The following is a 106,665-nucleotide window of genomic DNA, read 5'->3' as shown; positions in this document are numbered from 1 at the left end:
CTCCAATGAAGCCGCTAAGTAGCCGAGGGAGGAAAAGCATCAACATGCAGCACTGTACACATTTGCATAGTACATTTCTCTTTTTCTCTAGATTAGTTTGTCCAATTGTTTTCTCTTTACCAGCATGTCTTTATAGAATACAGCACTAACAGAAATCAAGCTATCTTGGCAACAGAGGAAGGTATTCGAAGAAAACAAATAAAATATGTTGTGATTTGTTTGGTTGGGGGTTTCTGATACATACCCTCTATTGGTGATCTATGCATAACTGGTAGCATACAGAGAGACATTCTCTGACATGAACCTCTATACAGAACTCCCTAGTCTGTACCCTTCACACTCTCTTCATATGACAAAACCTCTATAATTGTTCCTAACCATTTAGACCATAAAAACTATGAAATAAAATGCTACATTTTGAGGATATGTATATGGATAGGAGAGAAGCCCCTCCATTGCTACAGTACCCCCCCTAAAAGTTTAAAACAAGGCCTGGGTTAAGCAATAAGGCTTTGAACAATTCATTTGTCATGGTGTTTTGATATGCAATGCTTAGGAAAGTAAAATCGTTCATTAAAAAACAACATAATGTATTTTTAATGGCCAGGACATGGAAGACTTTTAAATGGGGCATTGAAAAGAAGAGCTGATGGTTGGCAAATAATTACAATTAATTGATTTGACTTATATATCGCCTTTCTAGACACACAAAGTGCTTTACATAGTAATTATGACCAAATGTTTGATGTTAGACTCACAATTTCTTTGTTTCATGAAATCAACAATATAACTTCATAGCAGACTGAATGAAGCGCTCTCATCCGCTTATGTGTTACTGTTGACTAAATTAATTGTTCAAATGAGACTGTCCTAAACAACAGTCACTCACTCAACTACAGTCTCCTAGGGATTTTTCTGGCCTAACACATACATAACAGCACTGAATCATTATTCCATGACATACTGTATATTGACAAAAAGACATGCTGCCATTGATCATTCTAAACCAATGAAACGTCGGTCCACGGACAGCCGTTATTTCTTTACTTGCCAAGCAGGACTTTCTTTGAATATATTACACTTGAATTCACAAGACCATTTAAAAGACAATAAAATATGATGCAAATGGCATCACTATAACAGGCTGCTTGTACAGTAAATGGAATGTGGTATACCTCAATTCAAATGATCAATATTTCCCTGATTGGAAGTATATCCATCTATACTAAAGCCTATCCTTTCATCCCTCTCTACTGTATACTTTATTCCTAGTCAATAGTACTAATGGAAAAACTTCAATTAGACTATTTCCTCTTGGTTGCAGCATACTAAAAACTGATAGGAATAGTCCTCACACTAGAGTGTTAAGGTACTGTATATAACGAAGGGATGCACCCTTTCCTGAAAGAGCACAAGATATGAAACTTGCAACTGCCTTAATTTACTTAGCAAATTTTTATTAGAAAAGTGTGATTTGTTTTTAACCTTTATTTAACTAGGTAAGTCAGTTAAGAACAAATTCTTATTTTCAATGACGGCCTACAAACAGTGGGTTAACTGCCTGTTCAGGGGCAGAACGACAAATTTGTACCTTGTCAGATCAGGGATTTGAACTTGCAACTTTTCGGTTACTAGTCCAATGCTCTAATCACTAGGCTACCCTGCCGCCCCAAAGGCATTAGCTAAGTATAATTGAGGAGAAGAAGGGGATAAAAGCCCTGGAAACTAGAAGATTCCGATTCAGGACCCCCCTAAAAAAATCCCTCAACATTTTGACAAACAGGAACTTTGCCGACTCTGAGAAACTGGTTGTAGGCTACAGGACTGAAAACACTCAAATCCAAGACAATTTCAAACAACTTAGTGACATTGATTAAATATACAGTGCACTGACTCTGCTGCTATTGGCTCCTGGAAATGTGCAAAGAAGTTCTGTGCTGATCGAGGGACGCTAGGCGCTGTCTGGCACTAGTTCGAGGCAGGTGTTGATGGGTCACCAAGACCACCACGACAACTAGCCCTGCTAACACTGAGACAACAGGGAGTCGATGGCCAGACCACATGGTGACCCCTTTCACACCAACATGTCAAGGCTCTGCCATGTTAAAAAGAAGACAAGCCCAGAGTTGGGCCTTCCCTTAGAAAAAAAACATGGTGAAAATCTGGCCCTCATCCTATTTTTTCGTCTCCCTCATAAGAAAAAGGCATAGAGATTAGATTTTTAGTTGGTCAATGTTCACGTTTTCACCGTGAACCAGTGCCAGAGGAAAAGCGAGGTGCTAACACTTTATAAAAAAAGTTGGTTACAGTACAATTAAACTAGAGAGTGGTCGTGTGGCTGTGTCGTACCCACTGTGAAGGGAAGAGAGGCCTAAGTGACATAAGGGGGTCTTCAGCTCAAAGCCTGTGCCTGGAGTCATGGCTGTAGCTTCCGGGGGAGCCGTTACGGTTGCGGTGGGGCTTGTACGTGTCCTGATAGGGGTCATGATAGTCCTCCTCCACCAGGGGGTAGTGGACCTGGTCCCGGCTGTGCTGCGAGCCGGAGGACAGGCGGTTACGGCTCTTCCTCTGCCGCTCATTGTGGTAGTTCTCGTCTGATGGCGAGTGTTCTCCTGCTGTGTGATTGCTGTTCCTGTTTGTGTTTCTTTGACCCTGTTCAGAGAGAAAGAGAGGACATATTGTATACATTCAGCAGTTGACTATAGCATCAGCTTTTTCAAAACGGTATAATTGTTTGTTTTTTATCCTGTAGTAGTGAGCAAAATGTCCTTGATAAATAGGCAGCAATCCGGTATCATAATCCTGTATCACTTCACTACTAATTCATACCATTTTCAATGAATTATTTACAACCAATTTGCCCAACAACTAGTCATAATTATGGCTGTTAAGGTGACCGTATCACCAGCAAACCAGCGGTCACAAGTCATGAAGGCAGTCAAATTCCACATGACCGTTTAGTCACCGTAATTAGGCTTCTCCAAGCTCTGATGCTGCTGATCGTCATTAGTAGCCTACCAAACTTGCTAACTGCCTGGTACTCAGCACTCTATAGTCCCTCTAATCACTCAATGCAAATATTTTAGAAAATCAAATCAACACTTCATGAGAGCTCATGTTGCGTATTATTTCTATAGGCTATACAATTTTACAAGAAAACAGAGTGATGGCCTCCACTAAAACAAGTAGGATCCCATCAGCCTTCTATAGGCTAGGCATACTATATTTCTTTCTCAACTTTCCTAATATTAAGCCAATTGTTTATCTTTACAACAGGAGTATAGCCTACCTGGCTGGCATGAAAATGAACCATGGGAAATGTGTCCTCCATTCGCTATTTAAGTACATAGATTTGTATTTTTTCCTGCTGCCCCTGTTTCGAGACAGGTGCATGATAATGGTCCATTCTATATCAAAACAAATTTCACACATATATTATTTAGCATATGTAAAGACAATATTAAATGATGGTTGACAATATTAGCCTACCACTTCTGAATTCTATATTATCACTTGTGAATGATGCCCAGTATAAAAAACTGTTTTTTTGCAACTTTTTCTAATCATAAAGGGGATGCCGCTGTGAAATTCGAGGCATTATCAAGTGCTTGTCAAATTGTGAATGAGAGACTGATGAAGTGTGAACAGCCTCCGCAAAAAAACAAAGCAGAAATCATGCCTTTCAAGCGACTTTTTTCAAATCATCATTAATCTCAACATGCAGCCTTACAATGTTTTAAAAATCAAAACATATAGCCCAACGTTTATAGAACAACTAAAGTTACATTAACAACAGAAAATTAAGCATACAGAAGTGCCTATTTCTTTGTTAACCACTCAACACAGAATAGCCACATGTGTGCACTCCCTCAAATCATTTGGAGAAAATATGTATATTTTGTTCAATTGTTTTCTTCATACAATCATTTAAAAAATATAATGTCACAGAATTCTAAGCAAATCTTGTCTGCTAAATGAACTAGTAGTAGCCCACAGCCATATGGCATAGCCAGACATAGCCAGACATAGCCTAACATAAGGACAACTCAGAGTATGCTATTCTGTTCTTCTGTAATAGACTACATTTTGTTCATATCATGTTTCTTTAGACCTGTCTAAAATAAATCATGGATGTATTGTGAAGGTGTAGGCTATATTACATGGATTTATTTGACTTTTTAAAATGTAGATGTTCCAAAGGTCTGGATCAGTGGCTTGTAAATCTATGTGCAGAAGACAGGAGATGCTAAATGTGTTTATGTTAATTAACGGTCAAATACCGTGAGATTGGCAGTTATTTACTTGACAATCACCAGCTGACAAAATGTTGTGACCGCCACAGCCCGAGATAATAGCTATTGCCACCGCATCTACTTTAACACGATAAAACCAGTTTCCCAGTCAAATAAGAGGGCAAATATCAGTCAAAGTAAGGTCAGGTTGATTCACCGGTTGGTTGACCAGCCCAGTTATAGCTGTGGGGTACGGAGAGAGGGCAGTGGATCCCAGGTTGCGGCCCAGCAGAGGGTTGAGAGGGGTGCTCAGGGAGGTGTGTGTTGCCCTCCAGTAGGCTTCCAGGTACTCTGCCAGGTGATCACATGCATCCTCCAGCTGATTCTCATCCAGAATGATGTCAAACATTTCCTAAGAGACAGGGGGAGAGGAGAGAGAGCGAGAGAGACAGGAGAGAGGGGAGAGCAGAGATACATTCTGACTTAGTGACTGAGTGATTGAGTTGCTGGTAGTAGCAGTTAACTGTCGGTTATTGTCCCTCGTGGAAGGCCAGAGACCAGCAGTTGACAGGGTGTACTGAGGGTATATTGTTCCTTATGGGAGGCCAGAGACCAGCAGTTGACAGGGTGTACTGAGGGTATATTGTTCCTTATGGGAGGCCAGAGACCAGCAGTTGACAGGGTGTACTGAAGGTTATTGTATACCTACCGGAGGGCACTGTGCTAGTTTGTCTGCTGCCACCAGCTGCACATTCAAGTGTTTGCTCTGGGATTTCCCTCTCGACTTGATCAACCGCTGAAGAACCTGTGGATAGTTTATATATTCACAGTGCTGGACTTGGACTGAAATAGGCTACGGTACACATGCCGGTACTGTTAATTTTTAGGTGCAGGAGCTCCACAATACTTTTGACATAATATTCTATAAGAGGAACAGGAGCCCAAGCTGTAGAACATTTTATGACGATCTCCTGCCCAAGTCAAGCACTGTATATATCAAGTCAGAAGAAAGCAGCAACACTAATCAGCATGGGTCAGGGATGGAAAACTTTGAATTTGAAAACTTTGAAACTTTGAAAAAAAACTCTTACATGTCACTCAGTGGCAGAGGAACTTGGGTACAACTGTGTGTATAAAAGCAGCAGAATTCATACATGTCAAAATTATTTTACTCTCGGAGCCTGTTTCCCTCCCATTTCCACCTTGGGGATGTAGCAAAAATAGAACCATTTGAGGAAAAGGGGAAGCCTAAAACTTACTTTAGGAGAGGACACTTTAACATGCACGATGATAGGTGCTAAGGATGTCTTTATGAGCTGGGTTGGATGGTTGATTGTGTCAGCATCCAGGACCACCAGCTGTAAGGATCTGGCCAGCTCAAATATCCTCTCAATCTCACTCTGAACCTCCGCTGTGGGGAAACAGAACAGTGATCACAGATGGTGGATCAACAACCCTTTATATTGCCAAAATCGGAAGACATCAATTCCACAAATTCTGTGCAATACACACTTTATAGGATCTGATAAGTACAGTATGTACAGTACCAGTCAAATGTTTGGACACAACTACTAATTCAAGGGTTTTTCTTTATTTTTACTATTTTATACATTGTAGAATAGTGAAATACATCAAAACTATGAAATAACACATATGGAATCATGTTGTAACCAAAAAAGTGTTAAACAAATCAAAATATATTTTATATTTGAGATTCTTCAAAGTAGCCACCCTTTGCCTTGAGGACAGCCTTGCACACTCTTGGCATTCTCTCAACCAGCTTCAGGAGGAATGCTTTTCCAACAGTCTTGAAGGAGTTCCCACATATGCTGAGCACTTGATGGCTGCTTTTCCTTTACTTTCCGATCCAACTCATACCAAAATATCAAAAAACAAAAACAAATGATAGTCCCACTAAGCGCAAACCAGGTGGGATGGCGAATCGCTGCAGAATGCTGTGGTAGCCATGCAAGTTAAGTGTACCTTGCAATCTAAATAAATCACTGACAGTGTCACCAGAAAAGCCCCCCAAACCATCACACCTCCTCCTCCTCCATGCTGCATTATGAGAACCACACATGCGGAGATCATCCGCTCACCTACTCTGCGTCTCACAAAGACACGGTGGTTGAAACCAAATATCTCACATTTGGACTAATCAAACCAAAGAACAGGTTTCCACCAATCTTCTTAGCCCAAGCAAGTCTTTTCTTCTTATCGGTGTCCTTTAGTATTGTTTTCTTTGCAGCAATTCGACCATGAAGACCTGATTCACGTGGTCTCCTCTGAACAGTTGATGTCTGTTACTTGAACTCCGTGAAGCATTTATTCGGGCTGCAATCTGAGGTGCAGTTAACTCGAATGAACTTATCCTCTGCAGCAGAGCTAACTCTGGGTCTTCCTTTCTCATGAGAGCCAGTTTCATCATAGCGCTTGATGGTTTTTGCAACTGCACTTGAAGAAACTTTAAAAGTTCTAGAAATGTTCCAGATTGACTGACCTTCATGTCTTAAAGTAATGATGGACTGTCGTTTCTCTTTGCTTATTTGAGCTGTTCTTGACATAATATGGAATTGGTCTTTTACCAAATAGGGCTATCTTCTGTATACCACCCACCTCTACCTTGTTACAACACAACTGATTGGCTCAAACGCATTAAGAAGGAAATAAATTCCACCAATTAACTTTTAACAAGGCACACCTGTTAATTGAAATACATTCCAGGTGACTACTTCATGAAGCTGGTTTGAGAGAATGCCAAGAGTGTGCAAAGCTGTCATCAAGGCATTGGGTGGCTACTTTGAAGAATCTCAAATATATTTTGATTTGTGTAACACTTTTTTGGTTACTAAATGATTCCATATGTGTTATTTCATAGTTTTGATGTCTTCACTATTATCATACAATGTAGAAAATAGCAAAAATAAAGAAAATGAGTAGGTGTGTCCAAACCTTTGACTGGTACTGTATAATTAAGCAATAAGGCACGAGGGGGTGTGGTATATGGCCAATATACCACAACTAAGGGCTATTCTTAAGCACAACGCCACGAGAAGTGCCTGGATACAGCCCTTAACAAACCCCCAAGGTGCCTTACTGCGATTATAAACTGGTTACCAACATAATTAGAACAGTGAAAATAAATGTTTTGTCATACCCCTGGTATACAGTCAGATATACCACAGCTTTCAGCCAATCAGCATTCAGGGTTCGAACCACCCAGTTTATAATTTCCTTTTTAACATATACAAAACATCTGAGTGAAGAATAGCAGTATTCAGTGTCATCCAGATGATACCTAGGTTGGACCTGGTGTTGGATCTTTCGATGATGGCCCGCTTGCTGGGGTTGTTGAGCACTGACCTCTTGGCCAGAGCTATATCTGCTGTTACTCTCGTAATAGATATCCTAAATGCAACAGATTCAATGGATACAGAATATCACAAACCCACATGTAAAGTATGGCTACTACCATGTTTATAATCCTAGAGAAAGTGTTTAGTCAAAACAGGTGGTCAGATTATTTACTTTGGCAAAGTATTCAATGATCATGTATAACTGCTTTACATATCCTGAGTGTACAAAACATTAAGAACACCTGCTGTTTCCATGACTAAGACTGACCAGGTGAATATTAGCCTATCACTTGTGAATGATGCCCAGCATAATAAACTGCATTTTTTTGCAACTTTTTCTAAACGTAGTCGCACACCCCATGTTGTAACGGATCTCTTCGTCGTCTGACGACGAGTATGAAATATCGGACAAATGCGCAGCGTGGTAAGTGTCCATGTTAATTTATTAACTGAACACACAAAACAAAATAACGAAGTGAATAGAAGAAACGAAACAGTTCTGCAAGGTGACATACACTAAACAGAAAACACAGACACAGAAAATAATCACCCACAACCAAAATGGGGAAAACAGGCAACCGAAGTATGATTCTCAATCAGAGACAACAATCGACAGCTGCCTCGGATTGAGAACCATACTAGGCCAAACACAGACATACAACATAGAAAAAAGAACACCCCAACTCACGCCCTGACCAAACTAACACAAAGACATAATAAAGGAACTAAGGTCAGAACGTGACAGTACACCCCCCACCAAAAGGTGTGGACTCAGGCCGAAAAACCTGAACCTATAGGGGAGGGTCTGGGTGGGCGTCTGTCGCGGGGCCGGCTCTGGCGCGGGACGTGGACCCCACTCCACCATAGTCTTGGCCCACTTAAGTGGCGCCTTTGGAGCGGCGACCCTCGCCGCCGACCTCGGTCTGGGGACCCTTGCAGCGGGCCCCGAATAGATGGGAGACTCCGGCAGCGCCGTAGTGAAGCGCGACTATGGTAGCGCCGTAGTGAAGGGCGACTCCGGCAGCGCCGTAGTGAAGCGCAACTCCGGAAGCGCTGGACAGGAGGGAGACTCTGGAAGCGCTGGACAGGAGGGAGCACCTGGAGGGAGGAGACGGAGAGACAGCCTGGTGGGTGGGGCTGCCAACGGAGGCCTGGTGCATGGAGGAGGCACTGGATGGACCGGACCGTGGAGGCGCACTGGAGACCAGATGCGCTGAGCCGGCTTCATAGCTCCTGGCTCGATGCCCACTCTAGCCCGGCCGATACGAGGAGCTGCGATGTAGCGCACCGAGCTATGCCTGCACACTGGGGACATCGTGCGCCTCACGGCATAACACAGTGCCTGCCCGGTCCTGTCCAGAAGTCCAGAACCCTCTGCTCCTGGTTACTACGCTGCTTGGTCCGGTTGTGGTGGGTGATTCTGTTACGGATCTCTTCGTCGTCTGACGACGAGTATGAAATAACGGACCAATGCGCAGCGTGGTAAGTGTCCATGTTAATTTATTAACTGAACACACAAAACAAAATAACGAAGTGAATAGAAGAAACGAAACAGTTCTGCAAGGTGACATACACTAAACAGAAAACACAGACACAGAAAATAATCACCCACAACCAAAATGGGGAAAACAGGCAACCGAAGTATGATTCTCAATCAGAGACAACAATCGACAGCTGCCTCGGATTGAGAACCATACTAGGCCAAACACAGACATACAACATAGAAAAAAGAACATAGATTACCCACCCCAACTCACGCCCTGACCAAACTAACACAAAGACATAATAAAGGAACTAAGGTCAGAAAGTGACACATGTAGCCTAGCCCATAGGCCTATATGTTTTGATATGGTTTGTATCACAACTAAAGTGGCCAAATAACTTCTCAAAATTAAGCACATGAATCCGCTTTACAAGGGGGTTAGAGGCTAACTGGCATACATAAACAGCACATGAATCCGCTTTACAAGGGGGTTAGAGGCTAACTGATATACATAAACAGCGCATGAGCTTCAAATTTGGGGAAGAACATTTTCATCATAAAAATGCACCTTTATAATTAAAGCATTACATGCATAATCATATTTGAGGTCACTTTTGATAATGGTGTTTTCCTGCTAATGGAACATTTGTATTTATAGCCTACTGTCATGTGTGCATTTCTGTGCTTATTATGTGAAGAAATAGCCTAACAGTTTAATACAAAACATTAAGAACACCTGCTCTTTCCGTGACAAAGAGTGACCAGGTGAATCCAGGTGAAAGCTATGATCCCTTATTGATGTCACTTGTTAAATCCACTTCAATTGGGAGTGCTATGCAATATTAGGAAGGTGTTTACACTGAGTATACCAAACATTAGGAACACCTTCCTAATATTGAGTTGCACCCCCAATTCGTTGGGGCATGGACTTTAAAAAGGCGTCGAAAGCATTCGACAGGGATGATGGCCCATGTTGACTCCAATGCTTCCCACAGTTGTGTCAAGTTGTCTGGATGTCCTTTGGGTGGTGGATCAGTCTTGATACACACAGAGAAACTGTTGAGGGTGAAAACCCCAGCAGCATTGCAGTTCTTGACACACTCAAACCTGTGCACCTGGCACCTACTACCATACCCCTTCAAAGGCACTCAAATATTTTGTCTTGCCCATTCACCCTCTGAAAGGCACACATACACAATCCATGTCTCAATTGGCTCAAGGCTTAAAAATCCTTCTTTAACCTGTCTCCTCCCCTTCATCTAAACTGATTGAAGTGGATTTAACAGGTGACATCAATAAGGGATCATAACTTTCTCCTGGATTCACCTGGTCAGTTTATGTCATGTTTTATACATTCAGTGTATTTTCCGCACTAGCTTATAGTAGTTTGCATAGGTGCCATGAGCAGCTGAGAGCCTGATGCTACAGTAAGCAGGCAGAGTGTTAGTGCAATATGAAGGGATAGAGTTGACAGTACGCAGGGACAGGGATAGTGCCGACAACACAACTCCTCACCTGCCATCAAACCTGTGCTTCAGGAAGTCAAAGAGCGCTTTCTGCATCATGTCTGTCACCTGCACATGCAGCACACAGAGCCAGGAAGAGCAGCAAAGGATGGCAGAGGAGAAAGTTAGGAAAGGATGGAGAAAAAGAAGGGAAAGAGAGAAAGTGAGGTTGAGAAAGAGAGGGAAAGTGAAAAGGGTTGACAGCCAGAAAGGAAATAAACCAGTAGAAATGCATTGACAATTCCTCACAGCTGCAGCAAGCCTTTCAAAGAGCCTTCCTCATGGCAAGAAAGCCCTTGTGACAAGACCCATTTCATATGGTGAAGCTACATACCTTGATGTTCAATGTTAAAAAATAGCACATGTTATGGACAAAGGTGCCCAAGGATGTCAAAAGAACAGTTGTCAACCTTGTCTTCCTTTTTGATTTCAGTATGAGTGCTAAATGTCAGTATGAACGCAGCATGAGTGCTAAGACCCTGTCCCATATTTCCCCATCCACCACCATTACCTATCCAATAAAGATTTCTCCATATTCCTCATTATGACATCCAACCGTTAGGTCCCACCAGGCTCCTCTTGCCTGTGAATTATCCCACTGGTCCAAAAAATCCAGCAAAGGAGAAGCATGATCTCTGGTTTCTTTCCACCTAATGTTCTACAGAATTAATCCTGGTTACATTAAATAAGGTGATTAAGGCCTAAAATGAAGTGTCATAAAAACTCGGTGTGATGAATTGGGCAGCAGGTCAGACCAGTCTACATTAATGCTATTTATGCAAGGTATTTCAATCTTTTCAATGAAAAGAACTGTAGTTGCAAGGACAAGGCTTGAAAGGAGCAGGGAGCAATTGTTATATGGTATATCCACATATATAACGACAAGGAGTTGAAGACAATTTGTGTGCTTTGCATACAACAATAACCGTATTCTATATACACTGAACAAAATTCAAAAGGCACTCGCACATCTGAGCTATCTTATTTTGCAGGTGCATGGTAACAGTTGAATAAGATAAGACAAAAAGAGGAAACCTGCACACGGCTCTTTCTAGTATCACTGCTTTAAGTTTCAGCCTCAAGGCCTTCGTCAGAGCTTTGTGAGCTTTCTTTTAAATAGCACCCTTATAGCTCCACTCACATTCGTTCAATGCAACGAATGGGCTTGGAGTCGAGGGAAAATAAGTGTTACACAAATATAACAATGTACATTTCATAAATATTTGAATAAAGTGTGTACATTAAACATATTAAACACTTCTGTAAAACCACAATGAGGACATCAACCAATCAAGCAAGTTTTCATAAATCATTGGGTACAGCGCAATAAAAACGTCAAAGTAATCTGAAATGGTAGAATTAATTCATGTTCACATTTACAGCATAACATACATAGGCATTTCATCATTAAAACCTTTAACAAATAATGTCTAGAGGGTGAAAATCCCAAAACATTCTCTTTTGCTCAGAGTATTATTTATATCACCTGCCCTGTCTGATATCTTAACTTTCTCTATGACACAAAATCTAAAGGATTTTGGTCATTAAAATGTACTGAGACTGGATAATCCCTGTCATGTCTCCTGATTTAACCTTTATGTTAACTAATTCTCTCTTTGAAAGAACAAGAGGTTTTACCTACATAACACAGCCCACATGGACATTTAATCATGTAGATAACATGGGTGGTGGAGCATTTACTAATGTCATTTTTGTGAACAGTTTTCCTGTATTTGGGTCACAGCAATATTCACACATCATATTGTTACACTGTGTGCAACCTCTGCATTTATAGCTACCATTCGGAAGAGGGCGTAAAAGAGCCTGGCTCATTTTCTTTTGTGGCTGGACCAAAATAATTGCGTTAATTGCGACCTCTCCTATATACAATAAGTAGTGGATTGTTAAATTCAGCTGGCAAAACTGGGTCTGATGATAAAACATGCCAGTGTTTCTTGACAGCATCTCCCACTTTGCGCGAGTTCATGTGGTGGTGAACATTATAGTGTTCTTTAGCTGTAGTGGGTCTTTTTGTAGCAGTTAATCTAATGTTTTCCCTAATGCCAAATTAAGAGCTTAATCCACACATTGTGGAGAGTAGCCTCTTAAAAAACTATTGTGCAAATCCGCTGCTTTTTCTAGATAGTCCTCTGTGGAGTGGCATGTATTGCGAAATCTGAAAAACTGGCTTCTTGGAAGTCCCCTTTTTAATGGCTCGGGTAGAAGCTTTCCCCCTGTAATAGAGTATTTCTGTCCGTTTCTTTTCTAAACAGAGTTGTAAACAGGGTTCCATTTGATTTCTCAATAAACATATTGAGGCAATGAACACGTTTAGTGTCACATTCAATAGTGAATTTGAGATTGAGGTCAATGTAATTGAGTAATGGTATCAAGTCTGACAGCTCTTCTCTCGTCAATATATTGATACCACTTCAGGACTTTACTCACAAATGGATTTTAATTTTCATTGTTAACAAAATGTTCAAAATGACCCACATAAAGGTTGGCATAGCTCAGAGTGAATGTGGAGCCCATCGATGATCCATTCGTTTGGAGGTAGAATTCATTATCAAACCTGAAATAGTTCTACGGGGTAGTTATAGTTATATGGGTAGTTAGTTAGTTAGTATCACGGTCTCTCAAATCGTGAGCACGGGCTGCCAGCCCCCGGTATGGGGAATGTTGGTATATAGACTCGACATCTAACGTGACCAAAATACAGTCTTCTGTTAATCCGTGAATGGTGAGATCTTGTTTATGAAGTCTATTGAGTCTTTAACATATGATGGCTATGCTTGCAGATGAGATTTAATAAACTAGTCTACATATTTCGACAATTTTATTTTACCTTTATTTATCTAGGCAAGTCAGTTAAGAACAAATTCTTATTTTAACTGCCTTGTTCAGGGGCAGAATGACAGATTTTTACCTTGTCAGCTCGGGGATTCGATCTTGCTCTAGTCCAATGCTCTAACCACTAGGCTACCTGCCGCCCTGACAATCGTTCAAGCATTGAGCATATTCCTGCAACCACTGGTTGGCCTGGATAATATACACACAACATGTAATATAAACGCAACATGTAAAGTGCTGGTCCTATGTTATGTGACCGATGTGAAATGGCTAGAAGGTTATTGGTGGTGTGCGCTAATAGCGTTTCAATCGGTGACGTCACTTGCTCTGAGACCTTGAAGTAGCGGTTCCCCTTGCTCTGCAAGAGCCGCAGTTTAGAGGAAAAAGGATGTTCGGTAACCTCTCTTGACATTGAGCAGTAATAACAACAGCATCATGCTGTTCACACAAGTCAGTGTAATTGGATCGTTTGGACCAATAGACACATCTCTGTAAATTGGGGGAAAAAAATCACATTAAGAAGAAGAAATTGTGCCTCCATTCCATCCACCTTTGCATAACCTTCGTATAAATTTTTACACTGTATTATCACACACACACACACACACACACACACACACACACACACACACACACACACACACACACACACACACACACACACACACACACACACACACACACACACACACACACACACACACACAGAGCTTCTTCTGGTGCTGTTTATCCCTGTGTTTCTAATTAATTTCAAGCCATGCTCTACTTTTTCAGACTGATGTGTTTTACCCAGAAGGTTGTTACCACAGCAACACAGTGGCGCGGCAATGTGGACCGACGATGATCCTGGTTCCCCACTTCCCCCATACATATCAAGGAAAAGATGCTGCCCTCCTTTTTCTGCAAACCCTCATTGGTGGTTAGTTACCAATGAATGGATAAGCCAGACATAGCTGTTATTTTTGGATATCTACTCTGACAATGAACGGGGGAGTTATTCACTGTCAGTGAACCTCTTCAATGAAGCTGCATCTCAACCACTAGTCTGCACGTTGACGGTCCTCAATATTAATTCCAAAAGGTAGAGCTGGGAATTGGAGTCACTGTATAGCACACAACCAAATATTGCAGTTGTTCTGAATAGCTGTATTGGAAGCCGAATAAAACACTTTACAAGAGACTGAAAATATTATTGTCATGATGCCTACCTCATATCCCTTCAGGGACGGTCCTACCAGGACCACTGGTCTCATGGAGGGGACCACGTCATAGGGAGGGATGTTTTCAGTCTGTAGCAGAGGTCAAGGGTTAGAGGGCGCACAGACACAGCAACAGTAGCATGTCACATGCCATTCACCATTATGTCCTTTTATTAAGTATTATTTAATACCAAGAGAGTGTATCTGTGGAATTACAGTGTTACAACAGTGTTACAACACAGGTACAAAATAATGAGTATAACAGTAGCTGGATATATTACTGTCAAGCAATTAAGTTATGCTATTAGGACATTGGGACGTTTCTGTTTTACTTCCTGATAATGTGCTGAAAAAGTGTTATAATTAAATACTGCCAGCAGATCATTGTTAAAGATGAGCCATCCAATTCATTTATGCAACTCCTATTTTTCTTTGGTCAATCAATTTAATAGCATCATTAAGCCCTGGTACTTGCCAGGGCTGGAATTAAATAAAAGAAGACAGGTCTATATGGTATTAAAGTGAGCTCAATCAGGTCTGCAAAGACACTTCATAGTATTTATTCCTAAGATATGAATTGGGGTGAATAAAGTCCAACCTATTAGTTAGTCTGTATGCCTAAAATAAAGATTGAAACGCTGATAAGGAGGATGCCATTGCACCTAGATGAATAACACAGAAATATATATAATACAGTGTATGATTGGTCTAGGTGCAACCAGATTCTGTGTGGTGACAGACCTTGGCGTTTACCTGTTCATATATTCAAGTGAATAACATGTGATTACTACTCACCCCTTTCTGCTTCTGTTTTCCTGTCAAAATGAGAAAACAACTGATAATTGCCTATGAACGCCAGGCAAGAAACGTAATACAATATACAGTACAACACGTTAGAGAGATACCTTTTCAGTATTCCTCTAATACTGATGGAAATATTTCAAGAGTACAATAATGGATGCAAATACCTTATCACGCAAATAAATTAAGTACTACATATACAGTATGTAGACAGTATATTCGTGATCAAAACACTTGATGTATTTGCAGCTTCTATTCCAAACCTTCCTTTGCAGGTGGCAGCCTTGGTTACACTTGTTAAGTGAGTCTGCTAAAGCCTTTGGTAAGCTGCATTATCCTTTAAAAGTGTTTTTTTTTTTTTTTTTTTTATAAATTCAAATTAAGATAGTAATATTTCAATTTATGTTAAGATGGAAATAAGATGGAGCAAATCCTTATATTTGGATAAAGCATCTCTCATCTTAACTTGTCATCAAACCATAGAATTTCGCCCAACAGGGTTTGGACTATAGGGTTATGTTTGCCTTAAAGCAAACTCAATGCATGGACATAATGCTTGTCCATAATCCTCTTGGAGGAAGAGGAAGAGGAGGAGGAGTGGACTGAGAGTGCATGGCTCACCTCATTCCAGTCCAATAGAACGTGCATGACACATTCTGGAAGACACAAAGATCGCACAACTCCACATTCCATCCACCCAACCTCCAGACACTGTTCCCTATTTTCACATATTAACTTACTCTAAAAGTTTGTATTGAGCAGCTGCAGCATTTTGAAGTAACTTGATTTTTCTCATTAGAGTAGAACAATGTCATTGAGTACATATACTCTGATAACCATTCAGTTCATAGTTCACTAATGTGAAGTGACCGACAGTTCGTCTAACACTGGATTTGATATGTTAATAAACATATAATAAACAATAATAATAATACATAAACAATAATAGTTAAAAACAACACACTGAGCAACAATGATATGGTATGTTAGAGACAAGGACAATTAGATCATAGATGATAAATGAATAATTCTGACAAATGGGTAGGGAGGCGCTCGACCTGGAGAGACGCTCTTCCCCTAATAGGCTTCTGTCTGGAGGCTCACCTGCAGAGGGAGGGTTGGATTTGAACCCGCCTGAAACCATGTCTCCTTGACTGGAGGAGGAATTCCCACTGGACTTACTGCAAGGCACAAAGGATAATAGACAGAGATAGAGAGAAGAAACATTAATGTGGAACACAGACAGATCATCCATCACGGGAGTCCCACACAACTCCCATCCTCAGGAGAAACAGGGTGAATAACAGAGTTCTCTGTCTTTAATCAGTCATTTTATTGTTACTTTAGACATCCTTGGTGTTTTAATGTTATTTAATTATTCTGTTATTGCCTTTTGCTTGTTTTTATCTCTTTCATTTTATTATTTGTTACTGTAAAGTTTGTAACAGTTTTAAATGCACTTCTAAACTAAAGTTTGATTTGTGTCCATGTTGAATATTTAGCATTAGAACAGAATGGTCTACCAGTAGAATGGATGAATACTATAAATACATTCTAGAATAGATGAGTATTGACAACACATTGTTCCAGGAATTGTGATAACAAAGGGGCTGTGATTAAAGAGGCTAATATATAATTTATGAGCAGTGATTGTCTTGGAGATAATATCTATCGAGGCACTATGTGAGATGACATACCCACTGTTTTACCACAATTGTTACATAACGTAACCCTCAGCAACATGAGGCCAACGCTGAAGTGTCCTTTAAAGTAGACAACAAAGAGTTAAAACAGAGCTGAATGACTCAATAGTGGGAGAATGACTATTCTCTCTGTCATAGTCGGCAATGAGGAAACTTATATAAGATGATGCATATCATCTCTTTCATATTAGTGTCACCAATATGTTATTATGAGTAAACCACCCTAGTTACAGCAGAGCCACACCTGGAGTAGGTGGCCTCTCATCAGACCCACCCATGTCGCTTTCCCTTTTCAGTAACCTTTTATAATACTTTTACAAATGCTTAATAAAGTCGTTTATAAATAGTTGATTAATGCTTATTCAGGACATTTCTTAGAAACAGTTATCCCCTCTCCAACCCACAACCCACCCTCAACACCCCAACCAACCCCCCCAGACCCTAAACTCACCCTCCAACACAGCCCCTCTACCCAACCAACACCGCCAACCCCTAAACCCACCCTCCAAAACACAGCCCCTCCACCCAACCAACCCCCCCACACCCTGAACCCACCCTCAACACCCCAACCAACCCCCCCAGACCCTAAACTCACCCTCCAACACAGCCCCTCTACCCAACCAACACCGCCAACCCCTAAACCCACCCTCCAAAACACAGCCCCTCCACCCAACCAACCCCCCCACACCCTGAACCCACCCTCCAACACAGCCCCTTCACCCGACCAAACCCCTCCAGACCCTAAACCGACCCTCCAACACAGCCCCTCAACCCATCCAACCAACCCCCAGCCCCTAAACCCACCTTCCAACACAGCCCCTCCACCTATCCAACCAACCCCCAGCCCCTAAACCCACCTTCCAACACAGCCCCTCCACCTATCCAACCAACCCCCAGCCCCTAAACCCACCTTCCAACACAGCCCCTCCACCTATCCAACCAACCCCCCAGCCCCTAAACCCACCTTCCAACACAGCCCCTCCACACAACCAAACCCCCCAGACCCTAAACCCACCCTCCAACACAGCCCCTCCACCCAACAAAACCCTCCCAGCACCAGCCCATTTGCCCAAACAAGCCCACCCACTCAGTAAACTTCTCACCCCTCAGCCCCTGCCCAGCCCCCCAACCAGGGCCTTACCCGTAAGAGCGTGTACCTCTCTTCTGCTCCTGCTGTAGACGGATGTTCTCTAGTTTCAGAGGGCTGGGGATGAATCCGATCTCACAGCCCTCCTTCACCAGCCGGCCAATCCACCAGTCATTACTGTACTTCTGTAGTGGACAAGACAACATTAAACAACACAATGAGTGAAGTGAGTGTGTGTGTGTGTGTTTGTTATACACTGACATGTACACTCATTGCTGTACGTCTGTGGTGGACAAGACAACACAAAACAACAGAACAGAAGACAGTGTGCAAACTCCACATAAAAATACACACTAAATCAAATCAAATTTATTTATATAGCCCTTCGTACATCAGCTGATATCTCAAAGTGCTGTACAGAAACCCAGCCTAAAACCCCAAACAGCAAGCAATGCAGGTGTAGAAGCACGGTGGTTAGGAAAAACTCCCTAGAAAGGCCAAAACCTAGGAAGAAACCTAGAGAGGAACAAGGCTATGTGGGGTGGCCAGTCCTCTTCTGGCCACCCCTCTTCACACTATATGTGGCTGTGGGCAAAGCAACACAAAGTGAATGTCTTAGAACAGAAGTGTGTAACAATTCATAGACATAAAGTCAGGACCGGCTCTAGCCTTTTGGGGGCCTGTCATGCCAAATAGTGTCCCCCTCTGCGTCACAATGGGATTCAATGAGTTCTAGCTTCTGTTACTAGGTCTGTTGCTCGAACTTGCAACATGAATTTGAACACTTTGAACATCTGTCAACGATGGCTTTACAGTGGTGGGGTGTTGGACTGATCTTGTTGATCATGTACATACCTGCTACAAACAGACTAAATGATGAAAATGCTACTGGCAGCAAAACCCAATACAGCAGAGAGTTCCTACTACAATGCAACTCAAACACAAACGCGATGGATATCCCAATGACCCATCTAATCCCTGACTGTCTGCGAGTGGATTACAAACCCAAATGCAAACGTAGAAAACATGGGGCAATCAGACAAAGAGTTAAAAAATTAAAGAACAAATTTCCCTTCCCACCACCTTGCTGATCAATGCCCTGTCACTGAGGGTTAAACTGGATGAGCTGTCAGCGAATTTTCGCTTCCAACACGAATACTGGGAGGCCTGTTTGCTGGCGTTTACTGAGACTTGGCTGGATAACATAGTCCCGGACAGGGAAATGGAGCCGGCTTCACTCTGGTCAGAGCGGACCGTGATCTGAGCATCACAGGGAACATCATGATGGGGGTGTCTGCCTGTTTGTCAGGGACCAGTGGTGTAAATGGATCCTGGTAAGAGAGAGACTCTGAAACCCTCGACATTGAACTGCTTTCTGTGTCACTGTGACCCTACTATCTGCCTGTGAGTTCCCTCAATTGTTTGTTACCGTGGTGTACATTCAACCTAAAGCTGATATAGCAAAAGCATCAGGGATTATTTATAATCTGTCACAGAAACTGGAATCTATCTCGCCAGACGCACTCACATTTATTTTAGGGGATTTTAACAACTGTACTTTGCACAAAGTCCTGTGCACATACTAACAGTATGTGAAATGTCACACTAGGAAAAATAAGACTCTTGGCTTGGGCTCTGGGACAATACCGAATGCGTTTTCTGCCACCACCAGACCTCCCCTGGGGACATCAGACCACAATGTGGTCTACCTCAGGCCAACCTACTGTCGCCTCCTGGAGAGGTAGAAACCCACAGTTAAAACTACCTCCGGCCAACCTACTGTCGGCTCCTGGAGAGGGAGAAACCCACAGTTAAAACTACCTCAGACCAACCTACTGTCGCCTCCTGGAGAGGGAGAAACCCACAGTTAAAACTACCTCAGGCCAACCTACTGTCGCCTCCTGGAGAGGGAGAAACCCACAGTTAAAACTACCTCAGGCCAACCTACTGTCGCCTCCTGGAGAGGGAGAAACCCACAGTTAAAACTACCTCAGGCCAACCTACTGTCGCCTCCTGGAGAGGGAGAAACCCACAGTTAAAACTACCTCAGGCCAACCTACTGTCAGCTCCTGGAGAGGGAGGAACCCACAGTTAAAACTACCTCAGGCCAACCTACTGTCGCCTCCTGGAGAGGGAGAAACCCACAGTTAAAACTACCTCAGGCCAACCTACTGTCGCCTCCTGGAGAGGGAGAAACCCACAGTTAAAACTACCTCAGGCCAACCTACTGTCGCCTCCTGGAGAGGGAGAAACCCACAGTTAAAACTACCTCAGGCCAACCTACTGTCGCCTCCTGGAGAGGGAGAAACCCACAGTTAAAACTACCTCAGGCCAACCTACTGTCGCCTCCTGGAGAGGGAGAAACCCACAGTTAAAACTACCTCAGGCCAACCCACTGTCGTTTCCTGGAGAGGGAGAAACCCACAGTTAAAACTACCTCAAGCCAACCTACTGTCGCCTCCTGGAGAGGGAGAAACCCACAGTTAAAACTACCTCAGGCCAACCTACTGTCGCCTCCTGGAGAGGGAGAAACCCACAGTTAAAACTACCTCAGGCCAACCTACTGTCGCCTCCTGGAGAGGGAGAAACCCACAGTTAAAACTACCTCAGGCCAACCTACTGTCAGCTCCTGGAGAGGGAGGAACCCACAGTTAAAACTACCTCAGGCCAACCTACTGTCGCCTCCTGGAGAGGGAGAAACCCACAGTTAAAACTACCTCCGGCCAACCTACTGTCGCCTCCTGGAGAGGGAGAAACCCACAGTTAAAACTACCTCAGGCCAACCTACTGTCGCCTCCTGGAGAGGGAGAAACCCACAGTTAAAACTACCTCCGGCCAACCTACTGGCTCCTGGAGAGGGAGGAACCCACAGTTAAAACTGTCCAGATCTGGAATGACAACAGTATCACTTGTCTCCAGGGGTGTTTTGACTGTACAATGTGGGAGGCATCTGGTCTCCAGGGGTGTTTTGACTGTACAATGTGGGAGGTATCTGGTCTCCAGGGGTGTTTTGACTGTACATTGTGGGAGGTATCTGGTCTCCAGGGGTGTTTTGACTACATTGTGGGAGGTATCTGGTCTCCAGGGGTGTTTTGACTGTACAATGTGGGAGGTATCTGGTCTCCAGGGGTGTTTTGACTGTACAATGTGGGAGGTATCTGGTCTCCAGGGGTGTTTTGACTACAATGTGGGAGGTATCTGGTCTCCAGGGGTGTTTTGACTGTACAATGTGGGAGGTATCTGGTCTCCAGGGGTGTTTTGACTGTACAATGTGGGAGGTATCTGGTCTCCAGGGGTGTTTTGACTGTACATTGTGGGAGGTATCTGGTCTCCAGGGGTGTTTTGACTACATTGTGGGAGGTATCTGGTCTCCAAGGGTGTTTTGGCTGTACATTGTGGGGGTCTCCAGGGGTGTTTTGACTGTACAATGTGGGAGGTATTTGAGGACAGCAGCACTGATCTCGATGAACTCACAGATGTTGTTTCAGACTTCTGTAAACTTCTGTGTTGTCAATTGTGCCTACTAAAACCTGAAAAATCTTCTCTAACTATAAGCCTTGGGTATCAAAAAATCTAAAATCACTACTTAATAGGAAGAAGGCAGTTTATGCTAGGGGTGATAGACAGGCTTTAAGAGATGTACAATGTGAGATCAGTTTATGCTAGGGGTGATAGACAGGCTTTAAGAGATGTACAATGTGAGATCAGTTTATGCTGAGGGTGATAGACAGGCTTTAAGAGATGTACAATGTGAGATCAGTTTATGCTAGGGGTGATAGACAGGCTTTAAGAGATGTACAATGTGAGATCAAAAGACAGATACTGGTGGACAAGGAGGCATACAAGCAAAGGGTGGTGAGGACCCTCTCCTCAGGAAACTCAAGGGTGGCCTGGCAAGGTATTAAATCCATGTCTAGTGCCCCCCACATAGGCAGGGGAAAACCCAGTGCTGACCTTGGGAGACATGAGGGCCAGAACATGGTTAATGAACTGAATGTTTTCTTCTCAAGATTTGATTCAGACAACTTTATGTCAGAGGTAAACCCAATGGAAGCATCATTACAAATGTTTGAGAGGTTTGTTGTTAAACAGGATGATGTTTTGAAGTTGTTCAGGGAATGTAACGCACACAAAAGCCCAGGCAAAATAAATGGACATGTGTTAAAGCACCGTGCTAAACAATTGGCTAGTGTTTTTACAGACATTTTCCAATCCTCGCTTGACCAGCAACACGTGCCAGTATTGTGGAAAAAGTCAATAATTATACCCATTCCTAAAGCATCTAATCCCTCTGTGCTGAATGACTACCGCCCCTGTCGCCTTGACATCCTTAGTAATGAAACGCCTTGAGAAAATTATGAAAAGTCATGTTCTCAGCACCACCTAGAAGCTCCTCGACCCATTTCAGTTTGCCTATCAGCCCAGCAGAGAAGTTGATGATGCCATTCTTACTCTCCTCAACATGGTCTATAGACATCGAGAGGGTACCAAATCCCATGTCAGGGTTTTGTTTGTAGGACTTTTCTTCTTCCTTCAACACAATCCAGCCTTACATTCTGGCACAGAGACTAATTCAGGAATTCTCCATTGATGGGGGGCTGGTTTTGTGGCTGTTGGACTTCCTGAGCCTGATGACACTGCCTTGATCAGCCTGTTGCATGATGAAAAACAAGGAACACCATGGCCCGGTCCTAAATAGAGTGGTGTGATGAATCACACATCTATCAGAGGTCAGAACATAGAGATTGTAGAGGAATACAGATATCTGGGTGTCCTCTTGGATGATAAGCTTCAGTGGAGTAAATGTACAGACGTGATCTACAAAAAGGGTCAACAGAGCCTGTACTTTCTCAAAAAAAAGCTGGGATCTTTTAAATGTTGACTGTCCTATACTGACTCTGTTTTACAAATTTTTATTATCACCACAGCAAGCAGAGTCAAACAGACAGGCCTGGATGAGATCTTTAAGGTCAGTGCCCTCCGCAATGCTCACAAAATCATTTTAGACACATGCCACCCCCTGTACCCGGACCGCATAAATGCTTGCTCAGGGCCTCCTGAGTGGCGCAGTGTTCTAAGGCACTACATCGCAGTGCTAGCTGCGTTACTACAGATCCTGGTTAGATACCGGGCTTTGCCGCAGTCGGCCGTGAACAGGAGAACCATGAGGCGACGCACAAATGGCCCAACGTCGTCCAGGTTAGGGAAGGTTTGGCTGGATCTTGTTTGGCCGGTCCTTGTCCCATCACGCTCTGGCTACTACTGTGGCGGGCTGGGTGCATGCATGCTGACACGGTCGCTAGGTGTACGGTGTTTCCCCTGACACATTTGTGCGGCTGGCTTCCAGGGTTAAGCGTGCAGTGTGTCAAGAAGCAGTGCGGCTTGGCGGGGAAGTGTTTCAGAGGACGCATGGTTCTCGACTTTTGCGTCTCCCGAGTCCATACGGGAGTTGAAGCAATGGGACAAGACTGTAACTACAAACTGGAATTGTGGAGAAAAATGGGGTAAAATAAATACAAAAAAATAAATGCTTGCTCAGTCCGCGCAAAATTATTACCTCAGAATTGCTCTCCAAGGACAGTGTTTTTGACAGTGACAATCTGCTGACGACCTGCTTCAGAGGACTGAAAAGACTGGAAAGAGCACACTCTTTCTTGACTATGTATTTGTCTTTTTGGGGTGGCAGGTAGCCTAGTGGTTAGAGGATTGGGCCACTAACCAAAAGGTTGCTGGATCGAATCCCCGAGCTGATAAGGTCATTCTGCCCCTGAACAAGGCAATTCTTATTTACAATGAAGGCCTGCCAGGGAAAAGTGGGTTACACTGTTACACTGTTCCCTGGCAGGCCGTCATTGTAAATAAGAATTTGTTCTTAACTGACTTGACTACATTTAAATACAGTGGGGCAAAAAAGTATTTAGTCAGCCACCAATTGTGCAAGTTCTCCCACTTAAAAAGATGAGAGAGGCCTGTAATTTTCATCATAGGTACACTTCAACTATTACAGACAAAATGAGAAAAAACTATCCAGAAAATCACATTGTAGGATTTTTAATGATTTTATTTGCAAATTATGGTGGAAAATAAGTATTTGGTCAATAACAAAAGTTTATCTCAATACTTTGTTATATACCCTTTGTTGGCAATGACAGAGGTCAAACGTTTTCTGTAAGTCTTCACAAGGTTTTCACACACTGTTGCTGGTATTTTGGCCCATTCCTCCATGCAGATCTCCTCTAGAGCAGTGATGTTTTGGGGCTGTTGCTGGGCAACACGGACTTTCAACTCCCTCCAAAGATTTTCTATGGGGTTGAGATCTGGAGACTGGCTAGGCCACTCCAGGACCTTGAAATGCTTCTTACGAAGCCACTCCTTCGTTGCCCGGGCGGTGTGTTTGGGATCATTGTCATGCTGAAAGACCCAGCCACGTTTCATCTTCAATGCTCTTGCTGATGGAAGGAGGTTTTCACTCAAAATCTCACGATACATGGCCCCATTCCTTCTTTCCTTTACACGGATCAGTCGTCCTGGTCCCTTTGCAGAAAAACAGCCCCAAGTGGAGGAAATCTCATCACTGAATCTCTCGCTCCGTACTCAAGACCTCTATCTGCAAACCATGACAGATAAGTTTGAGACCGAAAAGAGCAAGTGTGACACTCATGTGTCCAAAATCAGTACTCTAAGCGCTCAAGTGGACTCTGCAATGCAGCAGAATACCACCCTTAGGTACCATCTGGAGGAAATCCAGAATGGTCACGCTCTACAGCGTGACTACCAATCCAAGCAACCGGAGCCCTGTAATCACAGGAGTAAAGACGATAGGTTTCAGACCTTGCCTCCCTCATGTGTCCCTCAGTCTTCTCCTCTTGGCCATTCGGCACAGAGTAATATTGCGCCTCTTGGCCAACAACAACAAGGCTTGGCTTCTCCTCTTGGCCTTTCGGCCCCAATCTCTCCACAGGATGAAGCCAACCCTCTCCGCTCGCTTGGCACGGAATACCTTGACAAACTCATCAAGAATTTCCCCACCTTTGACCCCGTTCCAGGTCAGCCAAACGATACTGAGACGTTCCTAGCTGACATAGAGGACGCGTTGGATGGCTACACAAACGCTACGGGTTGTGACAGGGTTTACCTGTTGAAGCGAACATTGAATAGACACGTGACAAGGTTCATTAGTCTACAACAGCAACACGTGCTAAATGACTAGGCAAAACTTGCCACTGCTTTGAAATTAGAATTCAGTTGTTCTACGACTCGCAAAATCAGGCCTATTACTGTTGTGTCATCGGCAAACTTAATGATGGTGTTGGAGTCGTGCCTGGCCGCGCAGTCATGAGTGAATAGGGAGTATAGGAGGGGACAGAGCACGCATCCCTGAGGGCCCCCTGTGTTGCGGATCAGCGTGGCGGATGTCTTGTTACCTACCCTTACCACCTGGGAGCAGCCCGTCAGGAAGTCCAGGATCCAGTTGCAGAGGGAGGAGTTTAGTCCCAAAGTCCTTAGCTTATTGATGAGCTTTGAGGGCCCTATGGTGTTGAACGCTGAGATGTAGTCAATGAATAGCGTTCTCGCATAGGTGTTTCTTTGGTCCAGGTGGGAAAGGGCAGTGTGGAGTGCAATAGAGATTGCATAATCTGTGGATCTGTTGGGGCGATATGCAAATTGGAGTGGGTCTAGGGTTTCTGGGAGAATGGTGTTGATGTGAGCCATGACCAGCATTTTAAAGCACTTCATGGCTACAGACGTGAGTGCTCACGTGAGACGTGAGACGTGAGTGCTTACCTTAGTGTTCTTGGGCACAGGCACTATGGTGGTCTGCTTAAAACATGTTGGTATTACAGACTCAGTCAGGGACAGATTGAACATGTCAGTGAAGACACTTGCCAATTGGTCAGAGCATGCTCGCAGTACATGTCCTGGTAATCCGTCTGGCCTTGCGGCCTTGTGAATAGGTCTTACTCACATTGGCTGCGGAGAGCGTGAGCACAGTCTTCCGGAACAGCTGGTGCTCTCATGCATGTTTCAGTGTTATTTGCCTCAAAGAGAGCATAGAAGTAGTTTAGCTCGTCTGGTAGGGTCGTGTCACTGGGTAGCTCTCGGCTGTGCTTCCCTTGGTTTGCAAGCCCTGCCACATCCGACGAGCATCAGAGCCGGTGTAGTATGATTCAATCTTAGTCCCCACCAAGCGGGTGGAGAGAAATGACGGTGGACAGAAAAATGTACGCTTTAAAGTTAATTTCCTACAATTCTACACATTTTGTCATGTGGCCTAGCGAAAATGTTGCCGTTTCAAAGCAAGTTTTCTGCAGTTCTACACATTTTGCCATGGGGCGAAGAGACAATTGAGCAATTTATAACAAATGTGATGTCATTCTACTAATTTTGCCATTGGGAAGAGAGACATTATTGCAGTTTTAAAGCAAGTTTGCTTCCAGTATACACATTTTACCATGGGGTGGAGAGAAAATGTTGTAATTTTAAAGCTAATTTCCTGCAATTATACACATTTATACTTTTGGGTGTCAGGGAAAATGTATGGAGTAAATGTACATTATTTTCTTTAGAAATGTAGTGAAGTAAAAAAAAGGTTGTCAAAAATATAAATAGTAAAGTAAAGTACAGATACCCCCAAAACTACTGAAGTAGTACTTTAAAGTATTTTTACTCAAGTACTTTACACCACTGGTATTCAGACATGATTACTATACGTTTAGATAACTGGCTAGACTAACGTAACAATCTAAACAATGTTAGCTGACATGGGCTAACTGAGTGACAAAACAGGAGAAAAACTGAAAATTGCTGATGCACAACCACATTTAGATCTTGCACCTTTTGTATTCTACTATTCTAACTCTCAACAGCAAGTTGAAACCCTGACTGAGTTCCCCCCCCCAAAAATAAAGAAAAACATATTTTGGGTCGGGGCCCTCTTACAGCCGGTAGCCCTAGGCGAATGCTTATGTCACTTATGCCTAGAGCCGGCCCTGCATACAGTACACACTCTATGCAACTTTGAAAGTCAACACAAAACAACACAATGACTCAGAATAGAAAAGAAGAGTGTGTAAACTCCACAGACATACTAGGCTGTATACACACTCACTAGTCCATTGTTCTCGGATCTAAAACGGGACATGCATGATTGATATTGATTCATCCATAATGGCCCTTGAACAGATATGGCTTGCAGCAAACATAGGTTGTCTGAAATGGCACCCTATTCCCTATATAGTGCACTACTCTTGGGCTCCGGCCAAAAGTAGTTCACTACATAGGTAATAGAATGCCATTTCAGACACAGGCATAGCTGTAGCAGTAGGGTTGTTATGTACTGTACAGTATATTGTACCTCTTTAATGTGCAGGAAGTCCTTGGCATCGAAGGAGATGGCGGTTCCTGCCACAGGGACATCCTCATCCAGGGCTCCACAGTAACTGATGTTAGTCTTCACAGCAAAGGCCACGGCTTTGGCCTGAGACGATACAGGAAACACCATGTATAAGAAGAGTGCCTAGCCCAGCTAGATAAGCTCAACCATAACCCAGTGGGCAAAATGTTCTGCAAATATACCAGTTCTGGTTGTAATGTGGTTTTAATAATTAACTTAATTTCAACCAGCCTTGCCTACTGGGAACTTTCCAATGATAGGTTCAGAACAAGGCCCCTATGTGCCTAGTATAGCATAAGGCTCCACAGTGGAACACCCTGCAGGTGTCTCACCTTGGCCCTCTCCAGCTGTACAGCAGCCTGCTGCTCCTTCTCCAGCTTTCCGCCTGCCGGTTCCTCCTCCAAGGAGACATCTGAGTCCGATGGTCGGCTAGTGTAGGAGTCAGCTGAACCCTGCAGAGGGACCATATAACAGTCAGATAACAGTCAGGTACCAGGCAGACAACAGGCAGGAGAGAAGACAACAGTAAAATGATTGGCTAGTGTAGGAGTCAGCTGAACCCTGCAGAGGGACCATATAACAGTCAGATAACAGTCAGGTACCAGGCAGGCAACAGGCAGGAGAGAAGACAACAGTAAAATGATTGGCTAGTGTAGGAGTCAGCTGAACCCTGCAGAGGGACCATATACAGTGCCTTGCGAAAGTATTCGGCCCCCTTGAACTTTGCGACCTTTTGCCACATTTCAGGCTTCAAATATAAAGATATAAAACTGTATTTTTGTGTGAAGAATCAACAACAAGTGGGACACAATCATGAAGTGGAACGACATTTATTGGATATTTCAAACTTTTTTAACAAATCAAAAACTGAAAAATTGGGCGTGCAAAATTATTCCGCCCCTTTACTTTCAGTGCAGCAAACTCTCTCCAGAAGTTTAGTGAGGATCTCTGAATGATCCAATGTTGACCTAAATGACTAATGATGATAAATACAATCCATCTGTGTGTAATCAAGTCTCCGTATAAATGCACCTGCACTGTGATAGTCTCAGAGGTCCGTTAAAAGCACAGAGAGCATCATGAAGAACAAGGAACACACCAGGCAGGTCCGAGATACTGTTGTGAAGAAGTTTAAAGCCGGATTTGGATACAAAAAGATTTCCCAGGCTTTAAACATCCCAAGGAGCACTGTGCAAGCGATAATATTGAAATGGAAGGAGTATCAGACCACTGCAAATCTACCAAGACCTGGCCGTACCTCTAAACTTTCAGCTCATACAAGGAGAAGACTGATCAGAGATGCAGCCAAGAGGCCCATTATCACTCTGGATGAACTGCAGAGATCTACAGCTGAGGTGGGAGACTCTGTCCATAGGACAACAATCAGTCGTATATTGCACAAATCTGGCCTTTATGGAAGAGTGGCAAGAAGAAAGCCATTTCTTAAAGATATCCATAAAAAGTGCCGTTTAAAGTTTGCCACAAGCCACCTGGGAGACACACCAAACATGTGGAAGAAGGTGCTGTGGTCAGATGAAACCAAAATTGAAAACAGAGTTTTTAATGCAACAATGCAAAAATTATGTTTGGAACAAAAGCAACACAGCTCATAACCCAGGATGAACACACCATCCCCACTGTCAAACATGGACACTGGTGGCAGGAACATGGTTTGGGCCTGCTTTTCTTCAGAAGGGACAGGCTGAAGAATGGAGAAGATGGTTAAAATTGATGGGAAGATGGATGGAGCCAAATACAGGACCATTCTGGAAGAAAACCTGATGGAGTCTGCAAAAGACCTGAGACTGGGACGGAGATTTGTCTTCCAACAAGACAATGATCCAAAACATAAAGCAAAATCTACATTGGGATGGTTCAAAAATAAACATATCCAGGTGTTAGAATGGCCAAGTCAAAGTCCAGACCTGAATCCAATCGAGAATCTGTGGAAAGAACTGAAAACTGCTGTTCTTAAATGCTCTCCATTAAACCTCACTGAGCTCGAGCTGTTTTACGCAAGGAGGAATGGGAAAAAACCTTTCAGTCTCTCAATGTGGACAAAACTGATAGAGACATACCGGCGAGCTGAGATGAGACTTACAGCTGTAATCGCAGCAAAAGGTGATAGCGCTAGCAAAGTATTAACTAAAGGGGCTGTTCTGAATAATTTTGCACGCCCAATTTTTCAGTTTTTGATTTGTTAAAAAAGTTTGAAATATCCAATAAATGTCGACGGAAGGCCATTCCACTTCATGATTGTGTCCCACTTGTTGATTCTTCACAAAAAATACAGTTTTATATCTTTATATTTGAAGCCTGAAATGTGGCAAAAATGGGAAGGTCGCAAAGTTCAAGGGGAGTTCCCAATACTCTCGCAAGACACTGTAACAGTCAGACAACAGTCAGACAACAGTTAGATAATAGCCAGGCAACAAGACAACAGTAAAATGATTGGCTAGTGGCCGGAGGAGTCAGCTGAACCCTGCAGAGGGACAATATAACAGTCAGACAACAGTCAGACAACAGTTAGATAAATAGCCAGGCAACAAGACAACAGTAAAATGATTGGCTAGTGTAGGAAACTCAAACGCTGAAAAACAGAGCCCAACGATAACGGGCCAAGACATTTGTGACATTTGGCCCAGTCCAAACGAAAAAGATGACATATTTTTGCTGTCTGAACCAACATCTGTAGTTGTCATTGTTATTACCTTGCCGTCAGAGAGAGCGCTGAGGTATGTTTACCATGCTTGTCAGGTGTAACAGGTCATGAGGAATGTTTACCATGCTTACACAGATCAGTGGGGAATGTTTACCATGCTTACACAGGTCAGTGAGGAATGTTTACCATGCTTACACAGGACAGTGGGGAATGTTTATGCCATGCTTAACACAGGTCAGTGGGGAAAAATGCACTTTAGCCTTCACATAAAGCTTACAAAGGTCAGTGAGGAATGTTTACCATGCTTACACAGGTCAAAAATGTGGGGAATGTTTACCATGCTTACACAGGTCAGTGAGGAATGTTTAAAGTGCCATGCTTACACAGATCAGTGGGGAATGTTTACCATGCTTACACAGATCAGTGGGGAAAAAACCTTTACCATGCTTACACAGGTCAGTGGGGAATGTTTAACCATGCTTACACAGATCAGTGGGGAATGTTTACCATGCATACACAGGTTAGTGGGGAATGACAAATTTACCATGCTTACAGCACAGGTCAGTGGGGAATGTTCCCGGAAGGAGATTACTACAGTCATACGACCGGTGTGGAGGGAGATGTGGCCTTGGAACGACTGAACACAGGTCAGTGGGGAATGTTTGAAGTAGAGACAGAGGAAACAGGAGGGATAGCAGACATTAAACAGGTCACATGACAGAAACATCAGTGGGGAATGTTTACCAATTAATAGCTTACAACAGGTCAGTGAGGAATGTTTGGGGAGAGAACTACCATGCTTACACAGGTAGTGGGGAATGTTTACCAAAACAACAGCTACACAGATCAGTGGGGGAATGTTTACCATGCTTACACAGGTCAGTGGGGAATGTCATGTTCCATGCTTACACAGGTCTCGTGGGGAATGTTCCGCCATGTCTATCAAGGCACTGCAGGTCAGTGGGGAATGGACCGGAAAGGTTTACCATGCTTACACAGGTCAGTGATGAATGTTTACTGGACATGCTTACACAGGTCAGTGAGGAATGTTTACCATGCTTACACAGGTCAGTGAGCCGGCGGAATGTTTATGCCATGCTTACACAGGTCAGTGGGGAATGTTTCAAACCATGCTTACACAGGTCAGTGAGGAATGTTTAGAGGATCCATGCTTACACAGGTCAGTGAGGAATGTTTACCATGCTTACACAGGTCAGTGAGAATGTTTGGATCCATGCTTACACAGGTCAGTGAGGAATCAAAAACCCGTTTCCTTAAAGTCCTGATGCTTACACAGGTCAGTGGTAAGGAATGTTGCGCTCCTGGATGCTTGGGCACAGGAACACCACATCACACTGGGGAATGTTTACCATGGGCTTACACAGGTCAGTGAGGAATGTTTATCCATGCTTACACAGGTCAGTGAGGAATGTTTACCATGCTTACACAGGTCAGTGGGGAATGTTTGCCATGCTCCCTGGATCTCAGGTCAGTGGGGTCCGGATGCCGCTGGGTCCATGCTTACATTCTTCTGTCATGTACTTGAGGAATGTTTACCATGCTTTTAACACAGGTCAATGAAAAACAGGAATGGCATAAATCCTCTTCCAACGTAGTCAATGGAACAAAAAGAACGTTAGAATAATGCAGGATGCACCTGCCAGGCAGACTCCACAGGATCAAGGTGAAGAATGTTTACCATGCTTATCAAAAACACAAACAAGGTCAAAGTGGGAATGTTTACCATGCTAATAGAGGGGGAAGAGGTCAGTGGGAAGGGAATGAGCTAGTTAGGGGATGCTTAACAGGTCTGAAGAATGAGGAATGTTTACCATGCTTACACAGGTCAGTGAAGGAATGGACAGGAACAGACATAACAAGACAGGTCAGTGCTCTGGGAGATGAAACCAACATTGAACTTTTTGGCAACAATGCAAAACGTTATGTTTGGCGTAAAAGCAACACAGCTCATAATGTTTAACACACCATCCCCACTGTCAAACATGATGGTGGCAGCATCATGGTGTGGGCCTGCTTTTCTTCAGCAGGGACAGGTCAGTGGGGGGAATGTTTACCATGCTTACAGGTCAGTGAGGAATGAAAACCATGCTTACACAGGTCAGACTGGGAGGAATTTGTCTTCCAACAAGACAATGATCCAAAACAGGTCTACATGGGGAATGGTTTAAACATATCCAGGTGTTAGAATGCTTACAGCTCGAGCTGTTTTGCAAGGAGGAATGGAAAAAATTTCACAGGTGAATCTGTGAAAGGAAAACTGCTGTTCACAGCTGAGGGAATGTTTACCATGCTTACACAGGTCAGTGAGGAATGTTTACCATGCTTACACAGGTATTAACAAAGTGGGGAATAATTTTGCACACCCATTTTTCAGTTTTTGATTTGTTACAAAAGTGAAATATCCAATGTTTACCATTGTTCCACAGGTCAGTGAATGTTTACCATGCTTTACACAGGTCAGTGAAGGAATGTGTACCAAAAGCTTACAAAGGTCAAGTGGGAATGTTTACACTGTAACATGACAACAGTTACACAGGTCAGTGGGGAACAAGACAACAGTAAAATGATTGGCTAGTGTAGGAGTCAGCTGAACCCTGCAGAGGGACAATATAACAGTCAGTGGGGAATGTTTACCATGCTTACACAGGTCAGTGGGGAATGTTTACCATGCTTACACAGGTCAGTGGGGAATGTGACATATTTTTGCTGTCTGAACACAGGTCAGTGAGGAATGTTTACCATGCTTACACAGGTCAGTGAGGAATGTTTACCATGCTTACACAGGTCAGTGGGGAATGTTTACCATGCTTACACAGGTCAGTGGGGAATGTTTACCATGCTTACACAGGTCAGTGGGGAATGTTTACCATGCTTACACAGGTCAGTGAGGAATGTTTACCATGCTTACACAGGTCAGTGAGGAATGTTTACCATGCTTACACAGGTCAGTGGGGAATGTTTACCATGCTTACACAGGTCAGTGAGGAATGTTTACCATGCTTACACAGGTCAGTGGGGAATGTTTACCATGCTTACACAGGTCAGTGGGGAATGTTTACCATGCTTACACAGGTCAGTGAGGAATGTTTACCATGCTTACACAGGTCAGTGAGGAATGTTTACCATGCTTACACAGGTCAGTGAGGAATGTTTACCATGCTTACACAGGTCAGTGGGGAATGTTTACCATGCTTACACAGGTCAGTGAGGAATGTTTACCATGCTTACACAGGTCAGTGGGGAATGTTTACCATGCTTACACAGGTCAGTGAGGAATGTTTACCATGCTTACACAGGTCAGTGGGGAATGTTTACCATGCTTACACAGGTCAGTGAGGAATGTTTACCATGCTTACACAGGTCAGTGGGGAATGTTTACCATGCTTACACAGGTCAGTGGGGAATGTTTACCATGCTTACACAGGTCAGTGGGGAATGTTTACCATGCTTACACAGGTCAGTGAGGAATGTTTACCATGCTTACACAGGTCAGTGAGGAATGTTTACCATGCTTACACAGGTCAGTGGGGAATGTTTACCATGCTTACACAGGTCAGTGAGGAATGTTTACCATGCTTACACAGGTCAGTGAGGAATGTTTACCATGCTTACACAGGTCAGTGGGGAATGTTTACCATGCTTACACAGGTCAGTGGGGAATGTTTACCATGCTTACACAGGTCAGTGGGGAATGTTTACCATGCTTACACAGGTCAGTGAGGAATGTTTACCATGCTTACACAGGTCAGTGAGGAATGTTTACCATGCTTACACAGGTCAGTGAGGAATGTTTACCATGCTTACACAGGTCAGTGGGGAATGTTTACCATGCTTACACAGGTCAGTGGGGAATGTTTACCATGCTTACACAGGTCAGTGAGGAATGTTTACCATGCTTACACAGGTCAGTGGGGAATGTTTACCATGCTTACACAGGTCAGTGGGGAATGTTTACCATGCTTACACAGGTCAGTGAGGAATGTTTACCATGCTTACACAGGTCAGTGAGGAATGTTTACCATGCTTACACAGGTCAGTGAGGAATGTTTACCATGCTTACACAGGTCAGTGAGGAATGTTTACCATGCTTACACAGGTCAGTGAGGAATGTTTACCATGCTTACACAGGTCAGTGAGGAATGTTTACCATGCTTACACAGGTCAGTGAGGAATGTTTACCATGGTCAGTGAGGAATGTTTACACAGGTCAGTGAGGAATGTTTACCATGCTTACACAGGTCAGTGAGGAATGTTTACCATGCTTACACAGGTCAGTGAGGAATGTTTACCATGCTTACACAGGTCAGTGGGGAATGTTTAGGTCAGTGAGGAATGTTTACCATGCTTACACAGGTCAGTGAGGAATGTTTACCATGCTTACACAGGTCAGTGGGGAATGTTTACCATGCTTACACAGGTCAGTGAGGAATGTTTACCATGCTTACACAGGTCAGTGAGGAATGTTTACCATGCTTACACAGGTCAGTGGGGAATGTTGACCATGCTTACACAGGTCAGTGAGGAATGTTTACCATGCTTACACAGGTCAGTGAGGAATGTTTACCATGCTTACACAGGTCAGTGAGGAATGTTTACCATGCTTACACAGGTCAGTGAGGAATGTTTACCATGCTTACACAGCTGTGTCATCACTATGAAAGCTGTAATCCTGAACAGATAAAAGGCTATATGGTTACCCTACACTATTTTGATTTGTTTATTTAACTAAGTCAGTTAAGAACTCTTATTTACAATGACGGCCTACCCCGGCCAAACCCTAACCCGGCCGATAGTGCGCCACCCTATGGGACTCCCAATGACGGCCTACCCCAGCCAAACCCTAACCCGGCCGATAGTGCGCCACCCTATGGGACTCCCAATCACGGCCGGATGTGATACAGCCTGGAATCGAACCAGAGTCTGTAGTGACGCCTCTTGCACTGAGATGCAGTGCCTTAGACCACTGCACCACTCAGGAGCCCATGTTCTAATATTGTCAGAATGTACTGAGCACTGAGTGAAGGTGGCTATGATAGGACTGCAGTCAGGTGCTACAGAGGTGGAGTCCGTACGTTGCGTGGGCGGGAATATGCCTCTCCAGGCGGGATCACAGGGACCCTGATTAAAGCTGGTGAGCCGGGAGACACAACTCACAAATATAGGAATGTTTTTGAAGCCCACAGCTGGCGAGCGGTGAGCAACCCAGCCGATCTTAGTTGAAGTGATCACATTGGAAACCACATTAAGTGGAGAGAGAGTGGGAATAAAGAGAGACTGGCTGGATCAATACTGCATGAGAAGGAACTGAACAGTGAGATAGACACAAACAGAGAAAGAGAGGAGACAGAGAGAGAGAGAAAGAGACATAAAGAGAGTGAAAGACAGAGAGACAGAAAGACAGTGAGAACGAGAGACAGAGAGAGAGTGAAGGAGAGAGAGACAAAGAGAGAGAGAGAGACAGAAAGAGAGTGAAAGACAGAGAGACAGAAAGACAGTGAGAACAAGAGACAGAGAGAGAGCGAAGGAGAGAGAGACAAAGAGAGAGAGAGAGAAAGAAAGAGAGACAGACAGAAAGAGAGAGAGAGAGAGAGAGAGAGAGACATATATTTCCCTCAGATTACACAGACCCACAAAGAATTCAAAAACAAATCTCAGACTGAAGGGAGCAGAGTGGACTAGCATTAGAACTGTGAGTGAGTTACAGGGTAGATGACCAGTTAAACCACCATGACGTACAGTATAGTGTGGTTGGTCATTACAACTTCTACTAGATTCACTGGAAGCAGCAGTGGGATTCATTCATCTAAAAGGTTCAAAGAAAGCTTGGTCAACGTTTGTTGCCTTTTTAGGCCCGGTGCAACCAGGTTAATCAACCTTCAAGGGGATTGTTCCTTTTGTGTGGGATCTTTTGATTCCTGGATCAAAGTAGTCTATTGCTAATGTATTCAATAGTCCTTTCTCAGAAGAGCACAGGTCTGATTAGAATGAGACAATAAGAGAGACAGAGAGAGAGTGGGGCAGAGAGAGGGGAGGGAGAGCGTGAAAGAGAGAGCGAAAGAGAGAGCGAAAGAGAGAGCGAGAGAGGGAGGGAGGGAGAGCAAGCAAAAGAGAGAGGGGGGAAAAAGAGAGACAGAGACAGAGAGATAGTGTGTCGCGGTCTCTGTCTCCCTGGGTGGAGGTGGATACGGTGGCTGGGTCCCCCACCCAGCCTCAGGCAGAGCCAGTCTAATGTCATTACGATCAGAAGAGCTGCCCCCAGATGCCACACACAACACACACACACCACCCTTTCTCTTATTACTGAGTCAATGGCGGGTGGGAGAGTTCCCCGGTACAACACCCACTCACTCAGTCAGAGTGGAAAAGACGGAACGAGAAAGTGTGAAGTGGAGATAGAGGAAGCTATAGGGACAGACTGAACATAAATAGAAAGTAGGGGCTGAAAAGTGGGATAGGGACAGAAAGAGAAGGGAAAAGAGGTAGAAAGGCAAAGAGGGGGATATTGAGAGAGTGGAAAGAGAGGAGAGAGAGGTGGGGTGAGACAGGGATGCAGCCCCACCCTCTTCAACATATTGAAGTCGGAAGTTAACATACACCTTAGCCAAATACATTTAAACTCAGTTCTTCACAATTCCTGACATTTAATCCTAGTATAAATTCCCTGTTTTAGGTCAGTTAGGATAACCACTTTATTTTAAGAATGTGAAATGTCAGAATAAAAGAGACAATGATTTTTTTCAGCTTTTATTTCTGTGGGTCAGAAGTTTACATACACTCAATTAGTACTTGGTAGCATTGCCTTTAAATTGTTTAACTTGGGTAAAATGTTTCGGGTAGCCTTCCACAAGCTTCCAACAATAAGTTAGGTGAATTTTGGCCCATTCCTCCTGACAGAGCTGGTGTAACTGAGTCAGGTTTGTAGGCCTCCTTGCTCGCACACGCTTTTTCAGTTCTGTCCACATATTTTCTATAGGATTGAGGTCAGGGCTTTGTGATGGCCACTCCAAAACCTTCCCCAACCAGAAACCATGGATTGATGGCAGCATTCGCGCAAAACTGAAAGTGCGAACCACTGCTTTTAATCAGGGCAAGGCGACTGGAAACATAACCGAATACAAACAGTGTAGCTATTCTCTCCGCAAGGCAATCATACAAGCTAAGCGTCAGTATAAAGACAAAGTAGAGTCGCAATTCAACGGCTCGGACACTAGAGGTATTTGGCAGGGTCTACAGTCAATCACGGACTACAAAAAGAAAACCAGCCCCGTCGCGGACCAGGATGTCTTGCTCCTAGACAAACTAAAAACGTCTTTGCTCGCTTTGACACGGCCCACTACCAACACCTGTGGGCTCTCCTTCACTGCAGCCAACGTGAGTAAAACACAGCCTACAGTGGTAGGCTTGATTATCAAACAACGACGAGACGGCCTATAGGGAGGAGGTCAGGGCCCTCGGAGTGTGGTGTCCAGCATCTTCACAAGGTCCTTTGCTCCAAAGTACGTTCATCTCTAGGAGACAGAACGCGTCTCCTTCCTGAGCGGTATGACAGCTATGTGGTCCATGGTGTTTATACTTGCGTACTATTGTTTGTACAGATGAATGTGGTACCTTCAGGCGTATGGAAATTGCTCCCAAGAATGAACCTGACTTGTGGAGGTCTACAAATGTTTTTCTGAGGTCTTGGCTGATTTCTTTTGATTTTCCCATGATGTCAAGCAAAGAGGCACTGAGTTTGAAGGAAGGCCTTGAAATACATCCACAGGTACACCTCCAATTGATTCAAATGATGTCAATTAGCCTATCAGAAGCTTCTAAAGCCATGACATAATTTTCTGTAATTTTCCAAGCTGTTTAAAGGCACAGTCAACTTAGTGTATGTAAACTTCTGACCCACTGGAATTGTGATATAAGTGAAATAATCTGTCTGTAAACAATTGTTGGAAAAATGACTTGTGTCGTACACAAAGTAGATGTCCTAACCGACTTGCCAAAACTATAATTTGTTAACAAGACATTTGTGTAGTGGTTGAAAAACTAGTGTTAATGACTCCAACATAACTGTATCAACTAATTGGCGAGGGAACTAGAACAGTCCGCAGCACCCAGCCTCCCCCTACTAGAATCTGAAGTCAAATGTCCACTGTTTGCTGATGATCTGGTGCTTCTTTCACCAACCAAGGAGGGCCTACAGCAGCACCTAGATCTTCTGCACAGATTCTGTCAGACCTGGGGCCTGACAGTAAATCTCAGTAAGACCAAAATAATGGTGTTCAAAAAAAAGGTCTAGTTACAAGGACCACAAATACAAATTCCATCTAGACACCATTGCCAGAAAGGCCTTCTACACCATCAAAAGGAACATAAAATTCAACATACCAATTAGGAAGGATCTGGCAAAAAATACTGGAATCAGTTATAGAACCCATTTCTCTTCATGGTTGTGAGGTCTGGGGTCCGTTCACCAACCAAGAATTCACAAAATGAGACAAACAGAAAAATTGAGACTCTGCATGCAGAATTCTGCAAAAATATCCTCTGTGTACAACGTAAAACACCAAATAATGCACGCAGAGCAGATTTAGGACGATACCCACTAATTATCAAAATCCAGAAAGAGCTGTTCAATTCTACAACCACCTAAAAGGAAGCGATTCCCAAACCTTCCATAACAAAGCCATTGCCTACAGAGAGATGAACCTGGAGAAGAGTCCCCTAAGCAAGCTGGTCCTGGGGATCTGTTCACAAACGCAAACAGGCCCCACAGAGCCCCAGGAAAGCAACACAATTAGACCCAACCAAATCATGAGAAAAAAAAGATAATTACTTGACACATTGGAAAGAATTAACAAAAAAACAGAGCAAACTAGAATGCTATTTGGCCCTAAACAGAGAGTACACAGTGGCAGAATACCTGACCGCCGTGACTGTCCCAAACTTAAGGAAAGCTTTGACTATGTACCGACTCAGTGAGCATAGCCTTGCAATTGAGAAAGGCCATCGTAGGCAGACCTGGCTCTCAAGAGAAGGCAGGCTATGTGCACACTGCCCACAAAATGAGGTGGAAACTGAGCTGCACTTCCTAACCTCCTGCCAAATGTATGACCATATTAGAGACACATATTTCCCTCAGATTACATAGATCCACAAAGACTTCGAAAACAAGCTCAATTTTGATAAACTCTCATATCTACTGGGTGAAATACCACAGTGTGCCATTACAGCAGCAAGATGTGTGACCTGTTGCCACAAGAAAAGGTCAACCAGTGAAGAACAAGCACCATTGTAAATACAACCAATATTTATGTTTATTTATTTTCCCTTTTGTACTTTAACTAGTTGCACATTGTTACAACACTGTATATAGACATAATATGACATTTAAAACGTCTTTATTCTTCAGGAACTTCTGTGAGTTTAATGTTCACTGTTAATTGTTATTGTTTATTTCACTTTAGTTTATTATCTACTTCATTTGCTTTGCTTTGGCAATGTTAACATAGGTTTCCCATGCCAGTAAAAACCCTTGAATTGAGAGATAGAGACAGACACATAAAGAGGGACACAGAGAGAGAGACAGACAGATAAAGAGGGACAGAGAGAATTAGAGAGACAGTCAGATAAAGAGGGACAGAGAGAGAGAGACAGACAGATAAAGAGGGAGAGAGAGAGACAGACAGATAAGGAGGGACAGAGAGAGAGAGACAGACAGATAAAGAGGGACAGAGAGAGAGACAGACAGATAAAGAGGGACAGAGAGACAGACAGACAGATAAAAAGGGACAGAGAGAGACAGACAGATAAAGAGGGACAGATAAAGAGAGAGAGACAGACAGATAAAGAGGGACAGGACAGACAGATAAAGAGGGACAGAGAGAGAGACAGACAGATAAAGAGGGACAGAGAGAGAGAGACAGACAGATAAAAAGGGACAGAGAGAGACAGACAGATAAAGAGGGACAGAGAGAGAGAGACAGACAGATAAAGAGGGAGTGAGAGAGACAGACAGATAGAGGGACAGAGAGAGAGACAGACAGATAAAGAGGGACAGAGAGAGAGAGACAGACAGATAAAGAGGGACAGAGAGAGAGAGACAGACAGATAAAGAGGGACAGAGAGAGAGAGACAGAGAGAGACAGACAGATAAAGAGGGACAGAGAGAGAGAGACAGACAGATAAAGAGTGGGACAGAGAGAGAGACAGACAGATAAAGAGGGACAGAGAGAGAGAGACAGACAGATAAAGAGGGACAGAGAGAGAGACAGACAGATAAAGAGGGACAGAGAGAGAGAGACAGACAGATAAAGAGGGACAGAGAGAGAGAGACAGAAAAAGACTAAAAGCAGCACAGCGAAGCCCCAAATGCCAGAACACAGCACATGCCTGCTGTGAGGGGGTGGATGATTCTGAGGGGAGCCGAGGGGACTCGTATTTCAGGCCTCCTGACGAAGTTGCTGCAAGGCATCAGCGGTGGCGGTGACGATGATCAGCTCAGTTTGCAGTCACAAAGACAACTGATATAACTCAGTTCTGGGTCACGATGTGTCTACTGTGACGTGTAATGTTGCTAAGGAGAAGACAAGGCACACATCCTACCTCTAGACAACACGATCATAATGACACGTAATAAGTTACTCATTATGCCCTAGGCAGGGTTTAATCTGTGCAGATACTGAGCAGACAACTACTGATTAACACTGGCTGTCTGTCCAGTTGGCCTATCACATTGTAGGCTACTGTACTGGACTGTAAGACTCACAGGCCCCATAGCATCAGCATCACCATCAGTCACTCGTCAACCCCTGCCCCTTGACCCCAGTCAGTCATGTGACCACATTACATGTTACATAAGGACAGCAGGCTGAGTGACGAGAGAGAAGAGGGCCACTATCATCTCCACTACTGCTCCTGCTGCTACTACTGCTGAAATTCATATTCTCTCTCTCTCTCTCTGACAAACGATCTTAGGCACTGCCTATATCAACCACGACCACCACCTTCTCTTCCATTCCCATGCTATAACCTGTGAAGAACTGCAACCTCCCCCTCTCCTGTGTGGACAGTGTGGACTATGGAGCTCCATTGGCTTTCGGAGAAACAATAAATACCTAACAACACAGGGACATTTGGAGACATGGAGGGTTCTGTAGATATACTGTGACATGTTGTAACACACATGATGTCACAACCATGTGAGGCATGACATTCCTTTGGCCTATTTACATATATGGGCTGTAGGGTTTTCCACTGTACAATACTGAATAAAGCAAGCAGAGTAGCATGTTTCTCTGTGTACCAGCAATGAGCCTATACCACCACCTCTCCTAAAAAGCTCTTAACCCAACCTCTACCTCTACTCCCAGCTCTCAACCTAACCTCCACCTTTCCTCCCTGCTCTCAACCTAACCTCTACCTCTCTTCCCTGCTCTCAACCTAACCTCTACCTCTCCTCTCTGCTCTCAACCTAACCTCTACCTCTCCTCTCTGCTCTCAACCTAACCTCCACCTCTCCTCTCTGCTCTCATCCTAACCTCTACCTCTCCTCTCTGCTCTCAACCTAACCTCTACCTCTCCTCTCTGCTCTAAACCTAATCTCTATATCTCCTCTCTGCTCTCAACCTAACCTCCACCTCTCCTCTCTGCTCTCAACCTAACCTCCACCTCTCCTCTCCACCTAACCTCTACCTCTCCTCCCTGCTCTCAACCTAACCTCCACCTCTCCTCTCTGCTCTCAACCTAACCTCTACCTCTCCTCTCTGCTCTCAACCTAACCTCCACCTCTCCTCCCTGCTCTTAACCTAACCTCCACCTCTCCTCTCCACCTAACCTCTACCTCTCCTCTCTGCTCTCAACCTAACCTCCACCTCTCCTCCCTGCTCTTAACCTAACCTCCACCTCTCCTCTCCACCTAACCTATACCTCTCCTCCCTGCTCTTAACCTAACCTCTACCTCTCCTCTCTGCTCTCAACCTAACCTCTACCTCTCCTCTCTGCTCTCAACCTAACCTCCACCTCTCCTCTCTGCTCTCAACCTAATCTCTATATCTCCTCTCTGCTCTCAACCTAACCTCTACCTCTCCTCCCTGCTCTTAACCTAACCTCCACCTCTCCTCTCTGCTCTCAACCTAACCTCTACCTCTCCTCCCTGCTCTTAACCTAACCTCCACCTCTCCTCTCTGCTCTCAACCTAATCTCCACCTCTCCTCTCCTCTCCACTCTCAACCTAACCTCCACCTCTCCTCTCTGCTCTCAACCTAACCTCCACCTCCACCTCTCCTCTCCACCTAACCTCTACCTCTCCTCCCTGCTCTTAACCTAAACTCTACCTCTCCTCCCTGCTCTCAACCTAACCTCTACCTCTCCTCTCTGCTCTCAACCTAACCTCCACCTCTCCTCTCCACCTAACCTCTACCTCTCCTCCCTGCTCTTAACCTAAACTCTACCTCTGCTCCCTGCTCTCAACCTAACCTCTACCTCTCCTCTCTGCTCTCAACCTAACCTCCACCTCTCCTCTCCACCTAACCTCTACCTCTCCTCCCTGCTCTTAACCTAACCTCCACCTCTCCTCTCTGCTCTCAACCTAACCTCCACCTCTCCTCTCCCCTCTCAACCTAACCTCCACCTCTCCTCTCCACCTAACCTCTACCTCTCCTCCCTGCTCTTAACCTAACCTCCACCTCTCCTCTCTGCTCTCAACCTAATCTCCACCTCTCCTCTCCTCTCTGCTCTCAACCTAACCTCCACCTCTCCTCTCCAATCTCAACCTAATCTCCACCTCTCCTCTCCTCTCCACTCTCAACCTAACCTCCACCTCTCCTCTCCTATCCACTCTTAACCTAACCTCCCCCATTCTCTGGTGCAAACCTAGTGGACCACACTGCAATCTACATGCATCTTCTCAACTGCTGAAGCATGAAGATCTAGCAGGACAATTCTCCACTGACTACATGGGTCCATGACACAGTAATAGAATATGAGAAAGATATGATGCATTTGGATAAGACAAAATAAATAAATCTAACATGGTCACTAAACCCCATCTTAAATATAATAATAGTAAACCATTCACAAAGGACTTCCTCCAACACTACCATCTAAGATGCATCATCTTCCTCAGACATACATTTAGGCAGCAATGTGTTTCTATACTGGCAGACAAGCTGTTCTGTGGTTCAGCAGAAAGTGGAGGGTTTTCTTCAACAGCACTCCATGGAATTCACAGTCAGACGATCACTCCACTATGGAACACATTAGAACAGGCAGCCAGCTGGACTGTCTTACCATTACTGCTGACTCAGCAATACTGGAGATGATGGGGGAGAATAGGGGAGACAGCTATATTGGGAGAGATTGGGGGGTGATGGGGGAGACTGAGGGAGAATGGGAGAGTGGGGAAGGATGGGAGAGACTGGGGAGGATGGGAGAGAGGATGGGACAACTGCGGGAGGATGGGAGAGACTGAGGGAGGATGTGGAGAGAGACTCCACCATACTGGGGAAGGATGGGGAAGACAGTGGGAGGATCAGGGAGAGACTTAGCTATACTGGGGGAGGATGAGAGAGAGAGAGAGGGAGAGAGAGAGAGACACATATAGCTGTGCATAAGCTCACGGGAGCAGAGAAACATGCTTACAAAAAGTAGCTTGATATGAGCAGTTACACATGATGTATTGCTTTACAATACACCCTATCCACCAATGTTTTCTCCTGGAATAGCGCTTCCCTTTGCAAAACAATCCTAACTAATTACAATCCAGACCAACTTTCACAGTGGAACGAATGCTTTTCCTTATTCCATTTTGTGTGATAGAGCATATGCTTCATGGCCTAAGTGTTATCATAGTGGTCAAGGATGCCCCCTCCAAATGAACAAATACTACAGTTTACTATAGAATACTACAGTACTTACTATAGAATTATATAGTAAACTGTAGTACACTGTAGAATACTATTGAAAATACTACAGTATTATACGCAAAAAATACTAGTAAATACTACAGCAAGGTTCGTAAAAAACACTACAGTCCGCAAAAACACAACCCCTTTTAAACTACAGTACTGTATACAAAAACACAACCCCTTTTAAACTACAGTACTGTATGCAAAAACACAACCCCTTTTAAACTACAGTACTGTATACAAAAACACAACCCTTTTTAAACTACAGTACTGTATGCAAAAACACAACCCCTTTTAAAATACAGTACTGTATACAAAAACACAACACTTTTTAAACTACAGTACTGTATACAAAAACACAACCCTTTTTGGATCACTGGATCACTTTATATTCTGGATCACCTTATATCCTGGATCACTTTATATCCTGGATCACTTTATATTCTGGATCACTTTATGTCCTGGATCACTTTATATCCTGGATCACTTTATACCCCGGATCACTTTATATTCTGGATCACTTTATGTCCTGGATCACTTTATATCCTGGATCACTTTATACCCCGGATCACTTTATATTCTGGATCACTTTATATCCTGGATCACTTTATATCCTGGATCACTTTATATTCTGGATCACTTTATATCCTGGATCACTTTATATCCTGGATCACTTTATATCTTGGATCACTTTATATCCTGGATCACTTTATATCCTGGATCCCTTTATATCCTGGATCACTTTATATCCTGGATCCCTTTATATTCTGGATAACTTTATATCCTGGATCACTTTATATCTTGGATCACTTTATATTCTGGATCACTTTATGTCCTGGATCACTTTATATCCTGGATCACTTTATATCCTGGATCACTTTATATTCTGAATCACTTTATATCCTGGATCACTTTATATCCTGGATCACTTTATATCCTGGATCACTTTATATTCTGAATCACTTTATTACTAAAGATGTCATTGCCATAGTTAGTTTCTTAGCTGTACAGTAAATTGACTAACATTGGTCCAATATCATACAGCAGTTACTTTGTGTTAGAGTATTTACTAATCTCGTATTTATTAAAATTGTGCGTAATTGGGTCAGATGCTCGATTAAGTTCCTAAGGAGATGTATGTGATAAGATACTAGAACCAGGAGCAGAAGTGGGGCAGTAGCTCAACCCCCTTTGATCTACAAGTCTATGGGCCAAATGTCCCTTCCCCTTTGTAAATTCTAATGATGCTCACACCTGCTAGATTGTGATTTGTCCAACTATTCAGTGACTAAAAACTAGCGCACCAGAACAACTGTTGCGAAAAGTCTTTGACAGACGTTACAATACCCTTTATGTTACATAGTAAGCACTTCATATCTCGTGGACAGACTAACATTTGTCAAAGACAAAGCATTTGACAGGTGACACAGTGTAGACAGTGTCTAAGGACTGAGTACAGTAGTGAACTGTGGTACCTTAACTGTCATAGTGCCAGATGATATGAACGATCCATCACCCCTAAAACAGGAATGGACCTCCATCTATTTAAGGCTAGAATCCTTCATGGTGAAACTGCCACGTCCGTTTGCAATATTACAACAACAAAGTAATTACTGCAAACAACAAACACAGTTTTTTTCCCATCGGATATCATTGCAGACGTGACAGAACAGCAGCATGCCAGTATATGTACTGCAAAAAAATTATTGATGCGCAACACTCACTCAGCACTCCGCACCTCCGATAGCATTCCCACCTCCGCCAGCACTCCCACCTCCCCCAGCACTCCCAACCTCCGCCAGCACTCCCACCTCCCCCAGCACTCCCAACCTCCGCCAGCACTCCCACCTCCCCCAGCACTCCCAACCTTCGCCAGCACTCCCAACATCCCCCAGCACTCCCCACCTCCCCCAGCACTTCCAACATCCCCCAGCACTCCCAACATCCCCCAGCACTTCCCAACCTCCCCCAGCACTCCCAACATCCCCCAGCACTTCCAACCTCCCCCCAGCACTCCCAACCTCCCCCAGCACTTCCACCTACCTCAGCACTCCCAATCTTCGCCAGCAATCCCAGCACCTCCCCCAGCACTCCCACCTCCCTCAGCACTCCCCACACTCCCCCAGCACTCCCCACCTCCGCAGCACTCCCACCTCCCTCAGCACTCCCCCTCCCCAGCACTCCCACCTCCCTCAGCACTCCCACCTCCCCCAGCACTCCCACCTCCCCAGCACTCCCACCTCCCTCAGCACTCCCACCTCCCCACCACTCCCACCTCCCTTAGCACTTCCACCTCCCCAGCACTCCCCACTCCCCCAGCACTCCCTTGCAAGCACTTCCACCTCCCCCAGCACTCCCACCTCCCTTAGCACTCCCACCTCCCCACCACTCCCACCTCCCTCAGCACTCCCACCTCCCCACCACTCCCACCTCCCTTAGCACTCCCACCTCCCCACCACTCCCACCTCCCTTAGCACTCCCACCTCCCCCAGCACTCCCACCTCCCTCAGCACTCCCACCCCCCAGCACTCCCACCTCCCCCAGCACTCCCACCTCCCCCAGCACTCCCAACCTCACCTCCCACTCCCCCAGCACTCCCACCTCCCCCCAGCACTCCCCCAGCACTCCCACCTCCCTCAGCACTCCCCACCTCCCCCAGCACTCCGCACCTCCGCAAGCACTCCCACCTCCCTCAGCACCCCCCACCTCCCTCAGCACTCCCACCTCCCCACCACTCCCACCTCCCTCAGCACTCCCACCTCCCCACCACTCCCACCTCCCTTAGCACTTCCACCTCCCCCAGCACTCCCCACCTCCCTCAGCACTCCCCACCTCCCCCAGCACTCCCACCTCCCCACCACTCCCACCTCCCTTAGCACTTCCACCTCCCCCAGCACTCCCCCACCTCCCCCAGCACTCCGCACCTCTGCAAGCACTCCCACCTCCCCACCACTCCCACCTCCCCCAGCACTCCCACCTCCCCACCACTCCCACCTCCCTTAGCACTTCCACCTCCCCCAGCACTCCCCACCTCCCTCAGCACTCCCACCTCCCCCAGCACTCCCCACCTCCCCAGCACTCCACCTCCCTCAGCACTCCCAACCTCCCTCCAGCACTCCCCACCTCCCCCAGCACTCCCACCTCCCCCACCACTCCCACCTCCCTCAGCACTCCCACCTCCCCACCACTCCCACCTCCCTTAGCACTTCCACCTCCCCCAGCACTCCCCACCTCCCTCAGCACTCCCCACTCCCCCAGCACTCCCACCTCCCCCAGCACTCCCACCTCCCTTAGCACTCCCACCTCCCCCAGCACTCCCCCACCTCCCCCAGCACTCCCACCTCTGCAAGCACTCCCACCTCCCCACACTCCCACCTCCCCCAGCACTCCCACCTCCCCACACTCCCCACCTCCCCCAGCACTTCCACCTCCCCAGCACTCCCACCTCCCTCAGCACTCCCACCTCCCTCAGCACTCCCACCTCCCCCAGCACTCCCCACCTCCCCAGCACTTCCACCCCCCCACAGCACTCCCAACCTCTGCCAGCACTCCCCACCTCCCCCAGCACTCCCACCTCCCCAGCACTCCCCCTCCCTCAGTACTCCCCAGCACTCCGCACCTCCCCAGCACTCCCACCTCCCCCAGCACTCCCACCTCCCTCAGAACTCCCACCTCCCCCAGCACTCCCCACCTCCCCCAGCACTCCCCCTCCCCCAGCACTCCCCACCTCCCTCAGCACTCCCCACCTCCCCAGCACTCCCACCTCCCCCAGCACTCCCAACCTCCCCAGCACTCCCCACCTCCCCCAGCACTCCCACCTCCCCCAGCACTCCCCACCTCCCTCAGCACTCCCCACCTCCCCAGCACTCCCACCTCCGCAGCACTCCCACCTCCCTCAGCACTCCCACCTCCCCAGAACTCCCACCTCCCCCAGCACTCCCCACCTCCCCCAGCACTCCCCACCTCCCACTCAGCACTCCCCACCTCCCCAGCACTCCCCACCTCCGCAGCACTCCCACCTCCCTCAGCACTCCCACCTCCCCAGCACTCCCACCTCCCTTAGCACTCCCACCTCCCCCAGCACTCCACCTCCCTCAGCACTCCCACCTCCCCCAGCACTCCCCACCTCCTCCAGCACTTCCACCTCCCTCAGCACTCCCACCTCCCTCAGCACTCCCACCTCCCTCAGCACTCCCACCTCCCCCAGCACTCCCCACCTCCCTCAGCACTCCCCACCTCCCACAGCACTCCGCACCTCCCCCAGCACTCCCCACCTCCCTCAGCACTCCCCACCTCCCACAGCACTCCGCACCTCCCCCAGCACTCCCACCTCCCCCAGCACTCCCCACCTCCCTCAGAACTCCCACCTCCCCCAGCACTCCCCACCTCCCCCAGCACTCCCCACCTCCCTCAGCACTCCCCACCTCCCCAGCACTCCGCACCTCCCCCAGCACTCCCACCTCCCTCAGCACTCCCACCTCCCCAGCACTCCCACCTCCCCCAGCACTCCCCACCTCCCCCAGCACTCCCATCTCCCACAGCACTCCCACCTCCCCCAGCACTCCCCACCTCCCCCAGCACTCCCACCTCCCTCAGCACTCCCACCTCCCTCAGCACTCCCAGCACTCCCCACAGCACTCCCACCTCCCCCAGCACTCCCCACCTCCTCCAGCACTCCCCACCTCCCTCAGCACTCCCACCTCCCCAGCACTCCCACCTCCCCACAGCACTCCCACCTCCCCCAGCACTCCCCACCTCCCCAGCACTCCCACCTCCCACAGCACTCCGCACCTCCCCCAGCACTCCCACCTCCCCACCTCCCCCCAGCACTTCCCACCTCCCACAGCACTCCCACCTACCCCAGTACTCCCACTTCCCTCAGCACTCCGCACCTCCCCCAGCACTCCCACCTCTGCTTTGTCTACAAAACAATAACAATGATTGAGGGGCGGTCAGTGGCGCTGTTTCCCCTACTGCACTTCCATCTCCCTGGAAATGTACTTTTGGGAAATCCCCCATGATGATTGCCCCACAGCTCCCAGCTTGCTGAGTGAGCAGTCTGATTCATCCCAGCCAGTGTGTCACCATAGTTGAGCACTCCGAACAGCTCCCCACCTCCAGCAAACAAAATCCTGGAACTCCCCCAAACTCCCAAAATGACCAGCATCTCCCCCTTCCCCCAGCACTCCCACCATTGCACACCTCCCCAGCACTCTCCACCTCCTCAGCACTCCAGATGCACTGATAAAGTCCAGAATGTGGTTGTATCACTTTGCATCTTCAAAACAATTCCTCTGTATCGTCATCGTCTCACTTCCCCAGCACTCCCACCTACAGACCTGTGATAAGCACTAATAACAACAGTCTACCCCTATTCTGGAGCAGAGATGCCTTGGAGAAGAAACAACGAGACGTCCCTCACAGAACAGATGATACAAACAAATAGACTTGGACAAATCTTGAGGATACAGCAATAGAACATACGGCAATAGAACATACGGCAATAGAACATACGGCAATAGAACATACTCCCACATACCCAATAGAACATACGGCAATAGAACATACCTCAGAACATACAGCAACATGCCCCAATAGTAGTGTAATAAGTGCATTTCAGTGTACAAAGACAGATGGAGGAATAGTTGTAAAAAGGCCTGTTAGATCCCTGCTCAGTGTGAATCTATACTCCCCTTTCCCCCTACACTCCCCACCAAGCCCCAACTCAGTGTGAATCTATACTCCCTTTCCCTCCCTACACTCCCCACCAAGCCCCAACTCAGTGTGAATCTATACTCCCCTTTCCCCTCCCTACACTCCCCACCAAGCCCCAACTCAGTGTGAATCTATACTCCCCCCTCCTACACAAGCCCCAACTCAGTGTGAATCTATACTCCCCTTTCCCTCCCTACACTCCCCACCAAGCCCCAACTCAGTGTGAATCTATACAGCTTGCTCCTCCCCACCAAGCCCCAACTACACTCCCATCCCCAGCCAGTGTATCTATACCCCCCCTAGCCCCAACTCAGTGTGAATCTATACTCCCTTTCCCTCCCTACACTCCCCACCAAGCCCCAACTCAGTGTGAATCTATACTCCCCCTCCCTTTCCCACACTCCCCCACCAAGCCCCAACTCAGTGTGAATCTATACTCCCCTTTCCAACACTCCCCACCAAGCCCCAACTCAGTGTGAATCTATACTCCCCTTTCCTCCCTACACTCCCCACCAAGCCCCAACTCAGTGTGAATCTATACAACATTGCACTCCCTACACTCCCCACCAAGCCCCAACTCAGTGTGAATCTATACTTTTCCCTCCCTACACTCCCCACCAAGCCCCAACTCAGTGTGAATCTATACTCCCCTTTCCTCCCTACACTCCCCACCAAGCCCCAACTCAGTGTGCATACTTTTCCTCCCTAAAACTCAGTGTGAATCTATACTCCCCTTTCCCTCCCTACACTCCCCACCAAGCCCCAACTCAGTGTGAATCTATACTCCCCTTTCCCTCCCTACACTCCCCACCAAGCCCCAACTCAGTGTGAATCTATACTCCCACACTCCCCACCAAGCCCCAACTCAGTGTGAATCTATACTCCCTTTCCTCCCTACACTCCCCCAAACTCAGTGTGAATCCTCCAACTCCCCAGGAATCTATACTCCCTTTCCCTCCCTCTGGAGCCCCCCCCTCCCTAGAGATGCCCCAACTCAGTGAAGAATCTATACTCCCCTTTCCCTCCCTACACTCCCCACCAAGCCCCAACTCAGTGTGAATCTATAACAACCAAGCCCCAACTTGGAATCTAACTCCCCTTTCCCTCCCTACACTCCCCACCAGCCCCAACTCAGTGTGAATCATACTCCCAATAGAACATCCCCACCAAGCCCCAACTCAGTGTGAATCTATACTCCCCTTTCCAACATCCCAATAGAACATACGGCCCCAACTCAGAATCTATACTCCCCCCCTCCCTACATACCCATACAATAGCCCCAACTCAGTATGGCAATGAATCTATACTCCCCTTTCCCTCCCTACATACCAAGCCCCAACTCAGTGTGAATAATACTCCCCTTTCATTACACTCCCCACCAAGCCCCAACTGTACAGGAAGACAGATGGAGGAATAGTGTGAATCTATACTCCCTGTTAGATCCCCTTTCCTCCCTACACTCCCCACCAAGCCCAACTCAGTGAATCTATACTCCCCTTTCCCTCCCTACACTCCCCACCAAGCCCCAACTCAGTGTGAATCTATACTCCCCTTTCCCCCTACACCCCCACCAAGCCCCAACTCAGTGTGAATCACTCCCCTTTCCCTCCCTACACTCCCCACCAAGCCCCAACTCAGTGTGAATCTATACTCCCCTTTCCCTATACACTCCCCACCAAGCCCCAACTCAGTGTGAATCTATACTCCCCCTTTCCCCTCCCTACACTCCCCACCAAGCCCCAACTCAGTGTGAATCTATACCCCAACTCAGTGTGAATCTATACTCCCTCCCTCCCTACACTCCCCACCAAGCCCCAACTCAGTGTGAATCTATACTCCCCTTTCCTCCCTACACTCCCCACCAAGCCCCAACTCAGTGTGAATCTATACTCCCCTTTCCCCCTACACTCCCCACACTCCCCACCAAAGCCCCAACTCAGTGTGAATCTATACTCCCCTTTCCCTCCCTACACTCCCCACCAAGCCCCAACTCAGTGTGTATCTATACTCCCCTTTCCCTCCCTACACTCCCCACCAAGCCCCAACTCAGTGTGAATCTATACTCCCCTTTCCCTCCCTACACTCCCCACCAAGCCCCAACTCAGTGTGAATCTATACTCCCCTTTCCCTCCCTACACTCCCCACCAAGCCCCAACTCAGTGTGAATCTATACTCCCCTTTCCCTCCCTACACTCCCCACCAAGCCCCAACTCAGTGTGAATCTATACTCCCCTTTCCCTCCCTACACTCCCCACCAAGCCCCAACTCAGTGTGAATCTATACTCCACTTTCCCTCCCTACACTCCCCACCAAGCCCCAACTCAGTGTGAATCTATACTCCCCTTTCCCTCCCTACACTCCCCACCAAGCCACAACACAGGGTTCTCTTACTGATGCCCATCACACGTCAACGTAAAGCTGGGTTGCTCCATAGCAATGGAGGATAATGGTTGTGTTTATGAAGACCTATTGTAGCGCTGCGTAGGTCGACAGACACTATCTCCATGCACTGATAGGACTGCGGCATTGCTCTGTGTTTTAGACCTCAGGGTTCTTTGATCGTCGGCATTCCTATGTGTGTTGTCGTTACTACACTTTTCCCTCGGATAGAAAGAGAGTGAGAGGAGAAAACAACAGAGCGAGAGAAGGAAAATGGTGAGAAGCTTTCCTTTTAAATGAGACAAAATGTTTGCAGCTCTCTGTTCCAAGGGGCTACAGAAGGATACATGAAGCAATCACAACCTTATTTTATTATTTCACCTTTATTTAACCAGGTGGGCTAGTTGAGAACAAGTTCTCATTTGCAACTGCGACCTGGCCAAGATAAAGCATAGCAGTGTGAACAGACAACACAGAGTTACACATGGAGTAAACAATTAACAAGTCAATAACACAGTAGAAAAAAAGGTGAGTCTATATACATTGTGTAGCAAAAGGCATGAGGAGGTAGGCGAATAATTACAATTTTGCAGATTAACACTGGGGTGATAAATGATCAGATGGTCATGTACAGGTAGAGATATTGGTGTGCAAAAGAGCAGAAAAATAAATAAATAAAAACAGTATGGGGATGAGGTAGGTGAAAATGGGTGGGCTATTTACCCATAGACTATGTACAGCTGCAGCGATCGGTTAGCTGCACAGATAGCAGATGTTTGAAGTTGGTGAGGGAGATTAAAGGGAAGGCTAGGGCTCGGCTGGCTAAACACACACACACAGCGAGAGTTACAACATTTACTGGCTAATCAGTCATCCACAGGCATGGTAGATGGTCGAGAGAGAGAGCCCTGTATGTCCAGATCAGTGGTAGATGGTCATGGTAGATGGTCGAGAGAGAGAGCCCTGTATGTCCAGATCAGTGGTAGATCGTCATGGTAGATGGTCGAGAGAGAGAGCCCTGTATGTCCAGATCAGTGGTAGATGGTCATGGTAGATGGTCGAGAGAGAGAGCCCTGTATGTCCAGATCAGTGGTAGATGGTCATGGTAGATGGTCATGGTAGATGGTCGAGAGAGCCCTGTATGTCCAGATCAGTGGTAGATGGTCAGAGAGTAGATGGTCGAGAGAGAGAGCCCTGTATGTCCAGATCAGTGGTAGATGGTCAGGGTAGATGGTCGAGAGAGAGAGCCCTGTATGTCCAGATCAGTGGTAGATGGTCGAGAGAGAGAGCCCTGTATGTCCAGATCAGTGGTAGATGGTCGAGAGAGAGAGCCCTGTATGTCCAGATCAGTGGTAGATGGTCATGGTAGATGGTCGAGAGAGAGAGCCCTGTATGTCCAGATCAGTGGTAGATGGTCAGGGTAGATGAGAGAGAGAGCCCTGTATGTCCAGATCAGTGGTAGATGGTCATGTGTAGAGATCAGTGGTAGATGGTCATGGTAGATGGTCGAGAGAGAGAGCCCTGTATGTCCAGATCAGTGGTAGATGGTCAGAGATGGTCGAGAGAGAGATCAGTGGTAGATGGTCCCTGTATGTCCAGATCAGTGGTAGATGGTCATGGTAGATGGTCAGAGAGAGAGCCCTGTATGTCCAGATCAGTGGTAGATGGTCATGGTAGATGGTCGAGAGAGAGAGCCCTGTATGTCCAGATCAGTGGTAGATGGTCATGGTAGATGGTCGAGAGAGAGAGCCCTGTATGTCCAGATCAGTGGTAGATGGTCCAGATGTGGTAGATGGTCATGGTAGATGGTCGAGAGAGAGAGCCCTGTGTCCAGATCAGTGGTAGATGGTCATGGTAGATGGTCGAGAGAGAGCCCTGTATGTCCAGATCAGTGGTAGATGGTCATGGTAGATGGTCGAGATCCAGATCAGTGGTAGATGGTCATGGTAGATGGTCGAGAGAGAGAGTATGTCCTGTATGTCCAGATCAGTGGTAGATGGATCAGTGGTAGATGGTCAGGGTAGATGGTCGAGAGAGCCCTGTATGTCCAGATCAGTGGTAGATGGTCAGGGTAGATGGTCGAGAGAGAGAGCCCTGTATGTCCAGATCAGTGGTAGATGGTCATGGTAGATGGTGGTGTATGTCCAGATCAGTGGTAGATGGTCAGGGTAGATGGTCCCTGTATGTCCAGATCAGTGGTAGATGGTCAGTAGATGGTCGAGAGAGAGAGCCCTGTATGTCCAGATCAGTGGTAGATGGTCATGGTAGAGATGTGGTAGATGGTCATGGTAGAGAGAGAGCCCTGTATGTCCAGATCAGTGGTAGATGGTCAGGGTAGATGGTCGAGAGAGAGAGCCCTGTATGTCCAGATCAGTGGTAGATGGTCATGGTAGATGGTCCAGATCAGTGGTAGATGGTCAGGGTAGATGGTCCCTGTATGTCCAGATCAGTGGCAGAGAGAGAGCCCTGATGGTCATGGTAGATGGTCATGGTAGATGTGGTAGATGGTCGAGATGGTCGAGAGAGAGAGCCCTGTATGTCCAGATCAGTGGTAGATCAGGGTAGATGGTCAGAGAGATCAGTGGTAGATGGTCAGTGTATGTCCAGATCAGGTCAGGGTAGATGGTCGAGAGAGAGAGCCCTGTATGTCCAGATCAGTGGTAGATGGTCATGGTAGATGGTCGAGAGAGAGAGCCCTGTATGTCCAGATCAGTGGTAGATGGTCATGGTGGTCGAGATGGTCCAGATCAGAGATGGTCATGGTAGATGGTCCCCTGTATGTCCAGATCAGTGGTAGATGGTCATGGTAGATGGTCGAGAGAGAGAGCCCTGTATGTCCAGATCAGTGGTAGATGGTCAGGTAGGGTCGATGGTCCAGATCAGTGGTAGATCAGGGTAGATGGTCGAGAGAGAGAGCCCTGTATGTCCAGATCAGTGGTAGATGGTCATGGTAGATGGTCGAGAGAGAGAGCCCTGTATGTCCAGATCAGTGGTAGATGGTCATGGTAGATGGTCAGGGTAGTCCAGATCAGTGGTAGATGGTCATGGTAGATGGTCGAGAGAGAGAGCCCTGTATGTCCAGATCAGTGGTAGATGGTCATGGTAGATGGTCAGAGAGAGAGCCCTGTATGTCCAGATCAGTGGTAGATGGTCATGGTAGATGGTCGAGAGAGAGAGCCCTGTATGTCCAGATCAGTGGTAGATGGTCATGGTAGATGGTCGAGAGAGAGAGCCCTGTATGTCCAGATCAGTGGTAGATGGTCATGGTAGATGGTCGAGAGAGAGAGCCCTGTATGTCCAGATCAGTGGTAGATGGTCATGGTAGATGGTCGAGAGAGAGAGAGCCCTGTATGTCCAGATCAGTGGTAGATGGTCAGATGGTCAGATCAGTGGTAGATAGAGATGGTCGTAGAGAGAGAGCCCATCCAGATCAGTAGATGGTCGATCAGTGGTAGATGGTCATGGAGAGAGCCCTGTATGTCCAGATCAGTGGTAGATGGTCATGGTAGATGGTCGAGAGAGAGAGCCCTGTATGTCCAGATCAGTGGTAGATGGTCATGATCAGTGGTAGATGGTCAGGGTAGATGGTCGAGAGAGAGAGCCCTGTATCAGTGGTAGATGGTCATGGTAGATGGTCGAGAGAGATGTCCAGATCAGTGGTAGATGGTCATGGTAGATGGTCCCCTGTATGTCCAGATCAGTGGTAGATGGTCATGGTAGATGGTCAGATGTATGTCCAGATCAGTGGTAGATGGTCATGGTAGATGGTCCAGAGAGAGAGAGCCCTGTATGTCCAGATCAGTGGTAGATGGTCAGGTGGTAGATGGTCATGGTAGATGGTCGAGAGAGAGAGCCCTGGTCCAGATCAGTGGTAGATGGTCAGAGATGGTCGAGAGAGAGCCCTGTATGTCCAGATCAGTGGTAGATGGTCAGGGTAGATGGTCGAGAGAGAGAGCCCTGTCAGGGTAGATGGTCAGAGAGAGAGCCCTGTCCAGATCCAGTGGTAGATGGTCAGGGTAGATGGTCGAGAGAGAGAGCCCTGTATGTCCAGATCAGTGGTAGATGGTCAGAGATGGTCGAGAGAGAGAGCCCTGTATGTCCAGATCAGTGGTAGATGGTCAGGGTAGATGGTCGAGAGAGAGAGCCCTGTATGTCCAGATCAGTGGTAGATGGTCAGGGTAGATGGTCGAGAGAGAGAGAGCCCTGTATGTCCAGCCCAGGGTGATGGTCGATGTCCAGATCAGTGGTAGATGGTCAGTAGATGGTCGAGAGAGAGAGCCCTGTATGTCCAGATCAGTGGTAGATGGTCAGGTAGATGGTCGAGAGAGAGCCCTGTATGTCCAGATCAGTGGTAGATGGTCAGGGTAGATGGTCAGAGAGAGAGCCCTGTATGTCCAGATCAGTGGTAGATGGTCATGGTAGATGGTCGAGAGAGAGAGCCCTGTATGTCCAGATCAGTGGTAGATGGTCAGGGTAGATGGTCGAGAGAGAGAGCCCTGTATGTCCAGATCAGTGGTAGATGGTCATGGTAGATGGTCGAGAGAGAGAGAGAGCCCTGTATGTCCAGATCAGTGGTAGATGGTCAGGGTAGATGGTCGAGAGAGAGAGAGCCCTGTATGTCCAGATCAGTGGTAGATGGTCATGGTAGATGGTCGAGAGAGAGAGAGAGCCCTGTATGTCCAGATCAGTGGTAGATGGTCGAGAGAGAGAGCCCTGTACGTCCAGATCAGTGGTAGATGGTCATGGTAGATGGTCGAGAGAGAGAGCCCTGTATGTCCAGATCAGTGGTAGATGGTCAGGGTAGATGGTCGAGAGAGAGAGCCCTGTATGTCCAGATCAGTGGTAGATGGTCATGGTAGATGGTCGAGAGAGAGAGCCCTGTATGTCCAGATCAGATCAGTGGTAGATGGTCATCAGGTAGATGGTCGAGAGAGAGAGCCCTGTATGTCCAGATCAGAGAGATGGTCGAGAGAGAGAGCCCTCAGTGGTAGATGGTCATGGTAGAGAACCAGAGAGAGCCCTGGTCCAGATCAGTGGTAGATGGTCATGGTAGATGGTCGAGAGAGAGAGCCCTGTATGTCCAGATCAGTGGTAGATGGTCATGGTAGATGGTCGAGAGAGAGAGCCCTGTATGTCCAGATCAGTGGTAGATGGTCATGGTAGATGGTCGAGACCAGATCAGTGGAGATGGTCATGGTAGATGGTCGAGAGAGAGCCCTGTATGTCCAGATCAGTGGTAGATGGTCCCGATCAGTGGTAGATGGTCAAGATGGTCGAGAGAGAGAGCCCTGTATGTCCAGATCAGTGGTAGATGGTCATGGTAGATGGTCAAGAGAAGCCCTGTATGTCCAGATCAGTGGTAGATGGTCATGGTAGATGGTCGAAGAGAAGCCCTGTATGTCCAGATCAGTGGTAGATGGTCATGGTAGATGGTCGAGAGAGAGAGCCCTGTATGTCCAGATCAGTGGTAGATGGTCATGGTAGATGGTCGAGAGAGAGAGCCCTGTATGTCCAGATCAGTGGTAGATGGTCATGGTAGATGGTCGAGAGAGAGAGCCCTGTATGTCCAGATCAGTGGTAGATGGTCATGGTAGATGGTCGATGAGAGCCCTGTATGTCCAGATCAGTGGTAGATGGTCATGGTAGATGGTCCCCTGAACCAGATCAGTGGTAGATGGTCATGGTAGATGGTCAGAGTCCAGATCAGTGGTAGATGGTCAGGGTAGATGGTCGAGAGAGAACCCTGTATGTCCAGATCAGTGGTAGATGGTCACCCAGTGGTAGATGGTCAGGGTAGATGGTCGAGAGAGAGAGATGTCCAGATCAGTGGTAGATGGTCAGGGTAGATGGTCGAGAGAGAGAGCCAAGAGAACCTACAGAGAACACAAAGAGACAGAGAACCGTACAGAGAAGCTACAGAGAACTGTGCAGAGAACCTACAGAGAACCAAGACAACCTACAGAGAACCAAGAGAACCTACAGAGAACCAAGAGAACCTACAGAGAACCAAGAGAACCTACAGAGGACCAAGAGAACCCGCGGGGAACCAAGAGAACCTACAGAGAACCAAGAGAACCTACAGAGAACCAAGAGAACCCGCAGGGAACCAAGAGAACCTACAGAGAACCAAGATAACCTACAGAGAACCAAGAGAACCTACAGAGGACCAAGAGAACCCGTGGGGAACCAAGAGAACCTACAGAGAACCAAGAGAACCGTGCAGTTAGGAGATGACAGTAACACAGACACATGCGTCCCTCTTCTCTCATCCCCCCTTCCCTCCATCCCTCCTCTCCCCCACCCCTCCCTCCATCCCTCCTCCCCCTCTCCCTCCCTCCTCTACCCCTCCCCCCACCTCCCCTCCATGGTCCACCCACCTACTCTGTTCCAACTCAACAGAGGAAACATAATATACAAGCTGAATCTCCAGCCTCCCCCAACCCTGTGTGTGTGTGTGTGTGTGTGTGTGTGTGTGTGTGTGTGTGTGTGTGTGTGTGTGTGTGTGTGTGTGTGTGTGTGTGTGTGTGTGTGTGTGTGTGTGTGTGTGTGTGTGTGTGTGTGTGTGTGTGTGTGTTTGCATGTTCAACCAGCATCAACTGTGTGGTTCTGTCAATACACAGGCATCTCTCTCTCCCTCTCTCTCTCACACACGCAAACAATGAGAGAATAACAGCACCGTACAGGCAGTTACCACTGCTTACATGGTCTACCCTTACACTACACCCCATTACTCACCGCCTCGGAGTCTTCCAATCCATGTAGGTACAAATTATCATACATGGAGGTTTGATATTCCAACAAGCACCTCTTGAGAATTGACAAAAATAGCAAGGATGGCTTGAAGCACCAGCACCAGAGATGGTTACATTCCCTCTAGAAAACAACAACACTAAAGCAGAAATGAGAAACAGGTGGAGTTTTTCTTATTGTTCTCCTCCCTGAGCCTTGATGGTGAATTAGATGGTTTTCCCCCCTAGCTTAAAGAATTGTCCTTATTTCCATCATCTTAATAAGGCAACGCAGAGCTTCAGTTATCCTCAGATGCTGCTGTCTAGATCCAGACCTGGCATTTTATCTCCCTTCCAAACAGAGAGCAGGAGAGGAGAGCCAACCATTCCTCAATCACAGGCTGATGACAGAGCAGGGGGGCAGGCTTCTGATTGGCTGCTTCATGTTCCAGTCAGCTTGGAAGAGCATTCTCACTGATGGTGAATAAGGAAGTGAGAGAAATGGAAAGGAGAGGAGGGTCTGTAGCTTGAGAGCAGCTGACTTTCCCATCCACCTCTGACAGTGGTTTCTTGTATTTCTTTACCAGTGTCTAATACCCTGTGTTGTATTCTCTCCATCTCTCTCTCTTTCACTCTTTACCTCTATCCCCTCCCCTCTCTCTTTACCTCTATCCCCTCCCCTCTCTCTCTTTACTCTTTCCTTCTTTACCTCTACCCCTCTCCTCTCTCTCTTTACCTCTATCCCCTCCCCTCTCTCTCTCTCTTTACCTCTATCCCCTCCCATCTCTCTTTACCTCTATCCCCTTCCCCTCACTCTTTAACTAATCTCCCTCCCCTCTCTCTCTTTACGTCTATCCCCCTCCACTCTCTCTCTCTACCTCTATCCCCCTCCCTCTCTATTTACCTCTATCCCCCTCCCCTATTTCTTTACCTTTATCCCCTCCCCTCTTCCCCTCTCTGTTTTTATTTTCCTCTGTCATAAGGTGGCTTGCTGACGAGGAGAGAGTGTGTGTGTGTTTGTATGTGTGTGTGTGAGGATCTCCTGACCTAATCACCCAGGTTTAACAGCCACACACACACACTGTCACATCATTCACACACACAGCATCATGCCATACATGAATCATTACAAATTGGATCTTGACCCATGTTGATCCTCACAGTGTTGATCCTCACAGTGTTGATCCTCACAGTGTTGTTCCACACAGTGTTAATCATCACAGTGTTGATCCTCACAGTGTTCCAATACCCAGGTTCTGTGTTAAACCATCTTCATGGACCCACTGGGACCATAAAACACCCAACATGCAGTCTACAGATTTACTAGGTCATTAGACTTGGTAGGGATCAAAGGGTTAAGAAAAAAATATAACAAAAAAAGACAAATGAATGTGTATAGACTAATCTCATGTGATATACAATTAGACATAAATCTATTTTATTTTATAATGATGCAATATATTCATGGTATATTTTTGGTCATTTCTGATTCCATTTCTAGATTTGCAAACAAGTGTTTCCCTTTGCTTTAATCAAGTTAAATTGCAGTGAACCACGTCTCATTGTGTGGGTTCCTTTCTCAAGGCATGGTGGAAGACTGGAGTAATGTCGCCCTCTAGTGATGAAGAGACTTACAGCAGGTGCAACTGCTACAAACTACAGTCCTCTAGTTCAGGGTCTCTCAAAGTCGGTCCTGGGACCCCCCCAGGGCACACGTTTTGGTTTTTCCCTAGCATTACACAGCTGATTCAGATAATCAAAGACTGATGATGAGTTGGTTATTTTAATCAGATGTGTAGTGCTGGGGGGGTTCAGTGGTTCTTCAACATTTTTAGCTCGAGAACCAAATGAGAAATTGACAGTCCTCCTGTGACCCAAATCATCCTCCAACAACCCAAATTAAGAAGAAATAATGTGTGATCACATGCCCAGGGCCCCACTTTGAGTCCTGACCCATAGTTGAAAAACCACTGCTCTAGTTTGAAAATATAAAACATTACACCTGGACAGGTTTGAGTCTCTGCTACCCCACCCTTTTAGGATACTAAGGAGGAGTGTCCATCCTTTCCACACCCCTGACCTCTGTGGTAAACCCCTGAGATCCACCCCACACCTCTGTGGTAAACCCCTGAGATCCCCCCCCCCACCTCTGTGGTAAACCCCTGAGATCCCCCCCCACCTCTGTGGTAAACCCCTGAGATCCCCCCCCCCACCTCTGTGGTAAACCCCAGAGATCACCCCCCACCTCTGTGGTAAACCCTGAGATCCCCCCCCACCTCTGTGGTAAACCCCTGAGATCCCCCCCCCACCTCTGTGGTAAACCCTGAGATCCCCCCCCACCTCTGTGGTAAACCCCTGAGATCCCCCCCCCCACCTCTGTGGTAAACCCTGAGATCCACCCCCCACCTCTGTGGTAAACCCCTGAGATTCCCCCCCCACCTCTGTGGTAAACCCTGAGATCCACCCCCCACCTCTGTGGTAAACCCCTGAGATTCCCCCCCCCCACCTCTGTGGTAAACCCTGAGATCCACCCCCCACTTCTGTTAAGTTATAGCAATGGCATAAAAGGGACAATCAACTCAGGGCTCTATGCATTCACTGGAAAATAATGCAACCCTGTGGAAGGTCAGTTCCACCCTGCTAGAGCGTCGTGGAACACACCTTCCACGTTGTCCATTATTTTCCATAGAATGCATAGCCCCTCGTTGATTATACCTTACATAATACATACAGATTATAAAGACCAGCTAAAACCACCTATAACTTAAAATTATAGTTGAGTTGAACGTACAGTATTCTAAGGTGTGATATTATATGGCCTATGTTCAGTAGTATCTAGAAGCAGGCAGCAGAGAGCATTCATGCACTACAGATGTCCAGGGAGAGAAACCCTGCTGCACCAAGAGCTGACACTCTGCCTGACTGTACTATAATGTGTTTATATCTAATCTGAATTAGGGTTCAAAATCAATTAGATTTTCAAAAGGGCAAGGATTTTGTTGTCAATGCACTCTATGAGATGTCAATGTAAGGGAGAGTGGGGTAAGTTGAGCCAAAGGGGTGACATTCTAGACGATTCTGTGCTTCCAACTTGTGGCAACAGTTTGGGGAAGGCCCTTTCCTGTTTCAGCATGACAATGTCCCTGTGCACAATGTGAGGTCCATACAGAAATTATTTGTTGAGATCGGTGTGGAAGAACTTGACTGGCCTACACAGAGCCCTGACCTCAACCCCATCGGACACCTTTGGGATGAACTGGAGGGTGAAGAGGGGGTAAGGAGAGGAGGTGAAAGGGTGAGAATGGGGTGAGAAGATGAGAGGAGGTGAAAGGGTGAGAATGGGGTGAGAAGATGAGGGGAGAGGGGAGTGGGAAAGGGTGAGAATGGGGTGAGAAGATGAGGGGAGAGGAGGTGAAAGGGTGAGAATGGGGTGAGAAGATGAGGGGAGAGGAGGTGAAAGGGTGAGAATGGGGTGAGAAGATGAGGGGAGAGGAGATGAAAGGGTGAGAATATGGTGAGAAGATGAGGGGAGAGGAGGTGAAAGGGTGAGAATGGGGTGAGAAGATGAGGGGAGAGGAGGTGAAAGGGTGAGAATATGGTGAGAAGATGAGGGGAGAGGAGGTGAAAGGGTGAGAATGGGGTGAGAAGGTGAGGGGAGAGGAGGTGAAAGGGTGAGAATGGGGTGAGAAGATGAGGGGAGAGGAGGTGAAAGGGTGAGAATATGGTGAGAATATGAGGGGAGAGGAGGTGAAAGGGTGAGAAGTGGGAGAGCTGTGTCCATAGCCTCATGAAGAAGAAACTCCTGAATAAACTGTTCCAGAGTTCAGCCAGGCGACCTACGAAAGAGGGAAAATCAAGCCTTACCGTAATACTTTTTTGGTTTGTTTGCAATGTCATCTAATGAGCTGTGAATAACATCAGTGACTCAATCAGATCTTTATTGGTTCAGATGTGCAAAATACAATTGATTTGAGATTCTTGCTTTCGCAGCAGTGCTTTATAAAATGGTAGTTATGACCAACAGTTGTGTGTGTGTTTATAGCACAGGACACTGATTAACTTACATATGTCCCTAATTTTACAGCTCCAGGTGATCAGTTCCCAAAAGCTGCTGATGCTATAACTGAAAGTAGAAAAATAGGCTAACTGGATGGTTTTATTTAAGACATTGTCTAAGTCCCAAATGGCACCCTATTCCCTATATAGTGCACTACTTTCGACCGAGCCCTATGGGCCCTGCTCAAAAGTAGTGCACTATGTAGGAGGGAATAGGGTGCCATTTGGGTCATTTGGGACACATATTTGTGATTTAGAAAGGAAATGACATCTCGGGCAACATTCAGTGAATTCAGACGAGCTTCGCTGCTTCGCTGCTTCGCTGCTTCGCTTCACCCCAAATTGTGATTTATTTCAGTGGTGAATAAATGTTGAAGCCCATTCAATTAGAAGATCTAAATAAGAACCCTCCCTTCCCAACTCAAAACAGTCATGGATGTAACCTTTGAGCCCCAGAAAAATCATGGCTGGAAGTTTCTGTCCAGTACCTAGGATGAGATAAATGATCTCATCTCAGTGCAGAAGACCTGAACATTTTAGAGATGACCGGAGTATAGTCACTACTGAATTAGACAAAGGAGCTGCAGAGAGTAGAGAGTACTTTATTGATCCCATCTTTGGAAAGTGTTTTCTTTTATGACTCACTACTTAACAGAACCAAATACTGAACAGGGATGTCTTTAATACTGTCGTGTACAATAATAGAACTGGTAGGTTGTCAGACAGAGTGAGCCAGTGATGCGGATTGTGGAACGACTGTTCATTCAGTCTATGACTCAATAATACCACCTCAGATCAACTAAAGTCAGCCTGCTACCATGAAATCACATGGGATGGGATTATCTCATATTTTACAGTATTGTTGGTACACCCCACAAAGACGCAATGTAATTTCAGTCTGTTAACGTCCTCTTTTCTTGATTTCAGTAAAGAAGGGGTTGTCGTGAGCTAAAAACATGTTCATGGGACTGAGCCCAGACTAAGAGACGTGATCAGGGTCATAGGTCAGATTGGAACATGTAATTTTCCCATAGAACTTGAATGACTCATTGAAATTATATGACTATCCCATCACAAAGCCAACATTGAACATCTGGATACAGGAAGCTGACGTGCCACTGTTCAACACAACATCTGGACACAGGAAGCTGACGTGCCACTGTTCAACACAACATCTGGATACAGGAAGCTGACGTCTGATCTGGATACAGGAAGCTCACGTGCCACTGTTCAAAACAACATCTGGATTCAGGAAGCTCACGTGCCACTGTTCAACACAACATCTGGATACACTGTTCAACAAGCTCTGGACAGTGCCACTGTTCAACACAACATCTGGACACAGGAAGCTCACGTGCCACTGTTCAACACAACATCTGGATACAGGAAGCTGACGTGCCACTGTTCAACACAACATCTGGATACAGGAAGCTCACGTGCCACTGTTCAACACAACATCTGGACACAGGAAGCTGACGTGCCACTGTTCAACACAACATCTGGATACAGGAAGCTGAGGTGCCACTGTTCAACACAACATCTGGATACAGGAAGCTGACGTGCCACTGTTCAACACAACATCTGGGGGTGAGAGATGAACATCTGGATAAAGGAAGCTGACGTGCCACTGTTCAACACAACATCTGGGGGTGAGAGATGAACATCTGGATACAGGAAGCTCACGTGCCACTGTTCAACACAACATTTGGACACAGGAAGCTGACGTGCCACTGTTCAACACAACACCTGGATACAGGAAGCTCACGTGCCACTGTTCAACACAACATCTGGATACAGGAAGCTGACGTGCCACTGTTCAACACAACATCTGGATACAGGATGCACAACATTTGGACGGAAGCTGACGTGCCACTGTTCAACACAACATCTGGGGGTGATGAACATCTGGATACAGGAAGCTCACGTGCCACTGTTCAACACAACATCTGGATACAGGAAGCTGAGATGAACACTGGGGGTCTGACACAGGAAGCTGCCACTGTTCAACACAACATCTGGGGGTGAGAGATGAACATCTGGATACAGGAAGCTGACGTGCCACTGTTCAACACAACATCTGGATACAGGAAGCTGATGTGCCACTGTTCAACACAACATCTGGATACAGGAAGCTGACGTGCCACTGTTCAACACAACATCTGGATACAGGAAGCTCACGTGCCACTGTTCAACACAACATCTGGATACAGGAAGCTGACGTGCCACTGTTCAACACAACATCTGGGGGTGAGAGATGAACATCTGGATACAGGAAGCTGACGTGCCACTGTTCAACACAACATCTGGGGGTGAGAGATGAACATCTGGGGGTGAGAGATGAACATCTGGGGGTGAGAGATGAACATCTGGATACAGGAAGCTGACGTGCCACTGTTCAACACAACATCTGGGGGTGAGAGATGAACATCTGGATACAGGAAGCTGACGTGCCACTGTTCAACACAACATCTGGATACAGGAAGCTCACGTGCCACTGTTCAACACAACATCTGGGGGTGCGAGATGAACATCTGGGGGTGAGAGATGAACATCTGGGGGTGAGAAATGAACATCTGGGGGTGAGAGATGAACATCTGGGGGTGAGAGATGAACATCTGGGGGTGAGAGATGAACACATTAAATGCTGCTGCATCACTTGACGAACGTGTCCATTACCTCTCCTCTCTCTTGACTCTGTCTTCTCTTGACTCTGTCTTCTCTTGACTCTGTCTTCTCTTGACTCTGTCTTCTCTTGACTCTGTCTTCTCTTGACTCTGTCTTCTTTTGACTCTGTCTTCTCAGCTCGATTCTTTCTCCTCATTAAGCCTCTCTCAGAAACCTCTCAGAAACACTCCATCCTTCCCTCATTACTCTCAACCCTCTCTTTCTGTCCCTAACACCCTTCAGACACCATTCTCTTCTGTGAGGAGATTACTGTCCAAACACACAGCTCAGAGCAACCCCTGGTCTGAACAAGCTGTGGAGTTGGGTACATTTTTAAGATCACCCAAGATCTGCATCTCTAGACACTGTGATGCTCATCCATGACTAACCCTAACACCTTAAACGCCCACACCAGTAGAAATCCACTTTTTCAAGCTGAAAGAGGATCGGCAGAGCTTACCCATGATTTTGCACAATGATGTAAGTCAATAAGTCATCGTTATAGCCAAAGTATGATATATTTCTGCTTGAAATGACAAAACCAAACTGCCCTCTTCATCCATATTCATGCCAATGACGTGTCTTTTCCTATGAAATGACGTTCAAATTCTTTTTGCCCATGTTTCTTTTTAGGGTTGGGTTTTATTTGAATGGTACCACCCACCAACATGGCATTGTTCATTAATCAGAAACACCTGAAAAATGTGTGAGTCACGACTGAGTTGGGCAACATAATAGATCGTCTTTAGCTACAGGAAATACGGTGGTTCAATGAAGATTGTTCACTTAGGCCGTTTACAATTGAAAAAAATAGTCAGTTCCGGTCTAAAACGGGTGGGTCTCCCAATAGACACCAATGCAATAGCAGCTGGGTCTGGTCTACCTAGTTCACTAACTTTCATTGAACCAGAAAAAAAACAGCAAGTGGGGTGTCTCGCTTCCTTTTCTGTCTCTGGTACTTGGCTGCCTGAGCCATGGAGCAAATTACAATAGGGGTCAACGTTAATAATCTTTGGATGCCGACACTAGTCGCACCATTGGAAGATATAGCTCGGACTGTGGCCTACAGAAGCCTATTCCTGCCCTTTTCCCGTGATCCATCAAACACATTTGGTGTGTCATCATAGTGGTTTATGACTTGGGGTCAGACTCGCTCAGGTGGAACAAATGTACATTTGCGCCTTTTTTCAATGATGATTTTAATGTCATTGATAAAACAGAGAAGTGTGAAATATTTTTTTCCCGTGTAACAGTTGTTAATAAAGTACTTTGTGGATTTCACCAGGTTCATATAAATAATATAGCATGTTGATTTGTTATTATGCATGCTGGGAATAGGGGAGTGTTTACAGTCGTGGCCAAAGTCTGCTGCCTCAGTTTGTATGATGGCAAGTTGCATATACTCCACCATGTTATGAAGAGTGATCAGATGAATTACAATTATTTGCAAAGTCCCTCTTTGCCATATAAATGAACTGAATCCCCCCCCCCCAAAAAAATCCACTGCAATTCAGCCCTGCCACAAAAGGACCAGCTGACATCATGTCAGTATTCTCTCCTTAACACAGGTGTGAATGTTGATGAGGACAAGGCTGGAGATCACTCTGTCATGCTGATTGAGTTTGAATAACAGACTGGAAGCTTCAAAAGAAGGGTGGTGCTTGGAATCATTGTTCATCCTCTGTCAACCATGGTTACCTGCAAGGAAACACATGCTGTCATCATTGCTTTGCACAAAAAGGGCTTCACAGGCAAGGATATTGCTGACAGCAAGATTGCACCTAAATCAACCATTTATTGGATCATCAAGAACTTCAAGGAGAGCGGTTCAATTGTTGTGAAGAAGGCTTCAGGGCGCCCAAGAAAGTACAGCAAGCGCCAGGACCGTCTCCTAAAGTTGATTCAGCTGCGGGATCGGGGCACCACCAGTACAGAGCTTGCTCAGGAATGGCAGCAGGCAGGTGTGAGTGCATCTGCACACACAGTGAGGCAAAGACTTTTGGAGGATGGCCATGATGTCAAGAAAGGCAGCAAAGAAGCCACTTTTCTCCAGGAAAAACATCAGGGACAGACTGATATTATGCAAATGGTACAGGGATTGGACTGCTGAGGACAGGGGTAAAGCCATTTTCTCTGATGAATCCCCTTTCCGATTGTTTGGAGCATCCGGAAAAAAGCTTGTCCGGAGAAGACAAGGTGAGCGCTACCATCAGTCCTGTGTCATGCCAACAGTAAAGCATCCTGACACCATTCATGTGTGGGGTTGCTTCTCAGCCAAGGGAGTGGGGCTCACTCACAATTTTGCCTAAGAACACAACCATGAATAAAGAATGGTACCAACACATCCTCCGAGAGCAGCTTCTCCCAAACATCCAGGAACAGTTTGGTGATGAACAATGCCTTTTCCAGCATGATGGAGCACCTTGCCATAAGGCAAAAGTGATAACTAAGTGGCTCTGGAAACAAAACATCAATATTTTGGGTCCATGGCCAGGAAACTCCCCAGACCTTAATCCCATTGAGAACTTGTGGTCAATCCTCAAGAGGCGGGTGGACAAACAAAAACCCACAAATTCTGAAAACTCCAAGCATTGATTATGCAAGAATGGGCTGCCACCAGAAGTTGCAGAGGTTTTGAAGAAGAAGGGTCAACACTGCAAATATTGACTATTTGCATCAACTTCATGTCAATAAAAGCCTTTGACACTTATGAAATGCTTGCAATTATACTTCAGTATTCCATAGTAACATCTGACAAAAATATCTCAACACTGAAGCAGCAAACATTGTGGAAATTAATATTTGTGTCATTCTCAAAACTTTTGGCCACGACTGTAATTACGTTTTGACCTCGGTGCTCGTGCTCAAATAATTTTGATGTACTATGAGAGGCAGGCAAGCTTTTTCTGTCGTCTTCAGAAAAATGTGATTCCTTTGAGCACAAAGTCAGACACATAGTGTTTTGCTCATGAATAATGTATATTTAGAGGTTACTCATAAGTGTATGGTATTGTTAAGATGTAATTGCACTTTTTAGGACAATATTAACATTCTGAATTCAACATGTGGCTACTAGCTAGCTATTGTATGTGTGAACGAAGGCTAGCTCCTCTAATGATCCCAGTCCCTTGTATTGTGCGTCTATTGTAGAAAGAGGCGACGATTCACAGAACATATGTGTTCTATAAATGTTTTGTATTTTCTCTTGGATGCAGGTATGTGGTTTTATCTATGCAAAATATATGTTACATGTTGATGCATAATAAGGAGAGGCTGTACTCATTATTACATTCAAAAATAATTGTGATGCACTATGAGAGAAAGAGGCGGCGATTCGCTCTACAAATGTTTTGTGCTTTCTTTTAGATGCAGAGAGTGAATTCTGTTTCATGAAAACATCCAGATCTCCAAAGGCCACGTCTATAGTCTCAGTCAACCACACACAACGCAGAGTTACAGCGGTGCAGTATAGCACCGGTTACAGCCGCAAACATCCTTTCTGAATTTAAAAGTAATCCTCGAAGTAATCATCTACTTTTTCAAAAGTATCTGTAATCTGATTACAAAGTTTTTGCTGGTAACGTAACAGATTAGTTGCCGTTTTTTGTAATCCCTTACATGTAACAGATTACATGTCATCCGTTACTCCCCAACCCTGATGATAACAGAGAACACAGAATATAGCTATTTGATCATGTCCGTGCATATGTCCAAAATATCAATGACTTCTGCAATTCGACACAGTTTCACTGGAATTAACAAACGGCAAGAGTCTGTAAGGTATGCGTAAATGGCTGCAAGGAAGTCAGGCACAGGAGAGCAGATAGTGGGGAGCAAACTGAGCCTTTTATTTAGGCGAACCAAAAGCACATGGCACAACGAACACGAAATACAATATGGGTTGACATAACCCAGCGCAACCAGACATACGTGCACATACATGAAACAGATAAACAATAACACACAAAGACATGGGGGAAACAGAGGGTTAAATACACAACACATACTGAGGGAAATGAGAACCAGGTGTGTGGGAAAACGAGACAAAACAAATGAAAAATGGATTGGCGATGGCTAGAAGACCGGACACCGCCCGAACAAGGAGAGGCATCGACTTCGGTAGAAGTCGTGACAGAGTCAGACAAACGCCAACCCTCAACATGTCAACCACTAATATAGGCACAGTCTAGCGGAGACTCGTCTCTTGGTGGTCTTTTTCAGAAACGGTGCACACATAACTTTTATTAGCTAGCTAAGGTTAGCATGATAGCTAGTTACAGTGACAGCTGTGAGTCAGTGCCCTATTTGATGTTATTTCTCTGCTACACATAGTGATCAACACAACGTTCCCACCCCCAATGCCTGAATACGTATTAGTAGCCTGCGTCAGTCTTCGAGGTGGAACCGAATAACAATTTCCGCTCTAGGACAGGAATTACTCGTAATAAGCGCAGCAACTTTCTCTGAGATGGGCCATTAAAGATTCAATCTGGGACTTGTTTTTCAGCAAAACAGTAGCATTGAAATGACCACTGAACAGATTCCCAGATTGTATCATAAAGCAGATCCTCAGTAAATCCCCACTCTGGAAAGAGTCACTAGGCATTTCTGGCAGATGTTGCCTCTAACATCCATTTATATAGTGTTATGAGGGCAAACTGAGGAAGGTCAGCCAGGCAACAGTGCAGGATATCTGTGTGTGTGTGTGTGTGTGTGTGTGTGTGTGTGTGTGTGTGTGTGTGTGTGTGTGTGTGTGTGTGTGTGTGTGTGTGTGTGTGTGTGTGTGTGTGTGTGTGTGTGTGTGTGTGTGTGTGCGTGTGTGTTTTTAATGAATAATGCATGCCTTGTCTACCTAGACGACTTGTGAGAAGCTGTCTTTTCCCTCTAACCTTATGCCTCAATGGGGCACACATGTATTATACCAGTTCCCATACAGATTCTTCTGTAATTGGCAAACAGCGTGAGATGCCTGTCTGCAAGACACAACTGGATAAGCATTTACCATTTCTGAGATAAATAAACTGCGAATGGAACAAACTGTGCTCCACTTCTAATTTTTTTACCTTTATTTAACTAGGCAAGTCAGTTAAGAACAAATTCTTATTTTCAATGAAGGCAGAACGACAGATTTGTACCTTGTCAGCTCTGGGATTTGAACTTGCAACCTTTCAGTTACTAGTCCAACACCCTACCCACTAGGCTACCCTGCCTAAAACAAGGTCCTAAAACTAGTGACCTAAAACTAGGTCACTATGGTTAATAGTGTATAATTTAAGTAGGATATGGTGAACATAGAATGAGGAAGACTAAGACTCTCTGCCTATCCAGACCACATCTGCGACCTGAAATACCACAGTATGCAAAGTAACCATTCAAACAGCACATGACTGCAGTGACCTATATATAAAGTAGATTAAATACATTTGTATAGCAAACACATTGAATAAGCCAACCTCTTTGTAACATACACTGAGTGTACAAAACATTAAAAACACCTGCTCTTTCCATGACATAGACTGACCAGGTGAAATCTTTGATCCCCCACTTGTGAAATCCACATAAAATCAGTGTAGATGAAGGGGAGGAGGCAGGTTAAAGAAGGATGTTTAAGCATTGAGACAATTGAGACATGGATTGTGTATGTGTGTCATTCAGAGGTATAAATGGGCATTTGAACAGGGCATGGTAGTAGGTTCCAGGCACACCGGTTTGTGTCAAGACCTGCAACGCTGCTGGGTTTTTCAAGCTCACCAGTTTCCTGTGTGTATCAAGAATGGTCAACATGAGTCAACATGGGCCAGCATCCCTGTGGAACGCTTTGGACACCTTGTAGAGTCAACATGGGCCAACATCCCTGTGGAACGCTTTGGACACCTTGTAGAGTCAACATGGGCCAGCATCCCTGTGGAACGCTTTGGACACCTTGTAGAGTCAACATGGGCCAGCATCCCTGTGGAACGCTTTCAACACCATGTAGAGTCAACATGGGCCAGCATCCCTGTGGAACACCTCAACATGGGCCAGCATCCCTGTTGTAGAGTCAACATGGGCCAGCATCCCTGTGGAACGCTTTGGACACCTTGTAGAGTCAACATGGGCCAGCATCCCTGTGGAACGCTTTGGACACCTTGTAGAGTCAACATGGGCCAGCATCCCTGTGGAACGCTTTGGACACCTTGTAGAGTCAACATGGGCCAGCATCCCTGTGGAACGCTTTGGACACCTTGTAGAGTCAACATGGGCCAGCATCACTGTGGAACGCCAAGGACACCTTGTAGAGGCTGTACTGAGGGCAAAAGGGCAGATGCAAATCAATATTAGGAAGGTGTCCTTAATGTTTTGTACACTCAGTGTATGACGTATTATTTAACACTTGACCATAGCCCCCCTTATATATGCATTCATTAAGCTTTATAAACAACTGCGCAAGACTTCATAACATCCTTCATAGTCAGTCATAAGTGTCAGCAAATCTCTAGACATCCTATCTCTGAAAATCTGTTGTGTATTTTGTTCATGTCAATTATCTCATCCAAACTGAACCTGATTTGTTAAGCTTTACAGACACACAGACACACACGCTAGCTAGCACGTGATAGACCAGCCCCCTGACAGAGAGATAGAGAAGCAGAACAAAGGTAGGCAATAACATTCAGGTGTCCTTGTGTTGTTGAATAGCCTTGATGGAAGCCAGTTCCCTAGGCAACCCATTAGTTTGGATCTCACAGTCCAGCAGCAAATGGTCCCCTCTGAATTACAGAATAATAGTTTCACACCGAAGGACTATTTTACATGTGTTATACAGTTGAACACAGGTGCTGAGACAACTATGACTTTGTCCATAACAATATGTCTCAATCGTTCATAAAAAATAATACATGAATGGTAGTGAATACAGAGAGTGAATACAGAGATAATGAGAGGAAGTGAATTCCCGATAACACTCAAATCAAGGCCACTGGCTCCCCTGCAACAGAGGTGACAACCCCATGTTGAAGTAATATCGGTCTCGTTGACCGTTCTCTTATCCCAGAGTAATTTAACCATTCAGAATGTTTCCTTCAGTCAATACATTTTGTACAGGGTGTAGTACAGACAGTATGCAACTGCTAATTGGATAACACAACTGGTTGTGGATTACAAGAGCAGTCACTGCTGAAAAACTATCAGCAAATATGGTTTATAGTATTGTGCACAGCCTGTTTTGGACAAACATAGAGAGTGTAGTGGGATTTGTGCCCCGATACAATTTTTGCTCCTGACTGTGTAGTAATGCTGTAATTACTCTCGTAAAAACGTTGTGATAACACGTTGTTGCATAGGGATCTATTGTAATGGAGTAGTAATGTGTTACCCATCTGTCTCTCTCACCTGTCTGAGGATGAAGCTGGTGGAGTTGGTGCTCCCGTCAGACCTCTTCAGCCTGCTGCGTCTGGAGTAGGTCCCTCTATTCACCTGAGTCGGTACAGCCAGAAACACACACATCATTCTCACTGTCACTCACTTTGCAGCACGACAACAAGGGCACCATAAGGAACACTGGGGCCCTACAGGTGATCAGGTGCCTGGGTATATCCTGTCCCTATTGTATGCATTTCCATCCTGTCTGTAACGGTGTAGCCTGCTGTCCACTTCTGGCTGAGACCTGAAGACTTGCATTGGCTCCCCAAACTAATGGCTAACCTTTAGCTCAGCTTGTGACCTTTCATAAGAACTAAGGATGTAGCTTATTGCAGAGAAAGTACACCTGCATCACATTTTATTTCTGCCTTAAAAACTTAAAAACAAGTGTGTCATTTTTAGAACCTATATATTACATGTTTATGATTTGCTGTAAAATCTTAAATATGTAAGATGCTCTAATATTTTGGTATGAGGCTGTAAAACTAGGCCATGTGTTCAGTCAGTCTGCCCTTCATAAATGGATTCCAGCTACATGGATGAATTATTAAATACCCTATTTCAAACCACATCAATCAAATTCACATACCATCTGCTAAACGTCACACTGATCACGACTACATCACATACAGTGCGAAGTTTATGACGTAACACGGATTATTGAGCGTTGTTCACAAATGTGAGAAAATAAAGAAACTAGCCTATTAATAAATAAATATATACCCAACATGAATCTGTAACTAACTTTCTGAAGGTAGGTAGCCTCATAGAGAATGCTTTCCCCATTTTGGTGCAGTGAAGTTGGAAGTCATCCCACAGAATAATCTTAATTACACAAAATGGGGATTTAACACGTTTCATTAACAGCAGTAATAGAACAGAGTCAGAAACCTATAGAGCAGAGTATCTACTATATTGCGGTACTTTACCTTCTGGAGTCCATCGCCTGCACCGTGACGGGTGTAAATGTGCCGGGACATTTCGGCTAGTTCGTCGGTCCAAGGGGGAGGCTGCCTCTCTGTCCCGGTCCATGGCAACTGCTGTTGCGGTTGTTGAGTTGGTTCCTCCAGTTTTGCACTGTTGCTTACAAACTGTCAACAGAGAGAGGAACGATACGATACAGTGCTTTCTTGGTAAACAGTCCGTGTGAATTAAACAACCGGTATCTGTTTGCGCGCGTGCAGTAGTGCTACTCTGTGCTGCTGTTGTAGGCACGCGCAACTGGCACGCTCTTGGCTGCTGAGCTCTGCCTCTCGCATCATCCATCGTACTAACCATTTACATTACGTCAATGGCTCTATCTGTCATTCTCATCTGGAGAATGTATTGATGTTTCTAGTTACATCAGCTTCTTACATTACAGTTTTGTTTTATTACAGGTTTGTATATTATGTTTGTATTTCCTTTTGACCTTGGAACAATCTCTGCCGGTCTGTACATATATATTTGGAATTAAAATAATGTAACAATTTACCCAAGAATGCAATATGAAAACAAGAAATCCTGTTGAAATGTATTTTGGGAATTGATAAGACAATAAAACTATTGTCCATTAGCTTAACACTAAATATAAATGTGTATTTGGTGTTCTGTCTTACAGGGTAAACATATCAAAACAGACATAAAACATACATATAGCATTACACACATTGAATATTTACATTTCAACAGACTAAGGAGCGGTGGTGTGGTGATGGGATCAAGAGAGATAGCTGTGATGCCCTCTATTAAAGTATATTGTTTGTAATCCACTGCTAGTCAAGAGAGTGTGATTGGTAGATCAAAGCACTCCCTCTCCCTCTCCATAACAGGCATGGAAAGGGAGATCCCAAATCTGATGTCACCCCATTGAAGTTGACATTTAAAACGGTTAAGGTCAAATGAAAAAAAAAATGTTACGGTAAGGGTTATTTTAATGTCACACCCTGATCTGTTTCACCTGTCTTTGTTCTTGTCTCCGCCGCCCTCCAGGTGTCACCCATTTTCCCCATTATCCCCACTGTATTTATACCTGTGTTCTCTGTTTGTCTGTTGCCAGTTCGCTTTGTTCGTCAAGCCTACCACTGTTCTCCCTTGCTCCTGTCTTTTTCTAGTTCCTGTTTTCTAGTTTTCCCATTTTTGACCATTCTGCCTGCCCTAACCCTGAGCCTGCCTGCCATTCTGTACCTTGTCACACCACCCTGGTTCATTGACCTTTTCCTGTGCTGACCCTGAGACTGCCTGCTGTTCTGTACCTTATGGACTCTGATCTGGATTGCTGACCTCTGCCTACCCTTGACCTGTCATTTTGCCAGCCCCCTGTTCTAGTAATACACTTTGTTACTTTGACACCTTATGCATCTGGGTCTTCTCCTGAATTGTGACAGTACGAACTGGCCATGACAGACCCAGCAGACTCAGACCAGCTCCACAAGCCATCTCCTCCCAAGGAGCCACCATTAGAAGGCACAAGGAGTTGCTTCATGGTCTTATGGAAGGGTTCCAGACCTTGGCCAAACGTCATGACCGAGCATTGAACACATTATTGGAGCAATTCCGCGGGTTGTCTGTTAGGCAGCCTACCACTATGGCAACTTCCCAGTCCCTCAGTAACCCGGCCACCCCGATTTCCTGGGAACCCCGCTTACCTTGCCCGGAACACTTCGATGGAGAGTTGGGCACCTGTCGGGCGTTTCTCGCTCAGTGTTCCCTCATCATCGAGCTGCAGCCCTCATGGGCTGGAGCCCATTCCGCCATGCTCATTGCCTGAAGTCAGCACAGCCTGCCCCGGGATGTCTTTCTGGGGACTTGGAAGTTGCACCGGACCTCTCCTCCATTCCCACTGAGTATCAGGACCCCTGGGAGATGTTCAGTAAGGCCCGGGCCACTTCGCTTCCTGCCGCCCCAATCCTATGACTGCAGGATCAACCTTCTCTCAGGCACCAATCCGCCCCGGGGACGACTGTACTCTCTGTCGGGTCCGGAGACCAAGACAATGGAGACCAACATTAAGGACTTCCAAGCTGCAGGGTTCATCCATCCTTCTATCTTCCTGATAAGGAAATGTGTTTTAATAAATGATTAGAATGTTACACTCCTGAAACCATAGGTCTGAAACCATGTGATTGTATGAAATTGATTTGAATCATTAGATTATTATAATACATGTGTGTAAGTGTTAGAATCATTCGATTATTATATTATAATACTGTGTGTAGTTTTGGGAACAATGTGTCTAGTGTTTTGAGAACAGACTGTCTGTCTGAGCCAGATTCGGGGCTGACCTTGGCTGGGACACTGAGAACTTCCCAGTCCCAGGTCTCTCCCTATCTTAGGGGAGGGTAGGAAGACACTATTCTCACATACTCCCCTAATCTCTATTGGCGGCCCGATTTGATGGTTTGTGTGGAAGTATGTGTGTCACTATAAATTGAAGGTCTTGTACTGTGCACGTCAGAACGTTCCGTGAATAAACATTTAACTTTGGTAGACTGGGACTCTGTCTGTTTTCATTTCTATCAGTATCTTACAAATCCTGATATAACAGACTGAGGGTAACATAATTGAATTTGTTAATGAACAGGAGAATAGAATTCTCCTAACACTTCCCCCTGGCACAGGGTTCTTCTTTGTGGAGAAGGACAAAACCCTGCACCTATACATTGACTACCAGGGCCTCAATGACATTAACAGTGAAGAACCACTACCCACTACCACTCATCTCCTCGGCCTTCGAGGCGCTCCAGTGGGCCACCGAGTTCCCCAAGCTGGACCTACCAAATGCCTACCACCTGGTTCGGATACGGGAATGTGACTAGTGGTAGACTGCCTTCAACACGGCCAGCGGTCATTCGAGTATCTGGTCATACCATTTGGCCTTACCAATGCCCCTGCTGTGTTCCAGGCTCCAGGCTGTGTTCCAGACATGTTGAACCGGTTCATCTTCGTCTACCTCGACGACATCCTCGTGCTCCACGTCTGAAGGTGAGAGCGGTGGTAGATTGGTCCCAGATAACCGAATGTTTGTTCTTGACGCTGTCCACTCCCCGGTCCTGGAGTGGGCCCACTCCTCCAAGCTTGCCTGCCACCCTGGCTCCTGTTGGACCCTGGCCTTTGTGCAACAATGCTTTTGGTGGCCTACCATGGTTCCTGACGTCGCCACATGCACGATCTGTGTGCAGAATAAGACTCCCGGCAAGCTCTGGCTGGTCTCCTCCAACCTGTTCCTCACCATCCCTGTTCTCACATATCCTTTGTCACGGGTCTCCCCCGTCCGATGGCAAAACTGCCATCCTGACAGTAGTGGACCAGTTTTCCAAAGCCTCCCACTTCATTCCTCTCCCCAAGCTACCCTTTGCCAAAGAGATGGCCCAGCTCATGGTGCAGCATGTTTTCCGGATCCATGGTCTCCCAGTGGACATGGTCTCCGACCAGGGTCCTCAGTTCTCGTCCCGGTTCTGGAAGGCGTTCTGCACACTCATTGGGTCGTCGGCCAGCCTGTCCTCCGGGTTCCACCAACCTGTCCAAAGGCTAGTCGGAGCGAGCCAACCAAGACCTGGAGACGACTCTTCGCTGCCTGGTCACTGCCAACCTCACCACCTGGAGCCAGCAACTAGTGTGGGTTGAATGTGCCCGCCACACCCTTCCTTGCTCTGCCATGGGTCTCTTGCCCTTTGAGTGTTCCCTGGTTTATAAGCCCCCGCTCTTCCCAGAGCAAGAAGACGAGGTCCCCATACCCTCGGCCCAGATGTTTGTCCGCCACTGTCATCGTACCTGGAAGAGAGCCCGGTCGGCTCTTCTCAAGACCACTTCGACGACAAACGGACTGCCACTGGACCCCAGCTCCCCCGGTATCGTCTCGGGCAGAGGGTACGGCTGTCCACCCAAAATCTTCCCCTCCGGGTGGAGTACCACAAACTTGCCAGTTTATCGGGCCCGTTCCCCATCTCCAAGATCAGCCCCTCTGCTGTTCGTCTTCTGTACCCTCCGTATACATCCCACTTTTCATGTGTCTAGGATCAAACGCATGGTTTACAGCCGTTTATCTCCTGTTTCCAGGCCGACCCCTTTCCCCCATCTCGTTACTGGCTGGTCTCCTTCAACCTCTGCCTGTTTTCACCTTCCCTGGTGTCACATATCCCGGGTTCCACCCCCTGTCCAATCGCGAGTTGGAGCGAGCGAGCCAACCAAGATCTGGAGACGACTCTTCGCTGCCTGGTCTCTGCCAACCCCATGACCTGGAGCCAGCAACTAGTGTGGGTTGAATATGCCTGCAACACCAATCCTTGCTCTGCCACAGGTCTCTCGCCCTTCGAGTGTTCCCTGGGTTATCAGCCCCCACTCTTCCTGGAGCAAGAGGCCGTCATACCTTCAGTCAAGATGTTGTCCACCCGAGATCTGCCCCTCTGGGTGGAGTCCCGCAAACTTTCTCCCTGGATTATCAGCGCTTTCCCCATCTCCAAGATCATTAGCCCCTCTGCTGTTCGTCTTCTGTTGCCTGGTACCCTCCGCAGACATCCCACTTTTCATGTGTCTAGGATCAAACCCATGTCTCATAGCCCTTTGTCTCCTGTTTCCATCTGTCTGTATCTAGGTCTTCTCCTGAAACATGATAGTTAAGGGTTAGGGTAGGAGGGGGATAGGGTTAGGCTCTAGGGTAGGGACGTCCCAAGGATCCCAGATAATACTAACCATTTAGGCATAGCAATGGAGATATTTTGTCTTGCCCATTCACCTTCTGAATGGCATACATACACAATCCATGTCTCAATTGTATCAAGGCTTAAAAATCCTTGTTTTTTTTATCCTGTCTAACCCCTTCATCTATACTAATTGAAATGGATTTAACAAGTGACATAAATAAGGGATAATAACTTTCGCCTGGATTCACCTGATCAGACTATGTCTGGTGTTCATAATATTTCTGTACACTGTGTACATTGTCTTCTCCAAGGACATTTTCGAGTGGGAAAAAGAGTCAAGAAATTGACCCTGCCATTGAACAATGTTTCCCAACTCCAGTCCTCCAGTAACCCTAACAGCACACATTTTTATTGTAACCCTGGACAAGCACAACTGATTCAACTTGTCAACTAATCAAGCCCTCAATGAGTTGAATCAGGTGAGTTTGTCTGGGGGCACGACAAAAATGTGTGCTGTTGGGGTACTGGAGGACTGGAGTTGGGAAACTTTGCCCCTAGAATATCTTGGAAATGCACACAAGTCAGAACAAGACCCAAAGACAGCTCACATGAAGTGGGATAATTAGACAGGACGCCAGGCTTGTTGAACCTTCAACCTCTGTGCTAGAACCTTACTACGCTAAAGCACCCCAGCTATCATATGAAGAAATCATAAAGAAAGACTCACTGAATAAAACGTGTCTCCTGGCCACAGTGAGATTCTCAGGAGAGATTTTTTTAATGTAGTGTGAATATGTTTCCTACTCAGTAGACCATTGTTCACACCCCTCACCAAAGCTGTTATAACAGAATGGACCTAGCCCCTTCACAGAGTCGACAGGATGAAACAAAACTTGTGACCCATTGAACATGACATATCGGACAATAAGGGACTACCTCCAGTCCTCCAATTCCACAGGTACAAGATGAATAGTGGTTATGGGTCTCCCTCTTCCAAATAGATATGACCCCATACATCACTCGAAGCCAGTTCTACTGCTTTCTTTCATTGTTCCCCTCTAATCATAGACTGATTTAGACCTGGGACACCAGGTTGGTGCAATTAAGTATCAAGTGGAACAACAAAAACTTCCAGCTCCAGACCTTATCGGGTAAGAGTTTATTACCCCTGCCATACATGGTCAACAAGAAGCTGAAAAGACTTGAGACTTAAGTTGTGTAACACAAGGGAAAAGGAGTATGTTTTCTGTACGTGAGATCAAATTCCCACACCATCTTTCTTGAATATTATAGATGCCGTATCTTAATTTGATCATCCTGTTGCTGGTATTTTCCTGCACAGCAGGAAATACAAACTTGTAGTGTATTCAAAGTTTAAAAGGTGTCCAAGTTTGTAATTTCCACTTTAAATTTCAGACATGAATTGCCCAACGTAAAAATGCAGCCCCTACAAAAAAAAAGCCCAATAATGATAATTTACATAATTCTAATTTCCAGTTGATTATTTTCCTGCTATGAGAAACTGGGTCAAATTAAGATACAGCATCTGTGCTGCATATAGAAATTCATTTTTATTCTCTTTCTACATCAGAAATGTGTCATTGAACTGTTCTCAAACGACTCAAAAGTATCCCATCAAACAGCACGCACTTACAAGATGTCCATCTCAGAGAACACATAATGCAACATGAAAAAACTGCATCCATCAGTAGAAAGCTGTGAACACAGGTACATTTTATTTTAAAGAATAGAGTTGACGGTGTTACAAAAGGATTTACAATGATAACACACAGAAATCTTGAAGTAACAAAACATGGAGTCAGTTATAATAAATCGGTAGTACTGAATGGGAACACTCCCTGGAATATTGTTTAAATATATAGAGTTCTAGATATACAGCAGCTTCAGGGTCAATTCCTTTCCCAAAGATGTCTCCATTTTCATTTTATTTCTAAAGAAAACAAGGCATCCAGTGGTAAATAAAATGTTTACAAAGTTAAGGTGCAATACCCACAATGCCAGAAGATATTTTACATCTAATATACAACACCATTTCAGATGCAGATAAAGAAAAAGTAAAGTGGACACAGTTATTATTTTAGTCAGAGTAGACTATCCAGCTAAAGGGGGGGGGGTAAATAAATCTGGTCCTCGGTTACACCCAACAGTTTCATTAATTTCAGATGAACATTTTAGGCCAAACGGTTCTCTAGCTATAAAACTTTGTACAATTCACACATTTATCAATGAGCCAGTTCTAACTGTTGGTCACGGTAGCCATTTGTTCTGACACAAATAAAGTAAAACCAAAAAGTATTAAAGGGGAAAGTATACCATACATTTATAAACCATAAAATAATATCTGATCATATGGATATAATCCAGAGAAAGATAATATACAAGTGATGTCATTTACAATTTCTAATTAAAGGTCCAAATGCAGAGCAAACAGCCATTCCAAAGAACCATTATTTCCACAAAAAGATTTATATGAAAACGTGACCTCCTACAGCCCAGAAACATGAAAAGCACACCGATATTCATTTAATAATTACAAACATCTATTACTAACGCTTATGGTCTTAAAAGCCTTTTCAACAGAAGAGTGAATGAAGAAGGACCATAGAAAGATATAGCTAGGACTTGGCTCATTTCCCAATCAATCTCTTATTCCTTGCGATTACAACTTGTTACTCAAGGTATATAGGACATCTACCAAGTTGCCAAGAGCCTTGGCACATGAATGTTGTTAATCAACAACCATATCATCTGAATATTCCATTTAGCCTGGTCCCAGATCTGTTTATGCTGTCTTGCCAACTGCATTGTTGTCATTGTCAAGGAAACATGACAAATTCCATAAGGAGTTGGCAATAGAGTAGAAACAGACAGGCACCCAGGCTAGATTACATTTGCATTACTAAAAAAGTTATGTGTATGAAAATGTGCACTAAACCTACAATAGCATTAAATTTGGAAAGGCTGCATGGTCACAATTCTAAATGTATTTAACAATGACTTCAGTTAATTTCATAACAAAATCACATCGAAGTTGCACACAAATGAAAATGATAAAACGTGTCACTAGAACATATTAAACACCCAAAGAGTGTTGCAAGGCAGGCAGTGTATGGGAAGCTAATCTCTAACTGTACCATAGTATCTAATAAAACATGGTACTGATTATAGCACAAGAAGACATACCTAGAGCACTCCATAACCTTTGGCCCCAAGAAGGGTCAACTAAAGTGGATGACGCTGTTAGAGAGAGGGGGATAGAAAAGTCCTGGCCAGGGTTGGGGTCAATTCCATTTCGAATTGACTCGAACCCTGGTCCTGGCCAGCCATGGGTTCCTTCATTTGGACTGATCTCCAGACAGACACCAAACCAGACGGTGAACAGAAAAACAAACATTTAAAAATAGAAGATGATTAAAAAGCAAACAAACAAAAGATATCTCTGAACAAGGACAAATACACACAACATTAATGAAGCAGTTTGGAAATGATCAGCTGATGAGCTGCCCCCTTAACTGTTTTAAAGAGGCAAACCAAGACAAGGAAAAGTACTTATTTCACATACTGTTTCAAAACATTCATCCCTTCCAAACAGGCCGTGGTGGGTGGGTGGTAGGTTGGCATTTGGTCTCCTCCTGTGGGTCTCCACACCTCTCAGACAGACACTGACCTTTGTGACAATCTAGGCGGTGTTCCAAATGACTCTATTCCCCAAATAGTGTGCTACTGTTGACCAGAGCTCTATGGGTCCTGGTCAGAAGTAGAGCACTACATGGGGAATAGGTTGCCATTTGGGACACAAGCCTACACAAGCATACCTCATACCATTGCCATAATCTTTTCATAAAGGACAAAAGAGGGGGAGGATTGTGTCATTGTACTGTGTCTATTGGTGGGGATATGCTGCTTCTCACTCAGACAGCCCTGATAGTATTGCACGGCCTGCCTTTATAGGAGAGGCTGCTGATAGTAGGCCTGTTGCTGGTGTGGGGCCTGCTGCGATGGAGCAGCCATTTGATAGGAGGCTGGAGGCAGGTTGGCGTTCTGATAGGCCGACATGTCCATCTGTGGGGCCACACCCATCTGTGGAGGGTATCCGGCAGGTGCATATGGTACACTGCGGTGAAGAGACAGAATGGTACAATATTAGCCACCTACTGCCTAACACAAGCATTAAGACAGACATTTAAGCCTCAACACAGGAGCAATGCCACCCCCAAAAATGTAATACTCGCAAATCCATGTCTGAAAACACAAATATCCAGACACAAGAATGACCTCACAAAATGGCTGCCATTTAGCTAGCTTGTTGCCTGGTCAGGGCTGGTATACAAAGGAGATGTGTAACCCTGTAAAGTACTGGTATACAGAGGAGACGTGTAAACCCTGTAAAGTACTGGTATACCGAGGAGACGTGTAAACCCTGTAAAGTACTGGTATACCGAGGAGACGTGTAAACCCTGTAAAGTACTGGTATACCGAGGAGACGTGTAAACCCTGTAAAGTACTGGTTTTCCCGAGGAGACGTGTAACCCTGTAAAGTACTGGTATACCGAGGAGACGTGTAACCCTGTAAAGTACTGGTATATCGAGGAGACGTGTAAACCCTGTAAAGTACTGGTATACCGAGGAGACGTGTAACCCTGTAAAGTACTGGTTTTCCCGAGGAGACGTGTAACCCTGTAAAGTACTGGTATACCGAGGAGACGTGTAACCCTGTAAAGTACGAGGCTTACCTGTAAGGAAGCTGTGCTGGCTGACCGTTGGGAGATGTGACGTTAGGGTGGAGTGAGTGGAGGGGTCCGGGCTGGTCAGAGCTCATGTAGGCCTGCTGGGCTGGGGGGCCCTGGGGCATTCCCGGAGGCATGTAGGAACCACCAGGCTGACCTGGGTAACCCTGAGAGAGGGAGAAGGGGAGCAAAAAGAGAAAGTTCAATGTGAAATTGGGTAAAACACATTTCAGAGTACAGTGTACATTGCATTACTCCACTAAACTATACAACCAACATTACTACAGGTGCAGCCAGGTACACAACAAGGAAGAGATTGTTTCTAAACTGGTTTTGCAGTGCAGAAAGTGAGGTGGTAAAACATTCCAAGCATGACCACTGGAATCTCCCATTCGTCTCCAAGGAGGGACTGACATCCATCATCGGGGACAAACAGCACACATGGTCTGCATCTGAAATGGAATACTATTCCCTTTATAGTTCACTACTTTTGACCAGAGCCCACCATATGATATTTTTTATTTAACTGGGCAATTAATAGGATGCCATTTTGGACACTGGCATAGTCTCTCTGCCTTCACCGAGGCCACACACACGTATGTGTGTCCCCTTCAAATTAGCGGATTTGGCTATTTCAGTCACACCCGTTGCTGACAGGTGTATAAAATCGAGCTTCCAATCTCCATAGTAGAGGTCGACCGATTATGATTTTCCAACGCCGATACCGACTATAGGAGGACAAAAATAATCTGATACTGATTAATCAGTCGATTAAAAAACATTTTTATATAAATAATATATATAAATAAATAATAATGACAACTACAACAATACTGAATGAACACTTATTTTAACTTAATATAATACATCAATAAAATCAATTTAGTCTCAAATAAATAATGAAACATGTTCAATTTGGTTTAAATAATGCAAAAACAAAGTGTTAGAGAAGAAAGTAAAAGTGCAATATGTGCCATGTAAGAAAGCTAACGTTTAAGTTCCTTGCTCAGAACATGAGAACATATGAAAGCTGGTGGTTCCCTTTAACACGAGTCTTCAATATTCCCAGGTGTGTGTGTGTAAGAAGTTTTAGGTTGTAGTTATTATCGGACTATTTCTCTCTATACTATTTGTATTTCATATACCTTTGACTATTGGATGTTCTAATAGGTACTTTAGTATTGCCAGCCTAATCTCTGGAGTTGATAGGCTTGAAGTCATAAACAGTGCAAAGCTTGAAGCATTGTAAAGAGCTGCTGGCAAACGCAGGAAAGTGCTGTTTGAATGAATGCTTACGAGCCTGCTGGTGCCCACCATCACTCAGTCAGTCTGCTCTATCAAATCATAGACTCAATTATAATATAATAACACAGAAATACGAGCCTTTGGTCATTAATATGGTCAAATCCGGAAACTATAATTTCGAAAACAAAACGTTTATTTTTTTTGTGAAATACAGAACCGTTCCGTATTTTATCTAACGGGGGAAATTCTGGCAAATTAGTTCGCAACGAGCGAACTAAGATCCCCATGTGCAATGCCAAGCGTTGGCAGGAGGGGTGTAAAGCTCACCGCCATTGGACTCTGGAGCAGTGGAAATGCGTTCTCTGGAGTGATGAATCACGTGTCAGCATCTGGCAGTCTGACGGCCAAATCTGGGTTTGGTGGATGGCAGGGGAGTGCTACCTGCCCCAATGTATAGTGCCAACTGTAAAGTTTGGCGGAGGAAGAAAAATGGTCTGGGACTGTTTTCCTGGTTTGGGCTAGGGCCATTAGTTCCAGTGAAGGGAAACCTTAACGTAACAGCATACAATGCCACTTTGTATGGCAATGCCAATGCCATACAATGCCATTCCAACTTTGTGGCAACAGTTTGGGGAAGGCCATTTCCTGTTTCAGCAAGACAACACCCCCGTGCACAAAGCGAGGTCCATACAGAAATGGTTTGTCGAGATCGTTGTGGAAGAACTTGACTGGCCTGCACAGAGTCCTGACCTTAACTCCATCGAACACCTTTGGGATGAATTGGAATGCCGACTGCGAGCCAGGCAATCGCCCAACCTTACTAATGCTCTTGTGGCTGAATGGAAGCAAGTCCAAGCAGCAATGTTCCAACATCTAGTGGAAAGCCTTCCCAGAAGAGTGGAGGCTGTTATAGCAGCAAAGGGGGGGACCAACTCCATATTAATGCCCACGATTTTGTAATGAGATGTTCGACGAGCAGATGTCCACATACTTTTGGTCATGTAGTGTATGTGACAGTGGTTAGATAGTTTGTTTTTCCTGACCTGAATGGGGACTTGGGAGGCAGGTGCGTATTGGGGCTGCTGCTGCGGTTGCTGCTGGGACTGCAGTTTGGAGTAGGCTGTGTAGAACGGTGCCTCGTTCATCAGTTTGTTATAGAGCTCCAAGGCCTCCAGCACCTTCACATTCAGCTCAGACAGCTCAGAGTGTTGCCTGCCAGGGAGGGAGGGAGAGAGAGTGGGAGGGAGGGAGAGAGAGAGGTCATCACGACACAAGTAGGACAAAGACTGATGATCGTAGCGGTCATCCAGATACAGTCAATATAAACTATATCAAGTATGTATAAATACATACAATTTGAAGAACTCTGTACAACACATATGCCTAACCAATAGAAATAAAACTCTGACATGCAATAGTATAGCCTCTAACATACAATTGAAAATGTAGCCCATTATGAATAATTAATTATACTACAGTTACATTCATTTTACCTGTCAATGTCTTCCAGCTTGTCATCAATCATTGGATTCATCTGCTCACAAGCACCTGGGTGGGTAAAGCATTGATAAGGTGAGACTGTGTGTGTGTGTGTTAGAAAATAGTCCAACTGCAGTGTCAGAGAGCATGGCTACTAGGATTTATCAGAGCATTAAGTCATTGTTTTATACCCTCCAGTTGGACCAGCTCTTGGCAGTCAGGTGCTGCATCAGCAGGGTCTGTGTTCTGGAGCAGATACAGTGCTCTGTCCATCTTCTCCTGCAGAGACAGAGAGGAAGGAAGAGAGAGGGGTGGGGATGAGAGGGAGGAAGAGGGGTGGGGGATGAGAGAAAGAGAGGGAGGGAGGAAGAGGGGTGGGGGATGAGAGAGAGGGAGGGAGGAAGAGGGGTGGGGGATGAGAGAGAGGGAGGGAGGAAGAGGGGTGGGGGATGAGAGAGAGGGAGGAAGAGGGGTGGGGGATGAGAGAGAGGGAGGAAGAGGGGTGGGGATGAGAGGGAGGGAGGGAGGAAGAGAGGTGAGGATGATTGAGGGGGAGAAGGGAAGGAACAGAGGGGGAAGAAGAGAGAAAAAAGGGAAAGGGGGGATGAGAGGGAGGGATAAAGATTATTGTTATACGATGTTACATTACAACTTTCTATAACAAGCCATGTCAGACTTTATTAACCATTCTAAACGTTTTACTGAGTTACAACTGACAAGACTGATGAAGAGGGTTTTCAAATGGTCAAACGGACAAAACTGATGGTGGACTGATTATATCTAAGAAGAAAAGATGATGATACAACATGATTTAGGCCTGCATGTATGGACAGTCATGCAGTAGGTACGGTACGTAGAAGCACCCACCTCATCTATGAAGACAGGCTCAGGCTCTACGTTGGCTTCTATGCTGGGCTCCTCCGGGGCTGGTGTCTTCTCCACATACGTTACTGTTAGGAGAGGAATTTACATTTTACACATTTAGCTAACGCTCTTATTCAGAGCCACTTTAGAGTCAGGATTTAAAACATGAAACCAAACACTTGACTAGAAGGACTCTCCGTATGGTGGTACAAGAGTGAGGTATGGTACTGAACAGGCAAAGAGGGGAAACGTACCTAGTTCAGGCTCAGCGTTGAGGTTGGTCGTGACAAAGTTGGAAGGGAAGAGACCTACTCCTCTGTGGTTCTCTCCTTTCCACCAGTTTGGGTCACTTTGGCATCAACATGGTTAAATCAGTTCAAACATTCTTGTAAGTAAACACTTCCCATTATAAATTAAATGAATGCATGCATTGCAGAACAACAGACATGTAACTGAAGAACTTTTGTTCCCATATTTGTCTATACAGTAGGCCATCATATGGGTCAGAGCCAGGTTTCCATAGCAGCATGTCGTTAGTTACCTGTCGTCCAGGACGAGGATGAGCTCTCCAGTCTTGAAGGTGAGCTCGTTGTCCTCGGCCGCCTCAAAGTCGTAGAGCGCCCGCAACTTCCGGGAATCCCTGCTACCCCCGCCACCGTTGGTATTGAAGGGGGGGTCGGCGGTCACGGTGAGGGGTCGCGTCTCCACATACTGCTTCTGCTCCTGCAGGGACAGCTCGATGGCTGCAGATGGGAGGAGGACACAGGCAGTGGAACAAAATTGAAATACACTGCTCTACACTGTGTCATTCTCAATGATTTTAATGTGTCTAATAAATGTATTAATTCATTCATCAACATGCACAATTCATAATGTAATATGATGTGGTATTCTAGAATCTGTTGGATATTATTTGTACCTTTGGCCAGGTCGTCATCGTCAGATGGTTTACTAACAGCTGGAGTGGTGCCCTTTAGGCTGGACCCCTGTTGATAAGAGGTGGTTGGTTAGAGAGAAGCCTTCCAGAGCAGAGGGGATTTGGGATTAGCTGTGACTGATGCCACCTGTAGTGATTGATAGGTACTACAGGCTTTACAGGCAGTATTTTGGTAGTAAACTGAGAGCGAGTAAGGCGTCAGCATGCTTTGGTTCGGCTACCCAAACTCGGCCAGGCGAATCAAACAAATGTGCTTACATACTCCCTTAAAAGACCTTGCTTGAAAAATAAGAAAAAAGCAGCAATAGTACTGTTTGTCCATCTTGAGGCACCGTAGCGTCAGAATTAATCTAAAATAAGAAATCGGTCATTCATTTACGTTTTGTAGATATCTTAGTCATGCAATTTGACATAACTAAGGTATTTGCTGCAGTATTTCTCAAGCGAAAACATTTTTGAAAACGATTCGTCTCTCGTTGAATGACACGTCATTGAAGAATCCCTAATGTTGACCAATCACAGACGAAGGGGAGAAGACTTCTGCTTGCCCTCCCAAAAAGTGTGCGCACGAACGGCCAATAAACCACTTGCAGAAAGATTTTTTTTTAAATACAAAGAAAGTCACAAAAATGTTGTCATAATATATCCAGAAACTGTTCTGAACTGTTTTATCTGGGATGCATGTAGATTCCTTAAGAGTAAAAGAGCTCCTAAAATGAAATAGGACATTGAATGACATGAAATTGCAAATCGCTTCATACGCAAACATATATAGCCTAACATCTGGAAAACAGTGACATTGACTACAGTATGAAGAATAAATTGATGTCTGTGAGAAAGGTTGGGAAAAGTCAGTTTCAGTAGAAAATACTTCAGAGTAATTTATTAAAGACCCAAATGCAGCAGTTTTATATCAATAACAAATTATTTCTGTGTAAAAATAAAGTACTTTAATTTAATAGATTTAATTTTTTTAAACTAGGCCATTTCTCAAGCAAGAATTTAGCTTGGAGTGATGATCTGAGTTGCGAGGGGGAAACTGAAAAACAGCTGTTATTTGCAAAGCGGTTCGGATCTCTTTGATTGGACTATTAACCAATTTACCGCATGTTAATGTCACTTTGGAAAGCCAAAACTCCTACCCATGCAAAACGGCTGATTAGAAGGTCAACTATCAGGAAATAACACTGATCAAATGTTTTAACCGTTTTACAGGGTTAGTTTCATCAGCTGTTGTACAATATCATACAAAATAGGAAAAAAATGAATTTTGACTGCATTGGGCCTTTAATATAGAATAGGACACTCGGCCCACCATTTCAACCAAATTAATAGAGTACCAGACTGTCCCTCACATACAATCACAAAATAAATTCTAATCCCCTTCTGCTAGCTTGCTAGCCCCGGCCCGCTAGCTGCCAGAAGCCACTCACTGGACTCCTATGATCACTCGGCTATGCATGCCTCTCCTGAATGTCAATATGCCTTGTCCATTGCTGTTTTGGTTAGTAAGTATTGCCTTATTTCACTGTAGAGCCTCTAGCCCTGCTCAATACGCCTTAGTTAACACTTTAGATCCACCTCCCACACATGCGGTGATTTAAAATGATATTTCTAGAGACAATATCTCTTTCATCGTCACTCCATGCACAGGTTTACCCTCACTGTATTCACATCCTACCATACATTATGCCTTGAATCTATTCTACCATGCACAGAAATCTGCTCCTTTAACTTTCTGTTCTGAAAGTACTAGACGACCAGTTCTTTTAACCTTTAGCCATAGCCTTATCCTACTCCTCCTCTGTTCCTCTGGTGATGCGGAGGTTAATCAGGGCCCTGCAGTGCCTAGCTCCACTCCCATTCCCCAGGCGCTCTCATTTGTTGACTTCTGTAACCGTAAAAGCCTTGGTTTCAGGCATGTTAACATTAGAAGCCTCCTCCCTAAGTTTGTTTTATTCACTGCCTTAGCACACTCTGCCAACCCGGATGTTCTTGCCGACCACAAACAAAACAGAAATTTCCATCCATAACGGTAACATTTTCCGATTTGCAATCTACTGCAAAGATAGCCTGCAGAGTTCTGTCTTACTATCCAGGTCTGTGCCCAAACAATTTGAGCTTCTACTTTAAAAAAATCCACCTCCACAGAAACAAGTCTCTTGCAGCTTGACCACCTTCTGCCCCCAGCTGTGCCCTGGACACCATATGTGAATTGATTACCACCAATCTATCTTCAGAGCTTGTGCTGTTAGGTGACCTAAACTGGGACATGCTTAACACCCCGGCTATTCTACAATCTAAACTTGATGTTCTCAATCTCACACAAATTATCAATGAACCCAACAGGAACAACCCCAAATCTGTAAACATGGGCACCCTCATAGATATCATCCTAACCAACCTGCCCTCCATATACACCTCTGCTGTCTTCAACCAGGATCTCAGCGATCACTGCCTCATTGCCTGTGTCCATAATGAGTCTGCAGTCAAATGACCAACGATCATTACTGTCAAACACTCCCTAAAACACTTCAGCGAGCAGGCCTTTCTAATCGACCTGTCCCGGGTATCCTGGAAAGATATTGACCTCATTCAGTCAGTAGAGGATGCCTGGTTATTCTTTAAAAGTGCTTTCCTCACCATCTTAAATAAGCATGCGCCATTCAAAAAATGTAGAACCAGGAACAGATATAGCCCTTGGTTCACTCCAGACCCGACTGCCCTTGACCAGTACAAAAACATCCTGTGGCGTACTGCACTAGCATCGAAAAGCGCTCGCGATAAAACTTTACAGGGAAGTTAGGAACCAATATACACAGCCAGTTAGGAAAGCAAAGGATAGCTTTTTCAAACAGAAATTTGCATCCTGGAGCACTAACTCCAAAAAGTTCTGTGACACTGTAAAGTCCATGGAGAATAAGAGCACCTCCTCCCAGCTGCCCACTGCACTGAGGCTAGGAAACACTGTCACCACCGATAAATCCGCAATAATTGAGAATTTCAATAAGCATTTTTCTACGGCTGGCCATGCTTTCCACCTGGCTACCCCTACCGCGATCAACAGCCCTGCACCCTCACTGCAACTTGCCCAAGCCTCCCCCATTTCTCCTTCACCCAAATCCAGATAGCTGATGTTCTAAAAGTGCTGCAAAATCTGAACCCCTACAAATCAGCCGGGCTAGACAATCTGGACCCCCTCTTCCTAAAATGTTCAGTTGAAATTGTTGCAACCCCTATTACTAGCTTGTTCAACCTCTCTTTTGTATCGTCTGAAATACCCAAAGATTGGAAAGCTGCTGCGGTCATCCCCCTTTTCAAAGGGGGAGACACTCTAGACCCAAACTGCTACAGACTTATCTTTCCTACCCTGCCTTTCTAAGGTCCTCGAAAGCCAAGTTAACAAACAGATCACTGACCATTTAGAATCCCACTGTACCTTCTCCGCTATGCAATCTGGTGTCAGAGCTTGTCATGGGAGCACCTCAGCCACGCTCAAGGTCCTAAACGATATCCTAACCGCCATCGATAAGAGACCACACTGTGCAGCTGTATTGCTCGAACTGGCCCAGGCTTTTGACTTGGTCAATCACCACATTCTTATCGGCAGACTCAACAGCCTTGGTTTCTCAAATGACTGCCTCGCCTGGTACACCAACTACTTCTCAGACAGAGGTCAAATCGGAGGGCCTGTTGTCCAGACCTCTGGCAGTCTCTGGGGGTGCCACAGGGTTCAATTCTCGGGCAGGCTCTTTTCTCTGTATACATCAATGATGTCGCTCTTGCTGCCTTTGATCCACCTCTACACAGACGACACCATTATGTATACTTCTGGCCCTTCTTTGGACACTGTGCTAACTAACCTCCAGACAAGCTTCAATGCCATACAACTCTCCTTCCGTGGCCTCCAACTGCTCTTAAAAGCAAGCAAAATAAAATGCATGCTCTTCAACCGATCGCTGCCCACACATACATCCATCATTACTACTCTGGACGGTTCTGACTTAGAATATGTAGACAACTACAAATACCTAGGTTTCTGGTTAGACTGTAAACTCTCCTTCCAGACTCACAGTAACCTCTCTGGGATATTTGGGATGGTAGCGTCCCACCCAGCCAACTGACAGTGAAAGTGCAGGGCGCCAAATTCAAAACAACAAAAATCTCATAATCACGAGCTCATGGCAATCTGCCAGAATACTGGCTCAATCCTCCATCACTCGGCCCCCCTTCACAGTAGAAGCATCAAACAAGGTTCTATAGACTGTTGACATCTAGCGGAAGGCATTGGAAGTGCAACATGACCAATATCACACTGTATCTTCGATAGGCTATTTTTTAAATCTTACCTTTATTTAACTAGGCAAGTCAGTTAAGAACAAATTCTTATTTTCAATGACGGCCTAGGAACAGTGGGGCAGGGGCAGAACGACAGATTTGAATTTGCAACCTTCTGGTTACTAGTCCAACGCTCTAACCACTAGGCTACCCTGCCGCCCCGATGAGTTGAAAACCTACAAACCTCAGATTTCCCACTTCCTGGTTGGATTTTCTCAGGTTTTCATCTGCCATATGAATTCTGTTATACTCACAGACATCATTCAAACCGTTTTTTGAAACACATCATTCTGAGTGTTTCAGAGTGTTTTATATCCAAATATACTAATTATAAGCATATTATAGATTTTATGGCTGAGTAGCAGGCAGTATACTCTGGGCACCTTATTCATCCAAGCTACTCAATACTGCCCCCCAGTCACCAAGAAGTTAAGCATCTCCAATCCAAAAATAATCTAGAACCGGCTTCCTATTTCACAACAAAGCATCCTTCACTCATGCTGCCCAACATACCCTAGTAAAACTGACTATCCAACCAATGCACGACTTCGGCGATGTCATTTACAAATTAGCCTCCAACACTCTACTCAGCTAATTGGATGTAGTCTATCACAGTGCCGTCCGTTTTGTCACCAAAGCCTCATACACTACCCACCAATGCGACCTGTATGCTCTCATTGGCTGGCCCTCGCTTCATATTTGTCACCAAACCCACTGGCTCCAGGTCATCTATAAGTCGTTGCTAGGTAAAACCCCGCCTTATCTCAGCTCACTGGTCACCATAGCAGCACCCACCCGCAGCACACGCTCCGGCAGGTATATTTCACTGATTACCCTCAAAGCCAATTCCTCCTTCGGCCGCCTTTCCTTCCTGTTCTCTGCTGCCAATGACTGGAACAAACTGCAAAAATCACTGAAGCTGGAGACTCATATCTCCCTCACTAGCTTTAAGCACCAGCTGTCAGAGCAGCTCACAGATCACACCTGCACATAACCAATCTGTAAATAGCCCATCCAACTACTTCATCACCATATTGTTATTCATTTTTCTCCTTTGCACCCCAATATCGTTACTTGCATACTCATCTTCTGCGCATCTATCACCCCAGTGTTTAATTTGCCATAATGTAATAATTGCGCTACTCTGGCCTATTTATTGCCTCACCTCTTTATCCTAACTCCTTTGCACACACTGTATATAGACTTTATTGTATTATTGACTGTATGTTTGTTTATTCCATGTGTAACTCTGTGTTGTTGTTTGTGTCGCACTGCTTTACTTTATCTTGGCCAGGTCGCAGTTGTAAATGAGAGCTTGTTCTCAACTAGCCTACCTGGTTAAATAAAGGTGAAATAAAAAATAAATAGGGAGAACTGGGGTATTACATGAAATATGTGAGAGAAAATTCCATTCGTAGGTCATGCCTTAAACACAGAGACAAGCGCCATCCTCCTCCTCTTTATTGGCAACACATGGGAGAGCAGCACACCGAGGACAAGGATAGACCACACTGCAGTGGGGCCAGTGAAGGTACACACACAGAGCTTATTTGCTTACAGTGGACCACAGGCTGAAGTCATGAGGAGAGCTTTGTGTTTGAGCTAGCCAATAACAGTTTCTTGGATTCGTAGGCGAGTCTGGCGATAGATTCACTAAGACAGGGCTCTCCAATGCTACCTTTTCAGTCGGCTATGCTCCTAAATATTTTGCTGTGCTACTTTTTTTAATTAAAAAAATAAATAAACACCCAGATAACATTTAGTGGAACAAAAAGTAAGGAAACGGAAAATAGCTTCTTCAGGAGATGAGCTTCAAAAGATTCATACCCCCCAAAAAATTCTGGTGCTCATTAAACCTGTATGTTGCTATTGCTGGCAATTCTTATAAAAAAAAAATTGTGAATATTTTTCATTTGTGCCCCTAAATTTCTTGATGTGTTCCTACATTTTTTGTAAAAAATGTCAGCGTAGCGCCCTGTAAGAGGGTAAAGTACTGATATAGTACGTAAAACAACATTGGTTTACGGGGGCCTCCCTAGTGGCGCAGCGGTCTAAGGAACTGCATTGCAGTGCTTTTATTTTATTTCACCTTTATTTAACCAGGTAGGCCAGTTGAGAACAACTTCTCATTTACAACTGCAACCTGGCCAAGATAAAGCAAAGCAGTGCGACAAAAACAAACGTACAGTCAATAACACAATAGAAAAATCTATATACAGTGTATGCAAATGAAGTAAGGAGGTAAGGCAATAAATAGGCCATAGTGGCGAAGTAATTACAATTTACACTGGAGTGATAGATGTGCAGATGATGATGTGCAAGTAGATATACTGGTGTGCGAAAGAGCAGAAAAACAAAAACAAATATGGGGATGAGGTAGGTAGTTGGTTGGATGGGCTATTTACAGATGGGCTTTGTACAGCTGCAGTGATCGGTAAGCTGCTCTGACAGCTGACGCTTAAAGTTAGTGAGAGAGATCGAAGTCTCGAACTTCAGTGATTATTGCAATTATTTCCAGTCATTGGCAGCAGAGAACTGGAAGGAAAGGCAGCCAAAGGAGATGCTGGCTTTGGGGATGACCAGCGAAATATACCTGCTGGAGTGCGTGCTAAGGGTGGGTGTTGCTATGGTGACCAGTGAGCTGAGATAAGGCGGAGCTTTACCTAGCAAAGACTTATCGATGACCTTGAGCCAGTGTTTTCGGTGACGAACATGAAGCGAGGACCAGCCAACGAGAACATACAGGTCGCAGTGGTGGGTAGTATATGTTATTGGGGCGTTACTACAGACCCAGGTTCGATCCCAGGCTATGTCACAGCCGGCCGTGACAGGAAGACCCAAGAGGCGGTGCACAATTGGCCCAGCGTCATCCGGGCCCCGGAATGGTTTGGCCAGCCGGGATTTCCTGGTCTCATCGCACTCTAGCGACTCCTTTTAGTGGGCCAAGTGTCAGCAAGCTGTCTTCGGTCGCCAGCTGTACAGTGTTTCCTCCGACACATTGGTGCGGCTGGCTTCCGAGTTAAGCGAGCAGTGTGTCAAGAAGCAGTGCGGCTTGGCACGGTTGTGTTTTGGAAGATGCGTGGCTTTCGACCTTCGCCTCTCCCGAGTTCGTAGGCGAGTTGCAGCGATGGGACAAGACTAACTACCAATTGGATATCACGAAATTGGGGAGAAAAAAAAGGGGTAAAAGTTTTTTTAAAGACATTGCGGTTCAAACAGCTCTATTTTCCAGGTGAGGCACACCCAGGCCATCTGGCACCAAAATTGTCAATTGAAACAAATAAAAAACAAACTCTTTTAGGAAGGGGGTAACAGAGTTAGTAGTGAGGGGAAACTGCCTGGCCTATACAATGATAGAGGCAACACTGGGTTAGGGTGATAGACGATAGGTTGTTGACTACATTACCTGTGACCCAGAGGATGGGAAGACGACCCCTTCCTCTCTCAGAGACTTGATGGTGGCACTGACCAGACTGAGCTGTGGATCTTTCTGGAACCCATCACACCAGTCCACCATCATCCCCTTCAGCTTGTCACACACCTTGCTGTGGGCCTGCATTGGGAATAGTAATAATAATTATTAGGCTACTTATTTGACAGAGGTAGATACAAACAAAACATTGACACAAAGAGCCAGCTGAATGATAATAATGGCGCCCAAGACCAGGCCCAAATCCCTGTCACTCGCGTGAAGAAAAGATGGAGATACAGGGGAAGGTCGAGCTGCCCTGTGAGAATTCAACGGCAAGTGGGTAAACCGCTACTACCATCTGTCCTACTGCCTAAAGTGCAATCACTGGAGAATAAACTGGATGATATTCAATCAAGACTATCCTACCAATGGGACATTAAAAACTAATTTCTTATGTTTCAACCGAGTTGTGGCTGAACGACGATATGGATAATATAGAGCTGGCTTGGTATTCCGTGATTCGTCAGGACAGAGCAGCTACTTCTGGTAAGACGAGGGGCAGGGGTGTGTGTCTACTTGTCAATAACAGCTGGTGCGCAATGTCTAATATTAAAGAAGTCTCTAGGTATTTCACACCTGAGGTAGAGTACCTTATGATAAGCTGTAGACCACACTATCTACCAAGAGAGTTCCCATCGATATTATTCGTAGCCATCTATTTACCACCACAAACCGATGTTGGCACTAAGAGCGCACTCAACTAGCTGTTTAAGGGCATAAGCAAACAAGAAAAAGCTCATCCAGAAGCAGCGCTCCTAGTGGCCGGGGACTTTAATGGTGGCAACCTTGAATCCGTTTTACCTCATTTCTACCAGCATGTCACATGTGCAACCAGAGGAAAAAACAACTCTAGACCACCTTTTCTCCACACACACAGACAAAGCTCTCTCTCGCCCTCCATTTGGCAAATCTGACCATAATTATATCCTCCTCATTCCTGCTTACAAGCAAAAACTAAAGCATCAGTGACTCGCTCAACACGGAAGTGGTCTGACACAGATGCTACGCTACAGGACTGTTTTGCTAGTAGACTGGAATATGTTCCAGGATTCATCAAATGGCATTGAGTATACCACCTCAGTCACCGGCTTTATCAATAAGTGCACAATGTCATCCCCACAGTGATAGTACGTACATATCCAAAACCAGAAGCCATGGATTACAAGGCAACATCCGCACCGAGCTAAAGGCTAGAGCTGCAGCTATCAAGGAGTGGGACACTAATCTGGATTCTTTCAAGAAATTCCACTATGCCCTCAGACGAACCATCAAACATGCAAAGAGTCAATACAGAATTAAGATTAAATCCTACTACACCGGCACTGACACTCGTCGGATGTGGCAGGGCTGGCAAACTATTACAGACTACAAAGGGAAACCCAGCCGCGAGCCTACCAGATGAGCTAAGTGCCTTTTATGCTCACTTCGAGATAAGCAACACTGAAGCAAGCATGAGAGCACAAGCTGTTCCAGACGACTGTGTGATAACGCTCTCAGTAGCCGATGTGAGCAAGACCTTTAAACAGGTCAACATTCACAAGGCCGTGGGGCCAGACGGATTACCAGGACGTGTACTCAGAGCATGTGTGTTACAACTGACAAGTGTCTTCAAATACATTTTCAACCTCTCCTTGCCTGAGTCTGTAATACCTACATGTTTCAAGCAGACCACCATAGTACCTGTGCCCAAGAAAGCTAAGGTAACCTGTCTAAATGACTACCACCCCGCAGCACTCACGTTGGTAGCCATGTATTGCTTTGAAAGGCTGGTCATGGCTCACATCAACACTATTATCTCAGAAACCCTAGACCCAGTCCTATACGCAAATCGCCCCAAAAGATCCACAGATGACTCAATCTCAATCACACTCCACACTACCCATTCCCACCTGGACAAAAGGAACACCTATGTGAGAAAGCTGTTCATTGACTACAGCTCAGCTTTCAACACCATAGTGCCCACATAGCTCATCATGAAGCTAAAGACCCTGGGAATAAAGACCTCCCTCTGCAACTGGAGCTTGGGCGGGCTGCTCCCAGGTGGTAAGGGTAGGCAACAACACATCCGCCATGCTGATCTTCACTGGGGCCCCTCAGGGGTGCGTGTTTAGTCCCCTCCTGTACTCCCTGTTCACCCACGGCTCCAACAGCCTCATTAAGTTGGCTGACGACACAATCAGTAGGCCTGATTACCGAAAACGATGAGACAGTCTATAAGGAGGTCAGAGACCTGGCAGTGTGATGCCAGGATAACAACCTCTCCTCCAATGTGAGCAAGACAAAGGAGCTGATCATGGACTACAGGAAAAGGAGGGCTGAACAGGCCCCCATTAACAACAGCGGGGCTGCAGTTGAGTGGGTTGAGAGTTATGTTCCTTGGTGTCCACATCAACAAACTATCATGGTCCAAACACACCAAGACAGTCGTGAAGAGGGCACAACACATTTGTCCTCTCAGGAGACTGAAAAAAATTGTCATGGGTCCCTAGATCCTCAAAAAGTTCTATAGCTGCACCACCAAGAGCATCCTGACCGGTTGCATCACGGCCTGGTATGGCAACTTCTCGACATCGACTGTAAGGAGCTACCAAAGGTTTATTTTATTTTTATTTATTCGTTATTTTATGAGGTAAGTTGACTGAGAACACGTTCTCATTTGCAGCAACGACCTGGGGAATAGTTACAGGGGAGAGGAGGGGGATGAATGAGCCAATTGTAAACTGGGGATTATTAGGTGACCATGATGGTTTGAGGGCCAGATTGGGAATTTAGCCAGGACACCCCTACTCTTACGATAAGTGCCATGGGATCTTTAATGACCTTAGAGAGTCAGGACACCCGTTTAACATCCCGTCTGAAAGACGGTACATGGGGATATTTTTTTAGACCAGAGGAAAGAGTGCCTCCTACTGGCCCTCCAACACCACTTCCAGCAGCATCTGGTCTCCCATCCAGGAACTGACCAGGACCAACCCTGCTTAGCTTCAGAAGCAAGCCAGCAGTGGTATGCAGGGTGGTATGCGTACGGCCCAGTACGTCACTGGGGCCAAGCTTCCTTCCATTCAGGACCTATATACTAGGCGTGTCAGAGGAAGTCCCTAAATATTGTTAAAGACTCCAGTCACCCAAGTCATAGACTGTTCTCTCTGCTACCCCACAGCAAGCGGTACTGGAGCGCCAAGTCTAGGTCCAAAAGCCTCCTTAACAGCCAACAGCCCATAAGAATGAATCAAATGGCCACCTGGACTATTTAAACTGACCCCCCCCCCCCCATTTGTTTTTACACTACTGCTACTCGCTGTTTATTATCTATGCATAGTCACTTTACCCCTACCTACATGTCGAAATGACCTTGACTAACCTGTACCTCGGCACAATGACTCGGTACCCCCTGTATATAGCCTCATTATTGTTATTTTATTGTGTTACTTTTTCATTTTACTTTAGTTTATGTAGTAAATATTTTAGTATTTGAGTAACTCTATTTTTTGAACTGCATTGTTGGTTATGGGCTTATAAGTAAGCATTTCACGGTAAGGTTTACACCGGTTGTATTTGGCACATGTGACAAATACAATTAGATTTAATTGTTATGCTTGCTCACGTGTGTGTACGTCTGAACATCCTCAATTCATCACAAATATTGCAAAAGAAAAAAAACTTGAGACGGCTTCCCTACCCTGCTCAACACAGTTCGGACTTCAGTGGCAAACTCCCGCGAGCAGATTTCTAAGTGAAATATTCTTCCACTGTTATTGACACAGGCAGCCAGCAACTGTAACAGGGAGAAAAGCCAGGTTAGTACAGTAGTCAGTTTAGATGATTTATGTAGAAGTTTCACATTACAGCAAGAGAAGTAGCCAAAGCTTTTATTCTCTTCCACAATTCCACATTTAATTGAATAACATAAATGTATTAACACTAATAAATGTAACACCATTGAAATGATGCATGATTTTATGACAGAGGGAGCTAAAGTTGACTGAGTGAGGAGAGATATCTAAAAAAATGGAACAGCCATGTGACTATATACCCTAATGGTGAGTCAGAGAGAAGGCTCACATGGTCTGAGGCTTAGCATCATCACTCTATAACAACTCTAAGCAGCAGAGAGAATAGAACAAAGCAGTAAAAAAAATGGATCCAGGGCCATGGATCATCACACTCTGGTTGACTGGCTACCCAGAGCAGGAGAGTTACGAGCTCAGAGCTCTAGAACTGCCAAGAGCAGAAGGAGATGGACCACTCTTCCCAAATACTTTATTATGTCAGGCTGGAGGGTGTCACTGAGGCTTATGGCAACAGTCAGAGAACTTTTGATCCACCAGCCTCACTGCCTGAACCAATAAATTCACACTCAGACTTTATACAAACAAATTGTTTAAACTCTGCTATGCATTCTATAGAAGGATTCATGACTCATTAACTGTGTTTATGATCGCAGTCACTAAACAAGCTCCAGGGCCTGACACCATGCTGAGACTAAAACACCTGACCTTACACTAACCCCACACCCGATGCAGACTATCTCTATTGACATCGGTTTATTCATGTATAATAAAGCCTATTACACAGTTAAGCAGTAGGTTTTTCAACAGTCTACCAAATGATATGCAGCTTTTGCTCCAGGTATATTGAATACCACATTAAATAATAAAGTAAGTTATAAGAACTCACGGTGAGGGCCTGCATGGCAACGTGTGGGACCTTGTGGTTGACTCGCTTCATCACAGACCTCAAGCAGTCCTTGGCTCTGGGAGAAGAATGGCAGGTAGAGACATGGTTATTATGGCTCAAATAGAAGGTTATTCCTACATGAGTTTTCCAAAAGTATACCATCTTCAATATACAGTTACAGTGCCTTCAGAAAGTATTCATACCCTTTTACTTATTCCACATTTTGTTGTGTTACAGCTGCAATTCAAAATTGATAAAATTGATAATTTTTTTTCGCCCATCTACACACAATACCCTATAATTAGCGAAGTGAAAACATGTTTAGACATTGTTGCAAATTTATTTTACATAATGACACTCCAAATTGAGCTCAGGTGCATTCGATTTCCTTTGATCGTCCTTGAGATGTCACTACAACTTGATTGGAGGCCACCTGTGGCCAATTCAATTGTTTGGACATGAAACACAGCTGTCTATTTTAAAAAAAAGGTCCCACAGTTGACTGGGCATGTCAAAGCCGAAGCATGAAGTCCAAGGAACGGTCTTTAGATTTCAGGGATAGAATTGTGATGAAGTATAAACAGTTGAAGTCGGAAGTTTACATACACTTAGGTTGGAGTCATTAAAACTCGTTTTTCAACCACTCCACAAATTTCTTGTTAAACTATAGTTTTGGCAAGTCGGTTAGGACATCTACTTTGTGCATGACAAGTAATTTTTCCAACAATTGTTTACAGACAGATTTCACTTATAATTCACTGTATCACAATTCCAGTGGGTCAGAAGTTTACATACACTAAGTTGACAGTGCCTTTAAAGCTTGAAAAATTCCAGTAATTTGTCATGGCTTTAGAAGCTTCCGATAGACTAATTGACATCATTTGAGTCAATTGGAGGTGTACCTGTGGATGTATTTCAAGGCCTACCTTCAAACTCAGTGCCTCTTTGCTTGACATCATGGTGAAAATCAAAAGAAATCAGTCAAGACCTCAGAATTTTTTTTTTGTAGACCACAAATCTGGTTCATCCTTGGGAGCAATTTCCAAACGCCTGAAGGTAACCACGTTCATCTGTACAAACAATAGTACGCAAGTATAAATACCATGGGGACCACCATAGCCGTCATACCGCTCAGAAACGAGACGCGTTCTGTCTCCTAGAGATGAACGTACTTTGGTGCGAAAAGTACAAATCAATCCCAGAACAACAGCAAAGGACCTTGTGTAGAGGCTGGAGGAAACAGGTACAAAAGTATCTATAAACACAGTAAAATAAGTCCTATATCGATATAACCTGAAAGGCCGCTCAGCAAGGAAGAAGCCACTGCTCCAAAACCACCATAAAAAAGCCAGACTACGGTTTGCAATTGCACATGGGGACAAAGATCGTACTTTTGGAGAAATGTCCTCTGGTCTGATGAAACAAAAATAGAACTGTTTGGCCATAATGATCATCGTTATGTTTGGAGGAAAAAGGGGGAGGCTTGCAAGCCGAAGAACACCATCCCAACCATGAAGCACGTGGTGGCAGCATCATGTGGGGGTGCTTTGCTGCAGGAGGGACTGGTGCACTTCACAAAATAAATGGCATCATGAGGGAGGGAAATTATGTGGATATATTGAAGCAACATCTTCAGACATCACTCAGGAAGTTAAAGCTTGGTCACAAATGGGTCTTCCAAATGGACAATGACCCCAAGCATACTTCCAATGTTTTGGCAAAATGGCTTAAGGACAACAAAGTCAAGGTATTGGAGTGACCATCACAAAGCCCTGACCTCAATCCTATAGAAAATGTGTGGGCAGAACTGAAAAGGCGTGTGCGAGCAAGGAGGCCAACACATCAGACTCAGTTACACCAGCTCTGTCAGGAGGAATGGGCCAAAATTCACCCAACTTATTGTGGGAAGCTTGTGGAAGGCTACCCAAAACATTTCACCCAAGTTAAACAATTGAAAAGGCAAAGCTACCAAATACTAATTGAGTGTATGTAAACTTCTGCCCCACTGGGAATGTGATGAAAGAAATAAAAGCTTAAATAAATCCCTCCCTCTACTACTATTACAACCCAAGATTACTCAAGATGACTCAAAGCTGTAATCACTGCCAAAGGTATTTCTATAAACTATCAGGGATGTGAATACTTATGTAAATTAGATCTGTATTTCATTTTTAATACATTTGCAAACATGTTTTCACTTTGTTATTATGTTGTATTGTGTGTGTGTAGATGTTTATTAAAAAATATATTTAATCAATTTTGAATTCGGGCTGTAACAACAATTTGGAATAAGTCAAGGGGTATGAATACTTTCAGAAACACTGTATTTACATTTAGTAGACACTCTTATCCAGAGCGAATTCCAGTGGTGACTGCATACTTTTTCATACAATGCCATAGCTATAAATATAAAAAAATCATAGCCAATAACCTCAACTTGAGTCCTGGAGTTAGTTTAGAGCAGTGGCATTATAACTTGTTCAGCAGGAACCTCATTTCTCGTGAAACCACCCCACCAATAATTACAACCTTAAAATCGGTACATTTCGATTTCTACATCTACAATTAACCTTCAATGAATTAATGCTCATCTCATATCAAGATGAAACAAAGTTAAAGGTTAATTTAAAAAATAAATAAAGGAAACCAAAACAAATGTACCTAATTGTCTTTTCAAATGATATTTCTCAAATGTTTGTATATTGTCCCATACAATAACCTGTACTGTTCATTTTTGGTATAAAAAAAATAAAAAAATAAACATTTTAGAAACAATGCTGATATTTTAGAAATAGGAATTCACACTTCAACTTACCCATTGGGCGTCTGTCCAACTCTGTCACAGATATCCATAATCAGAGCCCAGTCCTCCACTGTATTGGTTTCATTGGTGGCTTTCTCTGAAAATGTGGTACACCGAGATACATGTGGTTATTTGGGAAAAGGCAATTTTTCCGTATCTGATTTGTGATACAAGATGGCACAGTCACCGTGTTTCTACCTCCTAGCCAACTTTGCAGTATTTTTTTTATTTGCTCAGACCATATGTATTATTACTGAGTCACTCAATAGAAATGTGGACATCCCAGACCTGACTTTCTTTTTACTTTTTGGATTCTGTGATTGGTAGGTATTTTTATTACTGCACTTTTTTGTTGGGAGCTAGAAACAAGCATTTCACTGAACCTGCAAATCTGTGTACGCAACCAATAGACTATTTTATTTGGGATAAAGCCATTACACATGGCTAACTACATATTTCTGTACAGAGTGAAATTCATATTATTGTAGCTACAAGGACACTGGGAGATACGAGAGCATCTGTTCCAAAGATGATGGCTAAACTGCTTTTGTTTTACACTACAGGCTTATTCTAAAATGTATGACACCCCCCATCAATCTACACACAATACCCCATAATGACAAATCAAAAACAATTTAGTTTTTTACAAATTTGTAAAAAAAATGGGCAAAAAATAAAAAAACGCTTTACCTAAAGTATTCATACAATTTACTCAGTACTTTGTTTTAGCACCTTTGCAGCGATTACAGCCTCAAGTCTTCTTGGGTATGATGCTACAAGCTTGGCACACCTGTATTTGAGGGGTTTCTCCCATTCTTCTCTGCAGATGCTCTCAAGCTTTTGTCAGGTTGTATGGGGATCATCGCTGCACAGCTATTTTCACATCGAGTTCAAGTCCGGGCTCTGGCTCGGCCATTCAAAAACTTGTCTTGAAGCCATTCCTGCGTTGTCTTGGCTGTGTGCTTAGGGTCGTTGTCCTGTTGGAAGGTGAACTTTTGCTCCAGTCTGAGGTCTTGGAGCCGGTTTTCATCAAGGATCTCTCTGTACTTGGCTCCATTCATCTTCCCCTCGATCCTGACTAATCTTCCAGTCCCTGCCCCTGAAATCATCCCCACAGCATGATGCTGCCACCACCATGCTTCACCGTAGGGATGGTGCCAGGTCTCCTCCAGACGTGACACTTGGAATTCAGGCCAAAATAGTTCAATGTTGGCTTCATCAATCTTGTTTCTCATGGTCTGAGTCTTTAGGTGCCTTTTGGCAAACTCCAAGCAGGCTGTCAAGTGCCTATTACTGAGGAGTAGCTTCCGTCTGGCTAATCTACCATAAAGGCTTATTTGGTGGAGTGCTGCAGAGATGGTGGACCTTCTGGAAGGTTCTCCCATCTCCACAGAAGAATTCTAGAGCTCTGTCAGAGTGACCATCGGGTTCTTGGTCACCTCCTTCTCCCCCGATTGCTAAGTTTGGCCGGGCGGCCAGCTCTATGAAGAGTCTCGGTGGTTCGAAACTTTGTCTATTTAAGAATCATGGAGGCCATTGTATTCTTGGGGACCTTCAGTGCTGCAGACATTTTTTGGTACGCTTCCCAGATCTGTGCCTCAACACAATCCTGTCTCAGAGCTCTACGGGCAATTCCTTCAACCTCATTGATTGGTTTCTGCTCTGACATGCACTGTCAACTGTGGGACCTTACATAGACAGGTGTGTGCTTTTACAAATCATGTCCAATCATTTGAATTTACCACAGGTCGACTCCAATCAAATTGCAGAAATACATCAAGGTTGATCAATGGAAGCAGGGTGCACCTGAGCTCAATTCGATTATCATAGAAAAGGGTATGAATACTTATGTAAATAATGTTTTAAAAACTATTTTCGCTTTGTCATTATGGGGTACTGTGTGTAGACTGAGGATAATATTTTTAAATCAATTTTAGAATAAGGCTGTAACGTAACAAAATGTGGAAACAGTCAAGGGGTCTGAATACTTTCCCGAATGCACTGTATATTATATGCATACAACGTTTGCATACAAGACCCTCCTTCCCTTTCAGTAAACCTAAAACTAACCCAACTCATGAATGCATTAAGCTAAATTAACTAGCTAGCTAGATAATGTTGTTCTTGTTTAATGTGTGAGCTTGTTGCAGTTTAGTCAGTCTTGTTATTGAAAATCGTTCATTACGATAAAGTGATGACACAACAACTAGCTAACATAGCTAGCACAAAGTCTGGCCGATGACTGTCTGCTACAAGCTAGTTACCGAGTTTACCAAACCGCATAACTAGCTACCTATGTGGATAATCTCACATTTGGTCAGAACGTCAAGGTAGCTAGCTACAGACATGCAGCCCGGCTAACGTTAGCTAGCTAGTTGTTGTTGTTGTTAGCTTGCGGGCGAGAGGTTTCGCCATGTACGAAGCTACGGTAGTTACGCTAGGTCAGTGCTAAGCAACATGACAAATGAAGCGCTCAACTTACCAACATCTTGGTCGAATGGATTCTGCGCAAATAAAGGCATGTCTACTTCTTTAAATAAACCGACGTTGTTGAGAAAGAAAATGTAGCTAGAATATTTATTTCAAGAACGTAAAAAAATCCCTTGCTCATCCATCAAACCCTGTACACTTTCACCAGTTGCTCTTCCGTACACTTGGGTGGCTGCGAAAATGCCTGAACACATTTGCGAGCATTACATGGAAAACAAATAAAACTGAAATCATATCGACACCTATTGATTAATGTATATGTTAAGATCATTAATTAGCGTACATTTAACATTGCTGTATTTCTGCATTCAAATGAATAATGTACAGGCAGATAAAAAGACACATTTTATGACCCAATTAAAAATACTGGTGTGACGTTACACTGCCACCCCTAGGGAGGAAGATGTACTTATGAGAATATCCCAATGTTCATTTTATTTTATTATAAGGCTTTGATAAAAATTGAATGGTTCGAAAAGCATGACGTATATTGCCATTCACATAGAGTCATGCAGCAACAGCAGTAAATCTGTCTAAATGGCCACACCGATCGATATTCATCATTTGTTGTAATTAGAAATAGGCTACGCACACAATATTTTATTTGCGCCAAAACAAGCACTAAACAAAACTGCTCCCATAAAATACCGCGCAGGCCCAGTTTACGCCTTTCATTTCCTGATTTGGTGGACCGATTCCTTAGCATTGGGATTACCGTTCAACAAGCAGCAGGATATTATCACAGCTAATTATACAAATATTTGATATTATACTGGCAGCACGCTGATTTTGGGAGGGAATAAGAGTCCCATTGCAAAGACATGCTATATTTGGGGAATAATGATACTTTTGGGAAC

General features: G+C 45.1%; 2 protein-coding genes across 4 annotated transcripts; both read right to left on the bottom strand.

Annotated features, from left to right (window-relative positions):
• Positions 1 to 472: 472 nt before the first annotated feature.
• LOC135547593 (voltage-dependent L-type calcium channel subunit beta-4-like) lies at positions 473 to 74,198 on the bottom strand. 3 transcript variants are annotated; one of them, XM_064976736.1, is made up of 14 exons: positions 74,064 to 74,198; positions 73,105 to 73,188; positions 27,946 to 28,065; positions 27,575 to 27,697; positions 18,274 to 18,404; positions 16,534 to 16,610; positions 15,424 to 15,443; positions 14,638 to 14,718; positions 10,587 to 10,645; positions 7,531 to 7,640; positions 5,492 to 5,643; positions 4,942 to 5,037; positions 4,450 to 4,644; positions 473 to 2,652 (listed from the first exon to the last, which is right to left on the bottom strand). In XM_064976736.1, exons 1-14 carry the CDS (start codon positions 74,112 to 74,114, stop codon positions 2,398 to 2,400), a joined length of 1,554 nt encoding a protein of 517 aa, XP_064832808.1. In that variant the 5' UTR covers positions 74,115 to 74,198; the 3' UTR covers positions 473 to 2,397. The 3 variants fall into 3 exon arrangements, with proteins under 3 accessions (XP_064832808.1, XP_064832805.1, XP_064832807.1); XM_064976733.1 differs by lacking the exons at positions 73,105 to 73,188; positions 74,064 to 74,198 and adding an exon at positions 59,021 to 59,397; XM_064976735.1 differs by lacking the exons at positions 16,534 to 16,610; positions 73,105 to 73,188; positions 74,064 to 74,198 and adding an exon at positions 59,021 to 59,397 and having other exon boundaries at positions 15,424 to 15,444; positions 18,276 to 18,404.
• Positions 74,199 to 80,471: 6,273 nt separating this feature from the next.
• stam2 (signal transducing adaptor molecule (SH3 domain and ITAM motif) 2) lies at positions 80,472 to 105,971 on the bottom strand. The gene is made up of 14 exons (XM_064976732.1): positions 105,801 to 105,971; positions 103,331 to 103,415; positions 100,516 to 100,591; positions 99,518 to 99,613; positions 95,773 to 95,919; positions 88,011 to 88,077; positions 87,633 to 87,834; positions 87,346 to 87,440; positions 87,095 to 87,177; positions 86,419 to 86,506; positions 86,242 to 86,296; positions 85,792 to 85,960; positions 83,510 to 83,670; positions 80,472 to 82,890 (listed from the first exon to the last, which is right to left on the bottom strand). The coding sequence occupies exons 1-14, from the start codon at positions 105,838 to 105,840 to the stop codon at positions 82,722 to 82,724; spliced, it is 1,533 nt and encodes a 510-aa protein (XP_064832804.1). The 5' UTR covers positions 105,841 to 105,971; the 3' UTR covers positions 80,472 to 82,721.
• Positions 105,972 to 106,665: the final 694 nt, after the last annotated feature.

The sequence above is a fragment of the Oncorhynchus masou genome, chromosome 10 (assembly GCF_036934945.1).
Source record: "Oncorhynchus masou masou isolate Uvic2021 chromosome 10, UVic_Omas_1.1, whole genome shotgun sequence".
In the NCBI taxonomy this organism is placed as follows: domain Eukaryota; kingdom Metazoa; phylum Chordata; class Actinopteri; order Salmoniformes; family Salmonidae; genus Oncorhynchus; species Oncorhynchus masou.
The sequence above is the reverse complement of the archived record's forward strand: the minus strand, read 5'-3'. Positions and strand labels throughout refer to the sequence as shown.

Excerpts from the sequence above, each read along its gene's own strand:
- LOC135547593 (XM_064976736.1), bottom strand. The coding sequence starts at position 74,114 with ATGTCCCGGCACATTTACACCCGTCACGGTGCAGGCGATGGACTCCAG. Across the intron at positions 27,698-27,945 it reads TACAGCTGGAGAGGGCCAAG|GCCAAAGCCGTGGCCTTTGC; the intron begins GTGAGACACCTG and ends GTATCGTCTCAG. Across the intron at positions 18,405-27,574 it reads ACTTCCTGCACATTAAAGAG|AAGTACAGTAATGACTGGTG; the intron begins GTACAATATACT and ends TGTCCACTACAG.
- stam2 (XM_064976732.1), bottom strand. The coding sequence starts at position 105,840 with ATGCCTTTATTTGCGCAGAATCCATTCGACCAAGATGTTG. Across the intron at positions 100,592-103,330 it reads GTTGGACAGACGCCCAATGG|AGCCAAGGACTGCTTGAGGT; the intron begins GTAAGTTGAAGT and ends TTCTTCTCCCAG. Across the intron at positions 83,671-85,791 it reads CCTCCCAAGTCCCCATTCAG|GGTTACCCAGGTCAGCCTGG; the intron begins GTCAGGAAAAAC and ends TCCCTCTCTCAG.